A 142304-nucleotide genomic window follows, 5' to 3' on the forward strand; every position below is an offset into this window, starting at 1 on the left:
ACTACGTTACGACAGATTTCGGCGGGAACATTTTGAAATGTACAAAAAGGTGAGAAAACTCTTCTACGAGTATGTAATTTATAGCCTAGTTAGAAACGTCCTACCACACTGAACAACCTACACGTGTTTCTGAATTGTCAGCCATATTTAAATGAAATTATATTAGACGAATCTGTTGATATTTGTGTGTCATACAATGTTTATATCGTATAACCATATTGATGTATCACAATATATGGGTAAGACAGATTCATATTGAGTATTACTGAACTAATAGACAACAAAGAATTGAATCGAGCCAAGATGGATTTAAGAATCATTAAATCAATTACTATTCTTGACAAAGATGAATTATAAGATGAAGAAGTTACATGTACAATCATAATACATGCTGAGGATTCAGAGATACTAGCCAACCCCCCAGATTGTATTTTATTGCGCTAGCACAACCAACTATATCATTCCTTATTTACAATTTAGAGGCACCGATTAATAACCCAATTATTTTCATTATGCTGATGTAAATCTAAGAGATAATACTATATTACTTCTGTGCAAAGGAGTATACATACTTGTACCTACGAGGGGTTCCATATCATGCCAGCACCTACTATACTTTTGTTTTAATGTTCCGCGTACGTGGATCTCTGATTTTGAATAATTAAACTGTTTTGTTGGGTAATGTTTAAAATACAGATCAAAACATGTCATCCGTTTTGCACAAATACACTGCTCGAAGGTAAACTCAATACAATACAGCTACAGATTGGTCAATAATGTTGTCCGAATCTCTAGTCCGATCTGTAAACTAGCATTACCGGGGAAATGCCTTTTGTTTCATTTTCTATTTTCAAAATACAGATACATCACAACTTTACACATTACAAAACCTTAATGTTCATCAACGGCTGCATTGTGTTTTTGAAATGTATAAAATGGGAAGATAATAATTTAAAATACAATTTGTTTAATCTTCAACGCTTGCCAAAACAAATTATTCATAGCTTGCAATTTAAGAGGCTGCCAGGTGGCCCAGTACCGATTTTTAAAATTTTAAGAGGCAATTTTAAGAGAAAACATTTGATGAGAGGCTCAAAAATGTCGTGTCTCTTCAATACAACTAAAAGGACAAAGTCCAAGTTAGGACAGACAACGGCATAAAAAAAGACGCTTCAACAGATTATAAAAAAATCATACATGTACAATGAGAATAAAATCCACACATTTCTATCAACAGGTGAATCTTTCAGTGATAGGGATAGAGCAAGATTGGCGACCCTCGACACACTAGGATTTTGATACCCCTCAAGCTGCCAGTCTCAAAGAGAAATTTTTGGGGCCAAGAAGCCAAAGAAAATCGTCAAAATGTCATCTTGAGAGAAAAAAGACTGGAAAACTTAACCATACATTTCAGGATGGATCAGTTATAAATGTTATTTTAAAAGAATAAGCTAAACAGAATTTTTTTTTTTAAAGAAAAAGCTAAACTGTTCATGTATCTATAATAAAAAACTATTGTATGAATATACTCTCTGTCAAATGACATTAAACATGAACAATATTTATATCTAAATGACACCTTGTTTGAGCGAATCCCTTTTAAGACAGACTTTGAATTAACTCCAAAGATGACTGCTTCTTCGGATTCGGATTTTGCATCACTGTCGCAACCAGCAAAACCACTAAATACTAGAGGTAAATAAAGCAGATTCGTGTATTCTTTGAACTGTGTGCATTGCCTCTCTTCACTGATTTTCCTAAATGATTTGTTATAAATTGCCGTATTTATTTAGTTTTACATCTTTCTGACTAAATAAAGAGTATACTACTAACTAGATATTCATTGATGAATTTTTAAGGTGAATGATCTAGGTAACCGCCAGTCAAGTTTACATTTCCAAAATGCTCTTGAGAATGTTAATTCGATCTGATAAGTTACAGTAATGTTACAGATTCTTAATGGACAATTTCAGAAAATCTTTCCACTTGTAGGGATAAAAGAAAAATTGTGCAGTTGAGATTTTTCCTGATTTTACTAGAAAACTACGTAAATTATTCAGGCCTGAGCAAAAAAATACCATAGTGTTGTCCAATAGCTCAGTTACATGTACTGATGGTTTTCAATTTCAAAGAAACGCGTTAAAACACGAAATTACAATATTTTTTACTACTTTTGGTCCATCCACACTTTTGAGCGACTTTGTCAGAAAGTGACATTATTATGGACAGGCATGGCAACATCATCCATATAAAAGAATATCTTGTGTAGGTTTTTACTGACACTCCATCATCCAACAGATGGGGGGTTTAAGCAATATGAATCTTTTTTGCACAAAATATGTAAAATCTGCATTGCATCAAACAATGACATCAAAAACACTTCTGTAAAAGAAGCTTTGAAATAAGAGACATCAATGTCCATAAAAGACGGTGGTAATTGAGGATTCAATTCTAGTGGAGTAGGGAAACAACATTAAAGTGACTTTTTAAGCGCTAAGCGCATGCGCTTATTAGGGTTTCTCAGATATCTCATGATCTTTCCATGATCTTTCAATCAACGACATCTATCGGTAGTTTCAATCGTGGTTGCGTTCAATACTACAAATATCCAGACATAGTAAATATATTTGCTACAATCAAGTTTTTGTGAATTGAAGAGATTGGGTGCCGTTTAAGTTTCTATTCAAGTTAAAGTTAGAATTGTTTCGATAGAATATACATGTATGATAATAAAAGCAACGTTCGCCGAATTGTGTAGGACAAAATTACGATTAATATTAACTTTACAAGAGAAAACGTGTAAGTTAACTTTTTATATACGCGCCCAATGATATAAAGTTTTGATTTAAGAAACGTTTATATGTTTGATACTGCACATGAAATAATTTTCAATTTTTCGTCATTTTCTCACTTAGCGGACACATTAGCAACTTAAGATTTAAAATTCGTGGATCTTCCTTGAAATCGAACGCAACTCGACAGCGACCTCTATCATGATGTAAACAAAGTGGGGTTCTATGATTAGTGTACAAGGTCTCATAAAATATCTCCGCGGTGAAATATAGTTCTAAAAAGAAGGTGTTTAAAGTTTTCATATTGTTGTTTAAATTTATTTCTTTTACACTTTTAATAATGAAATGCCAGATATAAACCATTTACCACTTAATTACTGATATATTCGATTTATAAATGATGAGGTCAAACCCGCGGAATAATACAATATTTACTTCGAGAAGGCGAGAAAAATCTTAAACGTGGGCGAACCTGGGAGCTGTTTAAACAAGACGAAGACAATTAAAGTAGGCGGAGAAAGAATCATCAGACCGAGAAAAGGTAAATACAATCATATATCTGGCGGTAAATTTGATTGAAGAGTACATACAGTGCAATTGCTTTTAAACCATTTTCAAAAGTAGTACGTCGAAGCAGATCTATTCGTTATAATAATATGAGAGTATTTGAATGAGAATTTTATTTACGATTGTTTATAATGATATATATTTGAGAACATTGAGAGACTTGAGAATCATGAGATACATGAGAGAATTCTGAAACTCCAATGAGAAATTTGACACGACTTAGAATTTTGACACACATTTGAGATTTATGACTTTATGAGAGATTTGATGATACCCTTGATGAGAGATTTTATGAGAATTATGAGATTAACATGAGAATTATGAAACTTCAATTAGAATTTTGACACGACTAAGAATTCTGAGACACGCATTTATGAACAATGAGTCAGTATAAAAATTATGAATTGTGAGAAACATACAACTTGAATTTTGACAAAGACTCAAAATGTAGATCAATTATGCTTTATAACAATGTTGTCTTTATGAGAAGTGAGAACTTTGATTTTGTATAATTAATATTGACACTGTAGAACTTTTCTTGAAACCTTATTTAGATAATTCTAAAAAGGTCCATTAGTTTTGAATTTTGATTACAAATCAAAGAATATAAGATTTTTGTAGATGGTGTATAATTAGTTTTTTTTTTATAAATTAGAAATTGATACTAGTAATGTAGAGTTTTATGTGTCGATTTGTTTCATCATTTGGCTAAATTATTCTAAATTTTTTAGGAATGACAGCTTAATCGATTATTTTAAAAAATATAACTGCGGGATATTATATGAAGCGTAATTTAATAATCGACATAAAATATTTGCCTGCCTGACGTTCAAGTTCCCTTTGTAGTCATGCCAAATGAATCCGATACAGTTGCAAGTATGCTCTACAGATCAGGACTAATTCTCTTATTTTGTGTCAACTTATTTATTGATTAGGATAATAATTTAATACCATTCGATAGTACACAGTTAAAGTATTGAAAGAAAATGGCTACAAATGATTCTCAGAAAAGAGTAGTTCAAGCTAATTTTAGTCAAGGGGATGTTTATTTCTCTAATGAATCCAGGGGTAAACAGTGTATGACAAACTGTGTTGTCTTCATAATGCAAAGTTGTTTGAAAAGCTTTGAAGATATTGACAGAAACGATTTGAATTTTACATTAGTGAAAGGTGATATTTTGTATAAAAAGATGTGTCAATATGGTTTTCTTCGACCAAATCAAGAACTTTTACAGTTTTCAGATTTACCAAAGTTTGTCAATTTCAAATGCGTTAGTTTCTCAATTGAAACTTTATCGACATTTTATGGAAACATGTCAGTCAATGGAAGTGTTGATGGTGTTGGGAAGAAGCTAGAAACAAGTTTGAATTCAGTGTTGTCATCTTCTTGTTCCAAACAGTTTGCCATCCTAATTTTCCATTCATCTGCAGTTGCAATCACTTTTAATGAAAGAAATAGCACATATGGAGTATTTGACTCTCATAGTCGGGGTTTGAATGGTTTGTGTGATCCAAATGGATCAGGTGTTTTAAGTACTTTAGCATCATTCCAAGATCTGTGTTCATTTCTGAGAAAACTATGTATTTCATTGTCTCCAACATCAACTTTACAAGAAGTTCAGTATGAGATTTGTCGAGTCAAAATAGGAGTTTCCAAAAAGCGGAAGAAAACTTCCTTAGATTTGGATACAGATGTAGATGATGACCTGAACATTACTCACTCAGTAAGTGGCAAAACATGTGAACATGCTTTTGATATTGTAAATAGCGAATCATTATTGAATACGGAAAAAACAGAAAATGATTTCACTTTGAAGGATGTTACTGATGCAAGAATAGACAAAGTTGTTCAAAACTTTCAAAAGAAAGTTTGTCATGGACCCTGTTATATATGCAGTTGCTGTACACAAACATGGTTTAGGGAAAATGTTCATAAAGCCACTTCCCTCATTGGTTCATCAGATTTATTGCAAAACTGCTTACTTGGAATCAAAAGTGTGGAAAATACAGAATGGGTATGTAATACTTGCTATAGAAATCTAAAATCTCAAAAAATTCCATCCTGTTCTGTCTTCAATGGAATGGGGTTCCCAGAGAAACCCCCTGAGCTTGACATTACTGAACTTGAAGAAAGATTAATAAGTCCAAGAATACCATTTATGCAAGTCGTAGAGAAACCTCGTGGTGGTCAGAAAAGTTTGAGAGGAAATGTTGTCAATGTACCATCAGATGTGAATTCTACAGTTACATCCTTACCAAGAACTTTGTCAGATTCCGAAACTGTTCAGGTTAAGCTGAAAAGAAAGATGAATTTCAAGCACTCTGTATTGCATGAAGCAATCAGACCAAACAAATGCTTGAAAGCTTTAAAATGGCTTTTGAAAAACAGTTCATTATTTCAGACAGAAGGGATTAAAATGAATGTAAATTGGAACATAGAATCAGAAATGCATGAATGGCTAGGGTATGATGTGGGTAATAGTGAAAGTGATTCACATATTGAAACATTATCAAGTGAAACTGAACTGACTAATCAAAACAATGCAAATCATGATGATGACTCTGATGAGTGGACAGAGGATCCAAATTTTGAAAACAGGCTAACTGGTAGCACAGATACATTGCTTCATCCCGTTGATGTAAGGTCCTTGTGTAAAACCTTTTCATTTGCCCCTGGAGAAGGTCAGGTACCACTTGGTCTTTATCAAGACAATAATGCAGAATATTTAGCATTTCCAAGTATTTACTGTGGTCAGAAACGTCCCGAGAACAAAGACAGGCAAATGCCCGTGCATTATAGCACTATCTGCAAATGGGAATTGAGAAGTGTTGACAGACGTGCAGCTTGTTCAGTTCCAAATATTTTCTTTAAACTAAAAAAACTGCAAATCAAGCAAATTCAAGATCGAGTAAATTTGGCTATGAGAAAGTGTCAACTGAATGGGCAAAAAGTTACAGTAGGACAAGTTCTGAATCAATCAACTTTTGATAATATTGTGAGACTTGATGAGGGTTATCGTGTATTACGGCAGTTGCGTGGATCTCCAGCTTACTGGGAAAGTGCGAAAAGGGATGTTTTTGCAATGATAAGGCAGTTAGGTGTACCTACCTGGTTTTGTTCTCTATCAGCTGCTGAAACCAGATGGCCATCTCTTCTCAAAATTCTTGGACAATAGGTTAAACATGTTGAATACACCGATGAAGAAATTGCCAATTTAACATGGAAAGAGAAGTGTGAGCTTGTACAAAGAGATCCTGTAACATGTACACGATTTTTCAATCACAGAGTGCAAGTTTTCATTAGTGATGTTTTGAAATCATCAAATTTTCCATTGGGAAGAGTTGTGGACCATTTCCATAGGGTTGAATTCCAACAAAGAGGATCCCCTCACATTCACATGCTTGTATGGATTGAAAATGCACCCCTGTATGCAAAATCTGACAAACAAGATTTGGAGAATTTCATTGACACCCATTCTTCATGTCAAAAGAGAAATGATATCCCAGATCTCATCAATTACCAAACTCATAGACATGCTCGCACATGTAGAAAGAAGGGGAAAAATATTTGCCGGTTCAATTTCCCCCTACCTCCTATGTCAAGAACACAAATTCTTGAACCATTACAGGATGCTGAAAAGGAAAAATATCCAAAAATTGTTGATGAATATGACAGAATTGCTTCTCTTTTGAATGAAATGAAAACTGGCTTTGACATGTCTTTTTCAGAATTTCTTTGTAAACTTGAAATTTCAGAGGAAATGTACATAATGGCTCTGAGATCTTCATTGAAATCACCAAAGGTTTTCCTAAAAAGAGATGTATCTGAAATCAGAGTCAATTCTTACAATGAAATGATATTGAAATGTTGGCAAGCAAACATTGATGTTCAGTTTATTCTTGACGCATATGCCTGTGCTGCTTACATTGTTTCATATATTTCAAAATCGCAAAGAGGAATGTCAAACTTGATGTACGAAGCTTGTAAAGAAGCAAGGCAAGGAAATAAAACTTTGAAGCAGCAAGTGAGACATATAGGGAACAAATTTTTGACTCATGTAGAAGTATCAGCTCAGGAGGCAGCATATTTGATATTACAGTTACCACTGCGTGTTAGCACTAGGTCATTCGCATTTATTAACACCAATCATGATGAAAACAGAACATTCCTTTTAAAACCATTGGATGTTCTGTCAGAACTACCCGAGAGTTCAACAGATATACAGTCAGATAATGCTTTGAAACGTTACCAGAGACGACCAAATGCTTTAAAAAATATCTGTTTGGCTGATTTTGTGTCACAATTCGATGTTATTTCAGAGAAAAAAAATGAAGGTAATCAGAACAAAGATGGTGATTTACCGGAGGATGAAAGAAATGAAGAAGACGAGGACATGCTTGCAGAACAGGATGAAACTGTAGATTCATTGCAAATGGAGTATCACATGAGAAATGGAACAATTCTTAGGAAACGCAAGACAAATAAAATAATTCGATATTTAAGATTTAACAAAGACCAAGATCCTGAGAACTTTTATAGAGAACAACTTATGTTGTTTTACCCTTGGAGAAATGAGACAAAGGATTTGCAAGGAAACTATGGAACATATGAGGAACACTACAAAAGAAAAGTTGAAATCATAAATGCCAATAAACTTAAATATGAGGTAGATGAAGGCATTATTGACATTGTTGAAAAGAATATGACAGATTGTGATGAAGAATTCCACGTGATTGCAGCAGAAGTGCAGCACAATGAAGAAGTTGACCAATATGAAAAAAACAGATGATGAAAACATATTTCATGGGTGTTTCAACCCAAAAGATATTGGTCTCGACTATGACATTGGCCTTGATTTAGGCATAACAAGGAAACAAATCAGCATTTGTGATACACCTGTGAACTCACTTAGTCATAATGATTATATGAATTTGGTCAGAACTTTGAATGAAAAACAGAAAATATTTTTCTATCATGTATTACATAAAATGAAGATGAATGAAGGACCAATTTACTGTTTCTTGACTGGTGGAGCAGGTGTTGGAAAAAGCATTGTAACTACTGCTATTTACCAGGCTGTGACAAGGTATTTTGCAAAAAAAATCCATGAAAATCCAGATGATGTGAAAACTCTTTTGTGTGCCCCAACAGGAAAGGCAGCTTACAATATAGGTGGACAAACAATTCATTCTCTTTTCTGTATTCCTGCAAATCAATCTTTGAAGTACAAACCATTAGATATGAAGCAGTTAGATTCCTTCAGAGTCAAATTCCGTAGTTTGAAAGTTATTTTCATTGATGAAATATCCATGGTTGGAAACAAACTTTTCAATTACATAAATCTAAGACTTCAAGAAATATTTGCTACAGAGAAACCATTTGGTGGAGTAAGCATTATTGCTATTGGAGATTTGTTTCAGTTGAAACCGGTATTTGATGGGTGGATCTTTCAGAATTTGGTAGATGATTATGGACCTTTGACAGCAAATCTTTGGCAAGACCATTTCAGGGTATTTGAATTGACAGATATCATGCGTCAAAAGGATGATAAAAGTTTTGCTGAACTACTCAATAGAATGCGCAAGGGATTGCATTCTTCTGCTGATATTGCCACTCTGAAAACAAGGTTAAAGTCACTTGATTCCATCCCATCTTCTTTGCCTTACTTGTACACTATTAATGCACAAGTAGATGAGCATAACATGCTAGCATACACAAATGCAGAAACCAGTAAAAAATGTACAATTTCAGCCATAGATACTGTTAGTGGAGATGTAACTAAAGACATTAAACAGAAAATTTTGTCAAAAGTTTCTGATGATCCATCAAAAACAATGGGGTTATTCAAAAATTTGCTAATAGTTGAAGATATGCCGGCTGAAATTTGTATCAATATCGATGTCGAGGATGGTCTCACTAATGGAACAACATGTTTGGTTAAAAAATTAGACTTTCGAGTGGAAAATTCACAGAGGTGCAGTATTATTTGGGTTGCATTTGAAAATGAAGCTGTTGGTTCAAAAGCACGTACAAAGTATGCACACCTTTTTGCTCCATATTGCAGTAAATCTTGGACTCCTGTCTTAGAAATTACAAGAAATTTTAATGTAGGCATGTTTCGCTCTGCATATGTGATCAGAAGACAGTTTCCTTTGTGTTTGGCCTGTGCTAAAACCATACACAAATCTCAGGGGTCAACCATGAATAAAGCCGTTTTGCATTTTGGAAAAAGGAAGCAAGAACACATGCATTATGTAGGTTTAAGCCGAGTTAGAAAATTAGAAGATGTGTTTTTATTAGAACTAAATGAAAGTAAGATTTCTGTATCAAAGAGTGTTGCTGATGAAATGGATCGTTTGTACTCGGAGGCTACTCTACACTCATGTTTGCCACTTTTACAAAATCTGAACGAGGATTTAAAACTACTGTATCATAATTGCAGATCACTGCATTTGCATATCAATGATATGAAGTTGGAGAAAAACTTGATATCAGCTGATATCATTGCTATAGCCGAAAGCAGACTAAAACCATCAGATGATGCTACATGTTATGAATTACAAGGATATAGCACCTTTAGATTTGATGATGAGAAATACGTAAGTGGAAGGCCATATCACGGAATAGTTATTTATTCAAAGATCCCTTTCCAGAATATAAGAAGACTCCATATTATGGCAACTGAAACAGTGCTTTGTCATATAATTCACCGGGAAAGAATATTGCAACTTGTCTTCTTTTATTGCTCTCCTCAAAAAGCTTCACAGGGGTATTTGTGTCAGTACCTTCAGAATTTGTTTGAATTGCTTGGAACAGAACATCATTTTGTTATTATGGGAGATGCAAATGTTGACTTTTTTACACAGACTTGTTTATCAGAATTTCTCATAGACCATAAAGTAAGCCAGGTTGTTCACTCTGTTACAAGTGATTATGACTCATGTTTGGACCACATTTATACCAATATGATGTGTCCTTCTCAAATATCAAGTGCAACATTGGAGTCATATTACTCTGACCACAAGCCAATTGTGGCTTATTTGCCATATCATGATGATCATACTGATGAACTTGAATAAAAACAAAAACAAAAAACCTTGAAATTATCATATTTAAGCATTTTTTCAGTTGTCAATGTAACATAAACTCAGTTGTCAATATAACATTCCTCTTGGGGTTTAGAAATAATTTTTCATACCGAATCAGACTTGAACTTGACATAAATTTAAATTTCAGTTATTCCATTAATATGAAAAATCTGAGTTACAATCAGGTGTATATTAGTTAATTCGAAAAAATATACATTTGCAAAAGAAACACTTTATTCCCTGTTAATTTTGTGAGATAAACTGTATTATCAATATAATATTTTTTTGTGCCATCAAAAGCTATTCTCTATCTCTTCTGACTTTGTTTCAAAGTTAAACAGTGACAATATTGTTATTTCTTTGTAGAATGCCATTCAAAAGCATTCTTGACCTCAAGGAGGAAAAATGGTATAACTGTCAAAGTGTTTACAAAAGGAACACATCGCCAAAAACAACAAGAATGGGTGAAGGCAAGAATAGATGTACCAAATGCCATAGAGGAATCTGCAGTTTAAATGACCATGCCCACATCACCAATAAAGAAGGTTTCTGAAACAAAGACTTCTCCATGGAGATCCATTTTCTCTGTTAAGAGACAAATAATCAAAGTAAGACTATAGTAAAATCTCAATCTTTGACATTGATAGTAGAAAACAACATACATTTACAACATGTTGGTATTTTATTCATGTACATCTGAACTTCTCCATTTGTTTATTTTAGAATGAAGCCTCAAAAACTGTTACGGTTAATGGAACAACATATTTATTAGATCAATAACTCTTCAAGAAGATAACCCATGTACATTGATGTCACTCTTTAGACAGAACTTGCAGAACAAGAACAACAGATAGGGAATTCAAATCAAAATCTCCCATTGTCTGTTGAATGAGTTGCAAGATATGGAACTCTTAATTCAAGTAGGAACACTATTGTTTAGGTCAATTATTTGTTCATTGACTACATGAATGTATATATGTATTGCAAATTACAACAATATTATAACTGTCATTTTCAAATTTAAATTGTTTTTGTCACACTTAACTACCATATTTTTTAAAAGATATACTGATAAAGAAAGTCAATCTGACATTTTTTAATATATATTTGCAATTTTCTTTCTTTGCAGAAAATACAGCCACTTCAAATTCAAATTAGTGGACACATGGAAGCACTTAGGTCTACAATTGCAATAGGGCCATTAAAGAACAATCACTGGATTCAAACTACAGGGACATTACAGTTCAACTATAATCAGTAATGAAACAACATTATCAGAAAGTGACAACCATGCCTCCAGTCTCTCCTTCAATGAACCAAAAGATTATCTCTTGGAGTAAAATCCCAATTAACATTATTACCACACAACAAGGATCTGAAATTCTCAGTCTGAATATTGCATTTACTGACAACAACCACAACACCAATCTCAAATGAGAAGGAGATGGATTTCATACTGTAATTTCAGCTCTATTTATCAACTCAAAATTTTTTGTATACTTCTGAAAATTAATTATTCCCAATAGTTATGTAAAATTCTGAGGAAAAAAATGTTTTCGAAGTATACACTCTCCCTCCTTTTTATATATTGTTATAACAAATATCATTCCAATTTTTAGAAAAAAACGTTTTTTTTTTAAATTTTTATCGTAAAGGATTTAAACAAAAATATATTCAAAATGTGAAAGAACATTTAAGCTTTTGTTGTCCAGCAATATTGCTTGTTGTGTGTACATGTATATTATATGAATTTTGCAAACATTTTCCATTTGTTACAAATTAAGACATGGTTAAACCTTATCTGCAATTTTTTGATACACTTGTTTGTCCATTATTGTTATCGATGAACAATTTTATGACATGATTACTATTAAAGAAGTATTGTTATGGTTATTAACATCTTGCAGATTGGATTGTGCTTGTATTTAATTCATACCTGATGTACATGTGTTGGTTTTTAGTTTGTTTTGTTTTTTATCTTATTACATGTTGAAACCAATCTCCAGCACCATTAAATTTCATATTTAATTTTCTAGGCCAGCAAACAGATTTTTGTAATATTTACCACACTTAACTACATTTTTTTATTGAAGAAAATATGTTTTTCTTCATCCTAAAGAACCTCTACTTGTTTATTTTTTTTCATTTCTTTTTTCAGTGTCAAATAATGATTTACATTACCATTGTAAGCATTTATAACTTTGTATTTATTGTGAAATTCTTTGCAATAAAACTTGTTAAATCTCTTAAATTTCTTTCCACTTTTACCTCTACAAATAACTTAAGACCTGCATGCATTGTGCAAATTACTCTTAATTCCCTTTACAATTTAAATTAAGATATAAACGAAATTATAAATGCATGGCTAATAAAATTAATATAAATGTTTTCACCTGCACAAAACATCAATGTTAATCTGAGATAACCTAGAACATTGTTTATGAAACCAATAATTACCTTTTTGCAAATATTTCAAAAATTGAAACCTTTCATTTTCCAGTTAACATGGTAAGGCTGTCAAATCCAACAAAAAATGGTACACCTTCATTGTTTGACATACTTTATAGATTTTCTCTTTCCTTTAATTGTTGTTCAACAGCGTAGAAAATGTGGTACAGCAATAACTAAAAATTTGCAGGTTGTGAGTTTGAATCCCGCTGGGACTTTCATTGTATAAATTTTTGCCTTATCCCATTTCTTTTTCAAATAGTGTTCAATTTCAAAATTCTAAAACAGAGAAAGTATATCTCATGTACATTGCTTATTATTATATTTAACAGATGTTCCTTAATACAGTAACAAACAGCAAATGCTTAGCGCTTTTCAGTACTTTCAGTACTTTGATTAGCAATAAATGACGCATTTGTTAAAAATGACATTCATCATTACAGTTTTTGCCAGATATAGTAAATGATTCCAAGCATTTATCTTTTTCAGGTTGATTATACCCGCACTTCAATAAGGTCTTGACCAAATCTTCACCGATTTATTATCCCCTCGCGCAACTTGTGGCGAAGGGGATATAGCATCGCTACCGTGCGTTTGTGTGTTCGTATGTATGTGTGTGTGTATGTGTGTGTGTGTGCACTCAATTTCAATTTTCTAGTAAATAAATTAAAAACCTTCCAATAGAATTTCCTCAACCTTTACACAAATATGCCTTATTGTAAAAGATTAAAACAAATGCAATGTCATATTAATTGGTCAAATTTTTATGCAAAAACTTAGATAAAATTACACCATGGTAAAGGAGGGGGGGGGGGGGGGGCATACATTATGACAACATTCGTTCAAAAATAATACTATATCAAATTTTTTCTTCTGTAAAATAACAAATAAAAAATGCATGTGTCTTTCCATTAAACCATTAATATTATTACAAATTAGTATTTCATTAAATCAATGTCATAATCAATTTTGTATACGAGTTATCAATCGAAATTTCTGAGTAAGAGTTATCTATCTTCCGCTTCACTTCTTTGAAACCAAAGTGAAAGTAAGCAGTTCAAATCAACAACTTGATATTTTTTGGATTTAGATCTAGTACAGGTAAAGAAAATGTAGTTTTTGCAGTAATGGAGGGTTAGTAGAATGTGGTCTTCGCATTAACATAACTATATATTTAAGAAATAAAGTACGAGTTTTCGTGAATGTTGCAGAATAACCTCCGAGGTCGAGAAATGTTGTTTTGAAATATAAAAGCCGAGGCGTTAGCCGAGGCTTTTATATTTCAAACAACATTTCGAGACCGAGGAGGTTATCCTGCAACATTCATGAAAACAAGAACTTTATTTCTATTCTACTAACAGCCCAGTATTTCTACAGATCGTTTCTCCTATAGAGAGACGATCTAGGTCATTTTGACGGCTGTTCCGTGTAACCCCAACGGTTTTGTTAGTAATGTTTACATGTGTATCGATCAAAGGAATCACATGCAGACGACATACTTTTTTCTTAGGATTTTAATACTATTCACTTATTTATAAAATATCTTTGAATCACATTCCTAATATTTTAAAGACAATTTAATACGATTATTACTACAACACGTTATATATTTTATGTAAAAACACGCCGTGAAAATGTGCTAGGGAGGTCCTAGGAACAGCTGCATTGATCTCTTAAGAATAAAGATTTGAGGCAATACACATTGTTTTGACTGGAACTAACACGTGAAATTGACATGGTTTTAAAACTTTTTACGGTTTGAAGTGGTACTTCCATGATTAGTGCGAGACAAATAGGTATTTCTGATCTGATAATTTACTGATGACGTTCGTGGTATATTGGAGAATAATGTCCGCGGCATCTCTTTGATCTCGGCAATAACTGTAGTAGAATGCTAAATAATGCATCCCTAGACACAATAACTCATGTCGTGAGGGGATGCTCCGCTTAGCAGTGCCCTTGTTTTAAACTGTTATGACAAACTCACCAAATTCATATTCATTCTCATACATGCAAAAAACAAAAAAATCGTATTTTTTTTCAAAGACGTCCTATAGTTCTATTCTATAAGATGAATCACATAAAGCAAGCGTAACTATAATATGATACAAAATATAGGTTAGCTGCTTTTGACTCGCATATTAACAAAGTGGCGCATCAAACCCTATTTGGAGAGATACCATAAAAGTGAACCAGAACGAGAAAGTATTTCGGTTTAGTAAATTCAATGAGATGTACATGTACAGGGAGAGGTACATGTAACCGCGGTATCAAATTAAGAGATAATATTTGTAGTTATCGCCCTTCTAATATAATAGGCATTAGGTTTTTTTAATCGATCTGTGTATTATGAAAAAAATTCTTGGGAAAGTTTAAATAGTTTTAATTTATAATTGTTCTGTTACGTTTGTTTTTCCTACGGGTTATTAGTGTAACCGGAAGTAGTTTTAAAGTGTCTATTATATATTTTACGGGTATTTAGTATATCTGGATATTGATTAAAAAGAAATCAAAACGCTTGTGCAGCCAGTTTTCATCTTTGGCTTATAAATAGAGGCCCTCAGGGTAAATACATTTGTGAATTACTATTTGGCGAATTTATCCTTTACTTTCTTAAAACCAATACTCTCTAGTATGAATGCGTTTTTGTAAATGTGTAAGTAAACATTTGTATTTTGTATTTCTCTAGAATTTTCTCTGTCATTCGATAGTGATGCTGCGTTAATAAACTATACAGACAAAGCATAGTCTCTTTCTTTCGCTGAGGACAGCACAATAATTTTGATTTAATTATCCAATTTGTCATTGATCAAAGGCCATTTTATGAAGGAATCATAAAAAGCAAGTGATATTTGTACTTAAACACCTGCACTCTGTTATCCATGAATCCACTGAAGGCTATCCAGACATTAATTTGCCCGTGGTGTATCTACTGAAACCGGTCCGCCATATCCGGAGAGTTTGGTTTTATCTCTAGTTGTTATAATGCTTCAACTATTCTGAGTTATCCAAAACCCCACAACTCTAAGATTTCTTAGAAAATCACACTCATCAGTGGAACAGAATTGCTCTTAATCAACTCTCCTGTGCAGTTACTCTGGCAAACCGGAAGTGAAAAGGATTGGGCCGGCAAATACTATAAACCTGAAAGGCTATAAAGACATGAATGACCTAAAACTGTATATAAATGATATATTTTATGTTTTGCGTCAAATAAAATGACTTTTTGTGTGTGATTATTATATTTACATATGAAATGTGGTAGAAAAATATCATGAAATGACATTCATCTAAAATTATTTACGCAAACTTATGAAAGACTTGAAAATTAAAATTGATCTGAAAATTTCAGCTTACCTGAAATTTAATATAAATGATAGGTTTCTGTGTTCTGTGTCAAATTAGATGACTATGTGTGTGGTTTTACCATACTATACATGTAGCTTGGAATTATTCTTGGAAACGCCCAAAAATTCACATTAGAAAAAAAAAGTGCGCAATATTATTCATATACAGCCAAGGAAATACTTGGCATGCAGAATAACAGGGTTGTTTTTAGCCTAAAATATCAACTCCCCTTAGTACTTCAGTACTTTGATTAAGTGTATTTGGGTATATTATTGATGTTCTTAGCTCTTATGCCAATAGCTTTAATATGTGAAGTGCTGTAAAGTAACTCAGTTTAAATTATATATTGCGCTTTATTAATTTTGTATAATAATAACTAAATAATTTTCGTTATATTGAGACATAATTTTTATTTACACATGATTATAAATACCTGTTTTTCAAAGCAACGCTGGCCACACTATTATTAGAACATTTATTGGCTTAAGTTGACCGAAGATTAAAAAGCCTATCTGCTCGAACAATGTAACTCTGTGCCAGTTGTTTTAGCTCCTCTATCATTTTATCACCAATTACGCCTCTCCATTTTGCAAACATTTGTATCTGCAGCATACATATTTACCGGTATGTACAATCATGTTTTGAAAGAATCTTTAAATTTTCACATTTCATTAACATGTACATGTAGTCATTAATGATACATCATTTGATTTCTAAAATAAATGTTTATGCATGCATATGCAGTTCTTTTATGTGAAAATTATTGATAACTAAATATTGATAAAGGAAAATTTGTAGTACAGGTCAATGCTTGAACTTGGTCAGGTCTTTTTTTATATGTACACCAGGATTGGAAGCACGTTGTGTGGTCATCAAATATGAGTGGAATAACTGCTGCCAACTCAGTTTCTATGGTATAATTTCAGCCTTGTTTTTGGAAATTGCACACATGAAGCAACTGACACTAGATGATGTTACTATTTTGAGATTTCAACTGTTTGTATTTTTGAAAGTCTGTAAAGGCGAGATGAGAGGTTTATCTTTACATTTTCTAATGGTAGGGGTCATCTTGATTGTGTTGTGTCATTGTCAGCATGCCACGTTCCAACTTCAAAACAATCCTTTGCCAATTGTTGATTATAAAAAAAAACCATGCCATTTCGTGTTCCATTCCTTTGCTTGATCTTTTTTTAAAAATAATTCAAATCACTATAAATCGTTTTAAGTTACTAACCTGTCCAGTTGATGTTGCATTCATGACTTGAAATTGTTTCAATTCTTCCATTGTGGAATTGGCATACACTGCAGACATCATCATCTTTACCGTCTTAACTTCAACTAAACCTACATACCCTGAAATAAAAATCATGTTACTGAGCCTTAAGAACTTCACTTTACAATGCATTGCATGTGCATAATGGACATTAATTTCATTTTAATTACTGATTGGTAATAGGAAAATTTGAAATACCGGTACTAGAAATAAGAAATTATCAAATACAGGGAGAATAGCTAGATTCCAATTTAAAAATATTTTCGACAAATTGAAAATTTAATCAATTTATTTTTTGTATTACCTGTCTGACAGTTAAGAATCTCCATTATGATTTTGACTAATCAAATGAAATATCACTATTATGGTATGTGTGCGTTTATATGCACATTTAAAGTTCATGCGAAATTCCTTTGTGCTTTTAAGTGGTGCTTGGTGCTAATATAACCCAAGTAAATGGTTTTTCATAATCATCTTTATAAAAATCGTTAATGTCTCAACCCAGGTATTGAGTTCCTTCCTTGAAGCAATATGAGCTGCAATGTCCATGATGAAATTATTTTTCACAAAAATTTTGTTTTCTGCTAAAATGACAAAAAATATGGTTTTAAAATTTCTTTTTGCCAAATTTTTGCGAAAAAGGCCGTTAAGAAGTCTTAATTAGATCAAAATTGATTTATTGTCGTCCTGTACAAAATTGATTTGCTATATATTCCTTAGAAAAGAAATCTTTCCCCTGACAATTATTAATGATTTTTTCCAACTTCAGATATCATAAAAGTTAAAGTTATAAAAAATAAGTCCATAAAACGAAATACAATTAATTAACGAAATATAATTATACAAGTTTTTAATCAATTCAACGTTATAATGGTTTAGGAGTAATCTGTCGGATGAAAATCATTGTATAATGTTCAATGAGAACTATTTCTTTTAATGTAACAAGGATGGCTTACATAAAACTTACCTTAAATACATGGGCTTGGAACCCAGTTGATAGTGTTGATACTTCGGTGCTATCTCTTATTGTTATACTTTCATGATAAATACTGAAATCTGAGTGGTGTAGACGCAGTTCATAATATGTTCTTTTACCCTCAGCGCTAGCAACGGGTAACACTATATAAATTGTGCCTGTTTGGGAGGGTAACAGTTGTAATTGAAACCCCGAGAAAACCATTGTCAACCGACGCGAAGCGGAGGTTGACAATGGTTTTCCGAGGGGTGTCGATTTCAACTGTTATCCTCCCAAACAGGCACTATTTATTTTGTTATACTGAATTTCTTAATTTTTAAGAAAATGTTACTGCTTTTATATAGGAATAATGTGAATTCTACAGCAAACCGTACGCGCATAAATTTCGCGCATGTAACAATTAACGCTGAGGGTAATAGAACGGATTATGAACTGCGTCTTAACCAATCAGATTTCAGTATTTAACATGAAAGTATAACAAAACTAATTGTTACATGCGCGAAAATCATGCGCGTACGGTTCGCCTTAGAATTCACGTTACTCTTATCTAAAAGCAGAGATATTTTCTTGAAAATTAAGACATTCAGTATAACAAAAAAAAAAATAGTGCCCGTTTGGAAGGATAACAGTTGAAATTGACACCCATCGAAAACCATTGTCAACCTCCGCTTCGCTTTTCTCAATTTCAACTGTTACCCTCCCAAACAGGCACTATTTATATAATGTTGTCTAAAAGGTAGCGTAAACACACCAGATTATCTGTTTGCTTCACATTAATATGACTAAAATCAGACCCCTGATCCCCTCCCTTTTTTTGTCGCTATTATCGACAACAGAAAAAAAAATTAATTTTATTAATTAGAGTAGCTTTATATGACCCAAGTTTTCAAAGCCCTTTTTGCTCCCATTACTATAAGTCGAAGAAGCTGTCATTTGGTGGATTTTTTTTATAGCACTTTAAAGCTCCTCTCCAACTTCATTTTTAACTGTCACAGCCTTGCCTCTATGCATGGACAATAGAAAAAGGTGCAGCATAAGAACAATAGCATCTCTTATATTCTACAAAATATTACTTATTACTTTTGGCATTTTGTGTAGGATAAACCATCTACCTTAATTAACATTCTAATATTTATGTACCAAATTGACAATGCATGCTCGAATATTTGACATAATTAGCTTTTATTTATGAAAATGGAAAGGAGAAAACATGACTAACCAGATCGGGATTTGAACCCAGATCCTCTGAACCTTTAGACAGGTGCTCTACCAACTGAGCAATCTGGTCATTGGCATTCAACAAAGACAGTTTTAAGTTCCATATTTTAGAGATTGTATTTGAGCTTGAATCTCCCTGAGGCTGTGTCTACAAACCCTGACTTCCTTGGTCAAGTCTTTATTTGACAGACGAGAAAGTGGTGTGTTGGGGTGAAATGTAGTCTGCATGTTAGATGACTGCCTTTAAATGGTGCTCTTGTGTAACCGATCACCGACTGCACAGACAAGTGTTGGTTCGTCTGGTATTACACCTCAAACACATCTTTGTGATCTATTAATATTGAATAGCACTTTATATTAGGAATTAAATCACCAATAAATTAAAATTAAAAAAAAAATCATTTTAAAGTTTAAATTGAAAACCATGAAGATAAAAAAGAGAGAAAAATAATTTAGTTAAATAATTTGTTTGATATTTATAATATAAAACTCTCTGTAATGGCATTAAATTTGATCCAGTATTTAATGATTTTTACCTCACAGCAGTTTCCCTTCAGGTTTACCCTTCTTCTTGCTCGTAACAGTTGATACAAATTTGTAAAATGTTCCCCTGTATTGGCCATCAGGTCACACAAACACTTGCAGAATTAACCAACTTCTTGGGAGAATTTTCCGATCTGAAATAGGTATAAATTTGTCTCAAGCTTGTAAATTAGGAATAAAGTCATTAATGAATTAAAATTTTAAAAAAGAGTTCATTTTAAGTTTAAATTGAAAACCATGAAGATAAAAAAGAGAAAAATTAATTTAGTTAAGTGATTTGTTTGATATCTAATAATGTAAAACTCTCTGTAATGGCATTAAATTTGATCCAGTATTCAATGACTTTTACCTCACAGCAGTTTCCCTTCAGGTTTATCCTTCTTCTTGCTCATAACAATAGATACAAATTTGTAAAATTTTCCCCTGTATTGGCCATCAGGTCACACAAACACTTGCAGAATTAACCAACTTCTTGGGAGAATTTTCCGATCTGAAATAGGTATAAATTTGTCTCAAGCTTGTAAATTAGGAGTAAAGTCATTAATGAATTAAAATTTTAAAAAAGAGGTCATTTTAAGTTTAAATTGAAAACCATGAAGATAAAAAAGAGAAAAAATAATTAAGTTAAGTGATTTGTTTGATATCTAATAATGTAAAACTCTCTGTAATGGCATTAAATTTGATCCAGTATTCAATGACTTTTACCTCACAGCAGTTTCCCTTCAGGTTTATCCTTCTTCTTGCTCATAACAATAGATACAAATTTGTAAAATGTTCCCCTGTATTGGCCATCAGGTCACACAAACACTTGCAGAATTAACCAACTTCTTGGGAGAATTTTCTGATCTGAAATAGGTATATAATTGTCTCAAGCTTCTAAATAGGTACCTCTAAATTAAGAAAAAAAATAAATTCAGTAAGATTAACATGCTTGTCAACAGATACATTAAATTCTACTATTTTCAAATTTATATTATACATCATTGATGTAATGTTTTATTGATAGCTTAAGTACCTCAAACTAGGACTGTGGCATCTAAACTGTTGTTCACTGTTCCCGTCTTGTCAAGGACCCTTAAGACTAATCATATGATTAGTTCAAAGAACAAGCCTGGAAGATCTCTCTGATGTATGTTACCCTTTCTGGGACGTACTGTATACAATGTATCATATAAATAAAATATTAGAATAGACATTGGCCCAAACAATTTCTATGGAGGCCAAATTTGAGGTAATTTCATGAACATATTTCTTTAGACGTACGCCGCAATGAACGGAAGTGTTCATCAGTGAATGAGGATTCTTTATCGTGCCAGCACCTACATCACTTTGATTTCAAAATAAATCATCCGTTATATTGTTTTCGAATCATCGGAGGTTAAATCGTTTCTTGCAGGGTTTTTTTCAAAATATTTCACAATGAATTTTTCAAAAATATAACACAATGAATTCAAGTATCAGGAATTGGCTTTACACATACGTCCTATCATGAAAAATTAATTGGAAACGTCTAGCGCATATCCAATCCACAGAGAAATGTATATATGGAGGGAAATGACAGTGATATCAATTGATAAATTCTCTTTAAAAGATGGATTTTGGCCTTTGGAAAACCCGTTAAAAACATGCAACTGGCATCGCCCTGATTTACAGAAACAACACAACACAGATTTTCGGATCCTAAATTTCATTAAAATGTACCCCAGGTATACACTAGTGCTACTAAGTTCTTTTATAGCGAGCTCCATAGACAACGTGTACGAACGAAGGAAATTCGAGTAAGCCTATAATCATATTATCTCTGGATAACAACATTTCATAGAGTATAATTTTTTCGGAAAATTAAATTATGAGATTGGTGTACATTTTATCAAGAGAATTTTTAAAAGATGCGAGTAAAGAATTCGATCGGCTTCAGATATTTTCTTAGAACTGAAAAAAATTTACATTTAATGACTTTGTTTCAATACACGTGTATAAAGATATAACGCATTTTTATTCATAGGCGTCTGAACCGGGAGGGGGAGGGGCTTTGGGGGGGGGGGGGGACTTACACCCCCCCCCCCCGCTTTTTTGCCAAGTTCAACCCCCCCCCCCCCCTCCTACATTTTCCTCTCAACAAACAAAATTGTTCATTAAAAGACCTTAAAGAGAATGAAATATTAATAGTGATATTGAAAATTAGAGTCATAGTAGGTATACTAGTGTAGCACATAAGAATACACAATCCTTATATGTTGCAGTTCTTTTATTCTTGATAGTTTATTATATGGTAATATTGGTAATACTTGGTAATATTGACAGTGGTCCTAAAATAAACAATATAAATAATTGAAAATGATAGTCATACATCAACTGACATGATTTCATAAAAAATGTTTATGACCTCTTGCTATTACACTTTATCATACAACATAACATCTAAGCAAGAAATAATATGAAGTATAAATAATGTAATAATAATATACACAGTTTACAAACCTAAGTAAGGAATGCTGTATTAGGGCTTCCGGTCACTGTGACTGTGACGTCAGCATATGAGGATTGTTCAATATAAATATCAGGTCTTACTTCTCAATTTATAAAAACTAAACATATTTGATAAGGAACCACTATTATAATAAAAACGTTTCGTATCAATGTAACGGGATGAGCGGAGGCTACTCCAAACAACAACAAGACATCTTAAATTTAACAAAATTTAATAACAAAAAAAATAAGAGAAAGAAAGAAAAGATAGAAATATAAACACTAAACCACACAAACACTCACACAACTTTCACTCAACAAGAAAAAATATGATGTTTATACAAATGACCAAAAATAAATTAGAAGAGTGTCCGAATCTCCGGGGCTGTAGTCCTGGACCAACTACGGACAACCACAACTAGAGTAGTTTCGTCACCACAATCATCATCATCACCACCATCGTCATCACCATAATCATCTACTTCATAATCATCACCGACGTCACCATGAACGACATCATCTACATCATCTTCATCGACATGACCATCATCATCGTCGTCGTCATCATCACCATAACATCATCGTCGTCATCAACATGAACATCGCATCGTCATCGACTTCACCATGAACGACATCATCTACACCATTATCATCGACATGACCATCATCATCGTCGTCGTCATCGTCATAACATCATCGTCGTCATCAACATGAACAATATGACACTACAATAAGTGTACAAGTGACACCATAACACCATAATAAAAACAATATTGTATAATACATCATATAAGTATCTCACTGATAGTATCAAACTATGATAATGTATAAATAGTATTATATTAAAGGCAACATCTCAAAATATTGTAAGTATATGGTAACTAAGTTATTTGTTTACAGTAAACAATATGGCGTCTGAGACTTCCGGTGACGCACTTCCGCCCAAGTAGTTAAGTGGAAAAAGTGACCATAAATTGTAAAATAAAATAACGCATAGAAAATAGCCCTTTAAATCACCGTTTCTTTATACAGCAATAGCAAAAACTGTACTATAGAAAAAGACGAATTCCATTTAAACACTCTCGCTAAAGTCACACATCAGTGAACACACAGGTAACTCTACAGTGAACAATGGTCAAGGTGACTTTATAGGACGACTGCGTAATACTAATAAAAAGGCAAAAATTTACAAATAAACTACACCAAACTAAATAAATACTTACCACGGTCAGCTATCCGTGTCCGCGTCAAATGCTGAACTTGTGAAACTAAAACATGCCACACAGGCTTCTAACACGATACCCCCTTCACACACTAAGCACGTCTTAATTGCTGGACAGCTCGGCCGGGTATAACTTAGCGCCTATTGTTAGCGTCGGCCAAGCACGTTGCAAAGAATTATGGGAAAAATAAAATCGGGTGTGTTCGATATGAACAGTGATTGTCACACACCTCCCCCCTTAAAAAATTGTCCTGCAATTTCAAATAAACAATCACTGAATTTTGAAAATTCTCACGTATTTACAATAAAACCTATACACATACCTGTACTGTCTACTATACATCTCACTGACGACTCAGGTAATCCGCACCCACATTGTCGCTTCCTTTGATCGCAATGATCCTAAAGCGGTATGGCTGAAGCTGCAAAGCCCAACGCATCAGTCTGGAGTTCTCTGTCTTTGCTTTGTTAAGGTAGGTCAGGGGTTGGTGATCAGTTTCAAGTAGAAACTCGCGTCCATAAAGGTACTGGTGGAACTTCTGTATTCCCCACACTACCGCCAAACACTCCTTCTCGATAACAGCGTATGCCTTTTCTCTTGGTTGAAGTTTCCTACTGGCGTACGCTACGGGTAGTTTCTCGTCATCCTCCATCTGTAACAGCACAGCACCTATCCCATCATCTGCAGCGTCCGTGCGTAAAATGAAGGTTTCATTAAATTCTGGCAACTTCAATATTGGCCTTTCTGATAACATGTGTTTCAATGTATCAAAAGCTCGTTGCTGACTTTCAGTCCAAATAACTTTATTTGGTTGGCCCTTCTTCGTAAGATCAGAAAGTGGAATGGCTATCGCAGAGAAATTCGGAATAAACTTTCTGTAGAATCCTGCTAAGCCTAGGAAGGCACGAACCTGTTTCTTGGTTTGTGGTATTGGCGCATTTCTGACTGCATCAATCTTGTCCTGTTCTGGTTCTAGACACTTGTTGCCCACCATATGTCCCAAACAGTCAATCTTGTCAAATCCGATGAAACATTTTGTCGGTCTGGCCGCAAGTCCCGCATCTCTGAGTCGTTCGAACACAGTCTTCCGTATGTGTAGATGTTCTTCAAAGGTATCTGTAAAAACAATGACATCATCGATAAAGTTTTCTACGCCGTTCATACCTTGAAGTAGTTTTCTCATCATACGACTAAATGTTGCCGGCGCGTTTACAAGACCAAACGGCATTGTCCTGAATTGGTACAATCCGGATGGTGTGGAAAAGGCTGTAAGCGGCTTACTCTCGTCAGCCATCGGTACTTGCCAGTATCCTTTGCTTAAGTCTATCTTTGACACAAACTTCTTTCCGGTCATTTTGGAAAATATGCTTTCTGGACTGGGCATTGGTTCTGCATCAAATACCGTAGCACAGTTCAGTCGTCTATAATCAATGCAAAATCGATTCGTTCCATCTTTCTTCCGAGCTATGACAACTGGAGCTGAATAAGGGGAAGATGATGGCTCAATCACATTCAACTGTAGCATTTTCTGAACTTCTTCTGTAATTGTTTTCTCTGTACTGAACGGAATTGGATATGGTTTCACACGCACAGGTTCAGACGATGTCACAACAATCTTATGCTCCACTAAGTTCGTCATTCCAGGTATATCCGTAAATACATCTGAGAACGAATCACACAGTGATTTAGCAGTTTCCCACTGATCTGGTGTTAGTCTGTCTGCAAACTTTATGTCCTTTGCTGTTTCGGTTTGAGTAACAGGTGGCATAAGAATAGAGTCCTGTTGTTCATCATCATCTAGGTCACTAAAGTCTATGAGTGAAATTGCACATGTTGACAAAACACCACAGTTCAATGTATCTCGTTCAACATACTTCTTAAGAAGATTTGCGTGGAAAGTTTTCAGCTTGCCTCCCATATCGATCTTGTAGTCCATATGTCCTATCTTCTGTATTACACTATAAGGTCCCTTCCATTGCATGAGGAGTTTGTTTGACTTTGTCGGTAGAAGAACCAGTACTGTGTCTCCCTCTTTCATCTGACGACCTTGCGTTTTCCTGTTGTAGTACTTGCGCTGACGTTTTGAAGCTTTCTCCAAGTTTTGGCGAGCTATGTCACATGTTTCTTCCAATCGTGTGCGTAAGTCAAGTACGTATTGATACGTTGTCTTAACGTCCTCGTCAGGAATTTCCTTTGTCCAAAGTTCTTTAAGAATTGTTATCGGACCACGAACAGTACGTCCATAGAGAAGATCAAACGGCGAAAAACCAAGGCTCTCCTGTGGTACTTCACGGTATGCAAAGAGTAATGGGTTGATGTACTTATCCCAGTCTCTTGGTCGCTCAGCACACATCCTCTTTAGCATCTGTTTCAACGTACCATTGAACTTCTCGACGAGTCCATTACACATGGGGTGATACGGAGTAGTAGTAATCCGTTTAAATGACAACAGACGGCTCACTTCTTTCATTACGTCCGATGTGAATTGCGATCCTTGATCTGTTAGCATCTCGATCGGAACTCCTAATCTACTAAAGATGTCTACCAGTGCCTCCGCTACTCGCTCTGTCTCAATTCCAGGAAGTGGAATAGCCTCGGGATAACGGGTTGCGTAATCGACAAGCGTAAGAATGTAACGATTCCCTTTGTCGGTAACTGGTTGCAGAGGGCCTATAAGATCAACTGCTACTCGTTGAAACGCTTCTGTAATTAGCGGCATTTGTCCTAACGGTACTGCAGGTACTTTTCCTTTTGGAATAGTCCGCTGACACACGTCACATGATCTGCAAAACCGTCTAATGTCTGACTGAATTCCTGGCCAGTAAAATTCGGACACTACTCTGTCGGTTGTTTTCTTTGATCCCAGATGACCACCCATCAGCGTTTCATGTGCTATCTTCATGACGATAGTTCTGTATTTCCGAGGAACGATTAACTGTCGGAAAAGTTTTCCACTGGACACTTTGGGACTGCAAAATTCTCTGAACAACATTTGCTTCCGTTCACACATTTTTGAAAATCCGCCGTCACTGAAATGTTTAAGCTGTCCACTCTCAGCTAAGCTCCATAACTTTTTCAGTGTCTCGTCGTTTCGTTGTTCTTGTAAGATATCCTCCGGCGATACATCCCGTATTGCTTCCGGTACTTTCAATGGTTTGTATGGAGACTGTTTCTTTTTCAGTTGCGCACGCGTTTCAACAGCTGCTATGTTTTCAACGGAATGAATCCAGGCTGGATTTGGTTCATGTGGTTTCCTTACTCCACGAATATTACCAAGAATAAGATCGTACGAAGGCGAATCAAAGCACCAAGCATCAACACTTCCGGTAAAGTAAGGAGTATCGACATCAATTCTAGCCACATCTGAATCAATAATACGACCGTCTGCTAACTTGCATCGTTGAGATGTCCCTGTTAGTTGATCATCGTTTACCAGTTCTCTACGAATAACGGCACCACTACAACCTGTGTCTCTTAGCACAGTCACTAGTTTATTGCCAACACATCCTTTCACAACTGGCATTTCCGTTTCACAGAAAGCAACCGAATCACCAACACACGGTAAGTTTCCATGTTTCTCGACGACACTCGCGGCTCCTTGGCGACCTCTACCGCGTCCTGGATATCCATGGTTCCCATTATTGTACGACCCACGTTGAAAATCACTAGGGTAAGTATGTTTCGGTGTTGTTTCTTGTTTCTCGCTCGAATTAAACGGCCTGTTATTCGGACTTTTGCGGAAGTTGCAGTTAAAGGCTTTATGTCCTTGTCGTCCGCACTCATAACACTTCACTGCATTTCCAGATTGGTTTTGTTGCACGGAATCTTTGTACGGCGGTTGTCTATCGGACTGCTGTCGTCTGTCAAAGAGCGGTTTTTGCGTAAGTGAAGAAGATGTCACTGTTCTGGCCTCAGCAAACTGGTCCGCGTATCGCGCCATGTCTTGGATCGAAGTAGGAATCCTCTCCTTTAGGAATAAGGCAAGTTCTTTCGAGCAACACAATAAAAACTGTTCACGTAAGAACAAGTCCTTCAGATCATCGAATGTCTTGTTAGTCTTAGACAGCTGAATCCACCGCTCAAGGTAACTGTCCAGTCTGGTAGAAAATTGCATAAAAGTTTCACTTCCGTCTGGTTTTGAAAATCGGAACTTCTTGCGGAAACCGTCCTCCGTCATGTCAAATCGTTTCAACAGGGCGTTCTTCAACTCGTTGAAATCAAGTGCTGTTTCGGGTGAGAGTCTTGCGAACACATCCAGTGCCTTTCCTTTGAGTAATGCGCTAAGATGAGTCCCCCACGTGTCTTTATTCCATTTCTGCGTTGTTGCGTATATCTCAAATCTTTGAATGTACGCGTCAATGTTGTCTTTCGAATCCTCAAACGGAGGAAGTTTTGGTCCTTTTATCACTTGAGAAGTTTCTTTCTCCTCTTTAGTCACAACACTCGGCTTCATGTGAGATCTCTCGAGTTGCAGTTTGTGATCAAGTTCCAGTTCTTCTAGTTTTTGCTGATGTCTCTTTTCTTCTATCAATCGGGCGTGCTCTCGCTCATCATGTTCTCTCAATCGGGCGTGCTCTCGCTCATCATGTTCTCTTGCGGCGCGCTCTTTCTCCATCTGTAGTTTGAAGTCGCGGTCTCTCTCCTCCTGGTCTCTCTCCTCCTGTCTCTCGACTCTATGTTTCTCACGTTCGTCCCGCATTCTGGCCTGTTCGTCCTTCACGAATTGTTGAAGGGCTTCATCCTTCATCCCCATCTTGGTCCCCACTTCAAGTAGCTCCAGCATCTCCTTGACAGTAGACATGGTGCATTGACTGACAGACCAACTTACCTCAAAATTATCTCATAAAGGGACTAACTTCTCAACTTTTAACAAAACAATCTGCCTAACGTAATGTACTCACCAAGGGAAAAGGAAACAACGACCTACACTTGCTCTTACATGTACTACAAAAAAAGATCAAAAAATGAAAAATAAAATAAACCTTGGCAACTGTTCACTTATAAAGATATCTTGTAGTATCTGGAGGAGTCAACTCATCCCACCGCTGCCACCAATTGTAACGGGATGAGCGGAGGCTACTCCAAACAACAACAAGACATCTTAAATTTAACAAAATTTAATAACAAAAAAAATAAGAGAAAGAAAGAAAAGATAGAAATATAAACACTAAACCACACAAACACTCACACAACTTTCACTCAACAAGAAAAAATATGATGTTTATACAAATGACCAAAAATAAATTAGAAGAGTGTCCGAATCTCCGGGGCTGTAGTCCTGGACCAACTACGGACAACCACAACTAGAGTAGTTTCGTCACCACAATCATCATCATCACCACCATCGTCATCACCATAATCATCTACTTCATAATCATCACCGACGTCACCATGAACGACATCATCTACATCATCTTCATCGACATGACCATCATCATCGTCGTCGTCATCATCACCATAACATCATCGTCGTCATCAACATGAACATCGCATCGTCATCGACTTCACCATGAACGACATCATCTACACCATTATCATCGACATGACCATCATCATCGTCGTCGTCATCGTCATAACATCATCGTCGTCATCAACATGAACAATATGACACTACAATAAGTGTACAAGTGACACCATAACACCATAATAAAAACAATATTGTATAATACATCATATAAGTATCTCACTGATAGTATCAAACTATGATAATGTATAAATAGTATTATATTAAAGGCAACATCTCAAAATATTGTAAGTATATGGTAACTAAGTTATTTGTTTACAGTAAACAATATGGCGTCTGAGACTTCCGGTGACGCACTTCCGCCCAAGTAGTTAAGTGGAAAAAGTGACCATAAATTGTAAAATAAAATAACGCATAGAAAATAGCCCTTTAAATCACCGTTTCTTTATACAGCAATAGCAAAAACTGTACTATAGAAAAAGACGAATTCCATTTAAACACTCTCGCTAAAGTCACACATCAGTGAACACACAGGTAACTCTACAGTGAACAATGGTCAAGGTGACTTTATAGGACGACTGCGTAATACTAATAAAAAGGCAAAAATTTACAAATAAACTACACCAAACTAAATAAATACTTACCACGGTCAGCTATCCGTGTCCGCGTCAAATGCTGAACTTGTGAAACTAAAACATGCCACACAGGCTTCTAACACGATACCCCCTTCACACACTAAGCACGTCTTAATTGCTGGACAGCTCGGCCGGGTATAACTTAGCGCCTATTGTTAGCGTCGGCCAAGCACGTTGCAAAGAATTATGGGAAAAATAAAATCGGGTGTGTTCGATATGAACAGTGATTGTCACAATCAAACAATCATTTATAACATCGGGTCACCTATTATTTTAACCTATAAACGTACTTATACACAACTGACTAGATGTCAATATTACATCAATTCTCTGACTAGAAATAAACAACTTTCGATCTGTTAATTACACAGAACTTATAATCCCACAAAATATAGTTATAAATAGAATAATCAATCACTTGTAACATAAGTATTTGATCTAATATGAATGTAAGACAAAAATATCATTACTTACATCTATTAGACAAAAAGGTCTTTCCCCGTCAACATCTACGATGAAAATGCCGCCAAAAGATGGCCTACTGCCTATATCGTAAATTGACCAATCAATGGACAGATTCACAAGTGTAAAAATTTAATAATATAAATTACTTACAACCGAATACTGATATTATAACAGTTATTCAATTAGGATATAAACATAAAAATACTTTTTCATTTCCAAATTTTAACTTTTATAGAAAATATAAATGTGAATCTCGAACCCGATGTTAAATATACTTTGCCCTCTTACACTAGCTACCCCTCCCTCAAACCTCACAACTGCAAAAGAATGCTTTTGAGTAATATACAATATGTGCAGTTTGTGACCTGAGCTTTTTTTCTAAAATCATCATAAATTACGGTCAAAGCTCAACCTTTATAGGTCTTTGACCCTTTTTTTTCTTTACCAAAAGTTGAGTACCATATCAACGATTTAGAGTTGCAGATATGTGTCTATTTGGTACTGTAACTATTTTTTGTTCCAGGTAAGCAGAGATATCCTCTTGTCTCCAGGAGAAGTTTCTAAGAAGCATGGAATTAGCATGGATAAGAAGAAGTTGTGGCATAAAAAAAAGCATGCATCGGTTTCCTTCAAAAGGAGACGCCTGTTATTGAAGGTATTGTTTAATACATTATACTTTTATGACAAAATGATGTGTTCACCATTCGTTTCAATGGCAGAGCTACATATTTTGCATAACTAATCACGAAATTAACCAATTTCAATGGAAGAATTGCAATAGTTGGTCAAGATCAGTATGTCTGTGTGCTCTGCAGTAGATAAGCTGAACCTTAGTCTTCATGCTTTGTTAGCTTAAACGAATCTGTATGATTTTTTTGTATTGTTAGTATAATTTCCTATATTTAGGCTACAAATGAGTTTCAAAAGGGAAGGTACAATGCAGCACACATAGTAAAACTTGTTTTACTTAATTTTATATATTTCTATTTTTCTTGAAAGAAAAGACAACATTGGAGGGAGTCAGCAAATTATGTCAAAGAAGGGAAAACTAAAGAACGAGACATTTCTTCAGCAGATGTAAACCCATGTGATATAGAAGCTTTACCTGTAAAGCGTAACTTCACTGGTGGTGAAAACACAGTAGTCTTTGACTTGGAAACAACAGGACTGTCCTGCAACAGTGACATAATTCAATTAGCAGATTTTGATGGGAAAGAAGAGTTGAACATTTACATTTCCCCATCCCAGGAAATAACGAAGAAAGCAAGTGAAATTACAGGACTGAAATATGATTTTGAATCTGGATGCATGTTTTCTGGAGGACATTGCATAGATTAATGCATTGCATTGATTAGTGCATTGATATTAGACTTGCTCTCCTTAAACTTATAGATTATGTTAGCAAGCGATAAAAGCCAATTCCTGTAGGCCACAATGTATTGTCCTTTAACATTCCAATTCTAAGCAAGAAACTTCAAGAGCATGGTCTTCTTCAAGAATTTTTGCGGCGTGTCAGTGATTGTTTGGACACACTCAGGCTAGCACGTAAGTTATTCAATAAGGAAACTGTTGGCAACTACAAACAGCAGACACTCGTACAAGTTCTCCTAGGAAAATCCTACCAAGCACATGATGCTCTTGCAGAAATTAAAAATCTTTACGAACTTTTTGTATCAAAGTTCACATACAAAGAAACAGATGTTTTTTCCTTTCAATTTCCATGTCCTTCAGAAGTCATTCGTACCACTCGTAAATGAAGCTTATTTCGAGTGCAAATTCAAGAAAACTTGCAAATTCTAGTCTAGGACTTGGACACCTTAGTCTAGCATACCAACGATACAACCAAGAAGGGGTTACGTTTATTTTGTCAGAACATGGTTTCAATGCAAAAACATCAAGAGGCATCAATTTGTACTTTGAGAAACAGGAAGAATAAGCATTGTTAAAAAGGACAGTGTCATACAAGTGCATTTCTTGTCTATCTTTAAAGTATGTATATAATTGTAATATTTTGTAAACATCCATATTGTATTGATGAAATATGCAACAGGTTACATAGCTATACTATTACAAGTAATATTGCAGTTCTTCATTTACATTGAATTTCTAAATTGATTTTAAATCAATTGGTTCTTTTTTATGTGCACATTGTTTAACATGTTTGAGGTCAGGGACATGCATGCAAGCATAATTTTTACATTGTAACATTTTCTCATCGTGTTAGGTGTTTTCATGTCAAAAAATACTCAATGTCTCAGGTTGGGACATAATTGTACCTTTTGTAGTTATGTCGTATAAGACAAATATGGTCATATGTCTAAGGTAAGGAACATAATTATATGTAATAATCACAGGATGGAAGACCATCTATAAGTTTTCCTTAAAGATAGATTAAAGGTAGCTTAAAGACGATCTTTAAGACACCTTTAAGCTATATGTTTAGCTTAAAGGTGGCTTAAAGAAAGCGTAAAGATGGCTTAAAGGCAGCTTAAAGACTATCTTTAAGCCACCTTTAAGGACAACTTATAGGTCCTTAATGTCCAAACTTCTTAAAGCAACCATTAAGCTACCTTTAAGCCACCTTTAAGCCATTAAAAAAATGTAATTCAATAGTGCTTAATTTGCCAACAAAATGTAGTAACTTTATGATAGAAAAGGTATTAAAACGGTTTTTGTTCTAGAAAATCAAATGGAAAAAAAAGCAAAAACAAAACAAAAAACGCCCACGGCGAGAATTGAACCCGGGACCCTTGGTTTACTAGCAACTTCACACTTTTTTTTTTTTTTTTTTTATCTTTTATTGATATTCAACATAATACACACTGTACATATCAATTCTTAAAAACAGCAATGTCTTATAAACAAATGAATTTATACAAAAGGACAAGTATTAAAAAATAAATATCAACACACCCTCCGTTTCTTTAACTAGAGGATTTCTGTTCAAAAATAATTTGGAGAAAATATTTCTTCTGTTTTCCTTGATACACAATTGGTAATGATTATATGAAATAAATTGTCTTAACATGTATTTACAAAATTTAGTAACATCCATCTTCTGTTGACTTTTGATAAACAGTTGTCGTCGTTTGTATATACTTAATCTACATATTGATAAAAAGAAATTAACAAAAAATGTATTTACATTTTTTATACCCGTTGACAATGATGAGAAAAACATCTCATCAAATCTTAAAGTATTGAAAATATTTACATCTACATCTTTGAATAATGTTTCTAAATGATACACAACAAATTTGTTTATAAATTCATGTAGTTCATTACAGCCAATAAATAAATGAATAATATCTTCATTTTGTAATGAGCAAATTGGACAACAATTTGATTCTGTTTTGCCGATTTTAAATAATTTTTCATATGTAAATATTGCATTGTGATACATCTTAAAATCTAATTCAATAATTTCAGGTGGTTTATAAGACTCCAATAATGTACCCCATCTTTTGAAAAATACATCAGAATCATCAATATTAAATTTTTCTTTCCAAAAACTATTTGATACAGGATGTTGAAACAATTTGTGTAGCAGTAATTTGTAAAATATTTTAACAGTACATGTACTAAAAACTATAGATTGATTTTCATATTTTACACAAAAGTCTGCAAGAAAAGCCATGTTGTGAAACTCCTTTTCTTTTACATATTCTGTCCATTCCCTCGGAATGCTTTCTAAAAGAGTTCTGTAATTTTCCTTGATAGCCAATACATTTACATCAGGGTCATACTCTTGAATAATATCAACAATATAAGAACTTGGTAAAAACCCTGGTATAACTTCATATGCTATATGTTTTACATGTGTAACGCCTGCCTTAATAAAAACATTCCACTTTAACATTTTACCTTTGTTTGTTACTTTTGGATTACAAAAAAGACAAAAATTATACACGTCACTTTCTTTTTGGTTAAATATCACATAATCTTCTATTGCATACCATGCGCTAAACATTTCTTTGTAAAACTGAGGTAATGTAGGCAAGTCTTGATTAAACAATCTCAGTAAAAATATTTCTGAATTTGCGCCTTAAGAACATATCTTTGACAGGTGATATTTTAAAATGTGTCTCCACAAAAAATCTTTCGATGTACAAAAATATTTAGCTAGAAATTTAAGTCTAAATGATAACCTTTTGAGATAAATATCATTCAACATTAAACCTCCATTATGTTTATCACCAACAATAGTTTTGTAAGACACCAAATGTGCACCATAATTCCACAAAAATTGAATACATTCTTTTTGTATTGAATCTCTTGCCCATTTAGGCATTGATAAAACAAATAACGAATACCACAACTTTGACATCAACATAGTATTTATAACAACTTCCCTTCCTTGAATTGTTAAATCTCTTTGTCTCCACAAATTAAGTATTTGTTTATTTTTTTTCACTTTGTCATTCCAATTTAAAACTTCACATTCTTTCTTGTTTCTACCAAAAAATATACCAAGTATTTTCATAATACTTGTTTCAGAAATATCAAAAGTTTTTTCAACTTTATCTTTTAAACAACCTGAACCTATACACATAATTTCAGATTTTTTAGTATTAATGTTTGCACCTGATGCGTTTCCATATAACTCAAAAACTTGTAAAACTTCTGTTATAGAACCTGTATCTGATAAAGTCATAGTTGTATCATCAGCGTGTTGAAACATTAAAGCCACCTTGTCAGACATTGGTATAGGTATTCCTTTTATATTTGTGTTACTTCTCATTGCATGATACAAAGGTTCTGCTGATAAAACATATAATAAGGCAGATATTGGACAATCCTGTCTGACCGAATTTTTAACTGGAAAATAATTGGTTAAAAAACCATTACATTTGACACTACTAAAAATGTCATGATAAAATATCTTTATCCACCTTTTAAAATAAGGTCCAAAACCAAATGTATCTAAAACATTAAATAAATAATCATGACTTACTCTATCAAAGGCTTTTTCTTGGTCTATTTTAACAATGTAGCCCTCCAAATTATCCATTTCTACTATATCAGTAATGTCTCTAACACTAACAATAGTATCTGCTATATCTTTTCCTAGTATACAACATGTTTGAGCATCTGATATAATATTTGGTAAAACAAATTTTAATCGATTTGCCATAACTCTAGCAATGATCTTATAATCAACAATAAGTAAGCTAATAGGTCTATAATTTTTCAAACATCTTTTGTCTCCCTTTTTCTTGTACAATAAAGTAATAACACCCATTTTCATGCTATGTGATAACGATTCTTTTGTTTCTATTTCTTTATACAATTTAAACAAAATATCACTTAAATATGGCAAAAACATTTTGTAAAATTCAACTGTTAATCCATCTGAGCCTGGACTTTTGTTATTGGACATTTCTTTAACTGCTATTATAATATCTTCATTGTTAATACAGTTTTCACATAACTCAAAATCATTCTCATCTAATCTTTTATCAACAAATGATAAAAAATGCTCCTTACTTTCTTCTTTAATACTGACAGATGAGTATAATTTTGAGAAAAACTTATATTGAATATCTAGTAACGCTTCTGTATCATTTTTAATTACACCATCATCAACTAATTCTTTAATTGAATTTGATTTTTGTCTAACTTTTTCCAAATTCAAAAAATATTTGGTACATTTATCTGACTCATTGGCCCATTGAGCCTTTGACCTTAACATTGCACCTCTACATTTTTCTAATTCAAACTCTGACAGTTCACATTTCAACGCCTCATATTTTTCAATATCAATTTTTTCTCCATTTGCAATATTCTCAGATAACCTTTTTATTTTGTTTTGTAGAGTAAAATATTCTTTGTTACGTTCTTTCGCCCTTCTTTTACTATAACTCTGAGAATACTTCGCGCCTTAAGAACATATCTTTGACAGGTGATATTTTAAAATGTGTCTCCACAAAAAATCTTTCGATGTACAAAAATATTTAGCTAGAAATTTAAGTCTAAATGATAACCTTTTGAGATAAATATCATTCAACATTAAACCTCCATTATGTTTATCACCAACAATAGTTTTGTAAGACACCAAATGTGCACCATAATTCTACGGAAATCTACGCCACTGTAACTTACATATTATTGAATGTTTTTATATCCTATATATCAGTGGATATTGAATCAATTTATTGAATGTATTTTGACAAACAATTGACAAACCATTCAGTTTGTAACAATCAATTATATCTAATTTATAAATTACATGCATGCATGTATTTAGAATGAGGAATTTGATTAAGGAACTTGGTCTTCAGAGAAAAAAATATTATACCTATATGGAAATGGTTAGGCTCACTAGCAGGCCTTCTTAGTTAATAAATTTAAACCGAGTAGATATACGTTCATCTAATTCATAGCTATAAAAATGCAAGAAAGAAAAGGAAATCATTTCTTTTATTAAATGCATTAAAACTATTAGGGTATTTGTTCAATTTCCCGGCTTTCATGATCGTATACATGATTTTTAAACTTTCAATTATATAACAAACAATATTACCAATTACCGGTGACGTATTGACTGCATGTGGCAATTGCAAATGATGTATACATATATATACTTGTACATACAATTGTAAGATGTACCAGGCCGGGTATGTGACAAATATTTACCGTTATACACTGTACATATATTTAAATAATTAACCCTTATTTATGATCACCGGTACATTAATTAATTAGCCTCAAGAGTTTACTCTTACATACATGTATCGTTAATTTGTAGACGTAACATTATTGAAACCCAGAGTTAAGAAATAATACTTTGAAAATGAATTACAAATGTAAATAAACTTTTATTCACTAGACGTATCGTATACTCGTACATACTAAGATTTCAACGCCTTTAGAAACCCTTACGTGCACCTGGGCACATGACACACCTGTTGTGTATATCTTGTATATTCTGTGTTAGTTCCAGGGATATGTTTAAGTTGGACAAACAATAGACTTTAATTAGGTATACACAAACGTGCACCTGGGCACACGACACAACTGTTGTGTATATCTTGTATATTCTGTGTTAGTTCCAGGGGTTTTCTTAAGTTGGACAAACAATAGACTCTAATTAGATATACACAAACGAACAAAACTATGTCTAGACAAACAAAGCAGTAATATCCTGCCCGATATAACAAAGGCATTTGAGATTTTTTTCATCTTTAACATGTATCTAGCAGTTCTAGAATCTAGAGAGTTCACCGATTAATTTATAAATGGTAACAAACATACTTTAATTAGTTTCATGCACAGATTAAGATACAGAGACTGCGCTCACCCCTACAATAATTTTAAAACCAAAAAAAAAATATAAAGATAAAGAATTTTGTAACGAAATCTGTGTCCATCGGAGCGGTGTTGATGATAGCGATCTGTGTTTAATGGAGCGACAATTAAAACCGCCTGGAATCCCCCCCCCCCTCTTCCTTGGAAATTATATTATCACTGGGAAGACCCCCTCCCATCCCTATAAAAGAGCGTTTGCATTTGATATATGTTTTTATTGTTCAGCTTGATCAAACTTGACTTAAAGGGAACTTAAAGATGGTTTAAAGACAACTTAAAGGGAGCGTAAATGCCACTTAAAGATGCTTAAAGGTGGCTTAAAGGTGACTTAAAGAAGTTTGGACATTAAGGACCTATAAGCTCAGCTTAAAGGTGACTTAAAGGTGGCTTAAAGATTGTATATCCTTTACGCCACCTTTAAGGACTTGCTTAAAGATTGTTTTTCGCCCTGTGAATCATTATGTGTATTTGAAACTGTATTTGATTTTTAAATCATCTTTTTACCTTATCAAAGTGTATTCATGTCAAATTTGTTTTATCAACATACATGTACATGTTCATTCTTGGCAAATATGTGAATATCATTGTTTCAGTTTATTTATGTGGCCTTGAAATATTGTGTGAGGAAATGTATTGGTCAAATAATTCTTATTATAATATGAAATAAAAACTATATTGAGCAGATAATTTTTCACAACCAAATAAGTATCAATTTGTGTGTGTCAAGTTTGTTAATTTATTTTGAATTTTAAAAAGGTGTGAATATTATATTTTAAATCCATATTTCAAAGAATGTACATGCACAATACTACACATCATTCAAAATTGACCTTAACTTCAAAACAAAGTTCATTTGCAGACACAGGCAGTGCAGTAATTAATCTCAATGTGACAGATAAAGATAACGCTTAGGATTTTCTTCCTGTGAAAGGTTAATTAATCCCAAAGGACAAATATTGCACAGCCTTCCAAGTATACAATGGTAACATTCGCAGCAGTTATCTCTCTTTGCCCATTTATTCTTATGCATAGTTAAGGAATATACCCCACCACCCCAGCTTCAAAAAAGAAGACATAGACAACCAAACTTAGCATCAAAATATGTATGTCTGCCTACTGAACTACCATATCAAATTTGAACTTGATTGGGCAACCATATAAAAAGTTATTAGAAAAAAACAGAAAATTTGTGGACGGAAGAGTGACAGACGGACAGACAGACGGACGGACAGACAGAGTGATTACTATAGGGCACCCGCAAATTCTTGCGGAGTCCTAATTATATTAAGAAATATAAATAGGAAAAACCCTCGGTTTATAAATTAATACAGTTAAGTGTCAAAAATTATAAAGATTTGTGTAATCTGGGGAAATATCTCTATTTAGCTTTTAATAATCGCAACATTATTCCAGAAATTGTTTTCTGTTTTGCATGTAATTCTGTGTCTCTATTTGATATCTGACATTGTATCATGCCAAATGTGTATAAGTATTTTTACTTCTGTAATATAGTGTTCATAATGCCATAAGATGATTATATATTAAGCAAATAAAGAATGACTCTTGTTTAGTCACTGAATTTGAACCTGATACTGAACATGAACCTGCAGATGTGTTATAGAGTGTTTTTTATTTGAAACATTTGCAAAAACTCTTTATTAGCTTTAGGTTTTGAAAACAAAGTAATGGTAATGCATTACTTTACTGATGTAATGGTAATGTAATGCATTACTTCAAGAAAATCAAGTAATGGTAATGTAATGTATTACTTTACAACAATGTAATTCGCCTCGAGCCTGGTAGATATGTGCATGATTGGGGCTTAAGCTCCCACTAGCTTATCGTAATCATAATTTGTTCAAAATGAGTTAAAAAATTAAGCATGAGTATTATATATCTTTTTTTTTTTTACATTAAGTGTAATTTAACAGCTAATGCGTTTCCCATTTATCTATTATTCGGCCCTATTGAAGAGATTGTCATGAACACGTGCGCTAATTGCTACATTTTATCTCGGACAACTCTTAAGGGCAAATATATTATAAACACTTAATACCCATGTTGTCGCCGATATGTTCACCATCTATAAGATTTAAGTTTACCACGATATTTCCAACCGGTAAAACGACATAGGTCAGAATTGTCAAGGTCCTTTTGATATCAACACCAAATGTGCTGTTGGTAAGTATTTTGAAAAGAAGTTCCGACGCGCGGATCTAGAGGGGCAACCCTATCCTTGCCAAAATTTGAACTTTATAATCCATATAGCATAGTTAACAGGTATATATATATATATATGAGTTTAAAGTGGACCAACTAAATATTTACTCATATTTTTTGTGGAACTTTATTTCGTGTGTGAATATGTAACAAAACTTTGCATGGAGTTTAAATGATTGATTTCGTGAAATGCACAGTGCGTTGCATTAAAGCTTACTGTGACAATTTTTATAAGAATTTCCAATATGATCTCACTCACACCTTCTTTCTCAATCGATTAAAATTTATATACACTTGTTATACATATTGCATGTGAACTTTGTAAATTCCGCATCGTCATAACTTGTGGTGAACGAAGTTATATTTATCGATGTATTTACGTGTTTGCCCCTTGCATTGCCCCTCCTCCCCCCATCAGTTTTCCTAGGATACAAATTAATACAACCGTTTTATTAGTTTCATTATTTATATCGAATGTCCTTGTGTAGGCCGCAAGTTGAAATTTCATGTTCAGAGTGAACACTTGCCACGCCTTGTCTAGGATAACCCTCAGCCACCCATAACAGAGGACAAAGTAGGGGAGTGGACAGAGGGGAGATACCAACTCCTGTTATACGTATCCAGAGCATTGGTTGGGTCAGAGAGGGTAGAGGACTTCGTTTTTTGGGTAGAGGAATTCTTGTCTTTTGTTTCATAACAGTCGCAAATCTTGGACCAATTCCAACAACAAATGAGGCGCCTGTCCCGATGGATGTAATAGGTTGACCTGGGTTTTTTTCAGTTACGGCCTATAAACTCTCCTATCATACTGATTCACTGGAGATGTCAAGTCCTTTTGGCAGAGTATCTAAAACCTTCATAATAGATGAAGGAGATAAAGAGTTGTTTTTGGTTTCCTACTTTCATGGAGGTACCAATAGGGTATTGTGCCTTATTTTTTTTTTTTCATTCTTTCTTTTCTGAAGTTCCCCGGTTACGCGGATATATGTTTATAGCATTTAGAAATATGTTATAAGATATCTTCTTATAAAAGAAACTTAATGATGCAGGGGCATCCACATTTTGTAAAAGGAGGAGAGTGTTGTGGGTTGGGCTATTCAACCGTTTAGACCGACGTTTAAAATTACAAAGAAGAGTGAGTGAGAGAGATCGAACCACTTTACCACAGAGACGCGGAACGAAGGTGCAGACGAGAGATCCACCTGAGCCTTTAACCCGGTATTACTTATAGTCAGGGCTGCATTTTATAGAACCTAAAACCAAGTCGTAAATATTTACTGTCTCGTAAAATAATCTTTAATGAACATAATTGACATAAAACCATTTGTTTACAAATATTTCATTTCCCATAATTATATTTTCCAGCCATAAGAATAAATTATTGAATAGTCTAAGATTAATTAACTCATAGAGTTGACCAACTAAGTTGTAATTAAGGGCTCTTTTAATTTCTCTATATTTAAGGTAGCTCGCGGGTTTACCTGCTTGTGAGAAAACCTACCTTGAAAATTTGCCCACGTGATCCATAGGTTTCAGAGTTTTATTTCTAAAATTTATTTGAGATTCGTCTGCGCGGTAATAATGTTATCGTGTTTCAAACACAGTGTCATTGATAAAATCAAGCAACGCCATTTCAATGAAATATATAGTAAAATGCACACCTTACTCGAGAAACGCATTACAAAACCATACTCCAAACTTTTAAACGATTCAGACGAAATTAATTATACTCAACACATCAACAGAGGAGATAATTATGAATCGATTCATAAAAAATAATCAGTATGTGTTCTCGGCCAATTTTTTGCAAAACAACTTTAAAGATTTAAAAGATTTTTCAAAACCTTATATTTTTATTACGACGTTAGCCCGACGTCATCATTTCCTTACGTCTGAGAACCCAAAAATTGAAATGCATTTATTGACAAGACTAGCTGATTAACACATTTTAGAACTTGTAAATACTTATTAGACATTATTGTGAATGTTATCAAATGCACAAATGCAATTAATGTAAGGCTGTAAAGATACAGAAAATTACTATTATTTTTATGAAATTCTGAGTCAATCAATGCCAAAACAAAAATGCCAGGCAACTACTGACATAATAAGTTTGTAATCGTATAAGCCAAAAGAATTTTGAAAAAATTGATCGGTAGTTAAAATTACGGAAGTCATAATTGTAAAAAAAAAAAAAAAAAAAAAAACCCGATTTTAATGCATACGGTTCAATTAATTTACATGTCTATTTTAAAACATGATTTTAAATGGAAGAGTTCCTAAGCACACTCTTACTTTATAGAACAAAATGTGACAAAGCATGTGACATCTTTAAATTTTCAGCACTTGATATTATAAACGTTTGCTAATAAACAGTAATAAACTGCATTTAAGCTTTTTGAAATATTTCCTTTTAAGCTTCTAAATATCTCATTTGTCATTTTACTATGATGGTCGACTCTTTAGGTCGATTCCTATTGTGACGTCAGCAAACCCGCGAGCTACGTTAATACTAATTCTGTTTCTGATAAATTTGTAAATATTTTGTTGCCGTCACTCTTAGAAATGTTCTATCAAAGTTTCACACAAAACAAAGAGTCATCAAAATTACTATAAAGATTCGGAGTTGTATATTCAAACACTTATTATACCATTAAATTTTATTTATTGTGCTTGTTTTGATCCAGCATGTAATTTTTGAGCTTGTAATATTTTTTCTAGTATGTTTATTGTGCACGTTCGATGTGTTTGACGTCGGGAAATCTATTTTAATCTGCTTTTCACAAGAGCATTCACTAAACAAATCATTATTTTTTATTAAATTCAAATTAAGGGATGTTTAATTTATTTTAAAAATCTGTTGAATGAATTAATAAATACGTAAAATATTGAGCGAAGGTCATAAGGATTTCAAACAGAGCCCAGTCATGCAAAATTTATTCTTTAAAAAGATAACAAGCAGCAGCACTTTTCAGAATCTACTGGATAGGTAGAATCTATTTATCATTAAAAAAAAATTAATTTAAATTAGAGTATGCCCTTGCGATATCAAAATTCGTTCATGACCTTATTCAGGAGAACATATCACGTGACGTCAATTCTGGGGACCACACCAAGTGTTATACAAAGTGTCATTTACTATGCTGTTTCATTTAATATCAAATTTATTTCATAATAAAATAACTTACACATATATTTTGGTAAAAAATGCATCATTTAATGAACGTTTAAATCCGTTGATATTTTCATAGTACACCTAAACAGTACTGCGATTGTTTTAGAATTTTTTGTCTCGGGGGAAGGGGTATCCTAAGTAACATGGATCAAAAGTATTTATTAACCTGGAGGGGAAGACGTAGTTTAGACCTCTGTCCTCTTAAAAGGACGTGGACACGATTTGAGTTCAAAATTTTCATTTATTTTCTTTACCTTCCACTTTTTACATCTAGAATGGTTAATATGAGTATTTTTCATTTTTCATCTAAATTTGAAAGTCAAATATCGAGTTATAAGCAAGATGCAGATTTCGACTTTCTTTGTTATGTAACAGAGATAAATTTAAATCAAACTAGCTCTTCTTTTTTGTTGATACATGTGATATCATTTATGAACACATTGAGCCAGTTTATCTCGTTTTGCACGATTCCTTGTGTGGAAAAAATGGTTATGCTTTACTTTGCATTATTTATAAACAAAAAAAAGACTCAAGGTTTGCTGAAATAAGTGTGACTTTTCACCTCAGTATCTCGTTAACCTCTGTATCTCGCTTGTTACTTGACTTTAATTCATTCAAAATGCACAATTAAGCCATTTTCAACATAACATACCACAAGCTTATCTTTTAAACAGATTGGTGAGCTAGCGCTGTAGCCATCATAAAACACAGAAGCAGATTTCTAAAACATTGGTTTATATTTCTAAATCGATTAATTAAATAGGAAGGCAGTGTGGTGTACTGGAATTGTACTGGAGTGGGGTATCAATTTAGAACTGTGAATCTATAGGCATGGCATAGCTCATTGACTGTGCCTTAATCAGTATGTATCTACTGTAATTTCAATTTCCAAGTGAAAATTTTCAAGAACCATTGGTACTGTTTAGTAGCAATCGTGTCTTCTCGGGCCTTTCCGTCAAGCTCAGGAAACATATCCGAAGTCGTTTTCCGAGCTTGAAGAAATTTAAGATAAAGCTAGCTATTCATTATAATATTGTAACTTTTTGACATGATATGTGAAAATGATAAAACGAAATTCAAATGGTACAGTTTATCTACAGTAGTACAGTATTCCCAGAATCCCCTACTATGGAGTCGAGCATGCGTATTCCAGTGAAAAAGACTAACGTAGTTGCTAGCGCAAATTTTATCTCAAATTGTGTCCAGGTCCTTTTAAACTATAGAAGAAAAGGTACAGAATACCCTAATTAATATTTTAAAAAGAAATTCAACTGATGGGGGAAAATGATTATAAAGAACAAAGTAGGAATAGCGTTATCTGTTATCTGTTGTATAGTGACACGTGTATTTATTTTCTTAAAGTATATTTGAATTAACGAAAAAATTGTCAACCAACAAGGAAGTCTTTCCAACATTTACACCAAAAACGCTTCAAGTAAATTATACCTTAAATTTAACGTCCGGATATCTGCTTTTACTGACACATTCTGTGATCGTAATTTTTTCTTTCCCTTTTCCGTATGTTTTTAAAAGGAATAAGAAGAAAATAAAGTTTTACATTTTCTTTTACATATTGAGGAAAGTTCAAAATATTTCGCAATATATAAGTATTTATAAATGTATATTGATTATTGTCCATATTATGGCTGATAAAAACTTTAAACTTTATTAAATTGATAGAATTTAAAGATATTCAACCAAAGTTTTGGACGCAATTGGAAAGCCATACAAAAAAGATGATATTTGATGGTACTTGTATTATTGCTTTTGTCAAATGAAGAGAAGTTTGTACATGTATATCGAATACTTCCACAACATTTTATAGGGAAAGAGTAAGAGACAACTAGGGCCAAATCGCTCACCTGAGCATCAAAGCGTTCAAAGGATATTGTGCAATATGGCCCCTCGATAGAATAAAAAAATACCGTAAAGTATCTAAGTTTTACACACTTTTGCATACACTTAGTCTTTGTACCTTTATCAAAAACCATTTTTACCGACAATAAGGTCATATGCAAGATATTGAACTAAATTTTTGGTAGAGGTTCACTGTTAACTTTCAGTTCCTCCCTCCCCACCCCGGACCAATTTATAAAGCGATCAAAATATATGAGAGATATAGGTACATTTTCTGCCTCAACTGCTTACAATTTTTTTTTATAAAATACAATTATTGTATTTTATAAAAAAAATGTATATGTGAAAGAAAAAAAAATTGTGCCTCAATGCGCTCAATTCTCAAATTAAAAACATTCAAAATTTTCATTGGTCTTCTCCATTATAAATGATTAACGTTCACCTGGCGTGAATTCATTTCGTATGACGTTACATAACCTTACTCACTTGACTTATGAATAAACTTTACTGGAAAATGTTGTCACAAGATATGTTAAAGAGCTAAAATTCTAATCAATGTATTGACAGGCTTACTTGTACTTAATGCCCATCCATTATTTTAATTTTTATTAAACAGAACAAATGGCACCTATCATTTTCATTAACAACAACAAACAAAGATGGTTTCCTGCTGCATTATTTTATTAAGAACAATAATAATGTTTTTATCCTAATAATTATTTTGTATCAGAACATTAAAAACTGTTTAAAAGACGTTGTTTTTATTTACTCGTCTCTTTCGCAGTTTTGCTCATTTTTCGTGCTGCATCATTTTGCCTCTCCGTCCATATGTCTGTAAATGTTTTACCACCTTTTTTTTACTATCTGGTTAATGAAATATTTTTAAATAAAGGTTTTATTTGCTCTTTTATCTACCATAAAGTGTAAGAGATATAACAATAATGTTTGCCTTAATTCATATTGAATCTTGCAAATACTTCAGAATCTACTTGCTGCAAATGAATAGAAAGCTGTTGTTGTCATTGTGATCTTTCTGTCCGGGTATTGTTCTACATTGTTCCTCATGTCATATCAGACATTAAACATTCGAGATACAAGAATGTTCATCCAAGATTCAATTTCATCAAGCATCTTTTCCATTTTGTGAAATTGTGTAGGACAAATCAACTGTGTATTAATAAAAAAGAAATATTTTTATTTTAACTTTCTTTATTTCAATTTCTCTTTGGTTCAATATTTAAAGAAGGAAAAATGTCCCAGAAATTTGCTGATCTTGTATAATCATCCATATAGAAATTGAGTGGCTGATGAGTTAGCAGTGATCAAAAACACATCATTTATGTCATTTTTATTTGACGCTTTTTATATATTTTTTCATTGCTGAAAAGTTTTCATCTTAATGATGTTTAGTTAGTATTGTGACAATGGTTTGTTAACTTAAATATTTCCCAATTTATTAAGATTCAAAATCAAAATTTATAAAAGAGTTTCTAAAGAACCTTTCTAAACTTTTTAAAAAAATTATGTATAATTATTTAGAACATATTTCTGTACAAAGAAATCTTTTCTATTGGCTTGATTAGAATATTTCATTGGTTTATCAACAAGAGGAGCATTAACAAGAAGCCAGTTATTTCAATTTTTCCTTCATTTTTATGAAGTGACCCCTGTTTATTTCCAATGTTTTCCCTATTTCTTTCATTTTGATTACGTAAAGTATATGTTTCCCCAATTTTTTCAGTTTGAATTCTTGAAATATATGTCTGCCTATTTCTTTCATTTTGATCTGTCTTTCCAATTATTTTATTTTCATCAATACGTTCGATGTTACTATCTTCAACTAAAGAAGTTCCAAAGCACCCAAGTGGAATTTGTTTTGAATAAATTTTATGAAGGTTCAGGGAAATGCGAGCGCATCCTGCAAGGTTCTTTTCATTAAAAGTCATGTTGTAAAACTCCAGACAAAGTTTTCCAAACTTCTTTAAAAGTGACGTAGTTGGGCAGATGGGTGGTGGGTTTCTAACTGTAATGTTAACAATGGAAATCAAAATCGTACACAGGCTGTGGTCATTTTAAGGCTAGATTAATCACCCTTAGAAAAAAAGATATATAAAAAGTCATATTTTGAATTAAAGCAATAGAATTTTTTAAAATTAATAATAGTTAATAGCTGCGAAATCATGTGCACAATTAATCCTATTATTACTCCTTAATATCAGTCTTTCAAAGGTTTGCAAACCTATGTTTACTGATACGAATGTTTTTTATGAAAATGATAGGATGTTATTATTATTGATTAAAAAATTGTCATTAATAGCATACCCGAGACTTCTTCGCTGTATATTTCCTGTCCTTGTAGTGAAATATTAACAAAAATTCCTATGTTTTTTGCCAAATACTTCATATTGATGCACGCTGCAAATAATTATTTTTATTATAAGAATGGTCATTTTTCCTTAGTCATTAGAAACATTTTAATAACTCTGTAAAGTAGGAATGCATAAATAATCCTCATTTAAATAAATTTTAAAAAAAATCGACATTGCTTCATATATTCCTTTTGTATAATAGCATAAATATAATAACTTTCATTCTTTAGGCTTTTTTGAAAAAAAAGGATTTTTATGCATGTATTACCAACCCCTTTATCGTTTTAATATAGGAATACTGAGTAAGGCAACATTTCAAAGACATTATCTTTATGTCACAATAACAAAACAGATTTGCATGTATGAAAATCCTACACTGGCATGTCTATCTGTTTGAATACACAATTTGAATTGAATACACAATTTGAAATATCATTAGTTTACATTTACAGGGGTACCAATATATATTTATGTAAGAATGACTAACAAAACCTTGTACTGACCTTCCAGGGAACCAGGCACAAAATCCCAACCAACATTAACGCAACATTGACAGGACGTCCCTTTACAGTTAAAACTGCCTTCAAGTTGAACAAAATTTTCCAACTCGGCATCATTCATTTGAGGAAAGTCTGTCAACAAAAAAAGTGAAAATTCTTCGCGAATACAAAACTGTCCCCTTGAATCAATAAATATGCAAGTCAAAATTTATAACATCCCACTTTTATTTTCTTCTTATATAGACAATTTATCTTCAGTTTTTAAGTATTGCCAATATCGACTGCTGTTTAAAATACTTAACTGTTCATGTATAAAAATTGTAGTCGAGTAAAATATTACTCGACCATGACCTTATTTGTTCACAAGCGTGGACCGTGTGTTCGATATGTTTTTCAAAACAACTTGATTCAATAGATTCCTTGCCTTTAGCTACTCATAAAAACATAAAAGTGACATAATTGTGTAAAATGCGGCGAACGTCCGCCCAAGAACCTTCAAAGTCACTTTGCGTGGTCCAAAAAGAGCGCGGTCCACGAAAGTTTTGTTGTTTTTTTTTCATCATATTTGCTTTATTTAATTTTGACCTTTAAAAATGATGTCCTAAACAATAAAGGTATAGATTCATAATGTTCATCACAGTTCGCCGTATTTTTTTAACACACACCTAGTACTCATTCTGTGGCTTGACCTGAAAGCCATAGCAACCGGAAGTGTTAAGGACATACCGTAAAGTCCAAAATGTCATGTAACGACACTTCGACATGGCTGCTACATTAGGGTTACTCACCTATCTGATAGACACCGTACAGCACTTGCAAATGCACGGCACATTTTAGAACACAATAATTTAATTGTATACATATTATATATGTATTGGTTGTAACGCGCTTTCTGATTGGATAAAAAAATTATTTTATTTTGTATAAAGAATGTTGCCTACGTCATAGTAAGACTAACGTCAAAAACGTATCAATATGCCTGACGTTACGTTTGAATTTTGTACAATTTTACGTCATTTTAAAGGTCAAATGACCATTTTTATTTACAATGAAGAGTAAAAAAATTAAATTATAAGCAATGAATTCAATATTAATTAGTTTTATACGATATAAAATGGTTTGAAACAGTTTACGATTTTTTATGAACCGCTTCGCGGTTTATAAAGCGTAAACATTACAGAAATAGATTTGCATTACCTGTTCTGGCACTGCCTGCCTGCAACAAGCTCCAGAAAGTAATCATACCAACAAGGTGGAACATGGCAACCATCTTTATTGTTGTCTCCTTGTTTTCAGAAAGGCAAAAATCCGGAGAGGAAAAGGGTTTTATTCTTAGTTTACTTCCTTCCTTGTGTTTTTGCTACAAAATGTCCAATAAAAATAAAATGATTTTAATAGTAATATTAAACTGGGTTTTGTGCGTTTTAGATGCAGGTTGATAGAAATCTAGGATTTATATATGTTGAATTTTATTTCATTCTTTCTTTTTTCTTTTTATAACTTTGATGTTACAGTGGTACGGGGTATACCTAGGTCCTGATTCACTCGGCTCGAAGGTCACCGTGAATCCTGTTAAGTTGAAATTTACAGTTGTAATTGTTCTATCGTGCTTAGAAATGGGTACCCAAAGATAAAACAAGGATATATTATGTTGATACTTCGTCAATTCCTAGGATGTTGATGCTTTACTTTGTAATACTAACATTATTCACTGTAAAACCTCTACATAAGATTCACAATTAGATATTCTGTTTGGTCGGATCTTTATTTCTAATTTCAAATTTAAACTTAAACAGTTTACAACATGAAGCAAAGAGTTGCGTCAGTGACACATCTTAAGCATTATTATATGATTCTCGCGGCGAATGTAATCTAATGTTACGCACTTATAAATATTTTTCTTGCTAATTAAAAGTTTCAAAAAAGTAACTAACAAAAAATACATGTTTTTTTGTTTTTTTTTTAATTTTCCATAATTTATTGCAAATTTCAACAGAAATACAATATCAAATATAGCTTAAACATTAGTATTACACAAGATATAATGTATATATACAATATTTTCCACAAAGACAAGAGACAAGGGATTCACACACATAGTCCAGTCCTTTGAACCCCTTGTCTTCCAACTGGAGGACTGCAATCCCCAGAATGTGGAATAAAAATTGATGAATGCATAAAGTTACATGATATAATTAATTAAAGTAAAGTACATATCATCAGAACATGTAATACTTCCAGCTTTTTTAAGAACACAATTTTCCACAATTAAGTTATTTTTCACAAAATATTTTAAATTTTCTTTTGACATTCTTTCTTAATTTATTCTACAAGACATTTTGTATTTATAAATTAAAAAGCAGATAAATGACAAAATATTATTCAACCTTCTAGTTTTGACATTATTTTCATAATGGAACCCTAATACTATTATCTTCCATGATATTCCAAAATTAAAGAAATTTCCCACCTCTTGCCATATATGTTTTACTAATTTACAACTAAATAAAAGATGTTCACAGTCTTCGACTGTTTGACAACATTCACATTCGGCTGATACATCCTTGTTCCACTTACTAACACTTAAATTATTGTTAAGTACACTGTTTAATAACTTATAATTGAATTCAGCAACTTTCTTATCATACATGCATTTTATTTTTTGATTATATATATTTTTCCAAATAATTCCAGCCGACATACCAAACAATTTGTTCCATCTGTTTTCATATACAGATCTCTTAAATTTCATATTCACAAAAATAGAATAATAAAAGTTACTCTTTAAACATTCTATATTTCTTCTAAGGCCATCTTTAAAGATAAACCTAGTATTTTGTTGTATATTAATGTATTTTGCATAAGAACAATCAAATATTTCTATGTAATTCTTAAAACACGTTCTAAGCATAATATACTCACAAAAAATATTATTTTTCTTTTTCATGATGCTAGAAAAATAATTTATGTCATACAATTTCCCATCTGCATCAAAAATATCTTTCACATATAAAATACCACTTTTGATCCAATTTTCAAAGCACAATGGTTTTGATTTGTAAGTAAAAAGATTATTATTCCAGATAAATTCTGTTAAGAATTCATCTCTCTTCAGATGATTTACTTGTCTCAATTTTTTACATTTGTTTAGAGCAATAAAAACTTCAACATAAAAGTGTGGAAGTTTTGTCATTATAAAAAAGTCTGATTTACTATGTTTACAATCACTTGTTTTTAACACATCATAGATTGAGAGATTTGTTTTATCAAGAATATCAGACAGGGTTCTGAATGTAATGCTTCTGTCGTCTAAAATTCGTGAAATCCAAGATGCCTTAGCAGCTAGAAATTTACTCTCTATATCTACAATCCCAATACCCCCTTCTTCAATTTCGCCAATAAGGGTGTTTCTTTTAATTCTATCTTTTTTCTTCCACAAAAAATTGAAAATGAGTTTTGTCACATCTTTAAAAAATCCAGTATCTAGGTTAGATAATATAAAGGCATTATATACAAGTTTTGATATTGCTAATGTGTTAACAACTGTGCATTTACCAAATATTGTTAAATTTCTTCTTTTCCAAACGCTTAGAATTCGTTCTAACTTTTCTAATTTGCTGGTCCAATTTTTTTTATAGCATTCTTTATAGTTATGACCAAGATATATTCCTAAAGACTTAACACAATTTTTATTAATTTTAACTCCATGTATTGAATTATCATTCGAATATATTTCAATAAAAGACCCTGTTAAAAGACATTCTGTTTTTCCTAACTTTAATTTCGGTCCAGCCATTTTACTGAAATCATTAATTATTTCTATTGCATTTTTAAGATAATTTGTATCTTTCAACATATTTGTGCAGTCGTCAGCGTGTTGAACTATTTTAATTATCTTACCACTATTTTCATTAAATGTCAGACCATTTATATTTTCACATTTTCTAATCTGAACAGCTAATATTTCAATAACAATTACAAACAAAAGTGCTGACACAGGGCATCCCTGCCGAATGCCTCTTATTCTTTATCTTAAAGATAGGTTCATTGTATAGTGTTTTCATCATTTTAATAAACTGTTCTTCAAAGCAAAATTTTTCTAATGTTTTAAACATAAAATTGTATTCAACGGAATCGAACGCCTTTTCAAAATCTAGAAAAAGTAAGATACCATCTAGTTCGTTCTTCATATAATAATCAAATATATCTAGTATCAAGCGCGCATTTACGCCTATATATCTACCTTTAATGTACGCACTTTGTTCTTGTCCAATTAATCTGTTACACACTTTTTGAAGACGCTTAGCTAATACATGAGCAAATATTTTATAATCAACGTTAGTTAGACTAATTGGTCTGTAATTTTATATATTTTCCTTTTCCCCTTTTTGTAAATTAAAGACATAATTGCGCTTCTTTGAGAAAAAGGCAGCATACCTTGCTCAATGCTTTTTAGGAGTGATGCGAAAAAAGGTTCTTTTATATCGTTCTAAAATATTTTATAAAATTCCGCGGGTAGACCGTCTTGACCAGGCGATTTATTATTTTTCATAAGTTTTATAACTTCTTTACATTCCCCCAGTTCGGGGAGCTGATCGCATAATTCTCTCTCCGCTTTTGTTATTTTTTCACAATCTATATCATTTAAATAGGTTTTTACTTCTTCTTCAGATGCGTTTTTACTACTATAAAGTGTACTATAAAAATTGTAAATACATTTCATTACATTTTCATTATCACTATAAGTAATATTGTTGTTATCTTTAACCCTATTAATAGTATTATCATATTGTAGTTTTCTTTCAAGACCTAAAAAATAGGAGGTGCTTTTTTCGCCCTTTTCAATCCATATAGCCCTTGATCTAATGTATGCACCTTTGCATTTTTCTTTTTAGTAATCATTTAGTTCTTTTTCGAGCTTTCGTTTGTTTAACATATCTATCTCAGAATGATGTGCTAGTTCTATAGATTGAAGCTGGGCTTCTATGAATTTAATTCGCTTTTTACTCTTCATTGCCTTTTGTTTTGAGTATTGTGAACAATAAGTTTTAATGGTCATTTTGATATGTTCCCATTTTTGTATAAGATCAAGGTTGTTCTGTTCATTTTCGTCTTTTATACGTTTTCTTAATTCGTCACAGAATGTTTTAGCCAAAAGAAGAGATGTATTAAATTTACAATACCCATTACCTCTCAAATTTTCAGTTGTGTTTATATCAAATCTTATTCCAATATGATCACTAAAACGTGTTTCTTCAACATTTGGCGCTCTGCGTAGAAAAATACTATTTAAAGGAAATAACATATTTTTTGTCATAAAAACATAGTCGATCCTGCTCTGAGGAATATTATCGCTATTACACCATGAAGATCCGTTGATATTATCTTTTTCGTCTTTATCCCAACAATCAATTAAGTTAAAATGTTTTAGGGCATTTCTTAGGACACGTATACTTTTGTCATTATTTAGAGAATCTAATTGACAATTAAAGTCACCACACATAATTAGACCATCAGTGTTTAAAGATTTCTGATTTATCCAAGTTAAGAGCTTCTTAAAAAATTATATTCTTTGTTTTTCTTGATTTGGTGCATATATATTAACAATTGTGAAAATCTTATCGTTATAGCGTACATTTATCAATATTCGTCTACCATCTATTGATTGATGGTGGTTTAAAATTTCAATATTTACGTTTTGCTTAAATAGGACAGAAACTCCCCGGCTATAAACAGAATTAGAAAAACAATGAAACTTTTCACCATGTCATCTTGCATTATAAAACGCTTCTTGTTCTTTAACAAAATGTGTTTCTTGTAAACATATCACATCACAATAAGCATCTCGTAGCCAGTCAAATAATATTATACGCTTTTTATATGTATTCAACCCTCTAACATTCAATGAATAGAAAGAAATGTTTTTGTTTTCCATCGAACATTATTAAAGAGTTCCCTATAATTATATACTGGTATACTAGCCACTACTTTCCATCTTTTTTGTTTGTTTTCTTATTCTTCTTCATTTCGCAGAGAAACTTATCTAGTGTTTGTGGGTCTTCGGGTGTGTTTTGACCCCGCCTCGGAACTGACACACTTCTCAATCTCCTCTTGTATTTCTGTGCGACCTTTTTCACAATTTGCCCCAATTTATTTGAGCCAGGCCATTTGTTAGGGTCAGTGTGTTCCGTTGCCTCAGGATCAAGACCAGTTCCCCAGAATGCGTCGTGTGTAGCCTCAGCGAAAATTGAGTTGTTTTCGCACTTTTCAATTCGTTCGCGAAAGGCTTTCACTTGTTCTGCTTTCTCGGAGACGATTTCCTCCATCACTTCTAGTTTCTGGGTATCCCAATCATTTGGGTCCTTTACGGTGCTACCGAATCGTTTTGCTTCAAGCGCATATTTCGCATTCCGGATTTTTTCTGCCACATCCAGACTTCCAGCTCGGAGTGCCTTTGAGAGTTGGTAGGCATGCTCAGAGGATTGATGTTTTTCTCCAAATACTGTAATCTCACAGGCGTAAAAATTGGAGATAGGATCATCTTTTCCGTGAAATGGAATGGCAGTGTTGGTTTCCACATAATGAGGGCAGTCAGCTGATCCAGGATCATGCCCAGGTGTCTGGCACACTCGGCAGCATTTTTCTTTCTTGCAGACACTAGCTTTGTGACCAGAGCCCCTTCTGTTTTTTGTCCATAGTGATAAATTCTACACTTGAGCCCCGCACATGAGACATTCCTCGGAAGTGTGCGATCAGTCGCCAGCGGTGCAATATAAAGAAACCTATTGCCATTTAAGACGCTTGTCATTTTGTGAGTCACTGGGTGTCTAATATTCTCGTATTTGAGTTCACTTTTCATTTCAACTTCAAGACCGTGCAACATTTCTGAAACTGCGCTGTCATCAACAGAAAGCGGCAAACCAGAAATAGTAATTTTCAATACATTATCTTTGGGGTTTTTTGCTCCAGTTGAATATGGGTTTGAGTCATACACCTGTGCTGTGATATTTCTAATTTCAAACCCTTCTTGGAGCAGTGCTGCCCTACTGCCCATGCATTTCAGGTAGACCCTCCATAGATCTCTTTCTAATTGTATGCAGTGAATAGTGTCCCCCACTTTTTCATGTATCGCCTCATACAGTTCAAAGTCAGTTATTTTACTATTTCTGTCAGTCTGAAGTTCTCTATTCTTTATATATACAGGTTTGATCATTGGTTCCATTTTGATTTTCAAAATATTTACAATATATTTACAATCGATGCGAATCTGAACGCTTACCGTACAGTGAGCTGTAATCACTCGACAGGTAACTCAGGTATGTAAACACAACATTGGCATCGACAAAGTCTTTAAATACGAAGAGTCCACCAAAATCCACCAATACACTTAAAAGTCCTTGAATGGAATTTGAGGGTAATGCATATGTACACAAAGAATTAAAGAAAAAAACCACTGGTTTATGTCAAAATACGGAGCAGGTTCAAAACACGTCCGTCTACCCTGCCCGTCACGTGACCATGTTAATTCAACCGGTGAAACAAATTCTCTATAACAAATGACAAAAACAGTTAACAAACTGTCGACAATCTCAAAAATCCATATTGCGAAAAACAAAATCGAAGCAGAGCAACACGGACCTAAAAAAAAAAAAAAGATAGAGGTGGGATCAGGTACCTAGGAGTAGTGAGCATATCCTGTTGACCGGTCGCAACACCCGCAATGTGCTCCTTGTCACAATTGGGCATGTGATAATCGAGGTAAATGTCAAAATCGGGAAAATTTCATAATAGGGAAAAACAAAACGCTGATTGTTTGGTTTGTTTGTGATGGTCAAAATACAAACTTTGAGCAAACACAGACTTCTTTTACATTGGGGTCTGGTGCCTAGGAGGTGTAAGCATTCCCTGCCAACCGGTCGCACCCGCCGTATGCTCATTGTCAAGATCATGAACAACGGAAGAAACCGTATTCTGTGCGTTGTGTAAATAATGGTCTAATAAGTACGAAAAACGTCAGTCAGCATGTGTTTTAACAGTGGCGTCGGAAGTGGGGGGTGGGGGGGGGGAGGGGGGACTGACTTGTACTGTATTGTACTTTCTTACAAGTTTATTGTTTTGACCATAGAACTTGCGTAAAGATGATTTTAATCGAGGTTCTTGATATTCTTGTTACAACAGCTTGTTCGTTAGTAACTTGCCTCTTTAAGAAATTGTTCATATGTAGAGCATGCTCTTGCATGACGAATAATAAAGCTGACAGACATAAACCCCATAAGCAAGTACATGTAATGACGGTATATTGCTATATAAGTAAGGGAAGCTGACGATGAAAAAATTAAAATCGCCACTTTAACATATAGTTTTGTTGTTAGGTAACCGTTTACGTTTTTTTCTAGTAAAATATCCAAATATGAAATATATGTCTCAGAATCCGTGGGATCTTTTTTTTCAAGCTCAGTGTGATATATTGAGTTAACATAAGAGTGACTTATTCAAAGTCTTTTTCTAGTAAAATATCAAAATATGAAACAGAAGTCACAGAATATGTGGTATCCATTTTAAGCTCACTGGGATATACTGATTTAACATAAGAGTGGAAGTAACTGTTGTTAATGGATAAAACATCATCAATATATCTAAATGTCGAGTTGAAGACCACAGCAAGTGTTTTCTTCTTTTCTTGCACAAGCTCGATGTTAACCGTTCTACCGGTCCAAAATGAAAATTTTTAATAACAATTCCCATTTCGGAAGGACGAAAACAGCCAAAGAGCTATGCACCATTAATGGTTTTTTTGCTACTAGGAAGTTTACTTTCGTATATAGTAAAGGGTTTAACAATATTGAAATATTGAGAATGAAATTTGTCCTTTCAAGCTCAGAAGTTGCCATCTGCCTTTGGCAACATTTGCGTTTTAAAGTCCGGCGAAGCACATGATGTCCTCATGTCCTTATTATTAACAATTACAGCCTTTTAAGGAGGTCAATACGTTATTTTGTAGACCTGTTAAAAGTATTCTGGCTTCGCTGGTTTCCGATAGTCTTACACTCAACGCCGCCTTTACTGATTGTCTCTTTGGTTAACAATTTCGAAACTTCGTATATCATTTTTATTCTCGGACAACATCGAAAATCGCCGATACAAAATCGAGGCAGTTTCAAGCTACTGATAAACTTGTGCTGCAGTTGACCAATGAAAATAGGCGTCATATGTTTCAAGTAGGATTCAACAACGATTTTAATTTGTCAATAATAGTTACACCTTAATGTGATATAACCTTTTGAATATATGCTGTACTATTTTCAAATGTTTTCAAAGCTTTTATTTTCACTTATGTCGTTATATAGTTATTCCTGTAACTTTAAATAACCAAGTATGATTATTACCCTATCGTCATAAGTATGATTATTCTTAACGATTTATTTCAGAAAAAATTATTGCCTTACCAGTAGCGCTCCTAAGATTCCCGAGTAAGAAAAATTTGTTAAGTAATATGATTATTTTAGCATATAAATAGTTAATACGTCATCAGAGATCTAGTTGACTGGACAATAAGTATTTTTGCATACCGTGATATTATAGTTAGGATTGGGAGCAATTTTGTGACTTTCACTAAAGTAATATTAAAAATTAGTATTTTACTAATCACTTGAGTAATTGTGTGATTTTAACCATTTCACACTACATAACTTTAACAGTATATATATGTTTAAAAATGGATGGAGATTCTATAAGCCCGCTATTAAAAAGTAATTTGGAAAATGACGTTATTTTGGAGAAAAGTCACGGGACCAAAATAGACTATAGCTATCGAAAACATATGACGACACAGTCCGAGGTTGATATACTCTCATCAAGTTTATAAATTATGTATTGACCGATATCAAAAGGCTATAACTGCTTCATTATAATACATCAAAAATTCATTTTCTACAAGAGCATATTAGTAAAATAGTTGGTTCATATTGTGCAGGCGTTGATTTCGCATTTGTGATGTCATAATGTCGCATATGCCAATACTTGTATTTACTAATGATGAACTATTTTAATATAGTAACGTTTATATGTAAAATACATGGTTACTTCGCGAAATATAAGCGAAATATATGGGCGCGGGTAAGAAAACACAGAGGGCGAGACTTATCGAGCTCTCTTCACGTTTTCTACCTGAGCAGGATAAAAAATCTTATCAGAACTTATAGCACGATCATATGACAGCAATTGAATAATGATATTATATGCTTGCAAAAATAAGATATTATAATAAAACTGTTCATTATCATAAACATATTTTATGCAGTTGTGTATTGAATAATCGTTTAAGATTACTTGAAAACTATATATATATATATATATATATATATATATATATATATATATATATATATATATATATATATATATATATATATACACAATAATTTGTAAATCTGTTTCTATAGTTCATTGCTTTAAATATCATTAAAAAAAATATTATTAGAAATTTTATGTTCTAAGTGAACATGCATGAAAACATTTGACATCAAATTAACAAAAAATGTGGTTTTTAATGACAAATTATTTATTCAAACATAAGTTAAAACAAAGTCATGCTGCAAATATAAACAAACAACAGCGACTTGTCGACATCAATTACAGAAAACTACAGAAAATAGCATGACGTCATATCTAGCTCAAAATATGACGGCTTATCTATCTGTGACGTCATCCAAATTAAACAGCGAAGTAGTCATCATTGACGAGTGTGAGTACTTCGTCAGCGATGTCACTGGTCTTCATGATGTTGACAGTTTTATCAGTGCCCGCGACTGTGGTAGTGGTCCCGTTCACCGTGTAGAGGACCGATTTAATCGGGGTCATTACCTGGAACTCTCCGGTGGGGCCAGCACCGTACGTGACCTTCGTTTCGTCTGTATTAATCTACAGAGTGAAAAATGACGTTCGTGAGCGATGCAGATGTCTTACACTCACCTAACAGTAGAACATGTACAACGTTTCCTTTATTCAATGATTTGTTTTCAGCTAAGATTGACTTTTAAAAAGACGAACGGAAGTCTTGAATTGATAATTAATATCGAATTGACTGCTATGGAAAGTAATTCCCCCAACCGGGGCATATATTGTAGAGAGCACGTACAGTAAAATTTTTAAAAGCAAATGAAAAAACCTTGAAAATACAGACATAAATCCAAAACAAGATAACTTTCAAAAAATCAGCTTCCACGACATTTTCAGTTCCTGAACTGTATTATATAAAAATGTACCTCTGTGACAAGAGGATCAATCGATATAGAGGTCATCAGAGTCAGCATCCTCTCCAGAGACTGGGTCAGGACGGCGATCTCCATGCTGACGTCGGTACCACATACTGAAAACAGGGCGAAATGCACAAAAGCAGAGAGAATAAAAAGTGGGTACATGAACAACGTGTTCAATCATCACATGAGAGACAGAAAGAGAGATAAAAAAGAGAAATTTAAGGTTAAGATATAACAGAGAATGAGACGGACAGACTCAAAGGCGGGGATAGAGAACTAGAAAAATGAAGAGAGAGAGAAAAAGACAGAGTAAGGGACAGAAAAAAAGCGAGCTGATCCCTAGTTACCGGCGTTGAGTACGTCCTCAGAAGAACCAGTGGACATGGTGGTACAGAGGTCACATGACAGAGCCGCGGCCCTCTTACGTCTTCTGATCTTGAAGGTGTCCTTAAACCAATCTGAAAGTCATGAATTGTTTGTATGTACATGTATGTTGATAAACATAGAGAGAGGGACGGAGAGAGAGAGAGAGAGAGAGAGAGAGGGACGGAGAGAGAGAGAGAGAGAACTGACTTCCAACTGTGTTGCTCCATTCCTTTGCTTTAGATCCAATTTCACCTATGGAAATGAAAACACGTTACTATTAGCAGAGAACAAACTTCTTGAAATGTTTATTTCGTAACAAAATGAAATCGAGTAGTCATTCTTTACAACGAAATTTTGTTGATTAATTTCAACAGAAGTACAAAAATGTGCTGATAACATTACCTGTAACTGTTTTCAGACCAGATAAAGCTTTGGCTATACACAAAAAGTAAAGATATATAAATTAAGATGGATTATTTATACATATAATAATTAATCTGATTGACAATGAATCAAAAATATATAATTGTTGACTTTTTAAATTCATATTTATTCTTGCTTCGTACATTGTAAAAATTGAAAATAATTGAACCCCTGGATTCACTTCTCTGACCATAATTTTTTTTCTAATTGTAAAAAAGTCTTATAGAAAAAAAATAATGTGTTATTTAAAGATAAGAAAAGGGAAATAAGATCTAATAGCTTACATGTGCCTTCCTTCAGCTTATCGAGAACAGTTGCTGAAAAGAAAGAAAAACCCTAAGATTAGTATTAGCTATATTAGATTAGTATTATTTATATAAGATTAGTATTATTTATATAAGATTAGTATTATTTAGTATTCAATGCTCGTTTTTGTATGAAAGGAATGATTATGAAATATATTGAAATAATCATAACACAATTAGAAAAATCAGACCAATAAGCTCAGTTTTTAGATTACCACTACATAAATTACATTCTGTGTATATTTCCCCTAATGTGTGCATTGGAAAACTCGTTTGAATATATTTATTATTGCAAGATTATTTGAAACATTAAAACTTACATAACCAATTAAATATTTACTTATGAAAAATAATCGCGAAATCATAAAATTATATAAGTTAATAACAGAGTTTTCTCCATGAAGTTTCTGGCCTTATAGTTGTGTGTTTTTATCCCCAAGCCTTTGCGAAGGGATAGATAACACACAACGAGTTGGATAAAAATCATAATCCATTGCAAATCATGAGAGATTCTTTTTATCACACATTTTACCACAAGTTAAACTTCAATCTTTTGTTTAACCTGAATCTCTCTGTAAACATTATAATTGTGAGCCGCACAACACATTAACTAAAAGACGTCAAAAACTTTACGCATGAAAAAGAAGTTCCTTGAAATTTAACAAACAAACATTTCATTTTCGAACAATTTTTTATGAATTCATGACAAATAAATGAAACAGCATTAAAAGTTTAATATTTACATCTCAGCCCCCTCAACTTAATTGATTATTTACTTCTTCATTTTACATCAATCAACCGCCTAAACCAACGTAATGTTTGATTATGACGTCACGTGGCGTAAGAACACACAGTGGAATATGAAAAATTTATCCCATGAGTGATATCCACCGTATATTGAGATAAAAATGTGATTAAAATATATATATATATTCAATTTGTCTGCACGGTCTAGTGTGTTAAAGGACCGACGACATCCAAACATATGCAATCAATGCTCCTAAAAATGTGTTCATGCTTTAAACATTGGACGTTATACTTACATCCAATGTTCTTCCAGGTGCTTTCAGAGGTGATTTTTTTAACCGTATCTGAAATGACAAGAATGATTTCAGAATAACGGCATATATTCACAGAAAAAGAAAAACAGACAGAGAGAAAGAGAGATGGATAGAGAGATTGTTTACCTTTAAATTTATTAAATTCTGTTACGATTCCAGTTTTCGCTTTATTGATGCCTCCTGAAAAAAAGGCCGTATTAATGACGAAGCATTTATAATTATGTAATTCTAAATGTATGACGTATTTCAAAATTAACAGCCTCGCTGTGATTTTTTATGATACCTATGTTGATAATTAAGATAATTTATCATTTTAATTATGTAAGTCATACCTTCTATCTTATTAAAACCTGGAGCCAACTTTTGTACTGCAAAACAAAAAAATAAATGAATTACGCAGAAATTCAATTTGTCCAAAAACGAAAACTTCAGATGGAAATAATTTTTTTTCAATTCCTGATATGACGTAGAAATGTCTGTATAAAGTTTCACAGCTACATTACTTTATCATTTGGCGCATTGTGGATTTACGTAGAAATAATAAAAGAATAAGGAACAGTTTCTTTCAATATTTGCCCTAAAATCCAAAATTTGTTCAAATATCCCAAAAACGTACATATACCTCTAGGGAACATATATCTTCTGCTCAGTTTTATGAAAATTACGGGAAAATGCATGGTTTATGACGTCACAATCAACCTTGTGAAAGTCTAATCATGTAACTATTTATAGATTCTTAATTTATGAGTATTCTTGTGTAAATAAACGTTACATTTCAATTGTTTTTGATTTTTTTAAATTCACTAAAATATGACTGAAATTGTACCATGCTCTTTAAATCAATAAACTGTTAAGAGTGCTTATGATTTCTGTTTTAAAAATTGATGGACCAAATCTTCTTTCATTTTCCTCAACTTCATGCATAGTTTTTATTACTTGAAAATTATAATGTTATTACATGTATCCACATTTAACAATTTTACCCCAATATTCCACAAAATTACACCTCTTTAACCTGAGCAACAATAGCCATAACTCAGATTGAATGAGTATAACGATATCAAATTCAATATATCTCGACAATTTAGCACAGTAGATCTAAATGTAACATGAAAAGTTAAAATGTCTGCGATTTTTAATCCACATACATGTATTACCAAACCCCTTTCGTTGTTGGTTTTTCCTTATTCCTATATTAAACCCATCCCCTTTGGTGACACTTTTTTCCAGAAAACCATGTTCAACTCCAATCTGCACAATCTGAACTTTCACATTAGTTTTACCTTTTCTTTGGCTAAATGCTTTTTCAGAGGTTTATATCTTTTTATTTTAACACCCCCCCCCCCCCCATTGTTGCCCCATCATACCCAGGAATTCATGATTTGAACAAACTTAAATCTTCACAACCAGAGGATGCTTTTACACAAATTTGTGCTTTTCTGTCCCAATGGTTTTTGAGAAGAAGTTTTTCAAAGATTTTCTCTACATTCCAAAGTAAAAATTCATCCCCCATTGTGGTCTCTACCTAGCCCCGGGGACCATGATTTGCCCAAACTTGAATTTACACTACTTGAGGATGATTCACAACAAATTTGAGATTTTCTTGCCCAAACGTTTTTGAGAAGGCTTTCAAAGACTCTCTCTATATATTCAAATGTATTTAAGTGTATTCTCTATATAAAATCGATGTGAAACTTGACCCCCCCCCCCCCCCTCCCAGTAGCCCACCCTACCTACCGGGACTTTGAATTGAAGAAACTTAAACCTACACTACTTGGGGATGGCTTTTTTCGGCAAAATATTTTTGAGAAGGAGATTTTTGAAAAACACCAAGCAAATTCAATAATTATAATTTATCTCATCTTTTGAAAGACATGGACCTTCGTTTTCACAAACTTGAACTGCCTTCACCTAGTGATGCTTTGTGCAGAGTTTGGTTGAAATCGGCAGAAAAAAAGATGACAATGTAATAAGTTTACAACGAAAACAACAACGACAACAACAAGGACTACGACAGACAACGGAAAAATCTCAATTGAGGTGAGCTAAAAAAAAAACTGCGCGAAGGCATGCGCACTCGAATCAAACTCGACCTCGTTTTGGAGAAAGACGAGAGAGAATGAGAGAGAGAAAGAGAGTAAGAGATTTCATTTACATATGGCTTCCATGGCTTGGGTCGCTGCGTCTCCTCCTCCTCCGCTGCCCTGACTGTAAAAAATAAAAAAAATAAAAAGCTACGTCCAATGTGTAAATATTTTAACATTATTTAAGTTAAGCATCATAGAGACAATCTCTATATTTAGTCTTAAAGAGGCGTGGTCACATTCTATTGTTTTGTTTTTATTATTTACAATGGTTTAAGGATGCATTTCTATTCATCAAATGAAATTTGCGAGTCAGTCGTAGAGTTATAATCAAGACACAGAGCTCACAATTCTTTGCCATATAAACGAGGCTCGTGTCCTGTTTTTGTTTAACGTTAAATATCTGCTCAAACCTTATCACTACCTCTTTCTCTTTTACTTGACTATCTATCTGTTTCTACATCTATATCAATTTGTGTGTTATTGTCTGTTTCTCTCTCTCTCTCTCTCTCTCTCTCTCTCTCTCTCCTCTCTCTCTCACCAGTTATTCCCGCAGTAGGTGATGGCAGCATTGACTGAGTTGTTACACTGGTTGACCAGCGCTGTCACCCGGTCGCTTACGTCGGCCATGCTGGTGTTTACTAAGACCGCTAGGTCTGTTCTCACTTCCATGTCCACTTCTGTATAACGTACCAAAGAACAGGGGTGAATAAGACGGTTACATTGCCCAATGATTTGATCGTACTATACAACTTTTTAAAGTTAGGACTAAAATTTTATTCATCAGCTTATTACACGAGTTCTGATTTATTGTCTCTTTAAAGACTTGATGACAACTTCCAATTTTTTAAAACATGAAAAAGATATTTAATTGCATATGACTTTAGGTAGAGGCTGAAGTAAATAGGCTAAATATCTTTTAAATAATGGATAATTTCTATTTTACCCGCTGTTCTGCTGGCATCAATTTTGGCTGCCTGGCTGATTCCGAAAAGTAACGCGATCAGATAAAGCTTCAACATATTGTTTGGTGTAGCACTGAATAAAATACCAAATATACTTGTAGGATGTATACACAATACATAGTAGTATATAAATAAATAGTGCCTGTTTGGGGTGGGGGTAACACTTAAAAATGACACTCTAAGAAAAAACATTGTCAACCGACGCAAAGCAAAGGTTGACAGTGGTTTTCGAGGGGTGTCAATTTCAACTGTTACCCACCCAAACAGGTATTATTTGTTGATAAATTATACTGAATATCAATTTTAAAGAAAACTTTACTGCTTTTAAAAAGGAATGACGTAAATTATGCAGCGAACCTTACGCGCATAAAACAATTTATTGTGTTACCCGTTGCAAAGTGTTTTGCAAACGCTGAGGGTAATAAAACAGATAAAAAACTGCGTCTAAACCAATCAGATTTCAGTATTCAACATGAAAGTATAATAATAAGATATGTATCAGTGTGGTATACAACGCTAAAAGAGTTCAATAGTGTTAAACGCAGGTAAAAAACGTGTAGGACATATACATTGTATATATTACATACATCTAATTATCACACAGAGCTTTGTCGTAATTATTCTAAGACACGGTCTTACACAATATTCAAACCTTGTAATGTTGGTTTATATAGTTAAGCGAATAACATCAGTCTAAGCACCTGCGCGATATGGAGTCTGTAATTTGTATGTAATAGATGTACATGTAGTATGAAGCGAAATCAGATAGAGAGTTAGGTCATGTCAGAGAGCCACAAGAGAGTCAAACCTGTACTGTGTGATGTATTTATAGAAAAGGAGTAAACTTAGCGCATGTACGATTACGACACATACTAGTAAACACTGTACATGTATACAACAGAGAGGAGTAAAGTAAATATAGTCAATTAAAGGAAAAGTATATATCTGCTATGTCTTACTTTGAAATGAAACATTGCATTAGTAAAAAGCAACCAAAGAAAAGCAACATGCATTTCACTTACCTTTTCAAAAGACACGAATGATTTGAAATTTTGGTAGGAACACATCGGTATATATAGTTTTTCAATGCAAATGATGAAGGAGTGAACGGCCGATTGTAGGTCACCGTAAACAGGTAATTCTTCACGGGCTGTCTACCGTAGGAAAAATCGTGACAAATATGTTATTTTATTTTTTTAACATATGGTGAAACCAAAGGCTAAATAAGAGTCAATAATTTGCAAAGAATCTAGGATGATCGTTTGACCCTACGGTCAATTACTACCGCTGTCGTACAGGTGAACTAACCACAGGTTACCGAAGCTAATGAGAGTAATGAAAATTAATTTCATATCTAGTAGATACCACCTTAGGTCAGAAGGCTGTATGTGGGGAACTAAGGTAAAACAGTACTACACTGTAGTATTCAAATCATTAATAAAAAACAACAAATTAAACATTAAAACTGTCTCATTTAATTGTGTGTCTGCAGAATCAATAAATAACCTGGTATTAAGTGAATATTTGATTTACTTGAAGAACGTTGTATATCCTTAGTTTTTCGTCCCGTTAAAGGTACACAATGTTTTACTTTAGTCTAAAAATTCCAATCTGTTATTGTGGTGTATGGTTTTATGCCTCAATTTAAATTAATATCCAGGTCGAACTTGTGAATCCAGAATATTCTGAAACACAAGTATATCGTAGGTACAAACGTATATTATAGATGAATTCCATTTAATCATAACTCTTTCGAATAAAATTTGGGAACTTTTACTTTAGATCTCTGCTAGGCATACCCTTTGTTCATGGTCTTGTGGGTTCATGACGTCAGAAAAACAATACATACAGACGCGAGCAGCGTATGAGTTTGTGTTCTGATTTCAGGGTTCTTTTAGACAGATGCTTAACGCAATGAAACTTTAAATTTTCCTATACGCCTACAAATACTTAGGGTACATGAATCCAAACATGGCTGCAATCATTACACGTGCGTGATTACGTGGGTCTTTTTCAATTCTGAATATTTTTTTTTTTAAATCGCAATTGATATGATACATTTCAGTAGTGTTTTACATGTGTAGATTAATTCAACGATTCATTAAAATTATATGTACTGTTTATTTAAATGTATGAAATATCTCAACAAACAACCATTTACAATTCTTGATCAGAAATTTATCTTTTTTAAAAGTTAACACTGTGACTATTGAATAACGAATTTTTATTTTCTTTCATTTCATAGATCATCAGAAATTCTAAGTTATTACAGAGACTATTGAATAACTAATTTAATTTTCATTCATTTCATAGATTATCAAAAGCACTTTTTCTCATCTTAGGGGAGAGTAACAATATTAACGGTAACATTTCTATAGACAATAGATTGTTCAACTGACAGTAAGAATGATTTTAAACTTCATTGTAAATAACTTAAAATCTGTCAACAAGTTTGAATTTTATTGTAAAGTTTTGGATGTGCAAGTTTTAAGTTCATCTGTTGCAATGTTTTTTTCTTCAATTTGCTGCTACTTCGCACCGTAATGTGACGTCAAGATAAGTTATCCACAACATTGTGTCTTGTTTGTTACTGTACGAACATGTCACCCATATAAGTTTGACCTATATTTAGTCATCCTTTTATTTAAAATTTAAGTTACAATGTATTACATGTTCAATACCTGTTAACAGTGTATATGGTTTAATATATAGCTACAAGTACTAATGTATCATAAATTTGCATTTGTTAAAAATTGATCAAAACTCTCTGCAAGCGGTTGGTGATAATGATCGATAATATAGCTCATTTTTCAAAATTCATACATTAAACTTCACTTTTATTTGCTTTGCTAAATGATGTGTTGATGACACGGCCCTCGGCGAGACTAGCTATCCTGATTTACCGAGGCCCTATTAATGACAACACCTGTTGATTGTTTTGTGTTAGTTTTTCTTTCAAGTTTATCTCTATCTTATTTTGTAAATAATGTTGTAAGCACTAATTCGTATGATTGTTTACGCAAGAGTTATTTAATATTATAGTTATGTTGTTGACATATTTTCATTCATGAAAAAATGACATTGTTTTCTCTTTTTGGAACGATGAACTGCAGTGACGCTTTGACCTTTTGGTGATAGCGCCAGTCCTGTTTATTGTCTAGTTTAGTGAGTGTGGGTGTTGGGTTTTCATCCATTATTTACAAGTTTTTATTTCTACCTAATTTTAAAGATAATAAAGTCAGCACGTTTTCTTTTAATTATATATACGTAATAAAAACCCTTAAAATCTTGTTGATCACTCATTTTGTATTCAAGAAAGCAAATAATTTGCTTTGATCTTCGGACATTGTTGAATTGCAATAATATATAGACCGTGGTGAAAACACATTTTCATTGTTTTTGTGTGCGGTTTTGGAAATTTATTTATTAGTTCATTTATACCAATTTTGTTTAAAGTAAACAAAGTAAGTACGCACCTGTAAGTATATCAGTTAGTTAGAAACAGCATGGGTCACTGAAATGAACTGATTATTACCCAAGATCACGAAAAAAATAGTCCTTTTCTTGTTTTAGAATTGTCTTGTTATTCAGCAATTAACGTTCGTTGATAAATGACATGTTTTTAATTTCATAATTTTTATCATTCATTTTTTGTGTGACCTTAATTAAATATTCCAAAGCAAACGTCACTACACACTCTGTACTCCAAGACCTTATATTAACTTTTATTAAAAATATAATAACCTAATATATTTAAGAACAGTTCATTTGCTCGCACATAAAAAACCAAGATTTTCAAGTTTCTATAAAAAAAATTCCCCCTAAAAAGGGAAGAAATTATTTGGAATAATTTAGAACTAATATCAGTCTCCTATTTATAAAAGAAAGTTTCAAAAATCAAACTTTACATTTCCATTAAGGTGTCTCTATACACCAACAGTTTATTCCAATTATCAACAGAAAACCACAAAACATATACTTATCAAATATCAAAATGATGATAGTGATACTATAGTTATTTTAAAAGAATTTTTAATGTTTTTTCGTGTTTTTGTAAAATACTTTTTGAAAAGTTAACTATTAACAAATGACTATATGTGGTTTGAGCCTAAAATGGCCCCCTTAAATGAACATTGTCATTTTACTGTAATTCTTTGTTTTATTTGTACAAATATTCAATTGAAGTTTTTTCATAATTTTCATTTTGATTTTAGTGCCCACAATTTAAAAATATGACATCATAAAGTTTGCCTTTTCCCGCCATTTTCTCATTTATAGCATAAAACGGCTTGTTTTGAAGCAATTTTTCTTTAAGGAAACATTGAGCGACTGCTTGAACAAGCAAAATATTTTCACCAAAGGTGTATCTTTACAATACTTACAAGTGACAAAAAGTTGGTTCTTGTTCAAAGAGTCGCTCTATATTTCCCATTCGGAAAAAGATAAGAAAAATGTCAATTTTTGACTGATTTTGATTGAAATTAAAAAATAAAGTCACTTCTGACGTCATATACTGCCAGTGAGTGCATATAAATCAAATAAATAGGTGAAAAACATATTTTATGTCAACTCTTTTATAAAATAACACAACAAATTATTGTACCTGATTCACTTTAAAAATTGCGAATTATGGGGGCAAATTTTGACTTAAATCATAAAGAGTTCTTTGAATATTTTTTTGTCTTATTATGTATATTTCCTTGAGACACATAACAAAAACACAGTGACTTCATAACATTCAACAATTTTATTATTGCAAATTTTTTTTGTATTTCCCAAAAACATAATTTTCCTATCTTCTTACTCTGTTGAAAAATCATCTGAAAAGACTGCTTGATTTACAAGAAAATGTATTTTCATAAATGTGACAAAAAATTGAATGAAAATCATTGCAAACAAACACAACAAAAAATATTGATAATTTTATTTGGTAAGAAAGTTCTTCGGGTAAGAGTTATCGTTCCTAAGTCCTAAGGTCAAAACACGTTGGGGATTTTTCAATTTCTGAATTGAAGAAAATTTCCTGATTGGACTGAAAAATACATACACATTTTATTTTATTTTATTCGCAGCATTGTTAAGGCGTCCCGATGCTAAAATACGGCTGGAAAACGATATTATTTGATTCATGGCAAAAATAATTTTACCAGGAGTATTTCTTTAAATCTATGTTATATTTATTGACATCGATGTTATATTTATTGACATCGATGTTAAACATTATATTTGATGCATTCTTGTGACGTCATATGTACTTCGTAATCACGTGACAGGCGAATCCTAATATTGCAAATGATCTAGTTACAACGCATCGGCGCAGGTGATTAATGACATTAAATCATACATATTTTTAAGAAAAATCCTTTGTTAAGTCATAAACTTTGAAGTTCTTGCTTGGGAAAGAAATAGATATTTCGTTTATAGAAGATATTGTTGAAACATTCCACAAAATCATCAAAATAATGCACATTTTTACTAATCAAAAGCGATTTACAAAAAATTTGGGTAAATCCGCAGGTTTCCGCAGCACGATTCACATTGGTATTTATATTCTCTACCAATTTTACGTAAAATATTTTAAAATTGTGTTGATCTTTCACCTGCGCCAAGCTGGTTTTACATGCATTAAAATTTCTTCATTCAGTTGTTTACACGTAGCAGGGAGAGTCTCCAAACCACTAGTTTATAAATAGTCTTTTACTTAAAACGAACCTTTAAAACTGCCGATTATTTGATACTGGTTTTTAATATGAATGAATTCTGTACGTCTAGAATTAACTGCAGCATCTATATAAAGGAAACATGCGGTATTATACTGGTTTGATATAATTCACTTTTAACGTTAAGATACATTCCCTAAGAACTATCGACAGGAATGCAGATCGTGACGTCAAAGTTAATTATGACGTCATATCGTATGAAGTACAGACAAGTGACTTTCTACATATCGCATCGGGAAGCCTTAACATGCCCGCGTTGAAGGTCTATATAAGTGAGTATATTCGCTTTAATGCAACACTAAGTCAAATAAATAAAGGGGAAAGATTTTTACGATTTAAGTATCCCAACCCGAGAGAAATTCAAAGCCACCCTCCCATTCCATTAAGGTGATATGGAACATCCGTCGATATTAATGTTGATTAAAGAACATTATAATTGAAATACTTTCACTGATTTAGAATTTTCTTTCACAATATCTAACCAAAAATACGTTTTAAAAAATTTTGAAAAATTAAAAACCTCGTAATCCCCACCGTGATTCGAATTCATGACTTAAAAGCCCGTAGTGAACCCTCTAACCCACTGCGCTACGCTGTGAGATGGCAATGAGGGAAAAGAAACTATTTATAAAATTATACTTGATTTCATTGTTAATTTCGATAAATAATACGACACATCATGAAGGTGTCCCATACCACCTTTCAAATCTATTCATTTAACAAATATATCAAAAGAGCAGTTCCTATACAATTCGCCTCAGTTTAATCAGCCAGTACCTAAGTTACATGCTTTTCGCTTACTGCATCATCAGAAAGTGGTGTATAGAGCCACCTTAATTCAACATATTTGAGAGTATAGTCATTGTGAAATCAATATACAGAAAAACATCAAATCTGAAGGCGTGCCATGGTGGTTAGAGATGTTTTCGGTTTTTGAAGAAAACACAAGCATAAACAATAAAATAAAATGGGCGCTACATGTACTTGTGCTTTAAACAGGAGTTATATGGGAGATTTCAAATATATGCGGAACTAGTCGGAATGCATTGCACGTTAGCATTTGAGTATATGTTTCACAGAAAAAGAAGCCACTGAGAGAATAAAAAAAATCCCTGACGGATAAAAGCACACTCCATGCAGGATAAACTTTTCTTCACCGGAATCCCAGAAGAGAGGTGAGAAGATACAGAGGCAGTACTTCAAGATTTTTTTCTCAAAAGAGATACAAACTAGGTTACAAGATACCATTTGAGAGAGTACAAAGAATGGGCATTTGGTCAAAATGGAAGGAGACAGATAAGTCCTTTACCGAAAAAGCTAAACTTCAGTACATGAAATAAATTAACAAAACAAAACAAGAAAACTGTACAAAAAAGATAGAAGAGTGGAGTATTTCACAAAATCAAGTACAAGACTGTGAAAAAAGCTATAGTTCCATCCGGTGAAAACCGTAGGGGATTAAGAACATGACAGTCATGAAACTGTACAGGATGACACCACACCGTATTGTCAAGCATGTCAGGGAACAGAGCAAGAGGATGAAGAACTGGGATTGGGGAGACTTTGGGTCTAGGGTGATTATTGTTACAGCTGGGAACACACAGTGTGCTTATCTGAAGATGTAGATGGAAATGCAAACTTAATGTGTCCAAAATGCATCAAAACAGGGTGCTTATTAACGAATTGTTGACTGTGTTTTTCATAATATTGGAATCTAGGGAATGTCTGTACGTTCCACTGAATTCATCACTGTAACGGATAGAAATCCAATGGATTCTGACAATGAATTACATATAAGTATGTAAACACGGCATGTATATATCTATGGATTTTATAAAATTGAACCTCTGCTATAACATTTTTGAAATGTTTAATAATAATATTACTAGAACACGTTTTATAATACTCTGTATTACTTATTTTTCTAGATTTTGAAAATATTTTTTTGTTTTCAGTCTGCTATGGATGCTAAAATTGAGAATTCCAGCAGTTCACCTTCAAGTAAAAATAATAATCGACAAATATATTGTTAAAGGGTATCATGCCTTTAAAATCCGCCTCCTACCCCTTTCACATCTCCTACAACCCATTTACTTGTTGACCGAGAATATTCAAACATCAAAGCATGTTTGGTATGGCTCACACCATTGAACAAAGAACAAGAGACGTTATTGGCCGAAATTTGCCGAGTTTCAAATATGCACAGCACCAAACATTTTAAAAAGCCTTGTATTTTATCAAATCCAATAGTATATAACTTATATATGTGACTTAAACATATATATCATAAAATTTATGTTGAAAATTGTTCCATTTTTAGCAAGACGTCGAAATTTTAACGCGACGCCATGCATATTAACGGGAGAAGTAACTCTATCTGTGTTGTAAAACATACCGGTATCTGTGCATGAGTTTCGGGCTTGTGAACCGCAAATAACAAGTTTAAATTTGCATGCGTTTCATTTCAATTTCATCGAACTTTTGAAATTATAAGTGTTTAATTACAAAATTGTATATATTTTCGCCGATATGACTTACATGTATATACTTCTGATGCATTATGCAACATTGCATCTTTTCTATTCAAGAAAATTCCAAGAACAGTTGATTTGAGACACTGTTCCAAGGTGTATTGAGTCAGTTACATGTAAATACAAGTACTTTACGGCTTCCATTGGTTATTCACTAAAGTACAGAAAGCAAAAGCTTTCATAATATTTCTGATAACAAGTCTTAATTTTAATGCATGAACAATGAACTCGAAGAAGTTAGGGAAAAGGGGGGAGGGGGGTCTTCGACTCTCTGAAAGTTTGATAAGCAAACTCAATTAAAAAATATCATTGGATGAAAAAAAAATGGAAATGGAAATGGAAATGATTGGACTGGACTTGAAAGATGTTAAAAACAAATTGGATCTGTTCATGTTTCACAATATTGTTCGCACCCAAATCTACACTTAGAGAGAGAGAGAGAGAGAGAGAGAGAGAGAGAGAGAGAGAGAGAGAGAGAGAGAGACACGGGCTTTACACGTGTAGTTTTCTGCTCAAATAACGTAGTATGTAAACAAATCAGCTTTTACACATGAGTGTGTAAGAATCATATTATACATTAAAAACACTATAAAATACTTTATTGTCAAACATATTTCTATTTTCTTCGGACTTGAAAAACTTTATCACGGAAAGAGCACGTGGTGCAGCTCGCGGGCTAATTTGATTGACAGGTATAGTACGTGGACTGAAACTGCTTTGTTGGATTCTATTACAATGTGCATTACTTTAAACGATAACATATTAGTGAATTACAAATGAAATCTCCCTCCCTCTCTATTTCTCTCTTTCTTTCTCTCTCTCAGTTTCTTCAATTAAATGATGTTTGAACAAAATATTTAAAGTGTCCGATAAAGTCAAAATTATTTTAAGACAAGATCACGGAAGAAACTTTACTTAAATGTTAAAATTGTCTGATAAAGATGAAGTTGAAATTTTTAAGACAAGATCATGGAAGGAACTCTATTTTAGTGTTTAAAAAGTCTGATAAACCTTAAGACAAGATCATGGAAGGAACTTTATCTTAACCTATAAAGTGTCTTATAAAGATTAAGTCAAAAACTTTAAGACAAAATCACGGAAGGAACTTTATATACCGATCCATTGATTCTACGATTGCTTCAATAAAAACTAATATACCACATGCACAGTGTAGGAACGGAAGTGTACAGTTATGGGCAGCGCTGTTTCTCGAAGCAAATAAACAAATAGAAGAGATAGCTCTGCGAACAGTCGAAGATTTTAATCAAACGAATTGATAAATGGATGTAAATAAAACAAGTATTCCTTTTAAAGGAATGATCGGCAATAATGATATATTGATAGCTAGAAGCAATCAACATGATCAGTTTGATGTAAAATAATTTAAAAAGTACTGTATTTTTATAAAATATAGAATGTTATTTTGAATCTGTACACCATAATTTCATCATTATAAACCGTCAACAAGTTTTATTTTGAAATAAATTTGGGGAAAGCCGTTCGTAGACTCCTTGTCTAGTTTTATATTTTTAACGTAATTTTTAAATGTAAATGTATCTTCTTCTTCTTCTTCTGCAGAATACTGAGAAGGGCTATTCAAAGAGCATTAACACGTATACAAAGAAAGAGTTGTATTAAAATAATTTAATGCGGCTGAAAAACATTGAATGCCATCATAACTTGCTATTGAGGTCGCTTTATAACGTAACCTTGTTTATAAATCAAGCCGTCGTCCTAGCTACTATTATGCAACATCAATAGATAGAGGTCAGTTCATAGAGCATCTTCTTATGAATGAGGTCAGTTCATTGAGGTCAACTGCATTACAGAATGAATCTTTCGATCGAAATTCTTACGCGTGAGACAAAATGTGCATTCTAGAATTAACAGGTCGAACTGTACTTTATGTATGTTTGCATCTCTTAATGTAGATGAATTAAAATAAAACTGAGTAAAATGTTATATAAATACTAAACCAAACTTCCAGTTTTTATAAGAACTACTTATGCAAGCGGAATATGTGCGAATGTGGCAGCATTTGCCGGATGCCTCATATGGACACAACAGTGTTCGGCCGAAGCTTATCACAAAAAATTCCTTAACAATTCAATACGTTATGGTAATAAACTGGCACAAATATATACAGTTGTATTCCTTTTGCAACATGATTTTCAATGAACTTTTTGACAATCAATATCCAAACATTCCAACATTGAAATGATTATTTTGTACGAATTACAATCATTAATTTATTACGACTGAATAGGGGACATGTGGAGGCAGATGTATACTTTAAAAGAATAATCTGATAATTTGATACCATTGCAAATAAATTTAGAAAAAATCCTCAGAATATCATGAGTTGTCATTATTTCATACTGTACGCGTAACGCAATTTTAAGCATATATTTAGAATTTTACTGTATGCGTAGTTTTATAATTAAGCATTGGTTTGTAATGGTAAGTTAACTCAATAGAATGACCATTGTATGAATGAACTCATCACTTCAAAAAATTTCAATGATGAAAACAAATAGTTTTGCTGCAGTATTTTGTAATCAATAGGTTTTTAATCGACACTGCACATCCTTTTACATAGCTGCCATATGTACACGAGTGCTATTTTGAAAACAGCTATATAGGTTTTGGATTAATAAGATTTAAAAACGGAGTCCTAGCACAAGTATTTGGATTCAAGTATTTATATTGACAAGTGGTACTAGAAAACTTTATCTATAATATACTTACAGTATACGCAATTGATATCAAAACCTTTAATATAAAAACTTGACTTAGAACACTGTGCCGGATAATTATGCCAGTGACAAGGTGGCATTTTTGCACCCGCTTAAGATGCAGTTTCCGAAAAAACCATGTATACCAAGTGATAGACCATTGTCTAGAGAGTATAACCACTTTTGTTTTTATGTGTTTCACCTGACAGGTGAGATATTTACCTTTAAAAATGAATATCCCATCGGAAAATGATAATTCCCATAGGAGAATTGACTCTCCTACGGAAATATTGACAATCCTATAGGATTTTTTAAAAGTTCTGTAGGAATTATATTTCCTATAGGAGAATGGTAATTCCTGTAAGAATTGTATTCAGACATGTAGTTTTCCTATATGATATTAAGTTTTCCTATCGGATTTTATCAAATCCTATCGGAATTGAAATTCCTATAGGAAGTTCTTGAATTCCGATAGGAAATTTCAAATTACCTATAGGAATATTGATTTTCCAATGGGAAAAAATATTTTCCTATAGGAATTTATTTTTGAAAGGTAAATATCTTACCTGACAGGTGAGATACACTGATAACAAAGGTGGTTGTTAACTCTTTTAGCAATGGTCTATCATATGGCATATTTGATTTTTTCGATTTATGCAGCTTAAGCGGGTGCAAAAATGCCACCTTGGCACTGGCATAATTATCCGGCACAGTGTTTTAGACCCGTGCGTGCACGGGTTGACACTGCATATGATATCGGACATTAACGTATTGTTGGCATGTACATAACCAAGCTTTAAGCCTACAATAATACTATTAATTTCACTACACTCTACCTAGTAAGAATAATCTAACCGTGTCTCGGGAGAGGCCATCACCACAGTTAAAACGCCTCCCATATACCTGTAATACAGCAACAAATTGCAGAATCGCTCCAAAACGATTTTTTGAGAAAATTAATGAAGCTGCATTAAAAATAACAGTCAAATTATTCATAACAAACCATTTTGAGGCTGTAAATACCTTTCATCTAAAACTTTATTTATATTAATGAAGAATTCCACACTTTTTCACAAACGTATTTTACTCGTTTCGAATCTCCACATCATGTTGACACTCGGAACTCACGGGATTTTTTATATTAAATGCATTGAGTTAAAATCATCTACCGTATTTCCTTTGATGAACAGAATACCATATATTCCTAATTAAACGCGAGGAATTAATATCAGCGTAAAATCGCGAGAAACTCGTCTCGCGAACTTCAAAATCTCGCTTTTAATATTCCGACATATGTAAACTACATGAAACTATGATAAAATTTCGGCATTCACTATTTTATGTTCTCGCAATCTGATGGAGAACCGTTGAATCGCGGAATTAAGTACTCGCGTAAAATAAGGAATCTACAGTATATGACAAAGCTTCAATGAAAATTTACACGAATTTGTAATATCGTTTGAGTTTCTCCACGCAAATGTGATATTGTGGAAACATAAAGTGAAGAGCCTCCCATGAGTTAGCGTGAATGTAATGTGCATGCGCAAGATTGTAAAATCCAAAAAATCCAGATGATTTCCGAATTTTTAAAAGGACTTTTCGTTGATTATTAATTAGCGAAGCTTGATTGGGAAGATATAAAAACAAATTGTTAATCTTCAAGTACCAATGATGTTTAAAATATATAAAACAAAAGACAGTTCTCTTCCGATTTCTTGGTATTAAAGCCCAATAACTCGAGTCTTTTATTTTAATATAGTAGTATAGACAACTAGATGATCATGACATCCCGCGCAAGTGCGGGAAATAATTTTACAAAACAATGGGCTTTGTATTTTTGTATACATTTGTGTCCGGTTTTTTCTTAATTTTTTTTTTAGCCTTTTAAAAAACGAGTCTTACAAAACGTAATTTCAGTCAACAAAAATAATATAGCTCATTGTAATGTTCGAAGCTACGCATACAGATGTTCATCTGCAAATCAGACCTACCCGTACATACTTATAAAAGCTACGCGTACAGAGAGTAATATCGAGGCATGGTAATAACCCCCCCCCCCCCCCGAAAAAACTTCAAATTTAAAGAATGCATTGCTTCCTTCATATATGTAGTTTTTTTTTCTGGGAGATATCGTATTGGGGAAATATTTTCTAAACAAGAAACAACATGTTTTGTGAAAGAAATGAGAAACACTTCTCTAGAAATTTTGATTCGATTTCTTATTGAATGTTTGCACTGTTTTGATCCAATTAAAATATTTTCCGAAGATATATTTTAAGATTTTAAGATTGCAATGACGAGCATAAAGATTAACTTTTTCTAGTTAACAATTAACCATATAAAAATCGCGATACTGTCCCTCCAGATATTAGTTATTTACGTATTTTCCGTCTATAATGTACATTGTACGATCAAAATACTGTTCGCAGCGCTATTTGTTCTCTTGCTTCGACAAACATCACTACTTAAAACTGTACACTTATGTTCCTACAATGTGACTTGTGCTTGTACATCACAAACATGCATTGTACAAAAAAAAAAAACAAAAAAAAAAAACAAAAAAAAAACACAAAATATAAAACTATATTTTTCTTTTTGAGAAAGTACAATTGTTTTTATCAGCCCTTAGATTTGATTTCGTTGAATAGAGTTCGTGAGAAAATATTACGGGAGACAATATATGTTCTACCGTTATAATTCTACGCGCTATTTTAATTGATCAGACTACTGCGTATACGATCTTATAGTTACAAAGTGACTTAAACATGTGTCTATCATATATTTTTCATGAAAGTCATACTTAACAGTCTACCAAATTTAGTAATGATATGACGTTAAGTAACATAGCTATGACAAAAGTCTTCGAATTTTTTGATTGACCCCCGTATAGGTTTAAGCGTTGTTTGTCATGTAATTTGCTGTTGTTGTTGTTGTTTTCTATTTTTTCCCCATTAGTTTATCTTTAATTAGTAAGTTAATAAATAGTCAAATTTGTTAAAAAGAACTCAATAAAACCAAAAAGTATTGTTCTTGAATCCTCCATATTTTTTATTTACATATACTAGACTTTGACCCGTGCGTGCACGGGTTGACATTGCATATCGGACATTTCCGAAATAGGTACATCGACACACGTTATTATTGACATTTACATAACGAAGCTATAAGCCTACACTAATGCTATTAATTTCACTACACTTTCCTTTTTTTTTAATAATCTGTGTCTCGGGAAAGGCCCTCATCACAGATAGAATGCCTGTAGTGTAGCAGAAAATTGCAGGATCGCTCCGGAACGCTTTTGGAGAAAGTTAATGAAGTTGACTTGAAAATAACAGTCAAATTCATCACAACAAACCTTTTTGAGACTGCAAATACCTTTCAACTACAAATTTTAATCCATAGAATGGAAGAATTCAACACTTTTTTACCAATGTACACGTATTTTCTTTGTAAAACTGGGTCCATAGGGCATTATTTTTAATGATAAAACATATTCTATCTTCTTCACTCTCCTAACAAATATAATGTAACTTTTTTGCATGTAATCAAATATTTTTTGTCATCACGAAGACAAAAGTAAGTACTTAGTTGAAATGTACATCTATATTTGTTATTTTATACGTTCTCTCATAAGAAATCATGATTATATATGAACAGAATATATAGCAAAAGTCAAATGAAAATTTACCTGTATTTCTGAGTTTATTCATGCAGATGTGATATTGTGGAAACATAAACTAAAGATCCCGTTAGCGTGAATGTTTTGCGCAAGCGCAAGATTGTAAAATCCAAAAAATCCAGGTGATTTCCGGGATTTTTTGAGGAACTTTCGTTGATTTTTAATTAGCGGAGCTTAAGTGAGGAAAAATAAAAACGAATTGGTAATCTTCAAGTACCAATGATGTTTAAAATATATAAAACAAAAGACAGTATTCTTCCGATTTCTCGGTATTAAAGACAAAAAATTCGAGTCTATTATTTTAAAATAGTAGTATAGATATGTATACACCGGGTGTTACACATTGTTGAGCCGTGTCGCACCGTCCGTGTTCGTAAGCTGTACTGTATGCATGATTTAAGGATTAGTGGAACAATATTTAGGGCTAAATAGTAACTTGTCAATTTTAAATGCATTCTACTAATCAGCTTCTCACTCAGCGTCAATAGCGTTGTTGGCGTCGATAACAATAGATAAAAACGTTATGCACATCAGTAAGATATCATTTTTTGAATTCATTTTCTTAAAAATTCATATTGTTCACACGTGACAACCAACACCATTTTTTAAAGTTTATGAATAAATGATGAAATCCTGAGCCGGCACGTAAACTATAAAAGTGGTTGTCGCATGTGAAAGTGTCTAATTTTAACGAAAACTACTCATAAAACATCAAATTGTAACGCATTTTAAACGAGCATTCCATGTTCAGCACACATTAGTGACGTCATAGTGCCTGTAGGATTTCGCTTATAACATAAATAGTACAATGCACAATTTCAATAACACAAATAATGCCAATACTGTATCTTGTTCTTTCCCCAACATGTTCATAATGATATTACAGATGAAAAGTGCTAGCAGAAAGTAAGTGACATAGCTGGGCTACCTATCCGACATGTACCAAAGTGTCTTTCTTCACATTTTCGTGACATTTTGGATAGTGGCGGGGAAATAGATGCTGAAGTGGCTGAAAAAAAACAAGATTCCATGGCCGGAACCAAATGAGGAAGGGGGTGGTGTTGTTCTTCCCTGCAAGCACATACATGTACTTGCAAATATAGATGTTGATAATTTGTCTAATGAACTAAAAGAATTATTTTTAAAATAAGAAGAGGTTGATGAAATGGAACTGTACATTACAAACAAGATTTAATTAAGAAAATGAATTTATTCCCCCAACAGTTGGCATCAGAGCCTTGAAATAATATAATTGGTCATAATGTATGTCTGGGCTTTTTTCTGTATCTATTTAAGGTCTTCCGTTTCCAACGGAAGACCTTTCTATTATTGTGCGGGAAAAATTATTTTTCTTTTTTTTTTTTTCTTCCTAGACGCGAACTTTGAGGCTTCATATCTTGCTTATTTCTGAACGGTTTTTGCTCAAATTTTCAGGGCTAATGTACTTTACAAAACACTATCTTAAGCAATTCATAAAATTTAGAATTCCCCTTCCGTTAAAGAGTTATTCCCCTTTTAAAAATTTTTAGGGCCTTTTGTTTCCAGACAAAGGCTCTGAGACTATGATAGCAGGGAATAGGAATCCAACGAATTTGAATAACAGAGACATTGTAGTTGTGCACATTTGTTTTTGTTTTAAGATTACGTTTTTTATTTAGGAAAAGGTAGGGGATCAAAAAACAGGATTCAAAAAAGTGCGAAAATTTAGACATATTTTCCTTTATATCTTTTAAACGAAAAATATTTTGTTAAGACATGTAGAATAAAAGTTGTGCAAAATATAGAGGGCTTTTATTTGACACCAATAAAAAAGGGCTGGCCCCTTAAATTAAGGGCCAATGGCCCCTAAATAATTTTGCTTAATAACTCAAAAACGGTTAGGATTTTGATATGGCTGTCGCTGGAAAAGTTGTTTGTTGGGATCTCATAAAGGTCGTTACAATGTTATTTTGTATGTGATTTGTGTAGTATGAGTGTAAAAAGCTTTACATGTTGACATGTACATGTTTTCATTTGACAAGTTAACGAAAGTCTTTGTGCGTACAACTGGCATAAAGTTGCCGCAGAAAGTATGCTGGTTTATACAGGAGGCATTTATTCATAAGAATTTTTGTTGTTGTTGGAGTATACGCTTTTCCTTTAGGAGTTAAAATTATTGTTGTTAAGTTCTTGTAGTGCACAATCATTAAAAACGGCAATTGTAAAACAAAACATTCTTTTTCTTTTCTAGTAAACCACAAAATATGGAATTAAAAAACTCTATGCATTACATTTTAGTTATTAACTCCATGCATTTAAAATCTACCTTGAATCAGAGCTGCATGTGTGTGTGTACCATTACGTAAGCTCTCCCTTGCCCGCGGCCGAGAAAATCGGTTACCATGCTCGCGGCTGGACTACCCAGCGGTCAGCGGTTATCTAATACACGAGAGTTGCGTCTCTCATATATGAGTTTATGTAGCCGCGAACTCAAGAATTGTTTTAGTTTTGATTACACAAAATCTTTTGTGGATTAAACGATTGGATGTCAAGTAAGAAATAGTTCATTTAATTAATAAAAGCAATGTCATTCTCTAAAGCAATAATAGACATAGATCAATTGTGGGGTTTAAGTTTAAAATATATAAACAGTGGGACGGACAACTTCGGAATGGACATTTTTCCGGCGTTGCGCACCCCTTTCCATACACACTATTGACCAAAATTTAGGACCAAATGGTGGGGTTTTTTATTCTAAATAAATTTATGGAAAAAAAATTGAAACATTTTTAGATAGTTTTTTAGATATTTGAACTTAAAAGTTCCAACCCCATGGGATTTTAGTTTGGAAAACATACCCAACAGAAAACCCCATGCAAACCCCATGGGGTTTTGCAATAAACCCCATGGGGCAGAAAACCCCATGAAAATAATGTGGGGTTTAAAAACCCACTTTTTTCTTAAATAACAGTTTAGGGTTTTTAATCCCATAAAATAGATGTCATGGGATTTATTATCCCACATATTCATGGGGTATTTTATCCCATTTGTTCATAATATAAAATTACTAAAATATTTTACCAATCTATTAAAATACCAGTACTCACAGTGCAGACAGTATGGGGTGATGTTAACTAAACCAATCCAAGCAAATAAATCAGATTCTCAATGATAAGTTACTCGAGACTGATTTATTCATGTTTGCATTAGTTTAATGACTCTAGATATTCTCTTGCATTGAATTATAATCCACAGATGTTGGTAATGTCTTCTAAAAATGCCTTTTTTTCAAATGACAAGTGTCAGCATCAGAGGTATGCTCTGTCATCCTTTAATTTGCCTAAAAAAATGTCATGAAAACTATGTAAATTATGTTTAAAAGTTCTAACTAATTTAAAATAAGTATTGCCCTGCTTATTATAAAACTCTTTAAAATCTGACAGGTTGTAAATATTTACCAATACTGAACTGTATTGTATGTACCAATGTTATATGATCCACTAATAAAGGCATAAATTTACGGTTTATGCAATCACAAAGATTACATATAATGTTTAAACTTCTGTTAAATATCATAGCATATTAAAACAGTCTTAAATCTATGGTCTCACTATTTCGAGAAAATTCGGTTCAAGAATAAATGTTGGGGTTTTTTTCATTACCTAGCTTTTCACTTGGAAGTTATTAAAGAATATATTGACGTATAAATTTAAAATGAAACTGATTTGCAGTCAATGGAATTACCTTTGAAAATGGACAGAAGAAACACAAACTTAGCAACGCTAGCCCTACCAACTGATGGAGTTGAAAACCGGATGTCGAAATAGTTACAGACAAATCGGGACACAGATATTTCGATTAGAGCAGTCGATCTTTCGTGAATTTTAAGTATAATGCCGTTTAATGAACTCGAAAATCCAATTATAGTTATTTAGCATCCTGAACACCGTATTATTATATAGATTATTCATCTAACTATAAACATGATGAATTTAGTGCCAATGGTGGGGGGGGGGGGGGTTATAACAATATTAAATGCAGTAGGCCTACTAATAAATAAAGTGTGCAATTTTTTTATATCATTATACTATTAGTAAAACCAATAATTATTTATAAATTCTTAATTTAACAGGAGATAGTAAGGTGGTTATCAAGGTATATATGTACAATAATACTTTTCGACGGATAGTTTCAGCTTGTGTACATGTTTTCTCATTGGGAGGGGGGGGGGGGGGGGAAAGGTGCTTGATGAAAAGTCGCGTTGATTTTTTCTTTTCCGTAGAATGTTTTAGTGTAAAAGTATAAATTTTGTGATAATGTCCAGGAGCTATTTTGGATAATAAAAAAATAGATACCATGGCTATAGTACGCCAGAAGCATGTGACAAAATCAGTGCGTTTAAATATACTGTAGAAGCCTCTCACAATAATTATTTTGTTTTTAAATTAATTCATAGCATGTATACCGGTAAGTACCTCTTATCTATTTCTTTCCCACTCTTCCCAATGTCAAGCGAGCAAAAGCTGGAATTTTATTCAAAATCGAATTTCCCATTGCAATTAATTTGGCAAGTATATATAATGGATAACCTTTATACAAAATAAAGCAGTGCCTGAAATACATAGTCATGGAGAACAAATCATGCAGTCTTTAGAATGATTTTAAAGCTTAATCATGAGAATACTTGGAGTGATTTCCACACCGGCAATAATAACAGAGTCTAAGGCCGACAAAAAGGCATCACAATCTAAGTCAAAGGATGAGCTAGGCCCATTGCACATTTGTATCGTTTAATATATTCCCACGATTTCATAATAAACTGAACAAGACCAAGCCCTGTGTATAGATGTAATTTGTATTCACTGTCCAAATTTCAACACATGTGTATACATATCATCGGAACGTTGTGTATACTAAATATATCAATGCATGCTTGATTTTATGTTGTCAAATTTGTATCGAGCCGAGAATTAACTGTTACTGGATTGATATTATTTTAATTTTTGTGGCATTTTACAGAAAGAAAATTTGGAGAAAAATCATTGCCGGTCGTGAGATCCGAACCCACGACCCTTGGGTCCGTAGGCCAATGCGCTACCATATGCGCCACGGCGCTCATTATTTACTGCTGATGTAATTAAATATTTGAACGATATCAAAAAGGGCCATTAACTGATTACGGAAAAATAATAAATAAATGGTGTTTTTTTTTAACTAAGATATTTTAAAATCTCATTACCTATTTTTATATTCATCAGATATGATTTAATATTCAGTAATCGTTTCTCGTTTAATTACCCTGGGCGTCGGAAGGTATTCTTACCCGTGCGGCAAATTTAATCGATAGCAGCGGGGTGGGGGTCGAGATTAAACCTAATTTGACTCGAAATAATGATATATTCTACGACGTGTCCAATGATTTTTACATTTAATGTTATATTTTTTTTATATAATTACTACTATCAGAACCAACGCAAAATCATTGTACTTGATCTTTGTTTCCATTCGACGACATTTAATTTAATTAGTTTATATTAATGTATGATCATTTACTTATTAGTCTCTGTTGCACATCCAGAACGTCTAATTCTTGCCGAAATATATTTATCCTTCCAGTATTGATATTAGAATGCAGAAATAATTCATTACTGATAATTGTATTAAGTTGTTTAAGATGTATAAAGATATTTTTACTACAGTAACTTTCAGTACAATGCACAATGTTTGATATGCTTATTCATTGTTACAGTAATATTCTCCGATAATTGGTAATGGCTTGCATCTTGTTATAAATCATAAAAGCTTGAGAACGTATTTTCTTTACTTTTATCTAATCAATGCCCTGTTAATTGTGATCACACGCCAGAAACACTTCACCGCTCAATTGAACACAGATCGCTGTTATCATCGCCGCTGCAATAAACTGGTCAACAGTGATACATCTTTGCAGAAAAAATCCGACGAAGGTCATTACTAGATGATTAACATAACATATCGTTTAACCATTCAATTATTGCTCCTATAAAAGTCCCTAGAAAATAACCAAAAGGAAATACCCAGGGATTAATTTCAAGCGCATACATGTACCCAGTACACTTTTATTTTAAAATTTAAATCTACATCCCAACCCATTGCCTTTAATCCCAACCCCCCGATCCGGTAGCGATATACTTCCTGATCAGAGCCGTTTAAGTGTGTTCAAAATGCACGGTTTTATGAACAGGTCCAAGTTGCATATATTTTAATATCGATTATAAAATGCGTGTGTGTGTGGGGGGGGTGATAGCGTGTAGTCTACCTTTAACTTCATTTTCCTCTCTAAACATCTTTTTTCCAATTTTTAATATTCTCCCCCAAAAGAGTGTGTGTGGGAGGGGGGGGGGGGTGGGCTCTATGATAACTCAATTATAATAAAAATCTTTGCTGCAGAAATAGACCCCCCCCCCAACCCGGCCCCCAAGTTGACATCCAGATTAATTGCAGCCCCCTGTCCATTACTTTGTTCCTACTTACACGTGCACAGCTCAATCGGACACCTGCTCTCACGTGTCGTGTGTATGTACCTTTGCTCCGTTGAACAATAGGGTGGTTAATTGGTATACACAGAACGTACCCGTTACAAAGACAAGTAAGAATTCTTAGTTAATTGCAAGGTCTGTGAAAGAACAATAGGTGCTAATGAGGTATACACAGTGTGTCTCCTTCGTTCATCTCAGGCCAGCCCACTCTCATCTAAGTAACAAAAAAACACCCAGAGCTACATTCTAATTAAATTATTCATTCAAACAATATTATAAGACAAATGTAAAATTATTAAAACACACATGCTGCATTTTCCTTAATTAAGGAAGGGTTTATGGGGTTTTTTTTAACTCTCATATTCTTATTTAGCCGTAACGTACAAACACCAAATTTTGCAGATTAATTTCACCTAGGTCCACTTTTCAATGATAGAAAATCTTACATATTAGACTATTTTTTCTTTTTTTATCGAAAGTTGAACAATCCAATACATTTGTATAAAATAAAGTGATCACAACAGCTTTTAAGTACATTTACTTCAAATCCAAATTGTTTCTTGAGAAAGAGAGAGAGAGAGAGAGCTTTATATAATCTCTATTATACAGTCAATTTTGAGTAAGTCTATTAAGAAGAAAAAGCCAAGATTCCCATCTCTTATAGAAATCATCTAATCTGCAATTTTTTGTATCAATATATTTTAGAGTCGATATATGTCTTTCAATATCTATCATTAATTCATGAATTGATAGTGTTTCCTTAAGACATATTTTCCAATAGATATGGGATTTCATAATCAAGAAGATAGAATAAATGTCTGTAGAAATAGGCTCAGAGTGTAGCCCGAATATAAAAGTTATTTACATGTATCTTATATGCCAAAATATCTGCACACAGTAGGAATAAATATGGGGAGATTGGGTCGCCTTGGTGACATCCTCTGCTATGTTTGAAAAATGTTGAAGGTTTCCAGCTTGTGTGACTGATGATTCTATATTACATTGACAAGAATAGATATCTAAGATTGAATGGATGCTCCAAAGTTGAATAAATCTTAAATTAACATTTGTGAATAAATTTCCATGAAACAGTATCAAATGCTTTTTAAAAAAAAAAACAATTATGAATAATACATCAGAAATGTCTCACCCCCCCCCCCCCATATGTTGCATAAGATCATATATCAGTCTAGTATTTTCACCAATATATCTTCCTGGAATGAAACCTGTTTGATCGGGACTACTAATTATATCAAGCATATTTTTAATTCTCTGAGCATTACACCCATAACTTATTTTATAAGCAATGTTTAGAAGTGTTATTGCATGGTCTCCAATTGTTTAAATACCATCTTTTGGGATACAGGTAATTATTCCTTGTTTCTGTTTGACTGAGAGTCCCGAACTTTGCATGTACCCATATATAAAATATGGCAAATAATAAGAGTCCAGGCAGTGATGGATTTACAACAGAATTCTATAAAGTTTTTTGGAACAAGATAGGACATTTTGTGGTTCGATCATTAAATTTAATAGAATTCTGTTGTAAATCCATCACTGCCTGGACTCTTAATATTTGCCATATTTTTTACAACTGTTGTAGCTTTTTTAAAGGAAATTTCACCTTCTAAGAAGTCTCTTTGTTTATTATTATTAAGTGTTTTATTTCAATGTATGTTAAAATTTTATTTCGATTATAGATGTTTTCATTTTTATAAATTCTTATAAAAACTTTTTAATTTCATTCATTCAGACCCTTTGGTTTGTAATTTCTTACAAATTCTCAAGTTCTCGTGTGTCGTGTGTATATAGTGCTTTGCTCTGTTGATTGTAGCATTAGGAGAACAATAGGGTGGTAAAAAGGTATACACATAATGTGCCCATTACAAAGACACGTAAAAATTCTTAGTTAATTGCAAGGTCTGTGAAAGAACAATAGGTGCTAATGAGGTATACACAGTGTGTCTCCTTCGTTCATCTCAGGCCAGCCCAGCACTCTCATCTTCTAAGTTACAAAAACACACAGGGCTACATTCTAGTAATTAAATTATTCATTCAAACACAATATTAGAAGAAAAATGTAAAATTGTTAAAACATACATGCTGCATTTTCCTTAATTTGGGAAGGGTTTATGGATTATTTTTTTAACTTTCATACTCTTATTTAGACATATATAATATTATGTACAAACACCAAATTTTGCAGATTAATTTCACCTAGGTTCACTTTTCAATGAGAGAAAATCTTACAGTATTAGAATATTGGACTATTTAATCTCTAATTGAATGTACAATGTATCTATACATGTACATATTATGGGTACATACATGTATTTACATGGATGTCAAGTTTCATTTATATCAATATCATCCTGGTCACAATCAATTTAATTCAATTTTATACATCCTGAAAAAATTATCATGATATGCAAACAAATTACATTGTTTCTTCAATGAAGTGTTTCTAAAAATACGCAAACCCATTGTGCATTTCTTGAATCTCCTAGAACAATGTCCAGTCTTTGATAAATGCTAACAATATATACAATGCATTATTTTGTAGTAATGAGGTTATTTCTTAAAATTATTGATATTTTCATAATCTCATTATTAATCAAGCTCTGTAACTTGATACATTAATATGTTATCCTATTGGGAATGCATAACATTAAACTAAACAAGTTAAAATTTCAAAAGTCTACTCGGTCAGCTATAACTAACTACATATGTAATTTGCATGTATCTCTGGTATTCATTGAGTGCTCAGATGATAAGTCTTATTTGGGTCACACAAAATTGTAGATCATAATTAACACATAATTTTTGCAATAAAACAAACACTGCTATATGCTACTATGCCAGATAATCAGTAACCTAATGGCGAATTTGGATTGTACATGTAGATGTACATGTAATATCAAAATACAATTTTATATTCAACTGAATAGCGCGTACTTGTCGCTCAGATTTATAAAATTGATATTATGGAATCATACCGGCAGGATTTTTTGATAATGAAATTCAAATTATGACTGCATTGTTTTATCCATTAAGTAAACATATACATGTAAATGTCAAGGAGGAGAAAAATACATTCAATGACTTAGTAATTTTCTTATCAATCTTTTTGTATTAGTGAAGATCAATTTAAGGTTCTAATATTATTTTAAATATGAAGATGAATGAGATAACAATTATTTGCTCTAATTAATATTTATATTGACAATCAGGGAAAATGAGCTGCCAATGCACTAGCGGTATTAGAAGTTCTTGATCAGTTATCAGTTGTATTCGATACTTAATATTACACCTAATAATATATATTCAAGAATAAGGGTTGTCTGTCGCAATTTACATGTAACTATATATGTAGCACTAGTTAAGCTTTTTAAATACATGTATAATTTTATCACATACATGCATATTGAGATACAATCTATGTTAATTTTCTAAATACAATGAGACAGGTTTTTTTTGTCGATTAAAGAAATATGTCAATTAGATGTATACATGTAGTGGATATTGTGTATTTCTTACATGTGGGTCAGGGCGGGGTGGTTAAAAATTGTTAAAATTGTTCTGCATGCAAAGGTAAACATATAATCCTGACTCTTGAGATTTTCAAATAATGATTATACACTAACTAGAGGAGCCCAATCTCAATTTGTTTTCTAAAAATGTTACCTTTCTTACTGGCCAGCATGCACAAGCCCCAAGTAACTGCTGGAAGCAACTGTACTTGGGATATTGTCTATACCCATGCAAAAAATTATCAATTATTGGGGGGACCCATACATCCTCTTTTTCAAGCACAAATCAAAAAGTGAAAATTTTGGCAACATTGTTACAGTAGCATTTTCTTAATCTATTCGATAAAATAAACAACCAATATTAAAGTGTCATTATATGAACAATGGACATGTGCTCCACTCCCAAACAAATGATTGCAATAATTATTCTGACTATATATTCCTAAAATAACCATTCAAATGTCTGGTTTCCCCCCTCCTTTTTCATGAATTAGACAGGTCTTTCAGACAAAACTATAAATGTATCCACTGCCATCTTTGACATTAAGTCTAAGAGTTTATTTCTCACAAAAACACTTTATAATCAGAATGCTTAGGTTGTGCAATTTTAAGTAGAAATTTTCAATTTTAATCTTATTTTATTGAAAAATAAAAAAGTTAATTCTGTTTTAGTAACATTCCCATTCCCGGCTGAACCAATCACCTTGTACCGGTAATAACAGTTTCTGTAAATTAATTGCTTTTAAGATTAATTATGACCACTTTAAATTCAAAAGCCATTTTTATTACAATCACCACCCTTACCAAAATATAAGGCCTCTGGCAAACAGTTGCTGCAAATTTGCAGAGAGGTTGCTGCAAATTTGCGACAAACAGTTGCAGCAAATTTGCGGCAAGTTCAGAATTCGTATGCAAATTAGCTTCTGGCAAACTGTTTGCTGCAAAGTTGCGGCAAGTTCAGAATTCGTATGCAAATTAGCTTCTGGGAAACTGTTTGCGGCAAAGTTGCGGCAAGTTCAGAATTCGTATGCAAATTAGCTTCTGGCAAACTGTTTGCAGCAAATTTGCAGCAAGTTCAGAATTCGTATGCAAATTAGCTTCTGGCAAACTGTTTGCGGCAAATTTGCCGCAAGCTTACAGATAGACATAGCAACTTTAAGATATTACAACATAAGAAAAACAATTAATAAACACTAATAATCATTTAATAATACATGTACTATGCTTTTCAATCAATTAACAAATAACTTCTACTGGTGATTGACAAAGATGTTGTTTAACTTAAACAGTTGCAGCAAAATTAGAGATAAAGGACACAAGTAATTAACTTCAAATTTTACACATTTTATAAATTTCAAAAATAAACACAAAACTGATGAACAAACCATATTGAAATTTGACAAATAGTACTCAACCGATAGGTGATGATTTGTTGCTGCAGATCGATAAACTTGAATGCAGTTTGATCACAACATGCATGCACAGATGGACTTGTCAAAAGTTCACAATGAGCGAAGTTCAAACCATATACCATATTTTTCGGAAATTAGGTCGATACTTTTACCGGTAGTTCACAATTAAGTGCACGGTCACTGGTCATGTTACAATTAATCACGGATTCTTTAAGGCATTCTCGATGTCTTTTTTATGACGGTCTCCTGTACGTGCTCTCCGATTTAATTTCACACATAAACAATATCACACAAATAGCCGAATATCACAATAATACCCACAATGGAATGGTCAGACTTCAGCACTGTTGTTTATATGCTTTTCTACGTAAGTCTTACACAAATTCTGTCTTCACTCTTTTTTGGTTGCATCATTTGATCATAAAATCAGTGGGGTTTTTTTTTTTGCATGGTTTTCTTTAGGTCTGTGTAACCCAGTCACCAGGGCAGACACCTATTGGGAAGATAAATGGATTTCATATAAGCACAATTGTTTTCAGATTAAAACAAGTTAGCCTATCATATACTTACTCAATCTATAAATCTATATAAAGCTACAAATTTGCACTAGGCCTACTCTAACTCTGACTATGCGAGTAGAACATGAATTCTTTTATTTAAGTAATAAAAATGTAAATCATATAAAATGTAGTTTTACACTATGTAATGATAATTTCCTAAATTTGGCGTTGTTTAAATAAATTTTAATCATTTGTTCATGCATCACAACGATGTCAATAACGAGCGTTTTGCTCGATTCGACACCTGCACCCCGCATTGTCATAGGGACGGCCTTATACTGTTAAACTCATTATAAAAGATCACAGTCTTTCGTTTTATATTCCAATAACTGTTTAAACTGCCATTCAACGAATATGTTTTCATTACTTCACTTACTTTTTCAAAAACGTGCTCATGATCATGCAGATGGTGCATGCAGTGGCCTTGGGTGTTGAGACTCGATTCATTCACTTATATTCGTCCTCTGTTTAGCCGTGGATTTTCCAAAAGTAAACACTCCATTGACAATGTATCTTTTACCTTGTGCACAGCCTTATTCCCTTATTTTCATTCACTTTACCATCTCGGTGATGATGGCAGACAACATGGCAGCATCGAATGTGAAAATTGGCGGCTAGCTATTGATCGACCAATCAGCGCGCGCGTAACTAATCGCCGGAATGGCGACGGAATAGACGTAGTGACATGTATAAAAAGGTCGATAACTTGTGTTAGGTATAAGCTATCACCATTCGGTTTTCAGTTTTTCAATCTGTGGATATAGGGCTATCGATATATGTAAAAGCATTTTTGATAGGTACATGTTTGATACATAAAACCTTGACCGGAATGAGCTATGATCGCTAAAATTAGCTGCCGGAATGACGAAGTCGACTTCATAAAACATCTAATATCTCAAAAAGTTTTTAATATTTTTTCATTCGGAAACTATTTTTTTAATCACAACGACCAGGCCTATAAAATGTAAAAAAATTAAATCGATATCTTTAGATTTTGTATGCAAAACCTTGACCGGAATGGAAATTTTTCGTTAAAAAAGAATGCTGAAATCGTGCAGTCATCTCTAAATAATCACCTGTATCATAAAAACCATTGATTATATTTCCAATCGGTCAAGATTTTTTTCATCCTTGGGTATACACCTTTCAGACAATATATAGTTTTATATATCAAACTGGATTTAAATGCTCAAAACCTTGACCGGAATGAAAATTTTTCACTCAAAATTTACAAATTTTATTAGATGCACTCAGGTATCGCTCAGGTAAAGAAGCCGTACTACAAGAAGGTGTGAACAACACAAGTAATAAAAACATAGGGAGTTTAATAAAACAACAAATTTCAATAGAACAACAAATTTGATCACGACAATGGTCAATACATAGCCAATCTGTACAATCATTATTTTCATCTGCACATTTTGAATGTTTCCAAACATTACGAAGCTTTTTCCCTAATTTAAAATCACAGCCTACCATTTCATCCACCCAATCTGAAAATCCACAAGAACAACAGCAATGAATTGTTAAAATCTTGTGTTTAAAACTGTAATGTCAGGAGTTTGTGATGAATTTTGCGGAAATTGCGTAAATAAACCATTTTCTAAACATTCTACAAGATGGCTCCTAATACTTTCTGATTTAAAAGAGGTTTTAGTTTGAAATGAATTATCGGGATTAAAACAAAATTCTACAAGGTTAGCAATTGCAAATAATCCACAATCAAAGCCATTTTCTTGTTGTTGAGAATCTAAAATCTTAATAGGAATAGAAGTCTTATTACGCCCATAAATAAGAGAAAGTTGAATTTCAAGAGATGGAGTGTTTACTGTTTGGTTCTTGCTCTTGCTAAGACTATCTAAAATACAAATTTCGTTATTGTTATTTTGAAAAGATGTTACCCAATGACTTCTACCCGTATGATGTATCTGAACTGAAGGTGGTTGAGTATGTTCAAATTTTTTATCGCATTTCCATGATTTAGTTTGTTCGTCAAATAGTGGTGCAAGATTTGTGCAAGATTTGTTAACTGTAACCCATGTATATGTTCAAACTGCTTTTTGATTATATCTAATGAATAATTCACAATATCGGAACACAGCCACCCTGTTGGATCTAAAATATTTTTCTTGTGCGAAACATTAAGCCCAGAAACCCATTTTTCGTCTTGAATAACCTTTTCGGAACACTCTTTACATTCTAATTTGATTTTTTTTTAACGGGAATGTTGTCGCAAACATCATCTTGTTCTAACGCGGCGGCGTCGGAATCCGGAGCTGGTATAACTTCCTTGTCGCAATCATTCGGTCGCGGTTTTTTCCTACCGGATTTTTTATCGTTATCGTTACGTTTCAAACTACTCTTAGACAATAAAACTAAATTATAAATTTCGTCTTTTGTCAACTGCTTTGCACTTTTAACACTAGTTTAAATGTTTTTCACTTGTTTGACGTCGCGAGCGTTCATCACCCCGATGTATTCACCACTTTGAACTCTTTTAGCGGCATTTATTTATCGAATTTTCAAATACTGGTTAAAAATTAAAAATACAAATAACATTATCTTGAAGGTGGCATACGAAAGCATGCTTGTCAATAACGATAACTGAATGGTTTCCATACAAAGCGAGTTATCTAGCATGGGTCTATTAAAATATTTGTTTGACGAAACTTGTTCAAATCATTGTAAAACCTACAAGATAATTGAGTGTAGAATATTAGATATTTATAAACAAAGTTTGATGTCATCTCTTTCGACATCTCCGAAGAGTATGATATATCAACACCTTGTGGATAATTTTTGTTTGCAAACTTATCTTAGGAGACCGATTAATTATACTTCAAAAAAAATTATAAGTATTTTTCGAACTTCATCACACTCTTTAAATATTGAAATAGGTCGACACAACAAGGTGCCAAGAAATGAAAGATTTCGCAATCATTGTAATAAACAAGATTTAGAAGATGAGTTCCACTTTATAATCATATGTCCTTTTTACGCTGAATTACTTTTTAATTATCCTTCAATTTTATATATCACAGCTTCCATGGACAAGCTTCTATGTATCTAGCTCTTGTATGGACAAGCTTCTATGTATTTAGCTCTTGTACATTTTTACTAGCTCCCTTTAATGTAAACAATTAAAATCATCATCCGATCCTAATTATCACGGCTTACACGGACAAGCAGTTTTTACATATAATTATATATATAGTTTCGATACATTCTAAATCACTTTAATGTAAACAATTAAATCATCATCACGGCTTACATGGACAAGCAGCTTTTAATTCAATTTTACCTTTGGTACTGTTCTACTTACTGTGATAAAAGCATCGTTGATATTTATTTTTAATAAATAATATAATAACTTTTTAATAAAAGAATAAATAACCAATAACAATTTCTTTATCTTAAATTCGCGTATAAATTGTTTCTTTTTAAAATGATGTTTAAAAAAGCAGATGTAAGATTATCTACGTATACGAGTTCATTTAGTAGACTACATATATGTTTTTATTACATGTGTTGTTCACACCTTCCTGTAGTACGGCTTCTTTACCTGAGCGATACCTGAGCGCATTAATAAAATTTGTAAATTTTGAGTGAAAAATTTTCATTCCGGTCAAGGTTTTGAGCATTTAAATCTAGTTTGATATATAAAACTATAAATTATCTGAAAGGTGTATACCCAAGGATGAAAAAAATCTTGACCGAATGGAAATATAATCAATGGTTTTTATGATACAGGTGATTATTTAGAGATGACTGCACGATTTCAGCATTCTTTTTAACGAAAAATTTCCATTCCGGTCAAGGTTTTGCATACTAAATCTAAAGATATTGATTTAATTTTTTTACATTTTATAGGCCTGGTCGTTGTGATTAAAAAAATAGTTTCCGAATGAAAAAATATTAAAAACTTTTTGAGATATTAGATGTTTTATGAAGTCGACTTCGTCATTCCGGCAGTTGATTTTCGCGACCATAGCTCATTCCGGTCAAGGTTTTATGTATCAAACATGTACCTATCAAATAAGTTTTTACATATTTCGATAGCCCTCTATCCACAGATCAAAAAACTGAAAACCGAATGGTGATTGCTTATACATAACACAAGTTATCGACCTTTTTATACATGTCACTACGTCTATTCCGTCGCCATTCCGGCGAATAGACCTGCCCTAGCTTAACATTGAAACAAAAGTAAAAGTAGAAGCATAACGTTACGGAAAACTCTTCAATCTACATGATTCAACATCAAGCGGTTTATATACTCAAATCCAAGTTGACTGATATTTGAACGTAGGAAAAAAGAATATAGCATAGCAAAAGAACAGACAGGTTGGTGTTCACGTAATACGTGGGGTCGGGGGGGGGGGGGGTCATTATGAAGCATCATGCGATTAAAGTTGATCTTATTTTCGTAATAATAAACATTTTTATCGAGACTATCTTAGAATAAAACTTAAATCCCAAAATATTAATTAGATTTATTTTTTCTCTATACACAAATTATAAAAGCAATTCATTATAATTGACAGTCTTAAATTTGTGCTAAATGTGTATATGAAATTGTATAAGTCTTATTTCTGGTAAAGCTTTGGCAAGCTCATGAAGTAAAAAAAACAGAGAAAAAAGAAGAAATGTTTGTGATAAACTTCTGGCAAATTTTGAGGAGTTTGCCAAAAGTTTGCCACTACTGGCGAAGAAGCTGCAAACATAATTGGGTGTCTGGTAAACTTTTGGCAAAATATAAGAGGTTTACCAGAAGTTCGCTACTACTGGCAAAGATCGGCAAACAAGTTCTAAAGTTTTCTGGTAAACTAATCAGTTTGCCGAAAATTTGCGGCAAGTTTGCTGCAAGTTTGCCGCAAACAATTCATTTTGGTAAGGGCAGTTACAACAAGAACTCTTTACATTTAAACGATGTAAACACATTGACTATTCCCCTTCGAATAAAAAATTTCATGTTATATTTTACCCCTTGTCTAAAGTCAACACAACAGTCATTATAGCTGCAAGATGAATTAAAAGTTTACCGGTACTTTGGATTATAATGAACTTAATATAATTAAGTCAATAGGGACCTACATATTGCATACCAATTTCAATAGGAGACACCTCTCTAACTAATGCTAATCACTAAAAACTATTTTATGACTTTTTGCAACACAACATAAGCCTGAAAGTAGAGCAATTCTCCATTTCACCAAATAATTGACAGGTACAAATAATCTGAAACAGTCCCTTGCTACCTTTCACTTACACTAACTTTCTATAAAAAAGAGTTTTGTATTATAATAAGAAAGAATATACAGTTCTAAAAAAAAAGTAAACCCCATAATGCGCCACTTCCATTGAGGTTTAAGAAAAAATATAACCATTTAAGTGATCCCACTATCTCCACTTCACTTAATCATCTTTCTATAAGTATAAACATGCACAAATTCATGGGGTTTATATTTTACTATATATAATCATTAAGAAGTCAATTGCTCTTCAGTCTCCTCTAATAAGAAACCTTAATTATTCAATACTACAAGTATATCTTCATTATCATGATAAAAGCATAACATCACATAGAAATACCCTTACATGTATACCCTCCCCCTATCTTTTGATTTTCATGAAGTGCAGCTAGATGTTAAAAACCTTTCACATATAGGATCATAAAACCTATGGCAATTTCCTCGAGTGAATTCTCACACACATTTGAAAACAATTGTCATAGAAACTAAAAATTGACCTTTAGATTTCTAGCATTTTACATGTATATATTTACATATAGTCACAGACAAAGAGACATTCCATCCGGCATATGATATTTCTTGATTCCATGAAAAAGTGAGCTTTATAATTATAAACACTCATTTTTAGTGAATATCTTATAAATGTATATACATGTACTTATAGCTATATGGGGTTTCTACTCTCTTGTCATGTATAGCTACCAGAGTGATGCATGCTTTTAAGTAAAATAAGATTAATATACAGCTGGATAGCTGCATGGTGATAATAGAATTTCATGGAAAAATGTTCAAATTTTACCTATGTTTTTCTACATGTTTATTAAATAAATATTCCAAATATATATATTTTTTGTTCATTTTGAAAAGAATTTTCAAAGTAGATGTTATTTTTACAGTCAAAGATACATTTACATATTCTACATGTTAACTGAAGGATGAGGAGATTTTCAACATGTACTAGATGTATCTAACATTATTCAAATATAACTTTTGGACAGAAGAAGCAACAGAGCAAACATGGGTTTTTTCACATTTTGTTTTCTATGATAACTTTGTTTGTCTACATATCAACTTAATTTCAAAAATATTTTTTTACAGTAACAGAAACAAACACTTGTGCTAGGGTCATAGACCCCTTCACGGTAACTGTGATGACTGCTCTTTTGCAGGGCAAAATGACTTTATTTGGTGAAACATGACGTACCATTAAACCAGGCCCCCTGAATCTCTAGGCAGGTGCTCTACCAACTGAGCTATCTGGCGCTGGTATTCGAACAGGTCTGACCATCACATTCCTCCCCCCTTAAATGATCTTCGCCCTTGAAGATCAACCCAGACTCTTTCCCTGGCAGGAGTTAACCTGTCAGTTCCAGGGGTTGGTCACGGCACCAAATGTAACAGGATGGGAGAAATAATGATGGCCGTGATTCGAACATGGGCCCCCTGATTCTCTAGTCAGGTGCTCTACCAACTGAGCTATCTCGCCCCAGTGTTCGAACTGGTCTGCATGACCATCACAAGTACTTAAACTTCACCATAATTGATCATATTTACCTGCAAGAGAGCAGTACCACTCTTACAGTAAAGGGGTCTATGAGGTTTATTGAAACCCTATTCCAAGTTAATGCATTTCATAAATTGTAATTACTTAAAATAACAGTTTAATGATCATTCCTGCTGTTAATCAACTGCATGCACTTATTATAACTTAATGAAAGTTTACTGATCTATTTTCATTTAGTATAATTTTCATAAAAATATGGATACATGGCAGTTATGATTTGTATTCATATCAAACTCAAACATTTTTTTTTAAAAATTGCTGCCATATAACATGTATAATTCATATTAGTTTACTCATTAAATTTTCCTCATATAAAAACCAAGACAATAAAATCAGTAAATCATATAATAAATCCAAAAATGGAAAGGGTTAAACCTTATTTACTTATGTAATATATATACCATTTGCTATATTAATTCCAGGTTATATGACATGTTGCAATCATAAAGATTTGGTTTTTTAATGATGCAAAAAAATCAGTCTAATGAGTCTAAATATGTTTAACATTCAGGGATGTATTCATCATTAGGGATCAAACCCATGCAGACCAGTAGAAGTAATAGCGGTGAATTCCTAGGGAGGGAGGATGAAAACCAATTTTAAGGGGTAATTAGCACATTAAGGGGAAGGTGTGTGGGGTGTCTTTAGGTATCTTAATTAATTGGGGTTTTCTCTTTCTTTTAACTTGGAAATGCATGCACTTACACTGGGAAGTATATGAAATAGGGTTTGCCAGAAATTAGCAATGTTAAGTTGCTAGCTAGCTCTCGGAGAAGTTCAAACAGTTTGCAGTTACTACTATAAGATATACCCAATTTAAAATGCCATGTTAAATGTCAATATACACTTGCCTCGGAAGTATATATCTTTACCACGCTTCGCGCTTGTGTATACAACAGAGTTAATGACCACTGTTCGCTGATGCAGCCGTTGTACAATATATTCACCATTACACTGCAGTACTGTACTCCAATATATGGTCGAGGATACACCTGTACACTAATGTAAATTAAAAAAAGCGATCTTTTTTTCTGAGACAAAAACCGTCATCGCTGTTCCGCCGGCCTTATAACAATGTTCTGATCTATTTCTAGAATATTTTAAAATATTTTTTTTTAAAATGAAATAACTTCAAACAGACAGTATCGTGTATTAGCTTCCCCAGTTGCATGTTCTGATTTTAGTCAACACCTGTCATAGTCTTAAAAGCGCTTACTGTTACGTTATTTATCAGTCTGGAAAGAACAATCTGAAACAAACACGATGCAACATTTGAACAAGATTCTCACAGTGACAGTCACAGTATTTGGACTGAATCATGCATTTGTAAATTGTTTCTCGTGTAAATAATTTTCCGAGAATCTAATTTTCGATGCCGTGAATCAGTTCACTAAACATCACCTTCAAAGAATTCATTTACTGCAAGTACAAAATAAGGGATTGTAGATTTTTGCGTGTGAAACTCATTATATACTCATAATATCACGAGTTCTTCTTCTTGACGAACACAGAACCCCAGACAGTATATATGTGTTGTAGATTGATATTGAATAGGCTAACTGGTCCAGTTTTATTTTGCTGTTTGTGATTTTTTCCTAATCGTTTTGCTGTTGAAATATTTTCACTTTTAAAACTTCATTGCCAGCAAAATTTTTGATTGGAACATTACAGACTACATGTAATACGTCCTAGCTGACCAATATCTTGATAAATACCACATCTTGCCATTGCAATGTGAAAGTCACAATTAATTTAGGATAACTTATGAAATTAATTAATAAGTAGACTTCATGAGAATACATGAACAGGTACTTTTCAACAATTGACATTAGGTTAGTTAAGTTTTCACCTGGGCTGCTATATATTTTCCTTGTTTTTAAATGCTAATTTTAAGCATAAACTAGCTAATATGGAAATATTATACAGATTTTTTCAAACAACCAAAAATTAAAATCACTTGCAACCTGTTCTGTCACAAAGAGATCCATCATACATTTGATGAGTAAATTCAACTTTATTTGAAAATGCCTAGTAAAAATTTGTAAGGTATATCAACTATGCAATCGGCCTTATATCAGACATTAAGCAGATTCTATTACTTCACTTCAAATTAATATTTTGTGGGTTTTTTTACCCCATTATCATTACTTTAGTTAATATGGGGGGAAAAACCCAACATTACCATTAAATATGGGGATAAAAACCCCATCTGATTTTTTTCGGGAATGGTGGGTTTTTTCCCCCCATAAAAAATTTCATGGGGTTTCTTGCCCCATGGGGTTTATTGCAAAACCCCATGGGGTTTGCATGGGGTTTTCTGTGGGGTATTTTTTCCAAACTAAAATCCCATGGGGTTGGAACTTTTAAGTTCAAATATCTAAAAAACTATCTAAAAATGTTTCAATTTTTTTTCCACAAATTTATTTAGAATAAAAAACCCCACCATTTGGTACTAAACTTTGGTCGATATTGTGAATGGAAAGGGGTGCGCAACGCCGGAAAAATGTCCATTCCGAAGTTGTCCGTCCCACTGTTTATAACTTCTATTTGATAGAGTAAGGTCATTATACTGCAAACTTTTCAAATCTTCCTTGGTTCTGAGCTGTGCGATTCTGTGCTTTGTACCTTTACGTAATCTATTCTTCGCCCACGGCCGAGGAGATCAGCCACGGATGCATTACCTAGCGGTAAGCGGTTATTTAATACACAAGATTCGCACACCGCGACTTACACTTACATGCATATGAACGTGTTTGAGTTAATATAGCCGTATATACAAGAACTGTTTTAATTTTATGTTATAAAAGTTTGTCCTACTTGTATATATATTTAATTAAATATTTGAGTGTAAATGAATATTAATGAATGATATTACTCCAAATCGGAAAAATCGTAAAGTAAAGTACTTTAAAAACTGTACAATTAATGTTTTAAATCAACACCCCCCCCCCCCTCAAATATTAAACCTTTAAATGATGATCATCCCTCGCACATGGCTGAGGAGATCCGGCGCGAGTGGATAAGTGATCCGCCGTCGGTTCGTGTTCTTCTACATGTACCTTATGACGCGTTTATGTTTCATATTTTGCACGGACACAACTATATTTTATTATGTTTTCAACTACTATATTGGTTTAAGATGAAAAGATAAATTTATTTTACTTGTACAGTTGATTAAAGCTGCTTGGTCCGATTTCATATCAATTTTTATGCACGCTTTTAAACGATGGCTATGCTTAGTATATGTATAATAAAAGACATTGCAGTAGTTTTACCCGTCAATTATGCCAAATTTCAATGAAGAAAAATACGTACAAAATTTGCTAACAAAACAAACAACATTAAAAGGTACCTTGTTATTTCGCCTCATGTTGAATTTCACCCCTGACGACGAGACGGGTATAGTTGTATTACGAATTTGAAATCGCCTTAAATAAAGGTCGAAATGATCAGACAAATTACAAATAAACATGTGTACATTTTGTTCGCTAACATTTCTAAAGTCTGCTTTCTTTACAATCGATGCATAGCATGCGGGTTGAATAACCCCAATCATTCGGGGGACGAAACCAAGGGGTTTCCTTTCTAAACATTCCCGTGATGCATTTTGGTTTGTTTTTTCGTTTGCCCAAAGAGAAATTATTTTTATTTACTTTGAATATTTCTAACTTTGAAAGGAGACTGATTCTGCTGGTGTAAATAGGAGAAAGTCCATAACTTTTTAAGATAAATGATTTGTATGAAAAAAAAATTGATACTGTAATTACAAGAAAATCGGACCAAGCAGCTTTAAGCATTGGTGTATACGATAGCGTACAAGGTAGTTTAAAAATCAAATCAAATTATAATCAAAGTTCCATGTTACATGTTTGCGGTAGGTGCTAGCACGATAAAAAAATGTCCTGAGTTGAGGCATTCGATGATTATTTAAAAGAATATTCACATGAGTTTTAAACAACTTTAGATTAGATTCTATCGGTCACATATTAATCACTTCTGTAGTTTTTCTACATGTTCGTTTCATTATGGAAGCGAACTCATTGCTGCCCCCCCCCCCCCCCCCCCGCCCCGCTGACAGGAGCTCGCGCTGTATTTTTTATTTTTTTTTGGCGAAACGATATCAAGATCTGTCGAAAATCATTTTTGGTGGCTTCTTCTTATGTGTAACATTTTGTTTCACTTTCCCAACCGTTTGTTTATTCGGTCAGTCTGTGTTAATTCAATCGCCACGTGCGACCGAGAATCTTGTGTCGCTTCAGCGCACACAGCTCAGAACATATATAGCCCCGGGTCATCAATTGTTATGTAATTGAGTAACAGTTGGAATGGTGCTTTTACTACATAAAATATAAATAAAAAATCATCCAGAAAAAATGTTACCGTAACTCAATAGTCAATACCAAAAATAAAAATCCGTATGATTACAAACTGAAATCGGTTTTTCAGTATTCGGCGGGATTTGATTTTTCTTCTAACATTAGTATTTTTATTGGTTTCAGAGAATACGATGTAAAAATACAAACAGGAAATAAATCTGATATTATTTACATTGATAATGTTGAAAAATATTTAAAATTAAATTAGTCACATTCGTTAGAAAACAATGTTATACAAACATCCGATAATTTTTTTCCTATGTCGTATCATTCGCGTAAATAAATATGTTCTGTACATATCCATGTACCTCAGAAAAAATTCAAATGATTAAACAAAAAGAAAGTTGTAATTACTATTTCGGATTTTTTTCAAAGTAATTTAACATTGTATTGAAAAGAACAAGAAATAAAAATGATTTAAATTTTTGACTCAATCTTCGTATATATTACCGGCGCTCCTTACATGTACCATAGCTGCGGTAAATTTCTTTTGATCTTAACTGTGGGTATCTGTACATAACCACTGATACCCAGTAGGCGTGGTGAAACTTCACTAATAAAACCATGACGCAACACATCATTTGCATAATTTTTTTCATTGCAAATTGACATTAATTTTATTCAACAAAAAATGACAAAGAAATCTAGTGCGTTTTTCGCCTCTCAGGCTGTATGGGTAAACATAACTAGTTCACACACGGCATTTAACAAATAAAAAATACTCAACACTTAAGACTCTTTCAAAGGTTGAAATATACTTTACAGTTATTGAACATGTTTTTACAATCTCCACACTTCGGATTTTCAATTCCATCCAAGATTTTAGCCTTTTTGCTGACTGGTTCATTTGGCTCCAATGCATTGGAAATATCACGCAGCATCTCTTCACTCGGACGCTTATATTTACGGACACTCTCGATGGATCTATGTCCTGTGCGTTCCATGATTTCCTGTTCCGGAACCCCGGCTTGGTAAAGAGCGGTTGCACAGGTGCGCTTACCCGAATGATTAGAGAAGAATCCGGGAATTCCGGCTTTGTCACACATATTTTTCATAATTGTAGATAATTTGTTGACTCCAATAGGCTGTACACTGAAACGGACTTCGTTGTTTTCTCCGTTTGCCAGTGGTCGCCGGTAAAATCGGTTATTTTCTGAATTAACCACCACCAGATCGAAGTATTCCTTGTAGATATTGAAGACTTTTTCGCCCTGGAAATGATGCCTTATAGATTTTGCGCTCACGTGTCTTTGATACAATCCACCTGTAAAGATAGCAATAACCTTAAATACTCAAATATATATTTTTTTCTAAAACGAATTCTTTTCTTTTTGGGCAATATCACCTTTGTAATTATTATAATTTCCATATAAGCTTTATCAACCGTTGTAGACTAGTAAGAACAAACCAACCGATAGATGCGCAGATGAACAGTTATTTTGTGTTAGAATAGCCTTGATAAAGATTTACAAAACCATTACACAGCTGTTAAATTATATGTATTAGATTTTAATTATTAGTAAATTTAATTTACCTTTATAGGTCTTGTTTGCCCTTCCTGTAAAATTTATAAACTTGCCCTTCTGGTCTTGACCCAGCTCAAACTGGTCTACGGATAATGTTTTGTGTTCGTCAACAGCTCTCAAACCAAAGAGCTTGCAATTGTAGAAAAACAGGGTGTTTAGCATTGATTCTCCTGTACTGTTACCGAGGAGACCCTTCTCCCACAGAATATTCTCTGCCTCTTCAGAAATTGGCTCGGCCTGCCTAGTAGATGTCCCCACGCCTTGTGCGGTAAGTTCTGCCATCCGCGCGCTTAGAGTTTTCCGGAATTCGTAAAACTGGGAATTCTTCTCATCAAGAAAATTAAAATGCACTCCGTTTTCTCGAAGATGTCTTAAAAGTCCAGTACAAAGCATGTAAAGTGTTTTAGGAGGGTAGGCCTTGCCATCCTTGCGTCGCGTTTCAACAACAAACCTTGATAGCCAAAAATTAAGCTCCTCTGCTGAGAAGGCCAGAATATCCGGGATCTGGTCCCCTGTCATCATCATCCGAGCGGAGCGCCAGTCGTTGAATGTAGTTACCGACCAATTTGTGTTCTTCCGCGTGTTTTTGTTTTCTGTCGAATTGAGCAAATCTTTCAAGTCTTTATCATTTACAAAATGTTCATAGCGACCCACCGGCATGCTAGATCCTCCCTCTTTTTTCGCAAGGAGGTCAAAATCCACAAAGTAGTCCGATTCCTTGTCGGCAGGTCCGGGATTGTACAAGTCGATCGCTTGAGACAACGTTATGTTCTCCAACAAATTTTCGCACTCAATCTCCTTCTCTATCTGCTCACTTGCTTGCGAAAGAGTAATATCGTCAATTGTGGTGTCCCATAGCCCACCCAAATCAAAAAAACCCTCGCATGTGTCGTCTACTTCCATTTCTTTTGATATGTCGTCCTTTCTTGTCGACTTCTAAGCGGGAAATGAAGATCCAAAATTTCTCTTTGCGCGTGCTATATGATTTTTTGTTGCTCTGATACATGTGACTTAAACAATAGGTTTTAATTGGTTATGTAAAGAAGGACGAAGGCGGGTCAAAAATGTCACTCGGACGCTGCGCGTCCTCGTGACATTTTTGCCCCACCTTCGTCCTTCTGTACATAACCAATTAAAACCTATTGTATAACTACTACATGTATAACGGCGTACAGTGTATATAGATTATCATGATCTATTTGAATTAAGTTCCATTCGTAAAGATTCCCATAATAATTAATTGCATGACTGTGTACATTGTAGGCAAATCCCTGTGCGTTTATTACGTCTTGTTTTCCGTTAACAGTGGTTTAAGTAATTAAAATAATTACTTGTAAAAATATCTGTAATCGGGATTCCAAAGAACTTACTTCCCGCAATTCATAGAAATGATCAGTATGTTTTCTTTCTATGTTTAAATTTAATTTTGTTCAAATAATTAATAAATTTTCTATCATTTAAATTGTGTGCTTCATCAAATACTGATTCCAATTACATTGAAGTCATTAATTTTTCCATTGGCTATTGACAAAAAAAGAGACGCTTGACCATCCAATGAAAACAAATACACAGAGTTTGATTGACAGGTTCAGCCAGGTGCAGGTCTCACCCGATGTCCGAGGTTATGTGTGTCGCGAGTGATCTCAATAAGAGTTATCGATGTAAATAAATTAAAAAAGATACATGCTTATCAAAACATGCTCGTGTAAGTTAAAGTTGATTAAGGCTTGTTCCAACAGAAATCATATTTTGCTAACTGTATTTAATATTTTTTATGTATAGCGAATTTTAATATTGTACAGTCATTTTACCGGTAACGAATCAGTATGCGGTTTCTCGTGCATGCAACTATTATTATCGGAATTCCAAATGTTTTTATTTTTTGTTTAAATCGCGTTTCTTTGTCCTTCTAAACTGTATCAAACCCGAAAAAATGAAGGATGAATTACGGAGACAGTAATTTCAACACCCCCTCCAGTTTCCTAGTTTTGAATTTGTTTCCCAGTATCGAATTAAGCGCCCTTTATCACTTCTGACCGAATATTTTGAGGCGAATTAATTTCAAAAATATACTAGAGGTACATGTTAATGGACTTATAAATGAACAAGGAAAAACAATTGTGGGAATATGTCATTTAAACAAATTATATGATCGTTATTTTTATCATACCGTTTTCCGGTCAAATTGAAACTGGACTTGAACAGTTTTCATTTCCGTTACTTTATAATATTGAATTTTCATACAAACACTTTATAGTAGTAATTGATGATAAGAAGTTGCCATTTTCCTTTGTTTTTCCCGTATATCTATCAATTTTTGCAGCCAAATAATACTTCTGTCGCAATGAACCGTAACTAGGAAAACTACACGTGGTTCTATTTGAAGTCGTAATTTCATTCAAAGCTCCATTATTATTTGATATGATGTATTATCTTTTTAAATGAATTATATTTACTAATTATTCACTAAATAGGGATCAATAACAAACTTATTTTCATAGTTAGGCTTAATTGTTTTCACACTTTCGTTTTTTCTGCTTTGAACATCCGGCAGCCCATATCTGGGGCACATTTTTAATTTGTAAACAATTCGGTAAATAATCGTGCAAATGGCAAACACTGATATAATATTTATTTCTATGTTATAATCACCTAGCTAGAATTTTTTAAAACCTCAACTTTGTCTTCCACCAATAATTTTTCTAAAAATTATTCGATACTGGCAAATATTCGTTACCGGTAAAACTGTACCAGTACTGAAACATCGTATAAAACGTTATATATAACACTGTGCCGGATAATTATGCCAGTGCCAAGGTGGCATTTTTGCGCCCGCTTAAGACGCATTTCTCTAAAATTTCATTTATGTCAAATGATAGACCATAGCCTAGAGAGTAAATAACCACCTTTGACTCAGGTGTATCTCACCTGACAGGTGAGATATCTACCTTTAAACATAAATATCCCATAGGAAAAAAAAAATTCCCCTAGGAGAAATCATGTTCCTGTGGGAATTTTACAAAATCCTATAGGATAAAGACATTTCCTACAGGATTTTTAAGTTATCCTGTAGGAAATATTTCTCCTGTAGGAAAATATTAAATCCTATAGGAAGTTTAAAAAATATAATTTCCTGTAGGATATTTAAATATTCCTGTAGGAAAATAATTTCCTCTAGGAATTTTATTTTCTCCTAAGGGATTTTTTTTCTCCCATAGGAAAAATATTATCCTGTAGGAGTAAATTCTCCCTTAGGAAATTAAAAATTCCTATAGGAATTATTATACTATCCAACGATGTACATGGTTAATTTATACATCCTTAGCATGACTTAGTCCTAAATTGGACAATTTATATATCTCATTGAAGTTTTTGTCTAAGTAAATGTAGTCTGTAGTGTTGCAATAAAAAAGTATGCTGGCAATTAAATAAAGAAGACAATATTTCTAAAGGAAAACACTTTTTTTTAATCCTAAAAGAAACTGGGTCAATTATGCAATGTTCAACTACAGCATACCCATAGTCAGATACTAGTAGTTAGTCCGAAATATCTTACATTTTCCTGGCTTTTTTATTTCAATAGTCAGGAATACCTGGAAAGTAAATTTCAACTTCGTCAAAAAGGCCAGGTAAACAACAGATATTTCGGAATTACTCATAGTGTCTGAGATTTTCTGTCCATCAAGATGATGAACCCATGATATTATGAGAATGAACTACGAAACCAAGTTTCTACAATCCTTCAAGCAAAGTTTGCAAATTATTCAGTACACAGGTGTCTTACATTTACAATACCATAAGATCCAAAATACTTACAGCAAATGAGTTATATTTGGTGATGTTTAGAGAACTGATTCACGACATCGAAAATTAAATTCTCGGAAAATCATCAACACGAGAAACAATTTACAAATGCATGATTCAGTCCAAACAGTGTGTCAGAAGATTGCATCGTGTTTGTTTCAGATCGTTCTTTCCAGACTAATGATAACGTAACAGTAAGCGCTTAAAAGACTACGACAGGTGTTGACTAAAATCCGAACATTTAATTGGGGGAGCTAATGCACGATACTATCTGTTTTGCAGTTATTTCGTTTTTTAAAATATCATAATAATCAATCAACAAATTGTCACGAAGGCGTCGGGAGAGCAGCGGCGTTCGTCGTCTTCGTAATGAAAAACAGTTGTTTTTTTTTTTTATTTTTTTTTTTTTTTTTTTTACATAAATTACATGTGTTTATTATAGAATACTATTGCAGTGTATTCATTGTTCAGGGCTGGAGCAGCAAAATGCGATTATGAACTCTGTTGTATACACAAACGTGAAGAGGGAGTCATACTTCGTTAGCGTATGTTGACAATTATGTATAACCTGGTATTTTACACATTGGATATATTTTAGCAATAACTGCACTCGTGCAATTCTGTTATTTGATCAGGTGTAAAATTTTCTCTTAATTACTTTTTAGCAAGAGGTTACAACTTTAAAACCCTGTTTTACGTACTTTCCACTCTAGTGTAAGTGCATGTATTTATAACAAAGTTGAAAGGAAAGAGGAAAACCCCAATGAAAATATTTAAAGCCCCCCCCCCCATTCCAAATCGTCAGCGCCCCCCCCCCCCCCAATCCAAATCTCCAGCTACCATGGCTACTGGGGTGTGTTTGAGTTTTAATTGAATTAAGTACTAGAAACCAGAGTTTAGATCGATAACATATCCAATAAATATGATTGTTGGCTCACCTTTCATGGAATATATATTTTTCACTGAAAATGCTACAAATCACCCAATTTATTAAAAATTTATGGTAAATTTTTAGTATTGATGATCATATTCAAAAATGTGTGAGAACTGACTCAAGGAAACTAATTGCCATAGGTTTTATGATACTATATGTGAAAGATTTTTAACCACTATTAAACTGCACTTTATGAAAATCAAAAGATACAGGGAGGGTATTGATGCAAGGGTATTTCTTTGTGATGTGATGCTTTTATCATAATGATATCATGAAGATACTTGCAGTATTGCAGGTTTCTTATTAGAGGAGACTGAACGGCAATTGACCTCTTAACGATTATTAATTAAAAATGTTTTACTGAAGGAAAGCCTCATGAATCTGTGTTTATATATACTAGTGAAGTGGAGATGGTGGGTTCACTTAAATGGTTTTATTTTTTCTTAAACCTCAATGAAATTGGCATTATGGTGTTTACTTTTTCTTAGAACTGCATATGCTTTCTTATTCTATTCAAAATTCCCTTTTATAGGATGTTAGTGTAAAGTAAAGGTAGCAAGGGTCAGTTTCGGATTATTTATACATGTTAATGACTGTATTTGGTGAAGTATAAGTGTTGCTAAAAGTCATGAAATAGTTTTTAATGATTATAATTAGTTAGAGAGATGTCTTCTGTTGAAATTGGTATGCAACATATGGGTCCCTAATGACTAATATTAAGTTCATGAGAATCCTGAAAGTACCGGAAAACTTTTCATCTTGCAGCTATGACTGTTGTGTTGGCTTTACACAGTGACATTGCAATTAAATTACAGACAAGGGGTAAAATATAACATGAAACATTTCATTTGAAGGGGAATAGTCAATGTTTTTACATTTTTACAGGAATTTACGAATTCTTGATATAACTGATTGTAATAAAAATGACTTTTGAATAATTAAAAGTGGTCATTATTATCCTGAAAACCTTACAGAAACAGTTTAATCATACAAGGTGATTGGTTCAGCCGGGAATGGGGGTGTTACTAAATCAGAATTAAATTAACTTTTTTATTTTTCAATTAAATATGATCAAATTTAAAAATTCTACTTTAAATTGCACAACCTAGCTTTCTGATTGTAAAGTGTTTTTGTTAGAAATAAATACCAGACTAAATGTCAAAGGTGGCAGTGGATATTTATAGTTTTGTGTGAAAGACCGGTCAAATTTTTGAAAAAGGGGGGGGGGGGGGAGGACCTGACATTTGAATGGTTACTTTAGGGGCATATATAGTCAGAATAATTATTGTTCAGTTCAGTTCATTTATTCGCTCAAAACCATTTCAAACATATGGTACATGAGGAAAAAATAACATTAAAACATACATATAAATTGAAATTGCAATCATTTGTTGGGGAGTGGGGCACATGTCCATTGTTGATCAATATACCGGTATAATTACACTTTAGAATTGGTAGTTTTTTTTATCAAATAGGGAAAGAAAATGCTACTGTAACAATGTTGTCAAAATTTTCACTTCTGGATTTGTGCTTGAAAAAGAGGATGCATGGGTCCCCTCAAATAATCGATAGGTTTTGCATGGGTAGACAATATCCAGAGAACAGTTGCTTCTAGCAGTTGCTTGGGGCTTGTTCTGATGCCTGCCAGTGAAAAGGTAAAAAATGTAAAATTTTTAGAAAACAAATTGAGATGGGGCTCTTCTAGTAAATGTAATCATATGGAAATCTTAAGAGTCAGGACTATGTTTACCTTTGCATGCAGAACAATTTTAACAATTTTTAACAACCTTGCCCCCCAACCCACATGTAAGAAATACACTACCCGGGCCATTACGTGTATATGTAATTGACATTTCTTTAATCAGCAGAAAAAACTGTCACAGTGGTATTTAGAAAATTTACATACATTGTATCTCAATATGTATATATGATGTATGTGATAAAATTATACCTGTATTAAAAAAGTACAACTAGTTCTATATACTTGTATAGTTACATGTAGATTGCTTCAGACAACCCTTTATATTCTTTAATATATTCTGAGGTGTAATTATATTTAAATTATCAAATACAACTTAACTGATCAAGAACTTCTTAAACCGGTAGTCACAAATTTCAATCTTCATATTAAAAAAATGAAGTACCTTAAATTGATTGGTATTAATACAACTAAAAAGATTGATAAAAAAGCTAGCCACTATGTCATTGAATGTATTTTCCTTCTCCTTGACATTTACATGTATGTTTACTTAATGGATAAAACCATGCATAGTCATTATTTGAATTTCATTATCTAGTAATCCTACTGGTATGAATCAGGAATATCAATTTTATAAATCTGAGTGACAAGTATTTAGTTTATTATGAAGTTCTATTGTGATAATACATGTACATGTTCATCTACATGTACCATCCAAATTCACCAATAGCCTGTTACTGATTACCTGACATAATAGCATATAGGAGGTTTTGTTTTATTGCAAAAAGTATGTGTTTAATTATGATCTACAATTTTGTGTGACCCAAATAAAGCTAAAGATACATGCAAATCTTAGTTAATTATAGCTGATCAAGTTTATAGACTTTTGAAAATTTAACTTGGTCAGTTTAGTATTATATATAAATAATTAGATTATGAAAATATTAAAAATTTTAAGAAATAACCTCATCACTACAAATTAATGCATTGTATGATAGCATATACATGTATCAAAGATGACAAAAAAAATATCATGGTTTTTAAATTTCTGTAAGCATTGTTTTTTTAGGAAAAGCCATTAAGAAGCCTTAATTGGAGCAAAATTGAATTATTGTCGTCCTGTACAAAAATTGCTCTGCCATATATATTCCTTATAAGTGAAATATTTCTCCTGACAAAAATTAATGATATTCACAAATCTTATTTATCATAAAAGTTTAAGTTACAGGAAGACTTATTATACTAACAGGTTTTTGCAGTAAAATAAATCTCTAAAAAATACAGCTCATATTGCTTTAAATAGTCTAATATTCTAATAATCTAAGATTTTCTATCATTGAAAAGTGGACCTAGGTGAAATTAACGTGCAGAATTTGGCGTTTGTACCTTTATAATATCTAAATAATTAGAGTAAACAAGTTAAAAAAAATCCATAGACCCTTCCCAAATGAAGGAAAATGCAGCAAAGAAATAGCTCCATGTGCGTTTTGATAATATTACATTTGTCTTTCAATATTGTGTTTGATTGAATAATTTAATTAGTAGCCCTGGGTGTTTTTGTTACGTAGATGAAAGTGGGCTTGCCTGAGATAAGCCAAGGAGACACACTGTGTATACCTCATTAGTACCTATTGTTCTTTCACAGACCTTGCAATTAACTAAGAATTATTAAGTGTCTTTGTAACGGGCACGTTCTGTGTATACCAATTAACCACCCTATTGTTCTCCTAATGCTACAATCAACAGAGCAAAGGTACATACACACGACTCGTGAGAACAGGTGTCCGATCGAGCAGTGCACGTGAAAGCAGGAACGAAGTAATCGAAGGGAGGGGGGGGGGGGGGTCTGCCATTACTCTGGATGTCAAACAACACCCTTTTGTAAAAAAAAGAATGATTTATACGCTTCTATTGAATTAATTGTTGTACATATATAAACGGAGAAAAGAGAAAGTGACCACCTTCTTCCAATATTAATTTACTACAATTATGTCATCATCACCAATTTATTTATCAGGCACGAAGCATGGGGGGGGGGCACTTTTTCTCGCAGCAAAGATTTTGTTAAAATTAAATTATCATGGAGTTGCCCCCCGCCCCCTCCCCCACTTTTTTGGGGGAGTATGTTAATCATTGAATTAAAATAAAGAAATTAAGAGAGAAAATGAAGTTATATACATGTAGGGAGACTACGCGCTACCGCCACCTCCATCCCCCCTCCCCCACGGATTAAGATTTTCGTGATCTTGGGTAGTTTATAATGGACTTCTAGCTTTTGATATCTCAGGCATGAAAAGGGCGACGCATTCTAGACTTGCATTCATAATGGATATTAAAAATATGCACACTTTGACCTTTTCATATAATCTTGATTTGTGAACAAATCCAAACGGCTCTGATCAGTAAGCATATCACTTCTAAATTGGGGATTGGGATTTAAGGTGGAATAACACATCGTCATAAAATGGCTGACCTCTGATCAAAACGACATGTTGTTTTATTAAAAGGATTTTATCGACGGCAACATGTAACCTACTTCACAACCGAGTGGATAAAATGTCGGGCTTGTGATCCGTACATACCGAGTTCGAATCCCGCACCTAGGGGCTTTTGTTGTTACTTACTGAATTGATTTTTTAAGATATTCCTTTTTTTATCCCCAATTTGCAAATTGTTCGCTTATTTGACATATGTATAGTTTATTTATCATTATATCTTTCATAATCAAAGAATTTAAAGTTAATTCGAATGACTTTTTCAAGGTGTGTTATTCCACCTTAAGGCAATGGGGGTTGGAAGTAGATTTAAATTTTAAAATAATTTTGTACTTGGTACAAGTATGCGATTGAAATTAATTCCAGTATTTATTTAGTTGAACTTCTTCTCCTTTTGGTCACCCTCTTGATATAGGGACTTTAAAAAGAGCGATATTTGAATGGTTAAACGACATGTTATGTTGATCATCTATTGTATGGCCTTCGTCGGATTTTTTCTGCAAAGATGTATCGCTGTTGACCAGTGCACCCATTTCATCTAAAAAATAATTCCGCACTCAGAGCCATTATTTAATTAATTTATGTCTTTTTAATTGTTGGATCTCACAAAATATTCATAAAAGTACAGACACGTACTCGTAGCATCGTAGTTGAAAATCGGGGCAGACTCATCCAGAAAATCTTAACAAGCAAAAAAGAATACAGAATATATGCATGCATTTCCAGTCAAATTCGGTTTAACCTCCCCCCCCCCTAAAATTTACCGCCCGGGTATGAATACATGTACCTTCCGACGCCCCTGGGTAATTAAACGAGAAACGATTATAAAATAATAAATCATAACTGATGAGTATAAAAATAGGTAAGGGGATTTTAAAATCTGCTAGTTAAAAAAACCCAACAACATTCATTTTTTCAATAATCAGTTAATGGTCCTATATGATATCATTCAAATATCTAATTACATGTGCCTTAATAAACTGCGCCGTAGCGCATATGGTAGCGCGTGCGCCTACGGACCCAAGGGTCGTAGGTTCGATTCTCATTGCCGGCGTTGATTTTTCTCCAAATTTTCCTTCTGTAAAATGCCACAAAAATCAGAATTATATCAATCCAGCAATGCCCAGTAACAGTTCCCAATTCTCGGCTCGATACAAATTTGACAAATAAATTCAAGCATGCATTGAAATATGTAGTATACACAGCCTTCCGTTGATATATATATATACACATGAGGATTGTTAGTTCGCAGACAAGTTCTAAATCTAAATCATGCAAAGTAAAAAAAGTGTGAAAAAATTCGTGTGATTTTTTGCAGACTTTTTTTTTTTCATTTGGCAGTTCATAAAACATACTTCATCCTGTGCACAGTAATTTTGCCGTAAATTACTTTGTCCACGAACTTCTCTAACAATCCTCGTATAGATATACACGTGTTGAAATTAAATTGTCACACGCCTCGGATCGGCTTTGTTTCTTTGCTTCACCTCTGTATATAAGTAATTTTTTTCAGCCATGATATCTTTTTTTTCACTTCAAACATTTTATATTCAAAGTAATCTATTTATAATAGTTTCTGAGCATTCTATTATCTATTTTCACATCGTAACACTCTAATGAAAAGCAAAAATCCATCAAGTAATTAAGTACCCTGCCCCCCCCCCCCCCCCCCCACACACACCCTTTCCCCGATAATTCAACATATTTAACCGATATTTATACCTTAATATTGCCGCGGACGCCATGTAACAACCTCCTGCTAAAGTCAATTAAAACTAAATATTGGTTTTACTATAAAGATGTATGAAGCATTACACACTCTGGTACTGCATGTAACGTTATATGCTATTTTAAAGCCCCCCCCCCCCCCGATCTACCCCTAATCCATCGTGTTCATAATTATAGATGTAAAATTGATAATATTACGGTGTTCATATGGACAAAGAAAGTAACTATTCGGATTTTCAAGTTTTTTGAATGGCATTATTCTTATAGTACACCACAGATCGACTGTTCTAACCGAAACGTTTGTGCCCCGATTTGTCTGTAATAATAAATTATTACATCCGGTTTTCAACTCGGGCAAAATTGTGTTGCGAAGTTTGTATTTCTGTCCAGTTTTAAAGGTAATTCAACTGATTGCAACTCAGTTGCACTCTAAATCTAAAATACATCTTTTTGTTCTTTGTTGAATGCTAAATGAAAAATAGATACTTATAGTAAAAAAAAAAGCGAGATTTATTTGTGGTCCGAATTTTCTCGAATTACAGTGTCGGAGAGCTGTCTAATAGATTTAATGTGTAATCTCAAGTTTATGATCGCATATAGATCTATCGTAATTTTATGTCTTATTTAATAAGATTATATAATGTTGGTATATACAAACAATACTTTTGTTTTTAAACAGTTAATTATTTGTCAATTTTATATACAACCTGTCAGTTGTTGAAGAGTTGTGCACTTAGCAGGACAAGGATCGTGTTTAATTCAGATATTACTTCTTAATATGATTTACCTACAAAATTTCTATAATATTTTAGGCACACTAAAGAGACAGTGCATACCTTTTTGTGCTGACTGTCACACTTGTCATAAGAAAAAGAGATGTTTTTGGAAGACAATGCCACCATCAATGGATTATTCTTCAATGCAGGTTGGAGAAAATCTAGAGACATTGAACTAATGCAAACATTTATAAGTCAGTCTCGAGTAACTTATCATTGAGAATCTGATTTATGTGCTTGAATTAGTTTAGTTAACACCACCTTAAATTGTCAGCATTGTGAGTATTTTAATTGAAAGGCAAAATATTAATAATTTTTCCTTTAAACAAATGGTGTAAATACCCTATATCATTATAAATCCAATGGCATCGTCTTTATAAAAAAATAAATAATTGCCACATCAAAATGAAATTTTGAAATAATATATTTGTTGAAGATTTTTGTGAATTATAGAGGCTAATATATCTTGTAGAGTAAAACAGCCTGACAAATATATCAATAATTAATGTTTTATAAAAAGTCCCATGGGAGTTTTCTTTTCCTATAGGAGTACAGAAAAATGTTACTGTGGCCAGCTAATTCCTGTAGGAGAGAAAAAAATCCTAGAGGAAATATTAAAGAGGATTTTTTTTCCTACAGGAAATTATAATATCCTATAGGATTTCTTTTTCCCATGGGAGATTTTCTTTATCCTATAGGATTTTTTCTTCCCATAGGAAATATAAATATCCCACAGGAGGAAAATTTCCTACAGGAAAACTTTGAAATCCTGTAGGAATTGTCTTTATCCCATAGGATTTTGTAAAATTCCCACAGGAACATGATTTCTCCTAGGGGAATTTTTTTTTTCCTATGGGATATTTATGTTTAAAGGTGAATATCTCACCTGTCAGGTGAGGTACACCTGAGTCAAAGGTGGTTATTAACTCTCTAGGCTATGGTCTATCATTTGACATAAATGAAATTTTAGAGAAATGCGCCTTAAGCGGGCGCAAAAATGCCACCTTGGCACTGGCATAATTATCCGGCACAGTGTTATATACATGTACTCTGTAACAAGTCGTCTTTTAATACATATACCTTTCTTTTGTTTGTTAAAAATAAATTCAATTTTGTAAAAAGATAAGTATATCATTTCTTCTAGATTTTTTTTTCATGAAAATACCCACAAAAGAGTTTTGCCAATCACAAACAGTTTAAAGTACATGTAATGTAAAACACGGGCTCCATTTTGAAACAAATTGTCACAGAGTTCCGAATGAAATCTGATAAACGTTTCACATGGTTCTCGCACGCTTTGCTCGAAACGATTTAAACGCATTGTCCGAAATTCTGCACGCTTTGTCCGAAACGCTAAACGGTTTACACGAAACGCTTCACGATTCACACGAAACGCTAAACGGTTAATACGAAACGTTTTTCGCACGTAAGTCGCACGCTTTTTTTTGTTGTAGTAGTACGTTTCAGGGTCTGTAAATTTTGTCAGCACGCAACAATTCTAAATTGCACATTGTCTTCAAAAATTTACAAATATTTAAATAAAGAAGTTATCTTAGAGAAAAGGTTACGTGTTTTGTAAACGGGTTCGGTTTAAAATAAAAAAAACCCACAATTCCTGACATGACACATGAGTACATACTGTTTATTACAATGCTTGCTACCCTCTGAAAATTTAACTCGCCATTAAATATCTCATATTTTAAATAATGTTTGTTACGATTACATAAACTGTATGCGACAAATAGTTTTCCTAAAACATTTTCTTATTTTCTTTTTCAAAACACGTTTTATATGCAGGCTTTCAATCACAACACGTTTTTAAAACAAAAGCAGAACTGAAAGTTTAGTAATTATAATCGTTTGACACCATATCACATATATTTTCAACTCGCAGCAACAACGGAAGACCTACTCGTGGCTTTGCCACGAGCTCTGCTCTAGTTATCTCTCTTTTTAAACAATGAAATGCTGTTGTTCATGTATCTCATTTTAAAATTAACAATAATGAAAACTTGGAATGACTTCAATTTTATTGTTTTTTCAAATAAATGTACATTAATGTATCATCGTTATCATCTGGTAATTTATTTTAATGAATTCATTGTTATTTTTTCTCATTAATTGACATAAAAATATTTCTTAGCCCTAATCAATATTAAAACGTAAGAAGGTATCTTGAAACTGTCCTCAAATGATCTTGTGTCGCCAGTCACTCCTGTGCAAGTTTTTGTTACTCTTCTCAAACAGCTCTAAGAATCAATTCACTGTTAATGTTTCTTTTAACTCAATGTGTCCCCGTCTACGATTTACATGTCCAGTTCTTAAACTTATACCAAATTACTTTGAGTTGTTTAAGTAGACAGTGTTACTCAAATACTTTACATTTGCTGTAAATAGCACATAAACATTTGAGCAATGCCCCGTGAACCGTGAAACTGTGACAAAATGGCAATTTTCAGAAAATTTTGAGGTCGTCCCAGGCTATTGTATATAAGGTATTTTTATATAAAAAAAAAATTTATCTTCATATTAACTGTAATATAAATTCTTCTATACAAATCTCTGCAATGTTCATTCATTTTATTTTACACTAATTGATATCGACTTTATTCGGACTAAAAATAAACCATGTCCATTACCTTTGAGAGACAGGAAGTCGAGTACCCATTATTGCCGCTTATATCTTTTAATCATTATTCACTAATTTAAAAACAAATTACCTAAATTTTGTGAGAAAAAAGACAAGATAAGACAAATGTAAGTTTCTGAGAAAATTTATATTTAATCAGAAACAAAATAAGATAAAAATTTGAAATAATTTTTTCAATGATGCAAACATTGCATGCGCACTTAATTCTTATCGAACATGTGGAGCTGGACGTGGTGGCATAAAAACGCAATTCCTCCCAACCAGCGCTGCTCTGGTATACTGGAGAAATGACAACAAAGTCCTGATCATGTGCAAAGCCTTGACATACACAATGATACCAATTGTCACAAATATCACACGAAAACCAGCCATCGACAACTATATCTGATGTGCTGGTTGATGGGGCCTTGTGACTAGAGCAGAAGAAGCACAAAGTCGTGTCTTTCGTTTCATCAACGATGATTTCAGAATCTTCTACAAGCTGGTCAGTGAACTTCTAAAACTCATTATTTAGAAATAGATTAAAACATGTGTATATAGTTTTGTCTATCTATCTATCTAATCCCCCCCCCCCCCCCAGTCAGTTAGGGCACCACCCCAATTAAGGGTCCTCCATACATTCTGGAGGAACAGTTTGTAATACAAGTCACACTGCACCACTTCAATTTACGGGGCTGGTGATGGTGTTTAAAAGACTATCAGAAGCAAGTGAAGTGACGATTTCAGTAGTAAATTGCATAAGAAATTTAGCGGAACTTATTGTTTTTACAGAGTTTGCGTCATATGGATAAATCACGTACACTTTATTCATGAGCTAAATGCCACGTGACACTGTCCTCATTAATATTCATGTCTTCAAATTGTCTCCCCTAGGAATGAAAATTACATACCTTTTATGTATGAAATTTGTGTGATTACGTCAAAACTTTAATTTTTTAGAATGAGAACATGTGTTGGGGCAATGCATAAATAACTGTGTATGTTTTTGTCACCACAATCAGTGATTCGCGCTTCAAATTCACTTTGAATGCCTCTCTATCCAACCATTATAGATAATCTATAAATAGGACTATACTGGCTAAAATGAGTAAATAAATAAATAAACAGCTAAAAATATCAGCTTGAAACAGAATAGAATTATAACCTGAAAAATCTCATTCAATTTATAACGCAAATTCTTAAATAGAAATATGCAATATGCCTTATGATTCAATATAAAGCCTAAATGCCTATAGTCAAGTCCGACAGCGTACTGAGAAAGTCTTTAAAAATGCTAAATTGAAAGTAAAAAGGAACCGACAAGACTTTTAAAATTTGAGTCAAGATTTCTGACACAACTAGTTTGCAATGCAAACTTTGTAAATATATGAGGAACTACTTTACCTATGTATGGCAAGTATTTTAAAAATAATTCCAAAATCCCTTCATGACTCCTTTCATCACTAAAACACACTTTATTCCTACAACGCCCCACTTCGATTTTTCAGATTCGAAAGGAACCGCCATCTCAATATCTAATGTAAACAAAACAAGCACATTCCGATCCCGGATGTAGTAAATGAGAGAACCAAATGAGAAGAAAATATTTCCGAAATACTTTTCTTTTAAATTTTGTGATTTTTCTCATTCCTTTCTATATATTCTATTGTATTAAAAATCGCCATTGTGATAACAATATGGCCGCTATGCAAATTCGTAAAATGTAAACCATTTCTCCATATGTTTAAAATAAGGTTATTTTGTCCAAAACTAGCGCAGATGTTTGTGCGAAATAAAGATACACTTTTTTCAATGGGTGGCACTGTAGCTCCCAGGTCGTCCATCCAATTTTTTTCAGATAGGGAGCAACAGACCTGCAGCTAATTTTTTTGATTCCTTATAATACAAAATTCAAGCATGCATTTGACTTGAAAATGATGAAAAATGTTCAATTTTGGATGCAACTCTAAAAAATGTATCGCCTTTCATAAAAGCCAAAATTCCCTGTTATATTCAAAGTTCGGAGGCACCCAAGTTTGGTGACACAATCAGTTTTACAGTGAGTTGTAATAGCCATGTTGTGACTTACTGTCATAAAGAGTAAAAGTGACAATGTTGGTGCAATGTTGCAGGACGCCATCATCAGACTGATTAATCTATGTACATGTGTTTGTAGGTTTGGTGTGAATTACAAGTGAGTGGTTTACTAAGTTAAGGCAGAATGCTGTTTGACAGACTCTTGGTAAGTACCTTTGTTATCCTTCGCTTGGGCCTATCTGACACAGGTAAATATTTCTCATCTTCCTACAATGGAAAGTATGATAAAATGATAAAGCATTGAAATTAAATCCCATAAATATGACAGCCAATTTGATTAAGCCTGGCATATTTTTTTTTGATTTAACAAATACTGGTCATGGGCTTAAATACCATTGATTTTCTTTTTCTGGATTGTTTTGGTCTTTTCTCTTCTTTATTCTCCTGAGTCATCCTCTTCTTCCTGTCGGCATCTTCTCTCTTCCTTTTGGCCTCTTTCCTCTTTCTTTCGGTCTTTTCTTTTCTTTCCTCCTTTTTCTTCTTCTTTTCCTCTTCATCTGCTTCTTTTTGTGCAAGTTGCTGTATTATCTCATGTCTTATATTACATGACAAGTGAATAAGATAGCATTCAGTATTGAGGGGTTAAAATAATTCTTTTTTTTAAAGATATTGAATAGACAATTGTAATTATTTTAGACTTGATCTCTCTCTCAGACTCTCTCTCTTTCTATCTCTTTCTATGGTTTATGAAAATGATCATGTCTTTTTGTATTCTTGGAACACTATTTACCTGTTAAAACTCTTGGTGTTGTTATAATTCGCCTTTCTCTCTCTCAGAAGATGGCAGAAAGATTGGAAGGAATATCTCAGAGAGGTTTTTAAGAATGAGACCCTGCTTTACCAAACGATTTTGACCTCGGTAAAGAATGTCCTGTTTTTCAGATGGAGTGTCCTTTAAAAGAAACGAGATTAATAATGGTATAAAAAAAATTAAACTTACGTCATAGAAAACTGTTGGATGAAAAAGTAATTTTTAAAATGATTTTAAGCTGTCTTTTGAAACTTTTTTTTTTGTAGTGTGGTATAAACATATTTGTTTCATTTTGATTAATGATTCTCAGTTACCAGGAGTTACTTCTTTTCGAAGATGCTGTTGTGGCTCAGCAGGAGCGAGTTGGTTCTGGTGAAACAACTTAGGATTGAAAGGAAAACTGCCAGTCTTTCTGAAAGCCTCTTTGATAAATGAATGGCGAATGACAACACTGGTGCAAATCTAATTAAATGTAATGAAAATTGTAATTGGATGCTGTGCTATAGATATTTCAAATTTATAATTAAGAAGTTAATGTGATAAAAAAAATGTGGAAAAAAATGTGATTCAAATATATACCGGTAGATGCAATATATTGCATTCGCTGCGAATTGGAAGTTATTGATGATTAATTTTAATTCAATAGTTAATATGGAGTTTTATAAAATTAAATTGACACAGGTATTATATTGATGATTTAGGTAGTCATGAAGAACATGGTCTTTCTTTGCCTTACCAATCATGAGATCTTTCCTCGCATTCCCCAAAATTGACAGCAATTTCAGAAAATTTGGACTTGAGAGGTTTAAAAATGGCCACATCCAAAGACTGGGTTACATGTGTTGTGTGGGGAGGTAACCCGTACAGCTCTACATCTTCTGTTTTTGCCCGCTGTAGAAGTTTTAGAATGGTGATGACTCTCGTGGTTGTCTAGGACCAGTAAGACAGGACGGTTATGTACATTCTGTAGGAACACTGATTCAAAACATTTGTCTCCATGGAGCCGTTTGGTGAGGTACCAAACAAACATTTCAAATGCCTTAGTTATTTTATCATTTTCCGTGTCAAAGGAAAGGCTCTTTCTGTACAGTATTTTACATATTGTACCAAGCTCATCTCCTGGTTATGAGTTAGACACCTGTTCGGAAACCCTTTAAGTTTTTGTTTCTTTCTGTGAGGTAGGGAACGGACAGGTACACCATATTTTATGGACGCTTTCTCAGCAGACAACGTGTTCTTACTCATGTCTTCCAATGCATTGTCCAGGGAATTTCTACCATATAATTTCCTTCTCTCCTTTTACAAATAAAAAACCCCCATAAAACCATAAAATAGGGTTTATTTTGTAAATAAGGAATTTATGTTAATCCTTGATTTGTTAATTGTTATATCTTATTGTTTTTAATTACATACCATGTTATTTATACTTGTGTAACATTTTTGAGGACTTGCGTAGTTTTTTGTTGTACATCACCGTTTTTATCCGGTCTTAAAGATTTTCTATTACCGTATGCAAATTCTATGACCGATCAGCCAATCAGAAAGCCGCACTCTGGGGCTATTTTTACATTCTTTGTTTATGCTAGGGGAAGCTGCACCGATATTTTTGATCGTTCAAGACACCTCCAACCTCCCCATCAGCCACCATTTTTTTATGCACCATTTATATGTTCTATAATTTTGCGTCATTTTTAAATAAATTACTGGCCTTTTTTATGCACCACTTTTGTTTCCATTGTTTTAATTTTCATTAACGGTATTTTTTTAGCATGTGAACTAGTTTTAGCAATTTTGCGGCTGGGAGTCCCCTATTGTTTTTTACTCTCCAATTTGTTTTCTAGTCAAATGTTCGGGGATCTTTCAGCCGCTTTTGTTTATGTTTATATGTTCTATAATTTTGCGTCATTTTTAAATAAATGACAAAATTTTAACAATCAAGAGGTGTTACTGTTTTTATCCAAATGGAAACAAACAAACGTCAATGTTGCCTTGAAAAGTAAAGAAGTGGTTTAACATAAATGAATATTTTTGATTGAAATACATCAACGTAATGGGCTATTTGAGCAAGTAAAACAACTCTTGCAAGGTTAATTTACGAGTAATGCCCCTTTTTTGTTGACTGAAAGTGCGTGGTATAAGATTTTTGATCCCCTTCCGGTTGCAGAAAACATGGCGTTTTACATGCGAGCAGACGCTGGTATTGATAAGAAATATTTTATATCAAGGCTTTAGTTTGGATAATTTGTTTAGTATCATTGCAAATAGGTAAATATCAAATGAATTCTGACCATAACAGTATTGATCCTGTCATCAAAGTGGATATTTAGTCAAACTTTCAGAGGGATGTGCCTTCGCACATTTACAAATAGACGTGATTTCATATATATATACCTTTCTACCGGTGAGTTTCTCTGAATAGTGGATTCTTTTCTGTCTTCCAAAAACTTGACAAATGACGTAGTTTATGTATCTTACGTCATAATTAAGAAATAACCAAGAAACAACAGCAAGTTGTCGGATTTATTTTTTTTTACTCCATCGGCAATAGTGGGTACTCGGCAATAGTGGGTACTCGGCAAATATGGGTACTCGGCAATAGTGGGTACTCGGCAATAGTGGGTACTCGGCAATAATGGGTACTCGCCAATGATGGGTACTCGCACATTAGTGCTACATATAAGTTGTACTTGTTTTATTCTGAAATGTTTAAAACTTCTCAAGAGCCAACACCATGCGTTCAAAACATGCAAATCAATTTAAGCAAATTTTAAAAAATCCACTGAAAAATTTAACAACAGTGAAGAGCAATACTTGCTTCACGTTTCCTCGACAAAAAAAACCCAACTATACTCGGCCAATTTCAGAGCCGTCACTGTAGATAACACGGCCGCGTTTCCTCGATTTCTGTGGTTTTTCATCAGAGTTGTTGATAGTAATGGTGCCATTCATCATCCTTGCTTTCGCAAATAGACTTGCTGATGTTGATTGATGAAATGATGAATTTGATGAGATCGGTTTCATCAGAGGTGTGAAAATGATAAAATTCGGAGGCGGATTTGAACATGGCGGGTAGGTCGGAACTGGACATATAGCATGTCTCTATGCGCTTAGAGCATTATCTTTGTTTTATTAAATTTATCTCATGTTTGTTTTGCATTTTAACCGAAGCAAGTGCGTAATTGTTGATGCTTTAGACGTTTTTGTGACCAGTTAATTATTGAATTGCAGTAGGGGCATGAAGCAAGTTGGTATATGTAATTTATCGTGTTGAACGATTTGTCTTCATCTAGTGTATTTTCCCCTAGGGGTTGATTTTTGTACCAAATGGAAGAACTTTGGAGACGCTTGTGATTGATATGGCAATATAAAAGGGACTATCAGGGGTCATGGTGGAAGGAGGCCTATGAACCCGAAAAACCTTAAATGCAGCGACGGGGCAGTTCGAAGGACCATGGAGTCGAGTTATGTTTTAGTCGAACGTCCTAGCATGCGTAATTTCACCAGTTCTGATTTTTTGTCTCTCGTTCAGTAAATTTCAAATGCTCACTGTCAGTTTCATCTTCTAAGAGTTGAATATCAGACCATTTAAGTTTATGACCCCCCCCCCCTCTTATTCCAAACATCATGGTATTTTGCAGTCCCGTTTTGTTAAGCAATTCCTTTGGGCAATTTAAACCAATGCAGTCCTTCTCTTGTAAAAAAAAATGTTGCCTTCAGATTCTGCTGCATATGGTTCATAGCCCTTTTCTTTTTGTTTTAATTCTTTGCGCTTGGAGATACGAACTCTTCTGCTTGTGGAAAACTCCTTGTGCCGTTAAACAACTAAAACTTCTACTTGAGTTAAGTGTTTATTGCTCCTCCAGTGAGGGTAAAAACTGCAAAAGTACAAATACAAGTTACAGAAAATTGTACCATGTCAAGTCCAATCTATTTTTCACACTGTGCCAAATAAAGAAAATTTTATCATGGAAAGGTTTAGGGCTTATACATAACTCAGATTGATAATAACAGTTAAAACCTGTAAGAACATATAGGATATTAACTATAACATTCTGCTAGTGTGACTAAATAGCATGTAATTAACAATGTTCATAAATTTCCATGTTTTACATTATGCCTTACACATGTTTTGATAAACCTAGCGAAGATGAACTGACATCTAAAGGGATGACAGCAGAATTACATTAAAGCAAATTGGTTATCTGGGTGTAATTAAATGTTTTGTACAATGCTAAACAAAATACTTACTCCGTAGTGCGTAAATGTACATCAAAAATGAGTTGGGCAAAAGTGCCTTGAGCACATGTAAACACCGGATGAACTCAATAAAAAACAAACCAAACCGGACACATAAGTTCCGAATTCACCACACTCCCCTTCCGAGTTTATAAAAAATCGCCAAATCAAATAAAAAAAATAGTTACATGAAAAAATCCATACATAACATGAACATGTCTTGTTTTAAGCATTGACTAAAAAAATCATTGCGGGTTTGACTACTTTATGAAAGGAGTTGTATGCAATCATAACAGCATCCACAATCAGTTCATAACTACATATAGCATATCATTCACAGTCAAGTAAGTGGATAAGTTCTGTAATAGGTCTCACATATGAGTTTCGAACATCATCACGGACAACGGTGACCATGACTTTCCGAATGATGTCATCTTTGCTTGGGAACACTTCCTTAATAATACCAACGGGCCAAGTGTTACGATGAGAATTGTCGTCCTTGACTAAAACTACGTCACCAACCTTAAAGGTCGTTCCTGGCAGTTGCCATTTTCTGCGAGTTTGCAGGCAGTGGATGTATTCGAGTTGCCATCTACGCCAGAAGTCATCAGCCAATTTTTGAACCAATTTCCACTGACTTTTCACAGCATCTTTAGGTCCAAATCCTGTTATGTTCATTGATGAGGTAAGGTCGCATTCTTTCTGCGTCAGGATCATGGATGGGGAGAGAACAGATGGAGCTTCTGGATCGCTAGAGATAGGCAACAGTGGACGAGTATTCATAATGGCGCTAACTTCACTCATAAAGGTGCTAAGAACATCAAAGGTTAAGTCTTTAGGTCTGTTCTCCAACAGCAGGGCATCCAAAATACGACGGCAGGACCCTATAAGACGTTCCCAGGTGCCCCCAAAGTGATGTGCATATGGTGGATTAAAGATCCATGTAGATCCAACCTTTGTCATGTAATCTTGCACTACTCCACTTTCATCAAATGACGCACTTATCCCTAACTCCTTCATCGCCCCAATGAAGTTTGTGCCCCTATCTGAACGAAACTGGCGCACGGGGCCACGAATGGCCATGAATCTTCTCAGGGCATTGATAAAAGCTTCACTACTCATATCTCCCACAAGCTCTATGTGTATGGCTCTCGACACAAGACAGGTGAAAAGAATGGCCCAATACTTGGATGTAGTCCTGACACCTCTAGTAGTCTTCTTTACAACAACTGGCCAAGGTCCGAATGCGTCGACTCCAACAAAGCTGAAAGGAGGTCCAGGCTCAATTCTGTCCAACGGTAGGTCCGCCATCTTTGTCCATCCTAGATTTCCACGCAGTTTTTTGCACATAATGCATGATCTAATCAGAGAGTTCACGAGCCGACGGAATCCAACAATCCAGAAACCTGCGCCTCTGACTGCTCCTTCTGTCATGTGTCTACCCTGGTGATGAATTTCTGCATGGTAGTGACGTACTAACAATGTGGCAATATGGTGATCCTTAGGGATAATGATAGGTTGAGTGGTCAGGTGAGTAGCCTTCATGTGTTTAGTTCGACCTCCTACTCGCAGGATCCCATTTTTGTCTAGTACTGGATTGAGGGAGATTAAGTGACTGTTAAGTGGTGGGTGTTTTCCGCTTTTGATTGCATGAATCTCTGACGGATATCTGTCGTTTTGAGCCTGTGTAATGATAAATCGTTCAGCATCTTCTTTCAGAGCTACTGGATTTGATTTTTTACAGCGGGTTCTAGCCACAAATCGTTTGAGGCACACAATGGCACGGACTAAACTCATCCATGTTGAGAATTTCTTAAACCGCTCACACCATGTAGACAAGTCTCCCGGCTGTGACGATTCAGATCCCTGAGATGCAATAAAGGTTTTCTTACAAGTCACCTGTTTGCGAACTTCTTCGTCCATGTCTGGATTAACAAGGTCATAGGTTTGAGGTTGATCTCCAAGTTGCGTGTCATCCCTCAAGAAATTCGGTCCCGAAAGCCAAGTGCTTTGAGGCAACTCCCGTGTGCTGCAACCCCGGCTCGCAACATCAGCAGGATTCTGTTCGGACATGATGTATCTCCAGCGTCCTGGTTCACAAAATGAACGAATTCTGCTCACCCTGTTAGACACATACACATGGAACCTTTTAGCATCGTTAGAAATGTATCCCAAGACGACTTGGCTGTCTGTGTAAAAGGTGAAGTTGTCCTTAGGAATTTGTAGTTCTTCTCGGATAGTCTCAGCCATCTCTACAGCTAAGACTGAAGCACATAGTTCAAGTCTTGGGATGGTGTGCCCATGCGAAGGGGCAACCTTTGCTTTGCCGAGAAGAAATCCTACCTCGGAGTGTTTTTGGTGGAAAGCTTTCAAGTATGCTACAGCAGCCACTGCTTCTTTAGATGCATCGGAAAATATGTGAACTTCTAGGTGTAACGCCTTTCCTACAGAAAGTGGGCAATACATGCGGGGTATATGAATCCTATCTAGAGCATGAAGTGAGTCTACCCAACTTTCCCAGTCTGTCTGAAAACTGACCGGGAGTATGTCGTCCCAGTCGCACTTCGTGGTCATTGCCTCCCTTAAAAGCATCTTCCCTACCACTGTCACTGGGGCTGTAAATCCAATGGGATCAAAGAGACTGTTTATGACTGATAAGACACCTCGTCGTGTGAAGGGCTTGGGATCTTTGCTCACCCTAAAGATAAACGTGTCGTCTTCAATGTTCCATGCAATTCCCAGGCTTCTATGCTCTGGTAAGTTGTCTTGCATAATATCAAGCCCATGTAGGTCTTTGCTGAGATCTTCTGCTTCAAAATGTTGCAAAACTTCGACAGAGTTTGATGCGATTTTGTGTAGACGTAAGCGTCCTCCTTCATAGAGAGCCTCTTGTGTACGCTTGATAAGGTCCACCGCTTGAGGTATATCACTGAAGCTCATCAGCCCGTCGTCAACATAAAAGTTACGGGATACGAAATGTTGAACTTCCGGGTCTGCAGTCGAGACAGATTGTCTCAATCCAAACGTAGCAACTGAAGGACTAGGGCTGTTCCCAAATACATGTACTGTCATCCTAAATTCCTCCAGTGGAGCGTCTAAGTCATGGTTAGGATGCCACAAAAAACGAAGGTAGTCTCGGTGGTCTTCTCTCACTCGGAAATTATGGAACATCTGCTCCACATCCGCTATCACTGCATATTGATCTAACCGGAATCTCATAAGTACTCCTTGCAAGCTGTTAGACAGATCTGGCCCTTTCATCAGTGAACCATTCAAGGACACTCCTTCAAAACGAGCGGATGAGTCAAATACCACTCTAATGGATTCTGGTTTTTTAGGGTGATACACACCAAACATTGGTAAATACCATCTCTCTATTCCATCTTCGAGCATAGGTGCCTTCTCTGCATGTCCTCTATTGAACAATTTTATCATGAACTCCTTGACATGCTCGTACTTTCTAGAGTTGTGACGGAGGTTCTTGTCAAACGCTCTTGCACGCTGTAGTGCTTGGGTCTTGTTGTCTGGTAGACGTAGTCGGTTCTGCTTAAATGGAAGGGGAGCCACCCTATGGCCACTGTCATCTCTCTCGAATGATGTGTTCATCAATTTCAGGAATTCTCTGTCTTCTATCGAGAATCCTATCTTCTCATCATGTTCGGTCTTCTGGAACAGGTTGTCGTTGACCAACAACTCACTGTTGCAGGGTTCAAAGGTTGAGGGTCTGCCATTCTTCAATGCGAATGTTTTGAAGGTCCTGACTTCGGGTCGGTGGGCTCCACCAAGACAAATTTGACCGACAATGACCCATCCTAAAGCAAGTCTCTGTGCGAAGGGTTCATCTTTCTCTCCGACTATCTGCTCGTGAACTATGTGTGCACTGATAAGATCTCTCCCTATTAAAAGTTCTATATTTGCTGCTTCAAAAAGCGGGGGAACTTCAGATGCGATACAATTCAAATGGGAGTACTGCAAGGCGACCTCTCGTGAAGGGATCTCCTCCCTATTACTAGGTAAGTCATTACACTCTATCAGTTCTGGGAACTCTAACTGACATGTACCATCTACAGACTCCACCGTGTAACCAGTACCGAATCTTCCAGTTGCTGAAACTGTTCCAGAGCAGGAAACTAATGTGTAAGAGACATCATCGCCATCATCCTGGAAGTAGTCAAAGATCGATGAGGTAGCCAGTGACCGATTGCTCTGGTCGTCGATAATCGCATAAACCAGCATCGACTTCCGTGGATTGGAAATAGTACTTATTCGAACAGGTACTATCTTTGCACAAGATTTACTTGCTCCATGTACCTTTGTACAGGCTGAAGAGACAATGGGTCTGTTCTCCCCTTCATAAGGGTTCCCCTCTCTGTTCTTCACCGCATATCGTCCAGAATCTTGTGCCTCGGATGGTTCTTCATGAAGAGCCGTCGGATGTAACGATGTTTGACACACACTGCATTTCACATCTGCTTTACAGTTCTTAGCCCTATGTTTCTTGCCACTGCAACACTTAAAACATATTCCATTAGTTAGGATCATTTTCTTACGATCTCCTATTGGCTTTTGGCGGAAGGACATACAGTCGTTAAGGGAATGTGAACTGTTCTTGTGTAGTGGACACATGTCCGTCACTTCCAAAGTTGTGATTGTCTCGGTCTTTCTAGCAGCTACTCTGGTTAATGGTAAAGTCCTGTTCACTGCATTCCTACTAAACTGTTTCGGTTGCTGAGTCGAAAAAGTTTGTTGTTTCTTGCCCCCTTTCTTCTCATACTGGAATGCAGGGTCATTCTTCATTTCTGCCATGTTTTCCAGAAACTTAACGAAGACTGAAAAGGGTGGATATGCCACTCCCATACTTTGCTTCTGTTTTGTTGCTTCTGAAGTCCACTTGTCCTTCAGATTCCATGGAAGTTTTTCCACAAGTTCGTTAACACCTTTCTTTGAGTCAAAGTAGCTGAATAAGACTTCAAACTGAGGTTGTGCCTTTAATGATGCAATCTCGGATGCTAGGTCTGCCAGGTCGTAGAGCAGATGAAAGTGATCCGACGAAATTTCTGGGAATTCTTTAATTTTCTTCAGGATGTAGTTCTCGATCTGTTCCGCCGCTCCAAAGCGTCTCTCCAGCCTCTGCCAGATTTTCTTAATTGCGATGCTTGGACTGTCTGCATTGCAGGCTCTTATAGTTCTAGCTTGTCTTGAAGACTCAGGTCCGAGTTTTTCACATAATAATTCTAGTCTTTCTGTTTCCGAAGCTCCGAGTTCTTCCATAATGTTAATAAATCCCTTTTTCCATGAGACGTACATTATCGGATCGTCGTCAAATTTTGACAGCCTTGACATGATGAGGTCCTTTTTTACTAAATGCTTAGTAAATGTGTCTATCATGATCATCTGACTCTGCTGAGTTACTTCCGTCTGTCTCGGAGTGAAGGGTTGTACTTCGGGGTTCAGCTGAGTCTTAGGTGTGTCGTCGAACGGCCTCAGTGTGTGTAATTGTGGTGTCTCTTCTTGGACATAAGCAGTTGCTATGGGAGGGGAAGTGGAAGACTGTTTCGGTGTTGATACAACTGCATCCTCCTTTTGTCTGCAATCACTAAAGCTGTTGGACTGGGATGTCTCTATGGCATTTTCATGCTGCTTGCGATCCTGCTCGTACCTTGGGAGAAGCTTCAAGTATTCTTCAGTTTTTGACTCACTCGAGAGACTCGGCGCAAGCTCTTGTAAACGTGGGTCCTCTTTAAGAACACTGAGCTCGCTCTCTACCATCTTCATTTCTCGCTGGGCCTTCAGACGTTTTAGTTGAGCCTCGAGCACTAGTTCCTCATCTAAATGTTTCAACATTGTGCGCTGGGCTTCTAGTTTTGCTTCTTTCCTTAACAGTATAGATCCTATCGATCGGCTTGAAGATTTACTGTAGCCAGATGAAAGTGATCGCTGAGTCAGCGATTTGAATGATCCCTCTGAAATCAAATATTCAATTTTGCTTCTTCCTACGTTGATTTTTCCTAACAAAGTCTCTTTAATTAGGAGATGAGACGCAAGTTCATTAGCGCTCTGTTCTGTGCGTACAGTTCTCAAGAAATCACAAAATGCATTGGATGTTTTTTGATACGTTTCGAAGCCTTTCACAAGAAGATCGTCAATAGATTTCAGAGTTTTAATATCCCTGCTTGATCTCTCTATTTCTTCAAAACACTCCCTCCACTCACTCTTAATACTGTTTAGCCTTCGTTGAAAGGTGTCCACTCGAGCTTCGTAAGTTTCCTGAGCTGGTGTTGTCAGGGTCCTCATACGTGTGCTTCTCCTGGTTGGTTCCGACCGCAGACTCATCTTGATGACCAATCTTACCGGTTTACGGATTTTTACTGTGCCGTTAAACAACTAAAACTTCTACTTGAGTTAAGTGTTTATTGCTCCTCCAGTGAGGGTAAAAACTGCAAAAGTACAAATACAAGTTACAGAAAATTGTACCATGTCAAGTCCAATCTATTTTTCACACTGTGCCAAATAAAGAAAATTTTATCATGGAAAGGTTTAGGGCTTATACATAACTCAGATTGATAATAACAGTTAAAACCTGTAAGAACATATAGGATATTAACTATAACATTCTGCTAGTGTGACTAAATAGCATGTAATTAACAATGTTCATAAATTTCCATGTTTTACATTATGCCTTACACATGTTTTGATAAACCTAGCGAAGATGAACTGACATCTAAAGGGATGACAGCAGAATTACATTAAAGCAAATTGGTTATCTGGGTGTAATTAAATGTTTTGTACAATGCTAAACAAAATACTTACTCCGTAGTGCGTAAATGTACATCAAAAATGAGTTGGGCAAAAGTGCCTTGAGCACATGTAAACACCGGATGAACTCAATAAAAAACAAACCAAACCGGACACATAAGTTCCGAATTCACCACACTCCTCGTCTGTGTCTAAACAAAATAGATACTTTTCTTCTCGCAGAAACCTGCGGATGGAACTATGGTAACTGGTTATGGTATTTCCAAAAGTAATCAAATCAAAAATGTAACTCACTTAGTGTACATTGTAGATGTTAACAAGCATTCTGAGAGTATTGCATAAGCAATACACGTCCCCTACCGGTTTGTAGAAATTTGTGAAAACAATGCACTGTTATGCAGAATATCATTTCTTACCGTCCTCTGTACCCGAATCAACAGACTAACCCGATAACGAACCCTATTGTAATAATAAAAAAAACCCTGTCGATTAAATTTACAACACAATGCTTGACACTATTTTACAGATCTTATTTGTTTGTTAGAAACAAGAAAAGCAATGTTCCAAGTAATGCACGATATTATTACTGACTACATACTTTCTTCATTTATTCAATACACACCGAACCCGATAACGAACCCGAACATTAAAAAATTGGAATATAAAAAATAAATTTTCTCAAAAATGCGTCAACCAGACGCTACAAAGTGTAATCTTGATCTGTAGTTTCACATTTTGAAGCTGTTCAGCAAATTTTACATTATTTCTCAAACGTATAAAGAAAAAAAGTGTGGAAAACTGAAGTGGGACAGACAGACGGACACAGAGGAAAGATATAGTCCCCTCCGGTGAAAACCGGTAGGGGACTAAATATCAATGAATAATTTTCATTCGTTAAACAGAGAAAGTATTTGTGGAAAAACGGTAGCAACGGGGAAGGGGGTTGAGAGTTTGGGGTCTCTCTCCACATATATTTGTTAAAATGAACATGGATGATAGAATGAATGACTATGCCACCTTCCCCCTTCCGGATTAGGAATTTGAGGTTTGTCGGAAAAGCTGGAGCTGTAGGAAATATTGCATTATTCTACTTGTCTTATAAAAACGCTTCACCACATTTCCAATTTACCCAAAAACCGTGATTTTGCAGCCTTAGGGTGGTCTTAGAACAAGGTAAGTGATGTCCCAAAGTTAGGACAAAGTTATGGCGATTCCTAAATTTAGGAGAGCTTCGAGCAAAGGCCTATCCTAAGATGTACTTAAGCCACACCATAGTCCTAAGATAGCTTCGTGAATATGCCTGCTACAATATCCAGGGTGGACCTGATTTCAGTACAGATATTGAAAAGGGAAAAGGCATTTAACGACGCTTACATTTTGAAGGTAAAAAAACCCACATACCTAATAATGTTGGCACCTGATATACAAGTAATGCCGCTAATCCGTAAACCATTCTCCTATTAAAACGGGGACTTATTATGATAATAGTTTAATTCTATTTGTAATCCATGCTACATGCCATTTTTTTTTCAAATAAATATGGGACCCCTTATAGAAATAATAATTTACTTGAAAATGTTGCTAAAATAATAATTTACTTGAAAATGTTGCTAAAATTTGACAGTTTTTTAAATGTTTAGTTGAACCATTGTATGATAACGGTTTTATAAAGTATGAAGTTGAAGACATGTGGTGAATATAAATCTAACATTTAAGTCAAAGTTTAAAAAAATTGCCTTACTTTTGGCGTCATAAACCAATACATAATCAACGCAATGGGATATGTTAATATCGTTACAAAGTGTTGGAGTAATCAAATAATAACGCAAATAAAAAAAATTAGTATTGCCATCCTCTCAATGCTTCATGTAAAAGTAAAAAAAAAACGCTGGGGCCACATTTCAATAAATAAAGTTATCCCGATTTTGCTCTGATTTGACATTTCTTGTTTTTTGAGTTTCTAATAACTTTCAGTATCTTGCTTTAATTGGTTAAATAGGCAAATATGTGTCAATAAAAATATTTAAAAAGATGTTTAAATAAATTTTTTTCAAAACAACATGAAGATATCGCAATGGACAACTTATCTGGAAGAAATGCGCTGAAAAATAGGTAGTTAAAGTTGCAATATTGTAAATATACTAAGTTATGAAAAGTGTTCATTTTCCTCTACATTTTCCGCCACAAAATATTGTCCCTTATTAAAATCTGTAAATACGTCATTTTTTAAACTCTTTTATTCAATAGAGTTTATTTGGCATTGTGAAATATAAATATACCAGTAGAATTAATATATTATATAGAATTTTAACACAAGAGGTGACCCAAAATGTCTACCAAAAACCTGAAAAGCAAACCTCTTCAAGTTTGAATTATTTAAAAAAAATTTTTTTTTTATTTTTGCGGTTTATGAAGGTGACGACATTGCAGAAAAATACATAACCAGCGTAAACTTTTGTTCTTTTAAAAGTCAGGTATATTCTATTCAGCAAGCTGCAGACGAAAACAAAAACCTGACAGGGTGATCGGGAGCTCTGTATCTTGCTTATGTCTTGACAACTGACTCTAAGATTTTGGCTGACCATTGGAAACAAGTGGATTTAGCATTGTAACTAGTAAAATTGTAGATTCTGAAGTAAAACTTGAAGATAAAAATCGTGATCACGGCCCTTTAAATCGTGTAAAAAAAATACCCGGAAAGAGGGGTGTTGAAAACCCCAAGGGACGGGCACTATCCATGATCTCCGCCTATTAATTCTAATCGTTCAGTCTTCTGGAGTAAAAGGTTGTCAGAAAGGACGTAGTCCACACTTTACTTCACTAAATACAAATAAAACAACAAACAATATGATGCATTTTAGCGCACTGTGGTGGGACGCTAGGATTTTTATTTCACCGTAAACAGAGCAATATCAATGTAACCATGCACATGTAATTAATTATACAAAATACTAGTACATTATATAAACACAACACAACTATGCTTCCCTCGCCGAAAAAATTTCACAATATTTTGTGTAGAAAAACTATGGAAACCTGTATCCGCAGCATTAATTTGCAAGGTAAACAAAAATGAATGGCGGATTCATTCTCACAAACCTAATTTATTATTAAACATTAAACTTTGAAATAAACTTGACTTGCTCGGTTAGAGCGTGCGCTAGAAACTGACCACCAGAACTTTCAGAAAACTACTCAAACACGTCATTTTCGACTCTCTTATTTCATTGGCTATCACTAAGTATACAAATGCTAATAACTATACGAAACGTAACTTCCGTTTCTATGCAAACAAATACGTTTTCATATCGTTAGGACAACTATTTCTCGCTATACTATCGTAACGCGAGAAATTTCTATAAATAGCAATATTATAAAACTCTGTTTCTCAAATTCTGATATTAATACTCTATCAGTCTGTGCGTTGCATGTGCGGATCTAGGGGGGGGGGGGGGGGCAGGGGAGTCTGGGACCCATCCTAAAAAAATCAAATTTCTATTAATTACATTACAAAATTAACAAAAATATGCCGGACCCCTTGGCAAACTCGAACCCCCCCCCCCCCCCCCCGGCGCCTGGAAAAAATATCTTGATCCGTGCATGTGTTACATAAGGTCTACTGTATCAAAATGCTTAAACATGATTAAAGCTTATAATACGTAGTCGGTTCACTAGTTAGAGTGTATGTAAACTCGCTTCTAAAATCAATAATGACTTCTGTGTCTTTTTTAAGGCATTGTACTTTAAAACTGATTCTATTGTGGTCTAAGGGAGGTAAATCCGTTTACAATATGTTCCTGAACTAGCTTTGAACATGAGATACGGATAGGTAAATCCCTTCAAAAGTCTCAGGAAATATTCAAGTACGTAATAACACTAGTACACAGATTTCGCTGTCCTAAAATTTGAATAAAAGTGATGAAATATCTAAAATCGGGAAAAGGCACCATCGACCTAGGCAAATACTGGAGCGATAGAAAAAAGAAGTGAAAATTAAAAACAATTCTTTTGTCAAAACTTCTCTGTTAAAAGGGCAATGAAATTAAGATAAAGTTTTGATGTGCTTAGTATAATATGTATTTTTAATCTTCTCATAATTGCAATTTTTTCATTTAAGATCTGTCTTACAGACTTTAAAAGATTCAAGCTTTTTTATTTGATAAAGCAAAATAGAGTTCGGAGTTTATGTTTATGTTATACCATTTCATAGGATCAATTTTCAACATAAACGTACCTATACATCTGACGCCGATATCTACATTATCTATTTTCTTATGATGCATCAGAAGGAGTTTGTCATCTCCAACATAGGAGGGAATACCCCCCCCCCCCCACCACCACCACCCGGTTAATAACACACCTTATTCCATGTAATAATACTATATATAGAAGCCAGATTATACATGTAGTCATTCTTTTCCACGATCTGATATTGTGGTCATAAAGTAGCATCTCAAGATCAATTCAAGATGCATTGTTTGTTACTATATGTTATTCATCATACTGTATGTGATATATAACAATTGTGATACATGTATCTTTCCACGACCTGATTCAGTGTTTATAGAGTAACAGTCGGTCTCCGTAATTAGTGTTTTGATACACAGTAGCAGTCGGCCTTTATAATGATGTGAAAGACGAATGAAGCCAGCTATATGTACATGTATATAATGTAAGGGACAATAAACTGGGATACAGTGCATATTATAAGTTTAACATAAGTTAACATTTAAAACAGTTAAAATCCCAGGCAAAGTGTACATAAATGCAACGAACATTAACGCTCTTTTTAAAATACATTTGTAATATCTATCCTTTATTTATATCCGATACACAACACGTTTTTTTATTTACCATGCAATATGTATACGGCCAGGGAGACGCCATAAAGAGTTAATACTAATTAGTTTGAGATTCTGAGAGAGAGAGAGAGAGAGAGAGAGAGAGAGAGAGAGAATTGAGAGATAAAAAGACATGCATTTTATCAATTAAAAAATAATATTCCTTTGTGTAAATGGAATTAAGCGTAGTAAATATTGCACTCTGCATGGTACTTTAGTTCTCAATAACTGATGCAAACAGCACTATACAAAAGCGTTCAACATCATTGAGTTTAAATTATAAATGATGCTCATTCTTTTCGCCCGAAAGTTTTCCAATCACCCCAAGAGGGTGGATATAAATGTGCCGCCTCTGACCAACCTCAATGTGCAAAGTTTAACATTTTAAAAATCATACAAAACTCAAAATAAGTACATGACGAACAAAGTTTACTACGACATACAACAATGTATAGTAACTTTGCAACAAAAAAAATCGTGAACATTGTTTTAAAAAGTCAATCAATTATTCATCTCTCTCTCTCTCTCTCTCTCTCTCTCTCTCTCTCTCTCTCTCATACCACACACATTATGAGAGAATGTTTTCTCCTGTTTAAATTCCTATCCCAGCGCGGTCCCCTATAATGTTACCCGTAATAGTAGAAAAACCGTTTTAAAATATATTGATCTTATTAAGCAGCCTCCGCCGTCAATGGGTAGAATTCGATCGTCAGCCCGCCGTAGTAACTGCCTGAGCGACACGATACAGCAGAAACGGGCGCCGTGGAGAGAGAGAGGGACTCAGTCAACGGGACACCGGCCACACGTCACGGAGAGAAGGGGATAGAGAGAAGGACAGAGGGAACAAACACACGCCATTAAGTACACCGAACGTTGGTTAGGATCGGGGATTTAATGAAATGAAAAAGTGGAATTAATTTCCTTTGATAACAGGAATCTACCGGTAAGTGAGACGAGCAATTTATTTTTCAATACGAGTTCGGTTTTCTTTTCTCGGCTTCGCTTTAAAATTCCACGGGTGACTCTTATCGATAGCCATTTTACAAGAGTTAAATAACTGCGCCAGTCAAGGGATTAATTTGCCATACTAAAGGGGAAAAGATAGGCCTAAAATGTCGGACCGACTTTCGTCGCAAACCCATCTACATGTAAAACGAGTCCCAGTGTCAGGCAGAACACGCCGTCCAAATATTGAATTGATTTTTCGGTTTATGCTTTTTGTTAATATACAACTCAAACTCTTCTTCCCGTCTGAATGGGCTTTATAGCTCCTGAAATATAAATATTTTATTTCCTAATTTACCGCTAACGCCTTAAAACATTAATGTACACATGTACGTAGGGTGACATTTGACAATATATACATGTATACTGGATGCTATTTTGAATGTCGCCCGGCTTGGCATTTTATTTTCATAGTTTTGAAACGATGCATGTCAACATGAAATTAGCATTCTTCTCTCTCTATTACAAAAAGCAACAAATGTCATACATGGTGGTAATATCGAACCAAACAGTGTGTATGTAGAGTTAGCTCAATTATCGTGCCTCCCAATAACCGCCCCTCTCCGATAAAATAGATACGTTAAATATATTATTAAATAAATATTGGATCCATGAATAAATCACCCTTTGACATAGGACTTAAGTTGTAGTTGGTTTATAATACATATTAAAATACAAGAGATTGTTTAAAAATTCATAAACTGAATTGAATATTAGATTTTATTCGATGAAAATAATTTCGTGATTTTCTAGTTATTTAGATGAATATAGTCGCGTACAAATTATAACTGTCTTGTTGGACAATCGAAACTATCGCGTTAACTGTGGAATTTAAAACATGGAAATCGAAGTGCAGTGATATGTTCGGCGATATTTAAAAAATTAGGAAGCTAGCAGTTCATTCCCAACAAAAACAAAGCACGGCCTCTCTTTAATAATGAGAAAGCCCCCATATACGGCTTAAGCAAACCGAGGTTTTGTGATCTCGTCAAGAGGTAAATAAGAAGTCCGACCCTGGACAAATTTAAAACCTTTCATTGATTCTCGCAATCCGCTCAGCGGTTATTGTTTAATTAAGATTAGCGGGATCCGACAAACAGCCCTCTAATCACTGGAAACCGACCCCGGGACACTTCCGGTCTCAATTCTCTGATTACTTGCAGGTGCCGGGTGGAGGAGATCGCTAAGGACGCCACGCGGAACCTCAGAACGCACGGACTTCTTCAGAAAAGTCCGAGGAATTACGAGTGACTTTCTTTTGATAGTGGACAAGTCACTTTAAACTGATTGTCTTGTTTATGGACGTTGTTTTGTTTATTTTCCCGGATAGATAGAACTCTGAGTTGACTTTGACAGTACCGTGAGTGAACGCTTGGTCCGCGCCTGGTATTTATTGTGTAATTACAGCTGATTGGGGCTCAGAGTGAACTAAAGTGACGGAGATTTAAATCCATACCTACATCTAAATAAACCACCCGGCTGATCAGTAATATAACCCATTAAAGTGTTTTGAGAAACACTTTTGATATTAACTAATCGAATCTTCGGATGTTTGTGTGTGTGTTTGCACTTCCACTGAACAGGACAGGATTTTAAACCCACGGCGACGATGTTAAAAATTGTGTGTACTGACTTCTGAATCCTCGTGACGACGAGACGATGACGTTAGGAGCGTAGACAGTCCTGTGACGTGTACATTCGGGCGGTCAGTGATGGAGGGGTCAGATGGCGCGGGGTCAGAGGTCGGAGTGGAGGTCAACACGGAGGAGGAGGATAAGTTATGGCGCGTGTTGACCGGAAGTCTTCAGGATTTACCTCCCCTCAGTTCTAAGATCGTCAGGATCTTCACCAGCTCCACATTCACAGGTACAACTCATATCACAACTCATCTATCTCACAATTCATCTCTCAACTTATCTCATAATTCATCTCACAACTCATCTTACAACCGATCTCTGTTGTATATCTCTGTCTGTCTATCTGTCTATCTCTTTTTCTTTTTTAACACTGTCCATCTCTCCCAACTTCTCTGTCTCTTGTTTTATGACTGTGTATCTCTCACCTTGTTAGCCTATATCTTGTAGAACCCTTCTTTTCTACGATATTTTTTCGTGTATTTGTTTCACACAAATTATTGATGGTTTTGTATATTTGCCTTTTAATTTTTCGAACATCTCTTATGATTTCTCTGACAGTTGTGAAAATTTTAGTTGTTTACCCGCGTTTAATGTTGGGAAGGGAGGGGGGGGGACGCCTGTACGACTGTCAAGTCTGACATCACTGACACTCTTTATCACAAAATCAAAGCCACTTAGACGGGTGTGTTCCCACAATCTGGAGGAGTCTACACGGACAACAAGGGGCCTCGTTTGTTTTCGACCCAAATACGTGTGTGGGAGATAATAGAACCCATCGCTAGGTAGTTAACGGGGGTAACAATAAAACCTTCCACGTGACATTAGTACTTGTACATTAGTATACATGTATGATTCAAGATACATGTACCTGAAATAAAGTACTAATATTGATGCTGATTCAGCATCCTACAAAGATAAGATTATTCTGTTTGTAAACAATCTATCTTCGTTATTTTGTGTATGATTAATCACCTCCTAATTCGATGGACTTGTCCTATAGTTACTGTACTGTAGTCAATCATTTAATTCAACTTTTAAAGCCGCAAAATAAAGTGTGTTATATGAAATCTCCAACTGTTGTGTCTCTATCAAATACCACGAATGACACAGATCGTTTTATAAGACCGGTGTTGGAGCCATCCTTGCTCTGTTCTCCCGATGTTGTAGACATTATTTATCTGTTCTCCCGACGTTGTAGACATTATTGCTCTGTTCTCCCGATGTTGTAGACATTATTTCTCTGTTCTCCCGATGTTGTAGACATTATTTCTCTGATCTCCCGACGTTGTAGACATTATTTATCTGTTCTCCCGACGTTGTAGACATTATTTCTCTGTTCTCCCGACGTTGTAGACATTATTTCTCTGTTCTCCCGGTGTTGTAGACATTATTTCTCTGTTCTCCCGATGTTGTAGACATTATTTCCCGACGTTGTAGACATTATTTCTCTGTTCTCCCGACGTTGTAGACATTATTTCTCTGTTCTCCCGATGTTGTAGACATTATTTCTCTGTTCTCCCGATGTTGTACACATTATTTCTCTGTTCTCCCGACGTTGTAGACATTATTTCTCTGTTCTCCCGACGTTGTAGACATTATTTCTCTGTTCTCCTGATGTTGTAGACATTAGTTCTCTGTTCTCCCGACGTTGTAGACATTATTTCTCTGTTCTCCCGACGTTGTAGACATTATTTCTCTGTTCTCCCGATGTTGCAGCCATTCTTGCTCTGTTCTGTAGAGTACATCTGCACCTTTCACGGTGTGTCGCCTTATACGACGTTATGGATATTTAATATCGATGGGAGTTCGACATTTAGAAATCTCATTTATGCGTTAATGTAAAGTAAATCATGAATAAGATATTTCTGACTATTTAAGACATTTTATTGAAACGAGAACAGTTTACCACTCTAGCCTAAACAGAACGTGCAGTGTTATTTAGAACTGAACAACGATGTAAGTCATGCACAAAGAATAACAATTATGAAAAAATATTGATGTGAAAAATCAATTTAAATTCACACAAGACTGTGCCAACATTAAATCTGCCTGAGAAAAGTGAAGATTTTTACTATTCGTGTGTGTGTGTGTGGGGGGGGGGCATCATATATTAGAATTACGTGGAACATGTCTTGGTTTTAAAATTAACAATGCATATTAACTATAGATCATGTTTTTTTTAAAAATTTGATTTAAACAAATTTTTAATATTAATTAAATAGCCATTGACCATTTATTCCATTTGTAGTTCACAACGTGATAGGAATAACAAAATTTTAATCAAGAAATGTGAAGTTTATGGCATTCATTATTATAAGCTTATACCCAGACTGGGTTTTTTTTTTGTTATGCAGACACAGTGTCACATGGTTAGTTTGCGGGGGAAGGGGGGGGGAGGTATTAATATTATCAAAGAAGCATCTCCGATATACAGTTGATCTATAAGATTACACAGAAATGTCGATCTGCAATAGTCGATTTGTTTTGAAATACAGGAGAATTATTGACACTCCGTACTGTAGTCATCTGACATAACGGAATCATAAAGCCGCCAGTTTTATAAAGAATTGAATTAACACCTTTTCCCGCGGGAATAGGAAGTCTTTTTATTCCTAATTCGTAAAATATTGATTGGAGTGACATTGACTTGCGTAACGGCTCTGACTATCCACTAGTAAGTGCTTCAGTTAGCCAAGTCTCACTCTGAAGCCGATGGTGAAAAGTAGCCATTACGTAAGAAGGGACCATGCGCTACTTCCGCCATTTTAGCGCCATTGTTGACGGGGTAGGGGTGGGGGTTGAAGTCGCCCTCTATTCAGAGTCCCCACTTCCTGTGTGTCAAGTGCCTTGATTTTGGATTTTTTTTTAAATAAAGAAATAGTTTTGTTACGATAAAAGTGTGATACTTATAAACAGTTAAATTTAAGCTGAAATTGATAAATTTTAAACTTTTCATATAACAGAATTACCAAATAACGTGCTTTATTTTATGAGTAATTTTTTAAAGAAAGGGGTTACGATTAGATGAGATGAATATTAATTTTCGAAAATGAATTCCGGTTTAATTTTCAAAATATCGAAGATTCGTAAATATTCACCCGATTTTGGTTGTTTTTGTTTAGTATTGTAAAAA

General features: G+C 33.8%; 6 protein-coding genes, 1 long non-coding RNA gene and 2 pseudogenes across 11 annotated transcripts in view; 3 read left to right on the forward strand and 6 right to left on the reverse strand.

Annotated features, from left to right (window-relative positions):
- Positions 1-3060: 3060 nt before the first annotated feature.
- On the forward strand, positions 3061-12080 carry LOC128162075 (uncharacterized). Of its 2 annotated transcripts, none has more exons than XR_008240610.1 (4): positions 3061-3333; positions 10815-11056; positions 11172-11368; positions 11578-12080. It is a non-coding gene; the product is annotated as an uncharacterized LOC128162075 (long non-coding RNA). The 2 variants fall into 2 exon arrangements; XR_008240611.1 differs by having other exon boundaries at positions 3063-3333; positions 11272-11368.
- Positions 12081-22939: 10859 nt separating this feature from the next.
- Positions 22940-29469, reverse strand: LOC128163864 (uncharacterized). The gene is made up of 2 exons (XM_052827537.1): positions 23947-29469; positions 22940-23361 (listed from the first exon to the last, which is right to left on the reverse strand). The coding sequence occupies exon 1, from the start codon at positions 28745-28747 to the stop codon at positions 24290-24292; it is 4458 nt and encodes a 1485-aa protein (XP_052683497.1). The 5' UTR covers positions 28748-29469; the 3' UTR covers positions 22940-23361; positions 23947-24289.
- A 1019-nt stretch (positions 29470-30488) lies between these two features.
- On the forward strand, positions 30489-32615 carry LOC128163240 (uncharacterized; annotated as a pseudogene).
- A 13221-nt stretch (positions 32616-45836) lies between these two features.
- LOC128164089 (uncharacterized) lies at positions 45837-49235 on the reverse strand. Its single transcript, XM_052827819.1, has 4 exons — positions 49137-49235; positions 47943-48071; positions 47393-47485; positions 45837-47093 (listed from the first exon to the last, which is right to left on the reverse strand). The coding sequence occupies exons 1-4, from the start codon at positions 49207-49209 to the stop codon at positions 46660-46662; spliced, it is 729 nt and encodes a 242-aa protein (XP_052683779.1). The 5' UTR covers positions 49210-49235; the 3' UTR covers positions 45837-46659.
- Positions 49236-53356: 4121 nt separating this feature from the next.
- Positions 53357-54780, reverse strand: LOC128164050 (riboflavin biosynthesis protein VVA0006-like; annotated as a pseudogene).
- A 3703-nt stretch (positions 54781-58483) lies between these two features.
- Positions 58484-65442, reverse strand: LOC128163577 (uncharacterized). Its single transcript, XM_052827202.1, has 13 exons — positions 65424-65442; positions 64383-64474; positions 63978-64116; positions 63508-63560; positions 61685-61720; positions 61479-61532; positions 61335-61382; positions 60271-60303; positions 59966-59998; positions 59771-59815; positions 59545-59655; positions 59204-59307; positions 58484-58859 (listed from the first exon to the last, which is right to left on the reverse strand). The coding sequence occupies exons 2-13, from the start codon at positions 64456-64458 to the stop codon at positions 58653-58655; spliced, it is 939 nt and encodes a 312-aa protein (XP_052683162.1). The 5' UTR covers positions 64459-64474; positions 65424-65442; the 3' UTR covers positions 58484-58652.
- A 37435-nt stretch (positions 65443-102877) lies between these two features.
- Positions 102878-104752, reverse strand: LOC128163684 (zinc finger MYM-type protein 3-like). The gene is made up of 2 exons (XM_052827313.1): positions 103792-104752; positions 102878-103521 (listed from the first exon to the last, which is right to left on the reverse strand). Exons 1-2 carry the CDS (start codon positions 104684-104686, stop codon positions 102998-103000), a joined length of 1419 nt encoding a protein of 472 aa, XP_052683273.1. The 5' UTR covers positions 104687-104752; the 3' UTR covers positions 102878-102997.
- Positions 104753-124512: 19760 nt separating this feature from the next.
- LOC128163957 (uncharacterized) lies at positions 124513-131856 on the reverse strand. The gene is made up of 2 exons (XM_052827655.1): positions 131743-131856; positions 124513-131369 (listed from the first exon to the last, which is right to left on the reverse strand). The coding sequence occupies exon 2, from the start codon at positions 131263-131265 to the stop codon at positions 125263-125265; it is 6003 nt and encodes a 2000-aa protein (XP_052683615.1). The 5' UTR covers positions 131266-131369; positions 131743-131856; the 3' UTR covers positions 124513-125262.
- A 5394-nt stretch (positions 131857-137250) lies between these two features.
- LOC128162927 (NACHT and WD repeat domain-containing protein 2-like) overlaps positions 137251-142304 on the forward strand; it is a 27163-nt gene continuing 22109 nt past the window's right edge. For 2 of the 4 annotated variants that reach the window (XM_052826353.1, XM_052826354.1), the window contains exons 1-2: positions 137251-137472; positions 138698-139400. In XM_052826353.1, the coding sequence (XP_052682313.1) occupies positions 139247-139400 (154 nt within the window). In that variant the 5' untranslated portion in view covers positions 137251-137472; positions 138698-139246. The remainder of the gene's footprint in view (positions 137473-138697; positions 139401-142304) is intronic. The other 2 variants (XM_052826352.1, XM_052826355.1) reach the window with 2 other exon arrangements.

Source organism: Crassostrea angulata, chromosome 9 (assembly GCF_025612915.1).
Source record: "Crassostrea angulata isolate pt1a10 chromosome 9, ASM2561291v2, whole genome shotgun sequence".
In the NCBI taxonomy this organism is placed as follows: domain Eukaryota; kingdom Metazoa; phylum Mollusca; class Bivalvia; order Ostreida; family Ostreidae; genus Magallana; species Magallana angulata.

What these genes read in the sequence shown, in the direction of transcription:
- LOC128163864 (XM_052827537.1), bottom strand. Translation starts at nt 28,747, where the DNA reads ATGTCTACTGTCAAGGAGATGCTGGAGCTACTTGAAGTGGGGACCAAG.
- LOC128164089 (XM_052827819.1), bottom strand. Translation starts at nt 49,209, where the DNA reads ATGGTTGCCATGTTCCACCTTGTTGGTATGATTACTTTCTGGAGCTTG. An exon ending in TGTGCCTGGTTCCCTGGAAG is followed by an intron (nt 47,486 to 47,942) that starts GTCAGTACAAGG and finishes AATTATTTGCAG; the next exon opens with CGTGCATCAATATGAAGTAT. An exon ending in ATACAGCGAAGAAGTCTCGG is followed by an intron (nt 47,094 to 47,392) that starts GTATGCTATTAA and finishes TTAACATTACAG; the next exon opens with TTAGAAACCCACCACCCATC.
- LOC128163577 (XM_052827202.1), bottom strand. Translation starts at nt 64,458, where the DNA reads ATGTTGAAGCTTTATCTGATCGCGTTACTTTTCGGAATCAGCCAGGCA. An exon ending in CCAAGCCATGGAAGCCATAT is followed by an intron (nt 61,721 to 63,507) that starts GTAAATGAAATC and finishes TTTGTTTTGCAG; the next exon opens with TACAAAAGTTGGCTCCAGGT. An exon ending in TGAGGACGTACTCAACGCCG is followed by an intron (nt 59,308 to 59,544) that starts GTAACTAGGGAT and finishes CCCTGTTTTCAG; the next exon opens with TATGTGGTACCGACGTCAGC.
- LOC128163684 (XM_052827313.1), bottom strand. Translation starts at nt 104,686, where the DNA reads ATGGAAGTAGACGACACATGCGAGGGTTTTTTTGATTTGGGTGGGCTA. An exon ending in GGCAAACAAGACCTATAAAG is followed by an intron (nt 103,522 to 103,791) that starts GTAAATTAAATT and finishes CTATCTTTACAG; the next exon opens with GTGGATTGTATCAAAGACAC.
- LOC128163957 (XM_052827655.1), bottom strand. Translation starts at nt 131,265, where the DNA reads ATGAGTCTGCGGTCGGAACCAACCAGGAGAAGCACACGTATGAGGACC.